At 34.1% G+C, this 144,179-nt stretch overlaps 1 protein-coding gene across 2 annotated transcripts; it reads left to right on the top strand.

Annotated features, from left to right (window-relative positions):
* Positions 1–55,415: 55,415 nt before the first annotated feature.
* ANKRD10 (ankyrin repeat domain 10) lies at positions 55,416–102,077 on the top strand. Of its 2 annotated transcripts, none has more exons than XM_051984202.1 (6): positions 55,416–56,352; positions 64,635–64,787; positions 67,345–67,436; positions 80,501–80,736; positions 95,413–95,643; positions 100,371–102,077. In XM_051984202.1, the coding sequence occupies exons 1-6, from the start codon at positions 56,140–56,142 to the stop codon at positions 100,838–100,840; spliced, it is 1,395 nt and encodes a 464-aa protein (XP_051840162.1). In that variant the 5' UTR covers positions 55,416–56,139; the 3' UTR covers positions 100,841–102,077. The 2 variants fall into 2 exon arrangements, with proteins under 2 accessions (XP_051840162.1, XP_051840163.1); XM_051984203.1 differs by having other exon boundaries at positions 55,692–56,352; positions 95,413–95,508.
* Positions 102,078–144,179: the final 42,102 nt, after the last annotated feature.

Here is a 144,179-nt window from a genome sequence, read left to right as displayed (position 1 = left end):
AATCCCAATTAGTTTAAATAAAGAATCCCTTGAAGTGATCAAATATGTTTAAATTTATATTATATTATTTATATTATTATTATTGTTAAATTTTATATCCATTCAAATAAATATAATATTATATTATTATGTAAATTATGGTAATTGGCTCCAGCTCAATGGAAATATGCAGTGGGAGTAATGTGAATATTTCAAAAGATACATTTTTTTCCCTAATCAGTACTTATCTGTATAGTAAAACCCACTCTTCCAATTCCTTTATTTGCTTCTCCAAGGAGAACCTATGCCCATATTTCCATTTGTCTGTGACTTCTTTATATATTGCAATTTTGTTTCTATGAAGAATATAAATATTTACATGGTTCAGTTTCTTCAGTTATATATAAACTCATTAGTTAGTCATTAGAAAAGGATCTCACATTTAGAGTGCTAAAAGTTAAACTGATATTTTAAAATGGTTTAAAATCTGTGTAAATCTTAGTATCCTCTAAGTATATTCTGCTAATCTACAGTTGCCACTGCAGAAAAGGAAGGGTGCAAACTGCAAAAAGCACTGAGGACCATTTGATATTTTGTTTGGATTCATAGGTTACCATTACCAAAAAAGTCCTTACCTAATGTCTAAACAATGGTGAGCCTCTCTACTCTTAGCTATTTTTGGTCCTTAGACAACAGATAAAAATCTCTTACTAGTAGCAGACTGAAAATCTTTCCAGCATAACAGAATCTACTAGAAATTACTGTTTATCTACTTATCTATTAGTTTATTTGTTCATTTATTTATCCATCCACCTAGTTATTTATTTACATATTTGTTTATTGAGACTGGGTCTCTCTATCTCATTCAGGTTGGAACTAGAGACTCCTCACCTGGTCCCAATACTGACTGGCTTGGCTTTTTAAATCTGTTCTCCTTCCAAACAGGCCTGGTACACCACTTGTTACATAGTCTGGTTTATCTCTCTAACCTTTACTTCTAGGGCCCACTATACTGATACCAGTTTACTTATAAGTTTAACCTACTATAGAATAAAACACCTGATCTTAAGTAATCCATTAGTCTCAGTCTTCCCAAAAGTAGGGACTACGGGAATGTACCAGTACAAGACAGAATCTATAATTTATTAATATAAACCTTGAGAACCCAGCATTACTTTCATTTCACAATGTGATGATTGCTTACCACTCAAAAATCAAGTCATATACAAAAGAAAATTATGCAAAACCTGACAAAGAATCTCTTGCTGTATTATGGGAGAGAAGTTCCCATTACATTTCATTCTGATCACATCTTTCTTTTCTCAAAAGACACTAAATAACACATATTGCAGCATTTAAGTCTATTGTTCAGTGTATATAATCGCACACTAGTTGTCAAACCTGGAAGAAAAGTACTAAATACTAGTTCTTTGAATTATGGATTTCAGATTATATCACCCATACTGAAAGCTTTGATGGAGAAAAGCTTCTCTGAATATCTACTAAATAACAAGCATATATAGTTCTCACCAAAGGATATCAAATTGCCTTGCATCTTGAGCTGATGGGAAAATTATCTAAGAAGCTTAAGCCATTTATTACCAGCAACAGGAATTTTTATCCATCACAGATACTTTTTTAAAGGACATTATTTTGTTACGGTAAAAGAAAATGCCCAGTATCTTGATGACACTGAATGCAGCTCATCTGGAAATTGTTCTCATTGAAAACATAAACTTGAAGCCGTTTTTGGTACTCTGGAATTGGTGCTGGTATTTAAAAAAAACATTAAGGAGTGTATTACAGGCTAAATTAATTGGCATAATCTGCCAAAAGTCTTTTGGTACTATTATCCATCCAGTGTATTAGCTATCACTCTTAGTTTTGTATCAACTGAAAATTTTATAAATATGTTGCTTTGATTTCTTTCTTGTTTTTGTCTTCTTGTTACCTTCCCTGTCTTCTATTCTCTATTCATAACTTTTAAAAATCAAAGTTGGAGATTTGCTTTCTATTAGTTTTTTTTAATTTTTTTGGCAAAAGGGATGGCTCTCTGGGTAGGAGAAAGGAGAGGGATATATTAGAAAGTAAAGGTGATCTAAAATATCCATTAAATTTCTTATAATGACTAGATTGGTGAGTTCTCTATGGATCAACATTAACTTCTTCAAATTACAAATTAATTTTTAAGTGAGAAAAAAGAGGGATGAATATAAAGGACAATCTTCTAATTTTTTAGCCCTTGCCAAGTCACATAAGGAAGAAAAGGGGAACCAGGAAACAAGATCTATAAGATAATAAGATAAATGATTTTAAAATTAAGTTGAACTTGGAAGAAAACTAGGGAATCTACGAGACAGCAGTCAGGAGGAAAAATATTTCAGAGACATAGGAGAAAGTCTGTGCAATAGAAAAGGAAAAAGAATGTCATATATATGGGACAGCAGTCCCAAAATGACATGCAGTCAATTTGACTAGACCATAAAATTTATGAGACCATTAAATCTAATCCCCTAATTTTACAGATAAAGAAACTAAGGCTGATTAAAGGGTAAATGACTTACCTGAGATCCCACATGTACAAAGTGTCTGAAGCACAATTTCCTCATGTTTTCTGTACTCCAAACCCAGCACTCACTTAGTTGTTCTCTCTGTGTTAAAGGGAGCAATGTGTAATACTACTGATATAGAGGTCGGAGTTAGATTGTGAAAGGTTTTGAATATTGAATGGAAAAGGATGGTTTTTGTTCTAGAAATAAAAGAATTCTAATAATTCTTGGCTTCTAGATTCTAATGAATCCTAGGACATGGGCAGCTTAGAGTACAGTGAAGTACTTATTTTCGTACAGTCACTTTATGACCCCATTTGGGGTTTTCTTGGCCAAGATATTAAAGTGATTCATCATTTCTTTCTCCAGCTTGTTTTAAAGATGAGGAAACTGAAGCAAAGTGATTTTCCCTGCGTTACACACTATTGAATATCTGGAACCAGATTTGAACTCAGAATGATGAACATTCTTGATTCCAGGCCCACTATACCACCTAGCTGACTAAATGTTTGACTTTTTATGACCCCCCCATTTGGGTCATGGAGGCAGCTGATGGCTTATGGACTCAGGAAGAGCTGAGTTTAGATCTAATCTCAGATACTTTCTCCCTGTGTTTACCTAGGAAGGTGCTGATGTGAATTGATAGAAAGAATTTTCTCAGTAAGGATTTCCCTAAATGAGTGATATCACAAGTCTCCAGTCTGACAAAATGGATCTACTGGATCTCCTGGAGAAAGAAATGGCACACCATTCCTGTATGTTCATCAAAAAATACCCCACATGGGGTCATGAAGGATCAGAAATGACTGAAACAACTATAATTGTGTAGGCATAAATTATAGAGTGTGACATACAATTGATGTAGTGTTTCAATTTCCCACAGTTTATCAATTTTATCAGTAAGTCAGTCAGAGGAGGTTTTAGTACCAAACCAAATTTTCCCTAACCCCTAGATCTATGTGTCTCAAATTATTTGCATTTTTTCTAATCACTCCTACAACAAAAGTTTTGTCTTCTATCTTTTCCACTATTGATTTAATACTTTTAGGCTTTTTGTAGCTACAGCTCTATAAGACACAGTCAGCTGAAGAGGCAGAAAATAGAAGGGAGAATTGATGCCATCTATTCACCGGTGAAGAGCAAGAGAGCAATACATCAGGACTTTTCTTAAAAGTCAGACAGATTTGCAGCAATCTTTGCCAGAAAAAAATAATTGAGAGAATTTAAGTACAGAAAAGTGAATAAAGACTTTTCAGTGACTGTTTTTGTCTTCATTTTGTGGCTCTCTGGTCCTCCACACTTTCTCACCCTCCCATTGATTTTTCTGTGCTCCATGTCTGTAGTGAGCTACAGTATGAACTATTCATCTGCTGACTTGTGGGCTCTCATGCTGAGAAAGTCCTGGGAGACTTTCTACCATTTATTCAAAAACTTCCAGGGGACTTCTCCACAGAGGAACCATTCTGATTAGCACAGGCTTTATTTATTTACATCAGTCAGCATTTAGACATTTTAAAGATGCTTTCTGTCTTAGACTAAATAGTATAATACTCTGGTGGAAGATTCTCCAATACCACTGCAGTATTTCACAGTGGGTACGGTCTGGTGGGATGAGCATGGGTATGCAATGCTTTCTCAACAATGACAGTCTGCAACCTTCCCAAGTTTTTTATTATTATTATTATTATTATTATTATTCTCTTTCTTTAACTCACCTGTGAATGGTGGGAAATATTTCTTTAATTGTGAGCAATGTCCAATGCTTATTATTTTATCACCATTTGTCAAACAAATATTATTATGTACTATGAGTAAAACATGTGTTAGGTCTAATAAAAATACAACATGCTGGAGACTTATTTATTTATTTCATTTATTTAGGGAAATCCTTACTGAGAAAATTCTTTCTAGCAATCCACATCAGCACCTTCCTTGCAATTTATCACTTAAGAGTGTTACCCAGAGAATTTATAAGTGATTTGTATAGGATTACACAGTCAATATGTCTCAAAGGCAGAATTTGAATCTTGTTTTCCTGACCCCGAGGCCTATTCATTATCTACTAACTTACTCTCTGATGAGTAAGACAAAATCCCTAAGCTCAGGAGGCTATAGTAGTGAGTTAAAGTATGAACTATTCATCTGCTGATTCGTAGGCTCTCATTCTGAGAAAGTCCTGGGAGACTATAAGAGTAAGTAACTCTTCAAAGATTAATGAATTGTTGAAAAGGCATTTATGATCTAGTACTAAAGTTAGGACATCTGTTCAGAGATGTTACTGGAGGAACAGCTGGGACTTTGTCCCAGGCTGCTGACATTTTAGAAACCATAACTCCTTAGGGGAGGTGTTTTCTTTCCCCTTCATACTATAGAAACTACTTCTAATACTTCTAATATTCTAACACAGAGTATTAGAATGTCCTAATTTCTTCTAGGACATGTTACCCTAGTCATTTCCCTGGTTCCAACTGTAGGAGTTTGTGGCCATAATTCTTTATTTCCTCAAAGTTCTCTCTCCTTCCCCAATATAATCCTAGCAAAATAATAGTCAAGTTTCTCAAGAGAATGGCTCATTCTTTTCTCAGTGCCAGTGCACCTATAGTTGGACCATTCTCTACTCTGACCCCTCTTACATATACACATACACAGTGAGCCCAACTTCTAAGTGGTCGATGCCTTCCCAATTTTCTCTGTGCCTTGGATGCTTGCTACTTTAGCTCAGCTTCAAAAAACATTCTGTTTATGATTCTGAACCTGCACAAATAATTATAATGTGAGGAAAACATAATAGATAACACAAGATAGAAGTATAAACAAAACACTATGCATTCCAGAGGAGAGTAAGATGAGTCCCAGGAAGGCTGGTGGAGGAGGTGATATTGGAATTGGGCACTGAAGGATGGGATAGGGATAGATGGAAGAGAATTCCAAGCAGAGATAGCAACATAAGTAGAAATTCAGGGAAAAATTCACTTATCTTGGGGAAATTGAGGGGAAAACTATCTATTGAGGAAGAACCCAGAGTGTGAATGAAAATGACTCTGTCTTTTTTGAGTTATGCTTCTCCAAGAGTACGATAAGGAGAGGTTATTACTATTCCTCTTCCCCATTAGCACCAGCATCTCACCCAGTAGGAGAAGCCTCCTCTAACAGAAAGTAGGTCCAGAGAGTTCAGCCATAGAGTTGAGCTGAAGAGAGGATGGGCTCAGGGAGCCCAACAAAGTGACATACCTAGCACAAACTCTGTATCATGGGGAGCAATATGAAGATGCTTGAGAAGAGAAAACAAAACATCAGGACTCACTCTAAAGTGACAAAGGGATGAGTTACTTTAAGCATATGTTGCTCTTTGTTTCCTTACATATGTGTCTATCTGTTAATGTGCTCTATGAAAACAACTGCTCTTGTGTGTTTGTGAGAGAGTACATCCTACATATATAAGAGAAACATGAAAGTTCTATCATTTTTAATGACTCCTATGAATTGATTATAATCTCTAGGTGACTAAAGATAACTATAAAAGTGGGGCTTGTGAACTAAGTTTTGGGAAGTGTAGACCCACAAAATATCTTTTTTTTAATATTTTATTTTATAATAACTTTATATTGATAGAATCCATGCCAGGGTAATTTTTTTACAACCTTATCCCTTGCACTCGCTTTTGTTCGATTTTTTCCCTCCCTCCCTCCACCCCCTCCCCTAGATGGCAAGCAGTCCTATATATGTTAGATAGGTTGCAGTATATCCTAGATACAACATATGTTTGCAGAACCGAATAGTTCTCTTGTTGCACAGGGAGAATTGGATTCAGAAGGTAAAAATAACCAGGGAAGAAAAACAGAATAGTTCACATTCGTTTCCCAGTGTTCTTTCTCTCTTGATCCTGGATTAGTCATCACCTGACAGACCACACCTTCAACTGAAGGTAAGGAGGTGTGCGGATCGGAGAGAACAAGACATCTAGAAATAGTAATAGTCCATGTTGGCCAAAGTTTGTATAGAGAAGTGGTAGGAGGTAAAGTTTGAGAAGTAGTGACCATATTGATAGATGGTCTGGAATAGTAGATTAAGGAATTTGAACCTTATTTGGCAAGTGTTAAGGATCCACTGCAGGTTTCTGAGAAAAGTATGATAGAACCAAAGCAGTGATATAAGAAAGGAATGCATTTTGAAATGCCTTGAATAAACCTTTATTAACATTGAATAAATTTTTAGTACTTTGTGCAATGTATTGTTCTATTTCTTGTTAAGATAGACACAACGCAGATTCTATTTTCATGGAATCTACAACCAAAGAGAGAGAAAACATACAAATAATTATGATACAGGAGATCATGTGGAAAAGGAAACATTCAGACAAAATTTAAAGGTCAGAGAAGGCTTGATGGAGCATTGGAAAAAAAGGAGAGGCTTCAATGAATGGCAATTTGGAGTAGTATAATCCATTTCAGGGCCAGGGCTGAGATAGTTAAATACATTATAAGCATAAGAGATTTAAGACAACAGAACAAAAATCAGAGATTCAGAATACTCCAATTTAAGAGGAATGTAAAATACTAAAGCAGAGTACACTGGGAGAAAACAGAGAAGATAAGTTGGATACAGCTTATGGAAAATCTTGAGTGCTAAAGTTATAAACTTTAAATTTATTCAATAGGAAATGGGATGCTAGTAGCGAGTTTTGTGCAGAGGAATTGCATAGATGTAGCAGCATAATAGGAAGTGCCAGCCAGACTGAACCAAACTCTAACCTGTGGATTGCCAAAACTGAACAGAGTAGTCTAGAGAGAGGAGAATCAGGAATAAAATAGAAGTTTAATTTCAAAGTGAGAAAAACAGCTTGCAAGCAAGGGCAAGGAGACATGTGCCAGGGCCAGCCCCCACTACAGGAACTGGAGGCAGTGTGGGGAGATCTCAATACTTATACTGGCAATGCAGTGAGTCGTAGCCCTGGCAATGAGGGGTAACAACAACAATGATTCAAGTTTGATTTATAGCAGGGCACATGGGTACTTGTCAGAGCTTGTACCATGACTATTTGAGCTCAGAGAACACCTGCTGCTGGGAAAAGCAACACAGTAATATGTGATTTTGACAGAGGGTAAGATTATCTAGAGGGTGAATGCAAAGAACTGTTGATATGCCAAGTTCAAAGTACAGCTTGCTTGTTGAACCTTAGATCTAGACATAAGGATGTCTCCTAATATCTTAAACTTGAATAGAGAAGTGGAGGATGGGTTAGATATGAAAAAGACTGGAAGTAAAAAAGTCATTTAAAAGTCTATTTTAATATGTTTATCAAGAAGAAATAACTATTTCCAGAGTAGAAATCTTAAGGTAATTACAATGATAACACAAAGGAAAAATGCAGAATACAATCAATAATATTTGGTAACATTTACATGTGAGAATATTAATATGTAGATCAAGAAAGAGAGGAATCAGAAATGACTGAGATTTTGAATTTGATGGGTTGGTGGAGACATCAAAAATATGGATGTTAGAAGGAAAGTCAGATTGGGAAAATTAATTTAAAAATTAATAATAATAAACAAATAGATGAACAGGCAAAGCCTTTATTAAATATTTATTATGTACTAGGTACTGAGCTAAATTCTGGGAATAGAAATATAAGCAAAAAACAAGATGATCCCTGTCTTTAAGGAGCTTATTTTCTAATGTATTGGGAAAGAAAACACATAAAAGGAAGCTGAAACCAGGTATGGGGAAGCATATAGGCAGTTAGGTCTGCAGTCAAGAATTCCTCAATTCAAAATCCAGCTTCACTTACTAGCTATGTGATCCTGAGCAAATCATATAACTTCTGCTTGCCTCGCTTTCCTTAACCGTAAAATGGGGATAATGACAATATCTACCTTGTAGAATTGTGATGACAATCAAATGAACTGCTATCTGAAAAAAAAAAAAAAAGCTTAGCATACTGCCTAATGTATAGTGGGTGCTCTATAAATGCTTATTCCTCTTATTATTTTCTCATTTACCTTATCACTATATAATTCTTTAATTATGAAGAAATCAGAATTGCCATTTGCTTCTATTTATAGTTTTCTAGAGAAGTAATATCAACCTCTAGACATAAAAGTCTAAATCTCTCTCTGGAATTAAAATAATAAAAACTTCAGAAAGTCTTTCAAAAGATAAACCAAAGAGTGCATCAAAATGAATTAGATTTAGAGTCAAACCACTTAAGTTCAAGCCCTAAGTATAATACTTAGTCACTTGCGGCAGGAAAATTTATCTCTCTGAACTAAAGTTTTCTTATCTGAAAAATGGGAATGATATATGTATATAATTATTCTACTGTTTCATAGGGTTGTGAGATTAGTACTTTGTAAACTGTAAAGAATAATAAATTATATATAATGTTTATTATTTTTTAAGGAAGATAGCATGGTTTACCAGATATGTTTTAAAGGCAATATCTAGAACTGAATTCAATTCCCATCAGTAACATTTTTGGCTGTGTGATCCTGGGTAAGGTACAAACTCTCAATGCTATAGGAAACTGTTTAAAATGATAAATTAAAGAGAAGATGACAACTTACATTGGTAGATGGAGTTTTCTCCCTTGGAAATTCCCTAAATCAATGAAATCACAGGACTAGTCCTTATCTATTAATTTCATTGTGAAGCAGATATTGTGTTAAAATACACACATTCAACTTTTTTTTTTTAAAGCAGAAGACATTAAAATGAAATAGAACTGGCTTTAAACAAATATAAATAGATAGGAATAAACTATTTAGAAGTCAGATTTAGATATAAATTGATGGGGAAGGAGTGATAGGAAATTTATTAGAAAAAAACCTTTGCATATATACTTTGAAAATATCCTTAGTATAAAATTGGTACTTAGCAAGCAGATAAAAATCCTCTAAATAAAATAAAATTGGGTTCAAGTCTTGTTGAATCTAAATAATACTAGCACCCTTTATTGATCCCTGTTAGGTTTGCCATGAGGGCCATGATGCTATGACAATCATAACTTTATCAGAGTTTAGTATTGATTCTTCCATCAGCTAACAAAACACAAAATTCAAAAACATTTCCTAGGATGCACCACTTATGACTTTTCTCTTAAATGCTCTAAAATGTTGTCCTGATCTTTCAGATTTTATTTGTGTAATATAATTGTAGAAAGTGGCTTTCAACTACTATGTTTTCTAATAATCAGTTTATATTTTTAAAACTCCAGCAGAGACTGATTATTACCCTAGAATAAGAGCTTATCACCTGCTGCCTAATTGTTATTTTTAGTGCTGAAAATAATAAAAAGGAAAGCAGTTTAGTTGGTGAATATCTACAAAAGGAAGCAAGAATTACAGAGTCAGCATGAGTTCATCAAAAACAGATCATGCCAAACTAACCTCATTTCCTTTTTTGACAGGATTATTAAATTGTAGATGAGCAGAATGCTGTAGATTTGGTTTATCTAAATATTAGCAATGCTTTTGAGAAGGTAGCTTATTCTTTTGTTGTGGTTTAAATGGAGAAATAAGGAATAGACAAAAATTCAGTGAAATAAATTCAGAATTGATTGGATAGTAATTGATGGTTCTATATCAGTGAGATAGGAGGTCTCATTGGTCAGGAGGTTAAGCAAGAATAGGTTAAGGGGGGATGAGCAGTTGAGGAATATGTACTTGTTCCTATGCTATTTAACATTTTTATCAGAGACTTGTATAAACATATACATGCTACAAAGCTGGTAGATTTAAATCTTACAATGTATGGCAGTCAAGATCCAAAAAAGATCTTGAGAAGTTAGAGAATTGGGCTGAATCTAACAAGATGAGATACAATAGGAATAAAATTTTATAAAATCTTAAATGTAAAATCTTAAACTAAGGCATTATAAAAAATCAACTTTATTAGTATAAAATGGGAGAGTGGGGATAGGTAGCAACTGTCCTTTAAAAAAAAGGGGGGGATCTGGAGGTTTTGGTGGATCACAAGCCTAATATGATTCTGTACTCCATCAAGAGGGACATAGCTTCAAGGAATAGGGAGGTGATGTATTGAACTCTGCCCTTATCAGATCTCATCTGGAATACTATAGGCATTGCTGTATATTTGGAGTATTATATTAATTTCTGGATACCACCGTTTGAGGACATTGATAAACTTAAAAAGCCTGGATAAAGGCAATTTGGGATTGACCATGAGTTCATATCATACGATGATTGGTTGAAGGAATTGGGAGCGTTTATTCTAGAGAAGACTTAGGGGAAACACGATAATTTTTTATAAGCCTCTAAACAATTTATTTATATTATATTCTACATTATTTTACAAATGAAAAAACTGAGGCAAACAGGATTAAGTAATCTGCCTGGTGTCACACAGTTTGTTAAGTGTCTGAGGCCAGATTTGAACTGAGGAATATGCATTTTCTTGGCTCCAGTCCCTGCATTCTATCCATTGCATATACTCCATGTTAGCTATTAAGAAAATGGGACTGTCAGAAATTATAGAAGCTAAAATTAAAAGATGGGGATAAACCATGAACTTATAAATATCCAAGGGGAACTTCCCATTAATAGAAAGAAAGAAAGTATTCAGAGGTATCAAAACTTTAGTAAAGTTTTAATACTTGAAAAATGATTATTGAGTGATAAGTCTAGAATTAGTAATAGAAATCAAGAATGCCAGATATCTCTAAGCAGCCTGTAAATCATTCAATCAACCAAATGGTATTTATTGAGTGCTATTAACATTGTGATGATAAAGAGAGAAAATAGTGGGATAATGGAAAGAGGTTCCCTTAAGGGATATACATTTTCGTTGAGGAGCTAAGACAAATGCCACATATAAAACGTTAACAATAAAAGTTTCATTTGACAAATGTCAAATGCATGGTATAAACAGGAAATGTTATTAGAATTCAGAGACAGGAGTAATTATTGTGGTGTACAATTGTTAGAAAAAGCTTAAAGGAATCATTACGTTGAGTTGTGCTTTGAGAAATGGTCCAGGTTCAGATGAAGAAAAAGAATTGAAAGAGAAATATGGACTGCATCTTTTGGTAAAGTATCTAAACTTAGGAAAAGTTTGAATAATTCTTAGGTTCTGTTTGCTGACTTCAAATTACAAAGCCAGTAAGAAGTTATTGAGGCTTCTTCACTTGGAGCCAATGAAGACTGACTGGGTGGGAGTCTCTTCTCTAGAATCCTTATTAGGTATCCTTCTGGACTCAGTATCCAGTCTCTTTCTCAGATACTTTTGATTCTTTTCATACATCCCTTTAATCCACACATAGAATAAACACTGAACCAGAATGCCAATGGTGGTAGCCAAGTTTGAAGATTTTAAAAATTTGTTGTAGATGATCCAGGTAGTGACCTGCTGGATCAAGTGATTTCTCTGAGCTTCTTTTCAGCTCTATAATTTTGTTATATAAAAATTAGTTAATGAGCAAAGAACAGGCTCCAGATATAAATCCTAGTGTCAGCTGCTTCCCCTCCCTGTCTCCGCATGCTCCCAATTCATTGCTGGGGAAAGATCTTAATTAAACCTACTCAACTTTTCTGTCAGTTGATTTAAAGAGAACCTTTAAGTAGTAGCTATTGCTTTCTTAGGGAATTTGCTAGAATTATGTGTTTTATTCTAAGTAATTTAAAAATTTTTGAACAGGTTATTAAAAATTATTGATATATGGCAGGTCTAATAAGTTTTCTTCAGTTACCTTGTTTTTAATCTCCTTTTGTATTTGGCCAATTGAATTGTTTTGTCATTGCATTTTTTTTTCCATTTCACAAATTCTGTTTTTAACCAATTGGTGTCTTTTTCATACCTATTTTTTTTTTTTATGGAAATGTTTTGCTTTATTTCACATGTGCTTTCTTTCTTTTTTTTTATGTGTTTTATTCTAAGTAATTTAAAAATTTTTGAACAAGTTATTAAAAATTATTGATATATGGCAGGTCTAATAAGTTTTCTTCAGTTACCTTGTTTTTAATCTCCTTTTGTATTTGGCCAATTGAATTGTTTTGTCATTGCATTTTTTTTTCCATTTCACAAATTCTGTTTTTAACCAATTGGTGTCTTTTTCATACCTATTTTTTTTTTTTATGGAAATGTTTTGCTTTATTTCACATGTGCTTTCTTTCTTTTTTTTTTTTTTAAATAACTTTTTATTGATAGAACCTATGCCAGGGTAATTTTTTACAGCATTATCCCTTGCACTCACTTCTGTTCTGATTTTTCCCCTCCCTCTCTCCGCCCCCTCCCCCAGATGGCAAGCAGTCCTATACATGTTAAATAGGTTACAGTATATCCTAGATACAATATCAAATCTATTTTGTAAGGAGTTATATGCTTTTTCCATTTCATCAAATCTATTTTGTAGGTAGTTATATGATTTTCCCATCCCTTCTTTCAAAGATCTCATTTCCTTTCCCCATTTTCCTTCTCCTTTTTAAGATCCTTTATGAAATCTTCCAAGAAAGCCTTGTGAAATGGGGACCAGCTCATATGTCCCTTTGGGACTTCATTTGGAGTTGATTTTCCTTTAGGAACCTCAGGATTTGAGGTCTGTTCTCTCTCTTTCTACATAAAAGTTGTCTATGCTGAGAGTTCTTTTGGGAGTTGTTTTGCTCATTTTTTTTTAAGGCTTATGTCTGCTTTTAAGGGAAGGGGAAACAGCTACTTTAGTTTGCCTTGGGGCACTTCTGCTGATTAACTTCCAGTGCTGGATAATCAGGGCTCCACAGTTTACAATTTGCCTTTTGTAGCAAATCTGCTAGATCACCCTTTTGCAACCAGGTCGGAGCGGCCAAGAGGCTCATAGAAGATTCCCTGCCATGTGCAAGCTACAGTGCTCTGACTTCCCACTCCAGCTTCTTGCCTGGATCTCTCTATGTTGTGGTCTGGACTCAGCAGACTGTCCGTTTGAAACAGATCTGTTCTGAAGTTCTTTCTAGGTAACTTCTGGGAATGTTTTGTACTCTAAATATTTGTGGGTTCTTTAACTCCAAAACCAGTTTAGAGGATTAATCTAATGTTGGTTTGAGAGAAGGTCACAGAAAGTCGTGTCTGCTCTCCACCATCAGGCAAATATTATATGTCATTTGTAGAGGACACACTGCGTTTTAAAGTGGTTTTTCTTTTTACATCTTTAAAAGTTCTTTCACACATTTCTCTAATACAGGCCATGATTCCCACTTGCCTAGACTATTGCAATAGCTCTCTAACAGGTATACCCAGATCCAATCTTTCTATTCTGCAATCCATCTATTATTCATTGCCCAATTACTCTTTCTTATGCAAAGATTTGTTCATATTCTGCTTCAAATTCTTAAATTGTTCCTCTTGCTTATAAAAATAAAATAAGTTCAAACTCTTTAGTCTAAGATTTAAGAAAGTCAGCAATCTGCTCCATCCTATTTTTCCAGCTTCATTTCATGCTGAGAGGGAAAATGGCTGTGGTGGGATAATGGGCTTGATAGTTAGTTTTGGAATTTGGATACCTACATTCATTCCTACCTCTGACAGTTGTGGAATCTTTGGCAGGTTACTTAACCCCAGAAAGAGAATTTCCTCAATAGATATTCTCTGAATTACTGAAATTACATGTCTGGACAAAGAGAAAGAGAGAGAGAGAGAGAGAGAGAGAGAGAGAGAGAGAGAGAGAGAGAGAGAGAGAGAGAGAGAGAGAGAGAGAGAGAAAGAAAGAATAAAAAGAAATACTCTATGCACTTTGAGCTCAAGCCAAATTGGGTTATTTATTGTCCCCTGGACATTCCCAGAGTTTTTCCACCTCTGTTCATATTTTTCTTTCCTCTCACAATGCTTTTTTTACCTGTCTCATTAATAAAAGTTCATGTTTATATATTTCTGTAAGGCCTTCAACATATTGGTTGGATACCCATGACAAATTTACAGGAGGATATGAACAAGAATCATACAAGATAGCAGACATATCTAGTTTGTGCTCTGCATTATTAAAAAAAAAAAAACTTAAGGATCAGTAAAATCATGATCTATTTGAGTATCTATGATTCACAAAATACTTTGTTCATAACAACACTGTAATGAAGACACTATTTTATTTTACAAATAAAGAAATTGAGACACAAAGAGTTTTGGGGACTTGCCTAAAGTTTCACAATTGATAAATGTGAGAACCACGAATTAAACCCAGGTTTTCAGTGCTCTTTACACCTTGCAACACATTAAATTTCTCTCTCTCATCATTATTTATAACCTAATCTAAATCTAAGACATTTTCAAAGGACTTATGATGAAAACATACTATCCACCTCCAAAGATAGAAATGATGGAGACTGAATACAGATGGAAGCATATTATTTTTATTTCTTTATTTTTTGTGCCTTCTTTTTGGTCTGTGTTTTTTTTTTTTCCATGACATGATTAATTTGGAAATGTTTTCCATAATTGCATATGTATAACTTCTATCAAATTGTTTGCCTTCTCAATGAGGGGGGAGAAGAAGGAAGGAGAAAATTTGGAACTCAAAAAAATTTAAATCAATATTTATGATTTATATAATTGGGAAAAATAAAATATTAATATTTTTAATTGAATAGACAGTATAATTTGGTCTCCTTTGGATTTTCTCTTCACTTTCACCTGTTTAGAAGACAGACGATTGTGCAGAAGAGTAAATATACATTATCAGGGGCAAGGGGAGCTTCTTTTTCCCTGGCACTTTTACTTGGCACTAGTTCTACCTTCTTGAGCCAAGTAAAACAAATCTAATGCCTCTGCCATATGATAAGCTTTCAAATAATTGAAGTCTGCTCTTATATCCTCTTTATTAGAGAACTATTAAACTGTAAGCTCTAAAACAACAAGAAATGTCCATCTCCTAGCACAATACTTTTCATATAGTATTTTTTAAATAATGATTTGTTTTATTGAACTTTAGCAGGTATTGCTCTTAGGAGAAATTAAATAACTTACTAAGGTCACTTGATGAACAAAGTAATGACAGAGCCAAGACGTAGGTTTATTGATTCTCATTTTTTTCTTTTTTTTGCATGAATTATTTTATTTTTTTCCAATTACATGTAAAGACAATTTTAGCATTCATTTTTCATTTCTTTTTTTCTTTTCTTTTTTGGTGAAGCACTTGGAGTGCAGAGTCATATAGTTTTTATTATTTGTTTAAAATTTTTTTTGAGTTCCAATTTCTTTTCCTTCCCTCTCTCTCCTCTTCCTAAGAGAGTAAAACAATTTGATATGGGTTATATATGTGCACATTGATTCTTATTTCAATGCTCTTATCACTCAATGCTTTGAAGCATGTTATTACTTGTTATGATAATAATTTCTTATGTTTCTGTAGTTTTTGAAGAATTTTCATATGTTTTATAATTTGTGGCGAGGATAACAATCCTCTGAAATAGATGAAGCAAGTACTGTCCATGTTTTGCAAATGATGATGTTGAGGTTCACAGCATTTTAGTAAATTATCCAACAATACTGAGCCATGACTAGAATTCATGCTGGACCCCTAGAACTTGCTTTATATAAATACAGAAATACAGTGTTAAAGACAGGAGGCAATATGGAAGAAGGGGAAGAACATAAAATTCTGAGTTAAAAGATGGATTCAAAAAGATAGTTTACATCTTAGATCTGTGGAGAAGGAAGGAATTTATGGCCAAAGAAAAACTAGATTGCATTAAGAAATGCAAAATGGGTAATTTTGATTATATTAAGTTAAAAAGGTTTTCTACAAACAAAACCAATGCACCCAGGATTAGAAGGCAAGAAGAAAAATGGGAAAAAAAATCTTTATATCTAAGAGTTCTGATAAAGGCCTCATTTCTAAAATACATAGAGAATTGACTCAAATTTATAAGAATACAAGCCATTTTCCAATTGACAAATAGTCAAAGGATATGAACAAACAATTTTTAGATAATGAAATTAAAACCATTTCTAGTCATATGAAAAAAATATTCCAAGTCACTATCGATCAGAGAAATGCAAATTAAGACAACTCTCAGGTGTCATTACACACCTCTGAGACTGGATAAAAATGATTGGAAAAGATGATAAATGTTGGAGGGGATGTGGGAAAACTGGGACACTAATATTGTTGGTGGAATTGTGAACTGATCCAACTATTCTGAAGAGTAATTTGGAACACAAAGAGCTATCAAACTGTGCATACCAACAGTTTGATCCATCAGTATCTCTATCCAGACTGTATCCCAAAGAGATCATTAAAAAGGGAAAAGGACCCACATGTGCAAAAATGTTTGTAGCAGCCCTTTTTGTACTGGCAAGGAACTGAAAATTGAGTAGATAGATGCCTATCAGTTAGAGACTGGCTAAAGAAGTTGTGAATGTCTATAAGAAACAATGAACAGGACGATTTCAGAAAGGCCTGGAAAAACTTACATGAACTGATGCTAAGTAATGAGTAAACCAAGAGAACATTGTACACAGAAAAAGATTATGCAATAATCAACTCTGATGTACATGGTTCTTTTCAACAATGAGATGATTCAGACCAATTCTAATAGACTTAGAATAGAGAGTGTCAGCTGCATCCAGAAAGAGCTTTGAGGACTGATTGTGGATCACAACATAGTATTTTTACCTTTGTTTTTGTTATTGTTGTTTGTTTGTTTTTTGTTTTCTTTCTCATTTTTTTCCCTTTTTGATTTGATTTTTTGAGGGGCAGCATAATTAATGTGGAAATATGTATAGAAGAATTGCACATGTTTAACATATATTAGATTATTTGCTAAAGGGTAGGGGAAGGGAGGAGAAAAAATTTATAATACAAAGTTTGTAAGGGTGAATATTGAAAACTACATATATTTTGAAAATAAAATACTATCATTAAAAAAAAAAGAATATGGGTTCAAATCCTTGGTCTAGTCCTTGTCATCTTTGAGAAAATCACTTAATCTTTCTGGGGCTGAGTTTTGTCATTAGTAAGAAGAGAGAGTTGAACTAATTAATTTTTAAGGTTCCTTGTAGCTCTAATCTATCATCCAAAAAGGTGGAGATAGATTCGGATTGATGTGAGGGGAAGATAAAATTAGAAGCAGGCAAAGGAGTCAATAATTCAGAAACCCTGGTCTCACTATTGGCCCCAAGATTTTATTTTGCTTTTTTTTAAAGTTTGATATTCTAGAGAATGTACCCTTCCTCCTCAAAAAGGGAGCAGGGGGGACGTCACATAAATTTTATAGTTTACAATTTTTAAAAAAAAACTTATCAATTAGGGGCAAAAATAAGTAAACATTATTGACCATTGAACAAAACAAAACAAAACCTGCCAGTCATTTTTATGAGATGCTCATACAGAATAATAGTTTTTTTCATTTTCAAGCCCCTTCCGATCTGGGTATTCTTATATTGTCAGAGAGAGAGCTAGGAACAATAAATCCTATATGTATTTTCACAAATTTTAATTTATACTTAATTTCTTTTCTTTTTTTTCAAGGAAGAAAACTGAAAGTTCTGAAACTCGAACTACAGAATTCAAGTCATGGTATAGGGATGGAAATGAATTTGCTAGAATAGTATTACCTTTGAATTTGTGATAAATTGGCATTTGTTACATTATGGAGCTTTTTTAGTTCTCAAAGTATTTTCATATGTATTATCTCATTTTATCCTCACAAAGACCTCTGAAAAATGAATTTGTCCCTGAGATAACTAAGTCAAGAAGGTGTTTTTCCATTTTAATCATGAAACTCAGATTTTCCACTAAAAGGTAAATCTTAAATATCTGAACAGTTTGATGTTCATCTCATTGCCTAAATGTTGAAGAACATCTCCCCTTTTGGGGAGAGGGTGAGCATTGTCTAAAACAGGGTCCTCCAACTATGTTGCGGGCCAGATGCAGCAGCTGAGGATAATTATCTCCCTCACCCAGGGCTATGAAGTTCCTTTATTTAAAGGCCCACAAAACAAAGTTTTTATTTTTACTATAGTCCAGCCCTCCAACAGTCTGAGGGACAGTGAACTGGTCCCCTATTTAAAAAGTTTGAGGCCCCTGTCTAAAGCTTGATCTCATCAGTTTTGACTCAAAGAAGGAATATTTTAATCATTCAGGTGGATATAGAAATTTATCTTACCCTATAAAGAAGTAGAAGAAGAAAGGGAAAGAAAGGAAGGATCTGGATAGAAGGGAGGACAGAAGCACTAGGAGAAAGAAATAAGAGAAGGGGGTCTGGTGATAGAAGGTAGGGCAGATAGTGGGTGGGGTGGGTTAAACACTACTAAGGAGGGATAGGGTAGAAAGAGAAAATAAAAGCATATACAGGAGAGAAAATAGGATGGAGGGAAATACAGAGTTGGTAATCATAACTGTGAATGTGAATGGGATGAACTCTCCCATAAAACAAAAGCAAATAGCAGAATGGATTAAAAAACAGAATCCTACAATATGTTGTTTACAAGAAACACATTTGAAACAGAGAGATACATATAGAGTAAAGATAAAAGACTGGAGTAGAATTTATTATGCTTCAGCTGAAGCAAAAAAAGCAGGGGTAGCAATTCTGATCTCAGATAAAGCCAAAGTAAAAATAGATTTAATTAAAAGAGATAAGGAAGGAAACTACATCTTATAAAGAGTACCATAAACAATGAAGTGATAACTATACTAAATGTATATGCACCAAGTGGTAGAGCATTCAAATTCTTAGAGAAGATTTTAAGCCAGTTACAGCAAGAAATAAACAACAAAACTATATTGGTGGGGGACTTTAACCTTCCCCTCTCAGAATCAGATAAATCTAACCACAAAATAAACAAGAAAGAAACTAGGGAGGTTAATAGAATCCTAGAAAACCTAAATATGATAGATCTCTGGAGAAAATTGAATAAAGACAGAAAGGAATACACCTTTTTCTCAGCAGTACATGGTACTTACACAAAAATTGACCATGTATTAGGACATAAAAACCTCACAATCAAATGCAGAAAAGCAGAAATAATAAATGTTTCCTTTTCAGACCACAATGCAATAAAAATTATATTCAATAAAGGGTCAGGGAAAGATAGGCTACTTTTACTCTTTTGGCTATTTTTATTGATTTTTTTTATTATATTTATTTATAATATTATATATTTATATATTTTTAATTTTCATTTCTTCCCCTTCTGGGTGTGTATTATAAGTTCCTTGAAGAGTGGCATCCCAGCACCACATGCCACTTTTCTCTTGATCTTGACTAAGTTTAGTAGGCTTTAGTTTCTTCACCTGTAAAATAATGAAATTGGAAAGCGTTCTGGACTTGGAGTCAGAAAGATCCAAGTACAAATCTTTTCTCATATACTATATAACTATGTGACCTTGAAGAAATCATTTCATCTCTTAGCTTTTCTTTCCTCATCTGCAAAAAAGAAAGTAAAAATGGTATTTACTTCACAAAGTTATTGTGAGGATCAAATGAGACAACATGTTAAATGCTTTGAAACCTTCAAACCTCTCTATAAAGGCCAACTATGACTATTCTTCTCCCCCTCCACATTGGATAGAGAATTTAGACTACTTCCTCAGAAACTTATTAACTATGTGACTCTGGAAGAGTGACTGTGGGCCTGTTTTCTCTTCTGAAAAGTAAGTAGTTTGGACTGTATGACTCTAAGACCCCTTCATCTCTAAATCTATGAGCAATTATTCATTGGATATAGGATCTTTAAGATCCTTTCCATTCTCAGATTATTATGAACTTTTTGCTTTTCTATTCTCTACTTCTCTCCTTTCCCATTGAAATGGCAGTTGAGGAAATATAGAATTAAGGAATCTGGAACCAGAAGAATCTTTTGAAGTCTAATCCCATAGGGAGTAAATGGGTCTTTCCTTTTCAAATCAAATACTCTTTCCATCTTACCATGAGTCCTCAGAATCAAACTAATCAAGCCAACTCTGGATCCACTTTTGTTTTTGTCCTTCAGACTTTCATTCACTTTTGCCTTTCATCAAATAGCTTGTTTCTGATTTCTAAGAAAGACCAAGTTGAGAAACTTGCTTATTGTCTTCCCTCATCACCAAATCTTGCTTTAAAAACAACTAACCTTTCTAATGTTCCCGTTATACATGTTTCTATTTAAGACAAGAGCTCCTTTGACATGTGACTAGACTGGCAGAGGTTCAGGAGACATCTAATGATGGTAACAAGTGAATCATAGCCTGATAAAAGAAACCACTTAAGAGAAAAGGAATAATACAGCTGGCCCAAGGATGACTTGCAAAACATCCACTTATAACTAGTTTAAAAAATCAAAACCTTCCAAGAAAAAGTAAAAGCCACTCAAAATAAAATGTGATTTGATTTTAAAGGCATCAAATATGAACTCAATGTTTCAGTTAAAATTCCTTATACTTTCCTAATTCATATATAGGAACATAGCTTTAGAACTAAAAGGGACTTTAAAGGGCATTTAATTTAAGTCCTTTGTCTTACTTTTGAGCTGCCAAGAGATGAAATGATTTACTTAAAGTCACATTGGAAGTTCAATCTAGTGTCAAGATTCAAGCACACATTTTCTCTTTCTATTTCACCATGCTGTCTGACTCCAAACAGAGAAAATGAAATAAAAGAAATCATCTTTTGAAAGTGTGACAAATAAAAAACAACCAAACAAACATGGTGAGGTCACCAGAGCTGTACCCATAACTAGGGGTGTTGATTCATTGGCGATACTCAGCTACTATTCCAATTCCTCCTGCAAATTACTTATATTTTATATGTCCTTTATTTCTGAGGTCCTTGTAATATAAACTTACTGTAAATGGTCCTACATGACATATAAGTAATTATTTTAAAATTGCTAATTTCAAAACAATCAAATCCTTGTGTTTGAATTCAATTCAGATCAACAAACATTTTTTAAAAGTCTATCATGTGCTAGGCAAGAGGTTACAAACACACACAAAAAGATATAGTCCCTTCTTTCATGAAGCTTACTTTCTACTGGAATAAAACAATATAATTACACTCTGAACAACACTAAATACAAGATATTTTACAAAGTAATATGAGGATGGGAGTGGGAAGAGGATCCTAACAACAACATGTAGAAAAATAAGTAAAAATAAAACATGCTAAATAAATGTGAAGAATTTTCAGGATAATGAAAAGACAAATTAAATCAACTAGCATTTATTAAGTACTTACTCTCTCCCAGGCTCTGTGCTAAGCCTGAGGATACAAAAGAAGAAAGATAATCTCCAAACTCAGAGAATTCACATTCTAAGAGGAGAAGACAACACAGGAAAAAGTATCTGAAAAAGGGCTGAGGGAAGAGTAGGGAGAGAATGTGGTGGAGAAAGTTTGGAAAGTCAGGAATGGATCCCAGAAAGGAATAAAGACATAATTGGCCAGAACATATCTCTTCAAATGAAAGTTCTGGAAGTAACTAGTCAATCAGAGAAATGGTCTCCAGTAGTCTAAATACAAAACATAGGAAGTAAAATACAAAATATAATAAACAAAATAATTTTTAGGATTATAGAGAGCACTAGCACCTGGCAAGATCAGACTTGAGCTGTGAAAGGAGATGAGAATTACAAACAGTGAAGTGAAAGGCTATGTGAATAACTTTTGGATTTCTTGTGTTCTCAAGAATCATTCTCCTGAGGAAAATATCCAAAAGTAAGACCAAAAAAAATTTTGTGAAAATCATAAAAGTGGCAGAAAGCAAGAGTTCCAACAGACATGAGAAATATAAAATTTGTTGGGTTAATCAAGCAGAAATTTGCAATGCAGGTCTACTTGAAGGTTTTTGAGGAAATTTAAGAAATGTTACCAGGTAAAATAAAATAAAATAAAGAAAACAAAACAAAACAAAAATGTTAACAGGAAGTTGTAAAATTTGGCAAGCTCCTGAAAAATCTGAAAAAAATAAAAGATAAAACAAGTTGACTGTGGGAACAGAACTTAAGCCCACAGGGCAGCTGTCTGTAAGGCTTAACAGCAAATGTCAACTAACACCATCTGGGAATAATTATATTAGAGAAAGTTCATGTTTGCTATTACCTGCTTCATATTTGATGCAAAAAAATCTACAGTACTGATGTTTTTATATTCTCGACCAAATACTACACTTTATACAAAGCTTTATAAATCATGGCCTTTGGATTAAGTCTTCTCTGGTTCCTTTCTATTTAAGGAAACTGGCTGATTGAAAGGAAGAATCCAGATCTAACTAATACAAATAATAATATTTCATAATTAAATTGCATTTTAGAATTGAAGAAGATTTTCCTTACAAGGATTTTATGAGGTAGATAGTAGAAATATTATGTCTCCTATTTTACCAATTAAGAAATTTAGATGCAGAAAAGTTAATGACTTGCTTAAAGTCACATAGCTAGTAAATGGCAATAGTAAGATAAACTAGATTCTTAAGTCTAGTATACTTCCAATTACATCACCCACTTTTTCAGATGAATCTCTTGTTTTACCTCCCTTGTCCATGTAACTATCAGGCCTTTATACTTATTGTACCCACTGCCCTTCCCTTGGAAGATCTTTTCCTTAAACAGGACTATAAATGTAATTTTGTATGTCCAGATTATCCTTTTCTATATCTCCATCTGTTCCCATTATTGCTGTTTGTAACCATCCTTAGACAAGCTTAAAGGATTTTATCCTTATTCCCCCCATTTATTATAAATCTATAAACAGGTACATTTTCTTACACAAAGAACCAAAAAAGAATACATAAAATTATGAATATTATGTATAAATTGCTTCCTTTTTAAGTAGATGGTAAATTTAACACAGTAATATAAACACTATCCTGCTTCTTTGTATCTCAGTCTGAATCTTGTTTGTATTTTTAAATATTTAAAAATTTAAATGACACAGGTTTTTTTGCATCTGTTACCACCCCTATTCTATCTCTCAAAACTCTCTCCATCAAAAATGAAAATCTTTCCTTGTAACAAATAAGTTTAGACAAGCAAAATAAATTTAGACTCAACAAATTCTGTTTGACAGATGTATGTGTGTGTGTATATATGTGTATATGTGTAATTCTGCACCAAAAGTCCAATTACCTCTCTGCCAAGATGTAGGAAGCATATTTCATCTCTAGTATGATGAAAACTTTTTTTGGTATTGATCAGAATTGAAGTCTTTCATATTTGTTTTTGCTTTATAATAATGTAATGAGTGAATAATCTGATCTGGTTTTGATCAATTCAATGTAAAAGTTCATACAAGTCATATCAGTTTTCTTTGAATCTATTCTTGTCATTATTTCTTGTAGTACAATGATATTACACTGCATTTATTTTCAGTTATTCTCTAATTGATGAGAATTCACTTTGTTTCCAGTTTCTTACTGCAACAAAAAACTACTATAAATATTTTCACATATATATGTCCTTTTCTTCAGTTTTGAAAAATATTGTATATATTTAGTACTGATATTGCTGGGTCAAAGCATATTTAGTTCAATGACTCGTAAGTATAATTCCAAATTGCTTTACAGAATGTTTGAATAATTTCCCAATTAAATACTGTTCTTATCCTTTTACATTTCTTCCAATAACCATTTTCATTTTAAAGTCACATATGGCAATCTGAATTTGTCTTTAAAATTTTACATTTCTCTTATTATTTAGAAGAATTTTTTCTTACGTTTCTTGATAGTTTGTATTTCTTTTGTTGAGAACTTCCTATTTATATCCTTTGGCCATTTTTCTGTTGGGAAATGGCTCTTTTTATTTTATTTTTTTAAAGAAATCCTTTATGTGTCTTAGATATTAGTCTATTCATATCCATAGTTAAATGAAGAAAGAATGATTTCTATTAGAAGACACCTGCCAATGATAGTAAGGAAATGGATAGACTAGATTTATGCTGGAGCTCATATTTGAAGGTTGATGTTTTTTTCCTTGTCTGAACTCCTTATGACTGAAGAACCTAAAGAAAAGACTGACAATCTCAATTCCAGTTTCGTTCTTACTTCAGGCTACTAACTTGGCAAGACTTAAGACCAGAACTAGATTTCAATTCTTCCAACCTCGGACAATAGCACATATGCTATCAAAACTCTATAAAGAAACCCTGTAGTCCTGAATATACAAAAAACAAAATCCACCTGCTCTGGAGAGTAAAAAGGCACAAGCAAGCTGTAAGCATTTACTGCTTATAGATGCCAGGCTCTGTTCTATAAGCACAGATAAAACAGGTTGTGTCTAGTAACACATATAGGCAGGGTTTCTCTGTGATCCAGAGACAGAAAAGAAGTATTTGCAGTCAATGTTCCCCAAATTACACACACACACACACACACACACACACACACACACACACACACACCCCATATTAAAGAAGTGTTGATTTAAACAAGTATCAGACAGAGGTAGGATTCCATTGTTGGATCTCATCAGTAATGACTATCTGTGCTGCTGCATGGTAGCAAACAAACTGGGGAAGGTAATCAAGGAGATCCTCCTGCAATATATTAATGATAATGTACAAAGAATCCTCCAAATCACTAATAATAATAAAAAATGCAAATCAAAGCAATTCTTCTATTTCATGTTATATAACAAATTAGCAAAGACTATAAAAATACAAATGACGATTAATATTGTAGACATTACAGAAAGACGTATTAATATATTTGAAAGTCTTCCTCTTGTTTTCTTGCAGAATTTGTTGTTTTGTTATGCCACAGTTCTCTTTTATTGTCCTGACTCAGTTTCTAATTATCCTGACTCAATCCTGCCTCAGTTTCTCAGTTCTGCAAAACCTCGCCTCCCTCTTTATTAGAATACTTGGTAAGGATAAAAGATCTTATGTTTTAGAATATCAAGATGCCTCTCCCCATCTCCGGGGTTCCTTCCCCTGTGTCTCCCCTCACCCTGTCAGAACCGGATTGTCAGAGTCCTGTTCCAGCTCTCAGCACCCTGATTCCACCCCTGCCCCAGTCTACCCCCTGAGTCTGAGCCACTTGTATGTATATAGGTCATTGAGAACTCTGATTGTTTGCTAGGTTATTGGAGAGGATTGTCTCATTCAGCTCCGAGACCAAACCATGGATCCATTTGGTCCCAGCATATGTCTCCATTTAATAAATTATTACCTACTCTCTAATCTCTATCTTGCTCAGTTTCTCCGGCTTTACATTTTGGAGGTTCTATCGAGATTTTTGAAAATGAGCAGGATTAGAGATAAGAGACTTTCTGGTCTCCCCCTTGGGCCTCAGGGTGGCTGGGGATCTAGGTTCTTGGCTGGAGAGGCTGGCCCCCTACATAGTTTTTTTCCAGAGCCTCCGGGAAAGAGCAGTTTCCAGCCACAACAGCCTAATGGTAGACACCCCCATTTCAGCCACTGAAGAGTAAGTCTGCCTTTGAGTACCTTTTGGGGTACCATCTGTTCTGTCTGTACCTGTTCTGTACCTGTATGCTAGCATCTGGATTCCCAGAATTATGAAATGCTGATGGGCATAAATTCTGGGAGTAGAGTCTCTTGGACACAGGAGACCCTACTTGGTGTCTAAGACACATCTATGTGCCAGTTGGCACAACTCTGGGCCTTCCAGAGTCTCTGCGTGTCTTTAAAGACACCATCTGGCTAAAAAAAATAACAACAACAACAACAAAAAACCCTTTGTTTGGATTCTGGGAGGGAGCTGACAACTTCCCTCGGGGCTATTCTAAAATTTCCAGATTGCCCCTAGTCTGTGTTAAATGTTTTGTTTTATATTGTAACTGCTCAGTCAATGTCTGTGTTTTATGGGCTGTTTGTCTGTCCTGTTGTCCTGTTCAGAGCTCTGCTAAATTAAATTAGGGAATTAGTTAAAATTTTAAACTTTAAAAACTGGCACTTGGATAGTTTAAATTTAGGCGTGGCTTGCATGGTGCTACCTTAGATAAGACCTCTGGAGAACAAAAGGAGTTTATGCTAATTGCTTTGAACTCAGGTTGGAGAAAACATCTGATTAGAATGATTTTTAAAAGTGTGGAAAATAATTTTACTGTTGCTTTTGCAGGCTAGATTTGGTTATCTTTGAATGTAAGATCTTAAGAACTTGTTGGAGTGAAGTCCTGTTAAATTACTCGCAAGGGGTCACGTGTTTCCAATTAGGGTCTGACTTTTCTAAAAGCTTCAACCCCCAACCCCCAACCCACTAAAGGTTGGGTGGGATAGGGATCTTTTGTCTTAAACTGGCCCCCACTGCTCTCTGCTACTCCAGTTGTGGAGCATCTAGTTAAGCCTGGTGGGCAGGTTAGCTCTCCTTCCCTCCCCCATGTCTCTTTGGAGGTGGAGTAGGGGGAAGGGCAGCCACGTGGAATTCCCCCACACCCACTAAGTGGGCTCAAGCCTCTTTGTGCAGAAGCTTGGCTTTGGCAAAAGATATCAAGAGATAGGCCCGATTTTAAGTTATAATTTACTATAATTTGGTAAGGCTGTTGCTAAAGGTTTAAAGGATATTTTAAAGAATTTTTCAGATTCTTTTCTGTAGAATTGGGTATTCTGTATAAGTTTAATTGATTGTATCCTGAGGTTATGCCCATCATTTAGTTTTTCCTTGTCCTTTTGAAAATGTTTCTGTTAGAAACTAGGCATTGACCCACACTTAACACCTACACCAAGATAAGATCAAAATGGGTTCATGACCTAGGCATAAAGAATGAGATTATAAATAAATTGGAAGAGCATAGGATAGTTTACCTTTCAGATCTGTGGAAGAGGAAGGAATTTATGACCAAAGAAAAACTAGAAATCATTATTGATCACAAAATAGAAAAATTTGATTATATCAAATTGAAAAGTTTTTGTACAAACAAATCTAATGCAGACAAGATTAGAAGGGAAGCAATAAACTGGGAAACCATTTTTACGGTCAAAGGTTCTGATAAAGGCCTCATTTCCAAAATATATAGAGAATTGACTAATTTGTAAGAAATCAAGCCATTCTCCAATTGATAAATGGTCAAAGGATATGAACAAGCAATTCTCAGACGAAGAAATTGAACTATTTCTAGCCATATGAAAAGATGCTCCAAGTCATTATTAATCAGAGAAATGCAAATTAAGACAACTCTGAGATACCACTACAAACCTCTCAGATTGGCTAAGATAACAGGAAAAAATGATGCAGGATGTGGGAAAACAGGGACATTAATACATTGTTGGTGGAATTGTGAACACATCCAGCCATTCTGGAGAGCAATTTGGAACTATGCTCAAAATGTTATCAAACTGTGCCTACTCTAATCCAGCAGTATTATTACTGGGTTTATATCCCAAAGAGATTTTAAAGAATGGTAAGGGGCCTTTATGTGCACGAATGTTTGTGGCAGCCCTGTTTGTAGTGGCCACAAACTGGAAACTGAGTGGATGCCCATCAATTGGAGAACAGCTGAATAAATTGTGGTATATGAATATTATGGAATATTCTCAGTAAGAAATGACCAGCAGGATGATTTCAGAAAGGCCTGGAGACACTTACTGCTGATGCTGAGTGAAACGAGCGGGATCAGGAGATCATTATATACTTCAACAACAATACTATATGATAATCAATTCTGATGGACATGACCATCTCCAGCAATGGGATGAACCAAATCAGTTCCAATAGAGCACTAATGAATTGAACCAGTTACACCCAGCGAAAGAACTCTGAGAGATGACTATGAACCACTACATAGAATTCCCAATCCCAAGATTTTTGTCCACCTGCATTTTTGATTTCCTTCATAGGCTAATAGTACACTATTTCAAAGTCTGATTCTTTTTGTACAGCAAAATAACTGTTAGAACATACTTACTTATATTGTATTTAATTTATATTTTAACATATTTAACATGTATTGGCCAACCTGCCATCTGGGGGAGAGGATGGGGGGAAGGAGGGGAAAAATCGGAACAAAAAGTTTAGCAATTGTCAATGCTGTAAAATTACCCATCCATACAACTTGTAAATAAAAAGCTATAATTAAAAAAAAAAAAAAAAGAAAATGTTTCTGTTAAATATGAAAGCTAACTTGTGAACTTACTGAAACCAATTTATTACTGTTATCAATATGAGGTCCATATTGATTTTCTAATAGTATTTCTAAAAGTTTAATATTTTTAAGAATCTCTTGGATTCTTTTATGATATTAGAATGTTCTGTATAGGATATTCTAAGTTTTAATTGATTGTATTAGGTCATCCTGAAGTCATTTGAAGAGCCTCTGAAAATATTTTTTGCCATTTTGAAAATGTTGCTGTTATGGACAATATGTAATTTAGAATATTTGTCTATGTATTGGGAATTTTTAAAGCAAGCTGATTTGTATGTATAATGTTCACTTATGGGAACATCTACTTAAATATGAAAGAAGTGAACTTACTGAGAAATTCTTACTGTCTTAAATATATGGTTATGGTAAATATCTGTTTAGGATATGTCTGAAACTTGGTTAATAGAATTTGTTATTAGAAGTAAAATTCTTTGGGCTTATAGTTAATGCTATTTGGGAGTTTTAAAGCTCTACCCTCTGACAGTGAGATAATTAGCTGGAGTGAAAATGAATTAAAACTATTTTATCCTGTTTTGCTGAAAGTTAAATTTTAACTGCTTGTGTTATAGTTATGAACCTGCATTTTTTTCCTCCTGTAACTAATTTATATGATCAGAGCAATGGTCAATATAAACTGTTAATGCAATTCAATTGTCATACCTTGCTATTTCCAATCTGGTTATATATCATACCCGCTTATATGTAATCATTATATACTAAATACCTGGCAAATGGATATTTATCCTGGTCATCTATCTATTACTGAATATTTGTGTCTGTGGATATTCAGGTTTTTAAAGGTTTTTCAATAATGAGAGGACAAAAGCCTGTCATTTTATCCATTGGGAAGCTGTTGGCCAATTCATACTGGCCTCTTCACGTTTTGTATCAGTCTGATCTGTTCCCTGATTGTAACAATCAGTACATGTTAAGATTTGTTTTCTTGTTCTAGATTTTGGTCAAAATTACAGGTATTAACTTGCTTCTGGATCGGCCCATCTGAAGCTTTGGTAACAGGCAGCATGGCCACGCCCTCTCTGGACTTCTCAGAAGAAGCAGTTTTTGAGAAGATCACTGCTCCTGATGTAATTTGGACTGATATTGGGAAGTGGGAAAGTGGTTGAATTATTGTTAAAATTTTAACTGGATTACAGTGTTTAAGATTTGTTAAAACTGTTTAACTATTGCTGTATGTTTGAGGGATTTTTAGGAAACTTACTAGTCTGGTAGGTAAAGGAATTATGATTCACTCTTGGGATTTATAGGTGGAATAGTCACTTGATAATTTCTTTTCCGTGTAAAAAAAAGAAGGAAGGAAACTGATTGAAGCTGGTCAGGAAATTGGGAAAAATTGATGTATTTTTCTTAGGCACTTCTGCCCTGCCCCTATTTCATTAGTTCAGATTGAATTGGAAATTATTTAACTCCTTGCTTAAATTTTACTGAACTATGATTTGTTGGTTATGTTTTAAATTTAAAATCCCTTATTCTGCTGGAATTGCCGTGGCAGATTCAGTTTTTGGGATTATTCTTTAGAAACAACCAGAAATCAGACACATAGGACTGGCAGTGTCTCTAATCTGTTTCTCCTCTCCTGTTATCCCAGTTCCTTAATTAGTATTTCAGCATTTTGGTATCAGGACTCTAATAGTTCCGGGTTGCCTGCCTTTGTCTAACTGCATAATTTGGTCAGAAATCTGTTTCCTAGTAGCAGCTCCTGTTTTATTGAGAGGGCACTGGTGGAGCTACTCCAGGCCCCACTTTTTCCCCCCTTTGGAGTCCCTGACAAACTTGGACTGCCCTCTTAGATTGGGTAGCAGGACTGTCTTGAGCACTGCTACTCAGAAGAGGCTGAGTTAAATGCACAAATGACCACCAGTGAACTGTCCATCTCAAACTGGCTGAGATGCCCCAACTGCAAAGGACCTGAACAGGGAGGCTTGTGTGTCTCCCTAAATGAGGAATGCTGTTTGATGCTAATAATTCTGGAGTTATCAGGGAGAGACTGGTCCTTGCCATAAATTCTTGTGTTTTTCTGGTTTTAGTTTGATTTATTTGCTTTACATAGGGTTCAAAATTATGGTGCTAAGACCTTCTAGAGGAAGGTAATTCAATGATGTGAATATTCAGAAGAGAGAGTGTGTGGAATGTTATGCCACAGTTCTCTTTTATTGTCCTGACTCAGGTTCCCTAATTATCCTGACTCAGTTTCCCTGCTTTTCAGTTCTGCAAAACCTCCCCTCCCTCTATCAGAATACTTGATAGAACATCTTTCTCCCCATCCCAAGCCATCAGAATACCAGATATCCTCTTATCAAGATGACTCTCCCCATGTCTGGGGTATCTCCCACTGATTATGTCATCCCATCTCTGGTGATTCATCCCACCCTGTTAGAGTTCTGTTCCCGCTCTCAGTATCCTGACTCCTCCCCTGCCTCAGTCTACCCCCTGTGTCTGAGCCATGTATATATATGTCATTGAGAACTCTGATTGTTGGCTGGATTCTCGGAGACGATAATCTCATTCAGTCCTGGGACCAAACATGGATCCATTGGTCCCAGTAAATCTCTCCTTTTAATAAATTATTAAATACTCTCTAATGTCTATCTTGCTCAGTTTCTCCAGCATTACAGTTTCTCAATGGAATTATTAAATTGAGCCAATTGTCTTGGAGTTTGCAGCATAGGTTTTTATATGGAGGTGATCTGTATATTCTTTTGACTCACTTCATTTTCTTTGCTCAGAAGTCCTGGGCAATTTTATTGTATGATTTCTTGCATTGTTGTGTCCAGGTGCTTTGTCTTGCCTTCCTTCCCCTCCCATGACCCCACCAACACCATAATTACTAGGTTGTTTCTCTATCTTGTCAGGAATATCAATATGTTTTGCTCAAATAGAGTTCAAGTTTTCTTTCAGTGTTATTGCTTTTTGCTTCTCTTCTTCCACATTGTCTAACACTTTCTTGTATTTGCATCCCTAGTTATGTTCTTTTGTTTCCTTGGTGAATCTGGCCACCATTTTCTATTCTGTCACAAATTTCTGCTGTGCAATCTCTAAATTCTGCTTTCATAATTCCCATTTCTTTTTAAAACCCCTCAGGACCATCTTGCCATGGTTCCATGCTCTTTTGGGAATCCACAGGGTCTTTTCTGCCTCAGCACATGCAAATTTTTTTTTTTTTTTTTGAGGTGGCAAGATGATACAATGGATAGAGTGCTGGACATGGAGTCAGAAAGACTTAAATTTGAATCCTGCCTCATACACTTAGTGGGTGAATGACCCTAAGAAAGTCACTTAACTAAATATAACTATAATTGTAAATTTCTTCAATTGCAAAACGAGATAAAATAGCATGAGTAAGGAATTAACTGAGGACACTCTCCATGGAAAATAGCCTTAATTGTGACTTGAGACTCAGTAATAACAGACCTATAGCTAAAAGTTGCAAGTGATTGTCCCCTCCTGTTTTCCCACCCCTTTTTAATGAGAATTTAAGTATTTCTTTTAAATGTGATGATGGCTTTGAATTCTCTTATGGGAGGAGTTTATTATTATTGTATTGTTTTCTTTTGTTTCTGGGTTAGATTCACACAATTAGAATGTAAGCCTGGACTCTACCAAACAATGGGAGAAAAGGTTAGCCAGGGGGAGAAGAGGCTTCTGAGGCTTCTGCGTTCAGGGACCTATTTAATCTTGTGCTTCACAGTTTATGCTTTGCCTTTCTTTGCTGACAAATACCTTGTCAGATGTGAATGGGAAAAGTTTGATATTTTTTCAAGAGGAAACTATAAATTAACTATTAATTAATGAATAAAATTTTTCTTTATACCTTGAGAGATTTCTGCAATTTGGGGGGTAAGTTATGTACCGCACAGTTGGGAGCTCATCCAGGATCACATGATCATTGGGGGTCACCAGGATCTTGGAACTTGGCAAAAGGAAATTGCTCTGTCTGATTTGGATAGTTTGCCTGGTTTGAGAGTCCTAGTTCTCCCTTTGAGCAAAAGTGACCCAAAATGGAGAGATTCAGTGTAAATCCACGGCTGAAAACCTGACTGGTCAGTGAAAGGACAAAGGCAAGCAACTTCTGTGCATGGGACCTAATTTTGGTAAACTTAGACCTTGGAATCTGAAGGTACTAGATTTCCTGGAGGCTCAGGACTGTTTGGATGACTGAGGACTTGGAACAATCTGGTCAAATTAGGTGTAAGAGACTGGGATCTAAGTGTACCTGATTCTGAAAAGTCTCATCAAATATTCAAAATGGAAAGGGCTCAATTCAAGCCTTTCTCTACAGAAAAGAAAATAGAGGCACCAACAGATAGTCCCTTGGGAAATAAATTAAGCAATTGGAATAAACTACCAAAATATAAAGGGAAGAAAATTGGGAGAAGGCTCTGAGGACTAATTGAATATGTCAAACTTAAATCTGTATGTAAAAGTTAAAATAGGAGATTTCTGTGTTTCTGCCTGTGGATGTCTGCTTTACACTCTATGTTTTGTGTTAAAATTTGTTTGATAAGGATTCAGCCTCTATGTCGCAGATTTGGAAAAGATCAGCCTGAATTGTTGGAAGAACTGGAATTCAGAGTAGTCATTCTTTCAGAGTAGCTCCAGATAAGATCTTTAGAATTTTCATACCATTCTGTTGCTCCATTAGGGCTCAGGTCCTTAACTTTGGGTCCTAAATTCCTCTGCATCAAACTTAGTATGTGCTGAAGGAAGTGGCTTTCTTAGTTCCTTTTGTGTCCTACTTTCTAGAGCCCCCAATTTGGGATAACAAAATGTAACATTGCTTTCTAGAACCCACACCCTGGGGTGATTAAAATATACTTTCTTAGTGGAGAAGTGATGAGGCGGGACTCCCGAGGATGGTGGAAAAATGGAGTCCATTTATTTTAAGGGCTTTCCCCTTTTTACAATGTAACAAAAACACTGTGCACATATGACCACATAAACAACTTGCTATTGTACATAGTTTGCCATTTGGTATCTATCACTCTTCTACCTGGTATCACTCTGCTTCAACCTCAACACAGGTTGTCACCTCCCCCGACTTCTCAGGAAGGTGAGAGCCCTTAGGGGAGATGGGGAGCCAAACCAGACATTGTCAGCAGGTTCCCTCTGGGCTGAAGGATCTTATACCTTACCCAGAGTTTCCCCACTGACTGTGACCCTCTACAAGTTTGTTTTAGATAGGAGATTTCCCTAGTTTTGGAACTTGTAGGAGAATGAGGGAATACAAGAGAATAGATTGGAATGTCAGATAATTTTGGGACCAGGAGTTTGCACTTTTAGAAATAAGAACTAGCAGGCTTGGTGTCTCTAATGTTTCATGGAAGGAAAGGGGATATAGTCCATGGAGGCAGTTTTGAGGTTCTAATTACTTAAAACTGAAAATCTGACTATAGAATGTATGAAACTGACATTACTCTGGATGGGTGAGTGTATTGGTTTTTGATCTTGGTAAGGTAATTTGGGAGCTAATTCTGGGCTCCTTAGGGATTAGGATAGTGCAAGGAAAGAGTATTTTTCTCTTTCTCTCCCTCTGAGTCTGTCTAACTGCAGCAGCTTTGCAGAAAAGGGGGAGAAAAGAGGAAAAGATATTTAATACAGTGAGGATGGTAAAAGCAAGTTTAATTTGTATGAATGAGAAGAACATAAACTGGAAGGAATTAGAGATTTTGGGAACTTTTGGGAAAATGGAAAAGCAGTGTGCTATCACTTTAAAAACTCCTGTCAGCAAGAGACTTGTAATCAGATCTCAGGCCTGTGGAATCAATCCTTCCAGGAAGAATCTCAAGATAAAACTCATATGGAGCAGGGTACTTAACTCATTCCTGCCTTACAAAAAAGAAGTTTGTGGGAATCAGGAAAACAACTAAATGGCAAATCTGCTTGAATGGAACAATTAGACAGATTTTAGGGAATCTTACAAATTTAAGTACTGGTTAATTTAAAAATAGGAAACTTAATTGGTTATAATGCAGATTGATTCTGTTCTACCTACATTTATTTAGTAATGGGTTCCTTCTGAGATTGTAGAACTCAGATTTGGTTTGTTATCTAGTACCCTGAATGTTACTGGAATATAAACTTCTAAAAAAAAAAATGACATTTCTGTAAACTCAGAATTGGCCAATTTGAGTCTTCAGAAATAGTTTAAAATTACAGAAGTGTTAAAAACATTTTAGCAGATTTTGGAGTTTTTAATAATAAGTTTTAAGTTGCTTGCCACTATAGCTAAATTGAGTTGGTCTATTGTATTTTTAAGTAGGCCTAATTTACATGATTAAAAGTCTTCTGAGGGAAACTGCTGAAGGAATAAAAAACAAAAAACAAAAAAAAAACAACTACCCTCTTTGAGATTTTTCCAAACTTTTCAAGTTTGTGGAATCTATCTTGGCTAGGGAGGTATCTTTGGCTGGCCCGAATTCTTCTGGATTTGTTCTGGTGCCGCAACATCTTTGACATGAGCTCCCTCTCCAGCATTTCTAGCATAAAGGGTAAGATCATCACTGGACCACAGACCTATAGTTGGACACCTGGATCCAAATTCCTCCGACCGTCTTCCCTCAGAGTCCAAGTGTCTGCCAATTTCTTAAAGCTCTGTGGTTGGACTTGAAAGGGCAGTTTTCTGCCATCTTAAGTTTTGGGGCTTGTGTGTGTTTAAATTGGAATTCTAATTCTGAAATTGTACAGAATAATTACTATTAACTTATGTGTGCTACAATTGTAAACTTGTTAATTCTAGTATAAGATTTTAGAAATATGTGCGTTGATATTAAAGTATTGTTACTAGAAATTTAAATCTGTATTTGATTTAATTTTTAAGTTAAAAATTTTGGTTTTTGGTAACTAATCTAAAAAGGTCACATGTTTGTATCTCCTAATTAGATGAAATTATATTTAAGCTACTATGTCGTTTGCTAAATTGTATATTGGGTTATGCTTTAACATTTTGTCAGTCCAGCTGGATATGTAGTATAAGTTTTGTGAAATTTAGTCCAAAGCTATTTAGAATATTAATCTTAAGGTTTTGTCTTGTTTTCTCCCTTTAGCAAAGAGATAGAGGCAGAAAGTTTGGCATATAGGGATGTATGTAATTGCAGAGCACATTGTGTCTGAAGGGTGTGTAATATTTCTAGAAATAGATGGGAAGGTATTCAGGAGGTGTCCCTGCAGAAGGAGGGAGCCTGGCTCTAGAATATTTAGGTTAGGGTTTTTGTTGTTATTTGTTGCTGTTTTTTACAGTAAGGAAACATTTCACTTTAGTGTTTTTTAAAAGAAAGAAAAGGTGTGTTCCATGTGAATTCACACAAGCATTTCCTTGCAACTCTGATTTGATTTTTATCACCATTTAAAATGGTCTTCATGACCCACATTGCAGTCAGTGTGAATAGTTTCTGCAAGGGAAATATTTTGAAAATTGCAGAGGGCTGTATAATTCAATCCATTAATCAATAAACATTTATTAAGTACCTATTATGTGCCAGGAATTGTTCTAATTGTGAATCATTATCATTTCTACAAACAGAACATAATGAAGATAAAATGGTTGATTTTTTTTGTCCAAAGATATCTCTTTGAGCTTACCTTCATTCATTCATTCCTGTAATATATGTTACAGTAAACTGGCTCATGGTGTGCCCATTATGCTCAGGCTGATAAAATTCCTTATATCAACTTTGTACTATATACAGGTATTCTTTATGTTTCCTGTCTATATATAATGAAAAAAGGTTCTTGAGTTAGTCACTGAGTCAGAACTGAAGAATATTACCCAAGAAAAGTAGTCTTTCTACCCCAGTGGCAAGCAAGACTACACTTACTATAAAGCTCCAGTTGAGAGACATAGCAACAGTGGTAGCAGACTCCCCATTCAAATTGTCCTGTGTCTATGAATATGAACTGTATTTCTTTGCTTCTTTGTGTATGTCCTCTTCTGGTCTTAGGTGAAGTCGGTGTGGAGATAATTGCCACCTTGTAAGCTTAAAAAAATCTGGAATCCATGGTAGTTTTCTAACAATTGACTCTGCTGAAGAACCAGTGACATGCTTAAAGCGCACTAAAAGTCTGTGCATTCTAGAGTCTCCTGGAAGTCTCAATTGATTGAAGACAAGAGAGGACTTTTTTACTGGCCATTCAGAAGTGATCTTGGTGGTGGAGCAAGCATTATGTAATAAACACATTTAAATTTAAGCCCATTGGCTCAGAGACTAAGGCAATAAAAGTAAGAATGTGCCCGTAGTTCAGAAGCAGTGTGTGTTTTCTGTTCTTTCTATTTCTGTTTACTGTTTTCAGTAATTAGCTTTATAAAAGCTAATTACTGTTAATTGGTTAAATGATATCATGGTGATAATAGCTGATAAAAGGGAGTCAATTATATGAGAGATAATAATGATAAATGGTGACTAATTTTTTGGGAGAAAATAACTGGAGTCAATAGCCTTGAGATACAATCCAACCCCTCAGAGGAATAGCTCAAGTCCTGTGGAAGAGATATAGTTTTTTTTTTTTTTTTTTCTGGGAACTTGACTTAACAGTGGAAGTTTAAGTGTATAGGCTACAAATATATTTACTAAGTACTTATTATTTACAAAGAACTGGAAACAAAAAAGAGGTAGAAAATATAATTGTATATAATTAAGATGGATAAAACTAACACATTATCTCAGGATAGGTCTCAAAAGGTTGCTGCATATTAAAGAACTCATTGCAACCTGGATTGCTATTAATTGAAGTATGGATTCTTTGTAAAAGTAACTGGAGTTTAATACTTAACTTTGCAGATTTAGAAATGGATTTTAAAAAATCATTTTAACCAGGGCCAACCTGTCTCTAAGGAACTAGAGTGAATCCCCACTAACTAGACTAAAAAAAGGTAAAAAAAAAAAAAAAAAAAAAAAAACCCAAACCCAAAATGCTGATTTTTTTTTTTTTTTGTAACACGAATTAAAACTTTCCAATTTCTGAAATATTTGTCTCCTATTCCAAGAATTGTTTTTCCTCTATCAAGGTACTCTAGAAAATCAAATTATTATTAAGGCAGATATTTGATGAGCAAAGAGAATTGAATGATCTTGAAGAGGATTTCACCCTAGGCCACCATGTAATGTAATGAATTAATCAATATTTCAACTAATATCCATTGTTCATATACAGATGTGAGGCTAATGAATTATTTATAAGCCTTTAAATTTGCTCATTTCTTGATTCTGAAACATATTTAACTATTATTTTCACCATCTTGTTTCAATCTTTACAATAAAGTAATATGCCAGATATGTCCATTTATTAGAATATCAAGTTCTTTGCAGAACTTTTCTACTAATTCATTCTATATAATAGATATCAGCACACAAACTGAAAATAGTTTTATTATTTCCACATGATTATGTTCACTAGAGAAATTCTAAGGTAAAATGACCAAGTATTTCATGAAATTATCTTTCTTATTAATTCTGTTTTACTCTGTTTATCCTCAATTTCAGAGCTTTTTTCCTTTTTTCTCCATGCCAATCCTTTACACTTCACCACTTACAGAGATGGTCTTACTACTTCAATGAAAATATTGAGACTAATGATATTGTATGACTACAAGTCATGGATACTGCTGTCTCCAAAGAATTAAAACTGATGGCCACCTAGAGGTCAATGGAAAGGCACGTCATAAGTACCAGCATGTTGTAATATGCTATTAAAAAATAATTTTGAGGGAAATGTCATTGAAAATGCATGAGCCAAAACAAACAAACAAACAAAAAAATGAGTTGGCACCATTTTGGTAATGACCAAATAAATTACAAATTACAAATTACACCACATGAAAGAAAAGAAATATTAGTGAGTTGTAAGAATTGTCAAAAGAACTGGTTTCAGAGAAACCTGGGAAGGTCCTATAAGAACTAATGTCTCAAAAGACTTAACAATTCTGATTACTACAATGACCAACCATAATTCCAGAGGACTGATGATAAAAACATGTTGCTCGCTTCTTAGGAGAGAAATGAGAGACTCATAGTGCAGGAAAAGGTTCCCATTTTTGAACATGGAGACTGAGAATTTGTTTTTGTTTTTGTTTTTTTTGTTTTTTTTACTTGAAGATTTAATTTATTCATGTCTGGAGACTTGAATTCACTAAGAGCAGGTAGGTGCACTCTTGTTATCTCTTTACTCTGTCTTGGATATATCTTCTCTCTCAGACATTTTTGTTCCACCATTTCAGGGGCAAAGATCATACTTCTTCTTTTTTTTTTTTTTTTTAATAATTTTTTATTGATAGAACGCATGCCAGGGTAATTTTTTACAGCATTATCCCTTGCATTCATTTCTGTTCCAATTTTTCCCCTCCCTCCCTCCACCCCTTCCCCCAGATGGCAAGAGTCCTTTACATGTTGAATGGGTTGCAGTATATCCTAGATACAATATATGTGTGCAGAACCAAACAGTTTTCTTGTTGCACAGGGAGAATTGAATTCAGAAGGTATAAATAACCCGGGAGGAAAAACATAAATGCAAGCAGTTTATATTCATTTCCAGTGTTCTGAGAATTTGTTTTTTTTTTTTTTAACTATTTTTATTTCTAATTGAGATTTTCTTTTCTTTTTTCAAATTTGGAGAGGATGGGCCTGTTGGAATCTTTACAAACTGCTAACTCATTAGAGTTGATAGATTATTGATCTGCTCTTACAAGAAGATGTTTTGGGCCAGAATCTGAAACAAGGTACTAAGTAGAACTAATTGACACAATGCTTGTGTTTGCACCTTTACTCATTGGAGTTCACACGTTTGGGAAATTTCAGGGTTTAGTATGAGATATCTGAATTTACACCTCCCTTAAAGCTCTTAGGGCCAGAGAGCACTATGGGAGAAAACCCATAATCCCATTCTCTCAGAAGAGTCATATATAATCCAGTGAAGAGTGATTCATTCCAATATATTTTCCACTTGGCTGGCTGGTAGCGGAAGAAAAGTTTTGAGAAGAAGAAGGTACGAGTTGAGAGTTCAGTGAAGATTGAGAAGGCTCTCTGTGGTGGCTGGGCTCCTGCACTTTCCCCACTGAGACCAAGCTGGTCTGAAAGACTCGCCAGAAAGCTAGCCGAGCCCCAAGTGAAGGAGACAAGAGATTCATTCCATATTTGTGCTGGCTGGAGGCTGAAGAAAGCAGAGGCAGAGGCTGAAGGACAAAACCTTTGGATTTGAAGACATTCGGAGGGAGCTCTTGGAGCCAAGCAGAGAGATAGACCTCTAAGAATCTAGCTATCCGGGCCCAAGGAAAGAGACAAGACTTGGAAGGAGAAATAAACGTTTGTATTTTTACCAGCTGGCTGCATTTTGGGTGATTATTACTTTCAACTGCAACTAAGACTGCTCCAAGAAAACCTCCCGAGAAACCTACCATCTCCCAGAGAGAATCTATATTATATATTTTAAAGAAGAAAAAAATCACCACATGGGCCTGTGAGGGTATGTGTATATGGGAGAGAGACAGACAGACAGAAGTACAAAATTGCCAAAGTTAAAAAAGGAAAGAGGATCATTGAAAATTTTTTTTCAAACAGAGACAAAAACAGAAGACAACAAAAGGAAGGACAAAAGGAATCCAGATAAGCAGGACAGCTTTGAAAATTACATATTGGGTTTATTACAAATTTACAAAGAAAAGTAACCTATGTATAATAGTTATAAGCCTCTATTTCTGTTTTACTATGTATGTGGAGATACTCATTTTATTTATTGATACTCATTTTTAAAAATAATTTTTAAAAGCTTTTTATTTTCAAAACATTCATAGTTTTCAAAATTCACCTTTGTAAAACCTTGTCCTCCAAATTTTTCTCTTCCTTCTCTCCCTTCCCCTAGACAGTAAGTAATCTAATGTATGTTAAACAAATGCAATGGAATAATTTTTTTTTAAACAATGGGCTAGAAACATGATAAGAACAAGGATTACCAAGTCTGAATACACTCATGTGAGTTGTTCTTATGAATACTAAACCAAACTCTTAGTTTTCTTTGCTCTGCAACCCAGGCTCAAGCCTAGACATTTGGAGAATGTTTCTTTTCTTTGGAGTTGGTGAAGGCTTGGGAGAGGACAGATGTTTCTTCTTCTGGTTTAGGCTTCAAGAGATAATCCATATATATATATATATATATATATATATGGTTCTAGGCTTCAAGAGATAATCCATATATATATATATATATATTCAAGAGATAATCCATATATATATATATATATATATATATATATATATGGTTCTAGGCTTCAAGAGATAATATAATATATATATATATATATATATATATATATATATATAGTTCTAGGCTCAAAATTTCAGAAAAAAGTTAACATATAGTAGAGCTCACACCTCAAGCATACCTCTGACTTCTGGCTTGCCACATTAGACTTCAAGGAATTTCCCTTTGGGTGAGATTAAATTATAATGATTTTGTGTTAGGCATATGCTAAATACTTCATAATTATTTCATTTGATCCTTACAACAACCCTAGGAGATAGGGTCTATTATGTCCATTTTACAGATAAGGAAATTGAGGCAAACATGTTACTTGGCCAGGGCCACACAGCAAGTATTCTGAAGTCAGAATTGAATTCAAGTCTTCCTGTGTTCAGATATCTGAATAGTAGTTCCCTATCTACTATTCCATCTAGTTGCTTTAGGATTAGGGACGTTGTAGATCATTTATTCTGGATACTATTTGATATTTTGTATCTTTTCTGATCTCTGTTTACCATCTGCTTAATTAAACAGACTTATTTCCTATTCACTTTTTGTGATGGTCTTTTGTGTCCAATGGCATTTGGTGGAAAGTCAAGCTTTTGGATATAGCTTGGAACACGTCATTATTTACTTATTTTCCAATCATTTTGATTCTTCATGACTCTTTTTGAGGTTTTCTTGACAAGAGATTCTGGAGTGATTGGCAATTTCCTTCTCTGGCTCATTTTATATATGAGAAAAACTAAGGCAAACAGTTTTAAATAGCTTGCCTGGGGATATACAGCTAGCAAGTATCTGAGACTAGATTTGAACTGAGGAAGATGAGTCTTCCTAACTCCAGGTCTGGCACATTATTCATTACACTGCCTAGTTGTTCTTTCCTTTGGGATAATCACTAGGAAGTATGCAGAACCAAAAACTAATTTCCCCTAGTAATACTTAGGGGAGTGGATAGATACAGTTCTAGTTTAGTAATCCTTTACTGAGGAGAGAAAGTGGTTAGCCTTGTGGCCTCAATCTCCTGCTCCTTTCTTGAAGGAATTCCCTTGGGAATAGAAATGAAATTCCAGACATATGGATTTATGCCTCCCTTAGAGCTTAATTTAGGTAAATGCATGTGGATATAATTTATATGAGCAAAACATATACTTTATACGTATCTTTATCCAGTTAAGCCTTGTAAATAGTTCTGAATCAGCATGTCTTCAAATAAAGGTCAGAGAAGTTGCCAGAATTCATCTGCCTGTAATACTGCACTTTACAATGGATTTCATACAGCAGGAAAGTCAGTCAGTAATTATTGCTCCAAGGATAAGCAGGAAATACAGGTTCTGCCATCTCTCTAAAATTTAAACGTTTTTGTTTGTCATTCCTAAAATGTTTTTTTTAAAAATTACTTCAATCAATCTTGCCACCATTTCATTGCCTGACCAATTATCATTAACTGAATGGTCCCCAATTAGAATGAAAAAATCAATGTCCTCCCCAAACACATAATATCAGCATGCAAAGTCTTAGGCATTAAGGACAATATAACTTTTTTCAGTTTTTCATGATTCCAAATGTTAAATAGAAATCCAACTTCGTAGCACTACATAGGGCAAAAAATTGTAAAATGGATGTCTGGTTCTAAAGATAGTTTTAATTCTCTGTAAAGCTGTTCTAAGAGTGAAAGTGCTCCATTAATCAACAAACATAATCTAATTATTGTGCTTTGTTCTGGTTATCATTGTATTAGTAACAGTAGTAGTAACCTTGTAACCATACTCCATTACAATTTCTTATAACAGACTTTCTGCCCAGATGTCTGCTCCACATTCACAAAACATGAAATTAAATATATAGTTCATCCATTCCCAAATTTGAGATCATAATCTTGTTTCCAGTTTTTTAAGTAATACTTCTATGAACATTTTTTGTACCTATGATCTTCTTTCTGCCAATAATCTCTTTTAGTATCACATTGACCCATGTTTAGAAAACAACTTGGTAACTTTTCATGCATAAATACAAATTGTTTTTCAAAACCATTGAATGAATTGTTACCATTAGCAGTGAATTATCATGGAACATCCAAATTTTTGAAGTGGATTTCTTACAGGATTTGTATTGAGAGATACTAAGAATATAAGATCATGCTCTATTATTTTGACTATAGTGCATAGATGCACATGCTGCTGATGAATTGATATCTCATTGAGGTTGTGTATTTGTCTCCTTGTCTGTTAGATAGAGGATTGGCCTAGAGAAAGTTCAAGTCCTGCCTCAGTTAAATTCTAGCAATGTGACCCCTGGGCTCAACACTGAACTTCCCAATGCACTTAGATTACACTCTAACAACATATATATATATATATATATATATATATATATATATATATATATATATATATATATATATATATATATATATATATATAATATATATATATATATATATATATATATATATATATATATATATATATATATATATATATATATATATATATATATATATATATATATATATATATATATATATATATATATATATATATATATATATATATATATATCTTTCCCCTGACATATATACATATACATTTGTATACATACAGGTACATGTGTATATATGAGTATTGTGTATGAATGAATGTGCAATCACACACACACACACACACACACACACACACACACACGGGCAGCCAGGTGGTACAATGGACAGAGTGCCAGACCTGGAGTTAGGAAGTCTTATCTTATTTTCTTAAGTTCCCATTTGGCCTCAGACACTTACTAGCTGTGTTATCCTGGGCAAGTCACTTATCCTGTTTGCCTTAGTTTCCTCATCTGTAAAATGAACCAAAGAAGGAAATAGCAAACCACTCCAGTGTCTTTGCCAAAAAAAAACAAAAAACAAAAAACAATTGGGTCATGAAGAGATAAGCATAACACATATATACACTTTTAAAAAATAAGACTTGTATGCCCATCAATTGGAGAATGGTTGAGTAAATTGTGGTATATGAATGTTATAGAATATTATTGTTTTGTAAGGAATGACCAGCAGGATGAATACAGAGAGGACTGGAGAGACTTACATGAACTGATGCTGAGTGAAACGAGCAGAATCAGATATACCTCAACAACGATACTGTTTGAGGATGTATTCTGATGGAAGTGGATCTCTTCGATAAATGAATATAAACTGCTTGCATTTCTGTTTTTCTTCCCGGGTTATTTCTACCTTCTGAATTCAATTCTCCCTGTGCAACAAGAAAACTATTCAGTTCTGCACACATATATTGTATCTAGGATATACTGTAACCTATTCAACATGTAAAGTACTGCTTGCCATCTAGGGGAGGGGGTGGAGGGAGGGAGGGGAAAAATCGGAACAGAAGTGAATGCAAGGGATAATTCTGTAAAAAAAAAATTACCTTGGCATGGGTTCTAGCAATAAAAAGTTATTTAAAAAAATAAAAAATAAGACCTGTGATATCATTGGTATAGGAAATTAGAGAAACTCCTCCCAATACAGATGACCATCTTCTTAGAGAATTGCCTAGAACATTGATAAATTGAGAGGGACATATAATTTATGGAAAAAAACAGTTAAGAGCAATGTTGGTCCAAGTAAGTCCAGAACCTTTGAGTACTTACCTTTTGAATGAGATTTAGTTCGGGGAAAGGGATTAAAAGTGATTAGAGTAGATAAGTCTGATACTAGGCTATAGAGAGAAGGCAGAATTACTTGTTTCTGTTTTCTCTGACTAGGAGAATAACCTATTGGAATGGAAAACAGAGAACAATCCCAGTTCAACATTAGAGAGCTGAAATTCAAGGTAAGTGAAGGAGAGAGAAGATAGAACTTAGTTGATCTCAGTGAGCTCAAATCACTGATCCCTGATGAACTACATCCCACTCTATTGAAATCAATCCAGCAACCAATAAACAGGCAGCTTCCATGTAAGGGACTGGCCACCGGGCATACAAATAAAAAGAAACAAAGAAACCTACTTTCAAGTAGTTTACATTTTAATCAGCTGGGGAAAACAACAACTAGTAGATCCAATTGGAAAACTACCAACAGTGATCTATGAAAGACTGGAAAATGAGGGTGATGGTATAGGACTAAAGATGGGCAAATGTCCTGATAGCCAAATAAAGAGAATGGAACCTGCATGTTATAGTTCAGGGAATTTGATTTTGATAGTTGGCAAAATTTAGAATATATTTTTAAAGGGATGGTTTTTGAATACACAGAAAGTTTGCAGTTAGTGTGGCTTTTAAGGAACATGCTAATGGATTTAATCAAGCAAGCATGTGTGTGTGTGTAATTAACTGAGGGAAGAAACTCTCATGGGAATATAGCTTAAACTATATTTTAATTGTGACTTGATACTTTATAACAAATAGAGATATAGCTAAAAGTTGAAGGTGTTTGGTCTCCTGTTTCCCACCACCTCTTAATTAGTATTAAAATGATGAAGGTTTTGAATTCTCTTATCCAAGGATATCTGCTTGTCTAGCAATTCTCTAGGGAAATTTAAATTAACAGTTTATTATTATTGACTTGTATTCTTGAGTTTCTGGGTCAGATTTCTGTGATTAGAATGTAAGCCCAAACTCCCCCAAACAATGGGGAAAAAAGGCTGGGGGTGGGGTGATTCAGGGTATTTAATCCTATGTTTTGCAGTTTTTACTTTGCACTTCTTTACTGACAAATACCCTGTCATATGGGAGATGCCCTTTCTCAGGAAATGGTAATAAACCCCTTTTTGCTTTTTCTTGTTTTGAATCTCTGATTTTGTGGTCAATATTGTCCCCCACACATGTATTAATAATCTGCTATGTGCCTGACGCTACATTAGGTGTTGGGAATACAAAGGAACAAAATAGTCTCCACTCTTAAGAACCACATGTAGCATTTTCTCTATTTATTCTTCAGATCCAGGGAAGCTATATGTCCACTTCAGAAGTACATCTGAGCGGTTGAAAGTATTTTTCTCTAATGTAATTATTGGCTTGAGTTTTCATTCCACTCAATTTCCCAGAACTGTTAGCCATCAAAATAAGTTTATTTAACCAATGAACAACAATGAGCTTTTACAAAGGGATATTTTACTGAAAAAATATAGCAAGAACAGAGGCATAAAGCTTTCTCCTCTACTACCCCAAAGTGGAGATTCACTTTCTCTTATGCCTCCCCAATTCCTGAGGAAAGTGAACTTAACCTTAACATAATTTCTACATACCATTGATCCTAGTACGTGTATTTCCAAATGTGGGAATCAATGTACAATTGAATTAGTCCAAGTTTCAACTACTACTAGGCTTGAGTCATGGAAATCATTCCATGGCATTAAGATACTAAAGAACACAATATTCAGAAACTCAGCTTCTTGTATTTTTGAAACTAATCAGGCTAGTGCTGCATCCAATCTTCACCTAAAAACAGGAAGAATAGAAGTCATCAACAGAAGCAACCTCTGGGCCATATGTTCATATCTTATATCATGATGGTCCTGGTGGGAAGTTAAAGGCCTCAGGCCTCTTTCCCCACTTAGGGTTTAGTTCTTGATTTTTCACTTTTAACACATTAGGCAGAGAAAAAAACAGACTAAGAGAAGCTCTGGAACTTTCAATGAACTCCAGCTCTGGCTCCATAGCCAAGCAAAAAGGTTAACCATCATGTGGAGAGTGGGACAGAATCAGTTAAAGAATATCTGCATGTGTTTCAAAGGCCATATATCAACTGATGTAGTGTTCTTTTTTTTTTTTTTTTTTGTATAATATATAATGGTTCTCTGTGAGAGCAGGTTTCTTGGGGAGGTTTCTGGAGACAGCCTTAGTTTCAGCTCCAAGTAATAATCACTTCAAACACAACCAGGAGTTAAAAACCAGTCCTTTATCGTGTCCTTCAAAGTCTTGAGCTTCAGCCCCTAGCTCCCTCCAAATGTCTCCAACTAGCACAAAGGTGGAATATGGAATGACTCTGTCTTCGCCTCTGAGAGTGGGCTTCTGTCTCTCCCAGAGTGCTCTTTGGCCCTGAGAGCTTCTTGCTTATATGCTGTACACTGAGTACACACCAATCATTATATCACTAGGAAACCATTATTTGTTGTAGGATTAAATCAATTCTAAACTAGATTTAAACATAGTCTCCTCAATTCCACTTAGTACCTTGTTTCAAGTTCTGGCCCATAACATCTCCTTGTAGGATCAGATCAATCATACTGAACCATGCTAAATTAGATAATTATTGTCTCTATCAATTCTAATGACTTAACACTTTGTAAGGATTCCAACATCTTGAACCATACTCTGTTCATGTAGAAATAGATACACTGAAGCACTTTCATGTAGAAGCAGAATTTGTCTTGGTCTGATTGTCCCTGAATGGCAACATTAGAAACATTGCAGTAAAGGAAAATTGTATAGGAAGAGACAAATTTCTGAATGATGTAAAAAACTTTTACCTTAGGAGGTAGTAGATTCATCTTTACTGCATCTCTTCAAGTAAAGTTAAAAGACTACTTGTAGACTGTAAGAAATTATTAATTTCGATCCCTACCCTATTCCAATTAATATGAATCAATTTGATATTTTATATAAATCATACAGGGATAATTAGATAAAATAGATTCTTTTTTATTAAAGCTTTTTATTTTCAAAACATATGCATGGATGATTTTTCAACATCAACACTTGCAAAACCCTGTATTCCAATTTCCCCCTCCTTCTTCAACCCCTCCCCTAGATGGTAAATAATCCAATATATGTTAAACATGGTAAAAATAAATGTTAAATCCAATATATACATACATATTTATACAATTATCTTGCTGCACAAGAAAAAAATCAAATCAAAAAGGGAAAAATGAGAAATAAAATAAAATGAAAATAACAAAAAGAATGAAAATGCTATGTTGTGATCCACACTTAGTTCCCACTGTCCTCTCTCTGAGTGTAGCTGGCTCTCTTCATCACAAGATTATTGGAATTGGCCTGAATCATCTCATTGTTGAAGAGAGCCATGTCCCATTGTATAATCTTATTGTTGCTGTGTACAATGATCTCCTGGTTCTGCTTATTTCACTTAGCATCAATTCATATTGCTCTCTCTAGGCCTCTCTAAAATCATTTTCCTGATTGTTTCTTGCAGAACAATAGTATTCCATAACATTCATATACCATAACTTATTCAACTATTCTCCAATTGATGGGCATCCACTCAGTTTCCAGTTTCTTGCCACTGCAAAAAGGGCTACTACAAACATTTTGGCACCTACAGGTCCCTTTCCCTCCTTTAAGATCTCTATGGGATACAAGCTTAGTAGAAACACTGCTGGATAACAGGATGAATACAGAGAGGATTGGTGAGACTTACATGAACTGATGCTAAGTGAAATGAGCAGAACCAGATCATCATTATATACATCAACAACAATACTGTATGAGGATGTATTCTGATAGAAGTGGATTTCTTTGACAAAGAGAAGATTTAACTCAGTTTCAATTGATCAATGATGGACAGAAGCAGCTACACCCAAAGAAAGAACACTGGGAAATGAATGTAAACTGCTTGCATTTTTGTCTTTCTTCCCGGGTTATTTTTACCTTCTGAATCCAATTCTTCCGGTGCAACAAGTGAACTGTTTGGTTTTGCACACATATATTGTATCTAAGATACACTGAGACATATTTAACTTATATAGGACAGCTTGCCATCTGGGGGAGGGGGTGAAGGGAGGGAGGGGAGAAGTCAGAACAGAAGTGAGTACAAGGGATAATGTTGTTTAAAAAAACTACCCAGGCATGGGTTCTGTCAATAAAAAGTTAAAAAAAAAAGAAAGAAAAGAAAAGAAAAGAAAAAAGAAACACTGTTGGATCAAAGGGTATGCACAGTTTGATAACACTTTGGGCATGGTTCCAAATTGTTCTCCAGAATGTTTAGATCAGTTCACAACTCCACCAACAATGCATCAGTGTCCCAGTTTTCCTATATCCCCTGCAACATTCATCATTATCTTTTCCTGTCATCTTAGCCAAGCTAAGAGATGTGTAGTGGTACCTCAGAGTTGTCTTATTTTGCATTTCTCTGAAGATAGGTTCTTATAATGAGTCTTTATAATAGGCCTTAAACTTCTATGTAAACATCACTTGTTTATCAGTTATAAAACTCACTTGTAGAACCATAAAAATATTGACAAAGATTATTTCCACTCTGTTTTAGTCAAATCCCATGTCTAAACCCAGCATGGGTAGGATACCTTGATACCTTGGAAAGTCCCCAAACTTATTTTTGTACTTCTGTCATGAGCAGGTGACCATCTTATGACCACTTAGTGAAAATGCCCCATACTTCACCCAAATGTGACTGCTCCCTCCTGTTACCTCCCCCCCAGCTGATGTCATTTTTGGCCCCCAAGAGTAAGGTCTATCAACCAATGAAATTCTGTATTTTACCATGCTTCTTTTTGTTTATTTGGGAATAAAACTATAAAAACAAAGGAAAGAAGGGGGCATATATGATCATGAAGAGGATTTGAAGTCCTTTTCACTAAAGGGGACCATTGACACTCTAATAAAATATCACTGGCTCAGACCTCTACCTCAGTGTTTTTTCTTGAAGCTTGGACTATTATAATCCCCAATATGACTATATTTATAGAGGAAATTTCTATATACATATATGTGGGAGTAATCAACTCTGAGGTCTTTTCTATTTCTAGGGTTCTCTTATCATCACACATGATATTTAGAACAGATTATCATAAGAATGTTGGCAAATCATTTTCATTTTGCCTCTATTGTCTTCTAGTTAAATGTTCTTGGGCTCTCTGCTTTAGCAGAGGTTTTAACCTCTCTGAAGGCTCAATTTCTTTACTATTCTGTATGGCAATAGTATTCAAAATCTTCTATTCACCTTTTACATAGTATTTTGAGAATAAACTAGTATAAGCTGGGGCTGCTTCTAATGGTCATGTTTCTGCATTTGGCACAAATAACGAGAACTTGCTAATTAACATAGTTTCTAGTTTTATCAATCTATTTGTGATGTCTGTTTTCCATCAGACTTCTTTAGGAAATGGTCATAGAATTAATATATTTCTTGCTTGTGTCTATTTTATAGTCAATCAGGATGGGTTAGGGCTGCTATAGTGGCTTCACATTTTTCTCCTTTCTTCCAAGCTGGGTTTATTGTGATGCTTACTGTAGCCCCATGTCGATCTGCTTGTACCCAAGACACTAATTCTGAAATTACATCCTATCTTTGAGATCATTGTGATAAAGTGCAGGAAAATAAAAGCAAAAATAGTGTTTACTTTCAGGGAGTTTACATTATAATGAGGCAAACAAAATGCAAATATCTATATACATAAAAGCACAGGATGTGTAGAAGGAAATTTCAAAGAACAATAAATAGCTTCAGTAGGGAGGAATAGAATGGAACTAAGCCTCTGGCATAGGATGATATGTTAGCTTGAGTCTTGTATCAACCCAGGGAAACTAAAAAGTAGAGGTGTGGAAGACAATATTGTAAGTGTGGGGTACAAGGTGAGATGATTAAAGAAATGAACTAGAATGTGACTATGTGGATGGGGAATAGTGGAAATATACAAGAGATGTCATGAAGGTAGAAATGACAAGATTTGGCAATGAATTGTACATTGACATGAAAATGAAGAGTTGAGGATAAACTGAAGTTGGGAGTCTATTTGACTGAAAAAATGGTGGTTCCCTTAACAGTAAAAAGTTCAAAAAGTGGAATGATTTGGAAGAAAATCTAATGAGTTCTTTTTGGAAATGCTATTTTAGAATACTGTAGGGCATCTAATTCAAGATGCTAAAAAAGACAGTTTTCCCAGCACATCTAAGTGACACAGTAGATAGAGCACCAGCCCTGAAGGTAGGAGGCCCTGAATTCAAATCAGATTTCAATCACTTAATACTTCCTAGCTGTGTGACCCTGGGCAAGTCACTTAACCCCAATTGCTTCAGGAAAAAAAAAAAAAAAAAAAAAAAAGTTTTCCCATAATATTCATAGTAATGAGGATGTCTATACTCAAGACCTTTCCAGGATGGATAGCATACAGTTTGGGATTATGTTCTGCTGCTTTAGCCTTTAAGAGTTTAGAGTCACTACAGTCTATAATCAAATAAAATAGAAAAAGTTGTCTTATCTAGTGCATGCTTCATTTCCTTAGGGAAGGAGACTGCTCCCAAGTAACTGACTTTGCATAGTCAAAAAGCTAGCAAATGCCAGATTTGACTTCAGGTATTCCTAATTCCAAGTCCAGAATTCTATTCACTAAACATTCTTCAGGTAAGGAATCCCAGGTTTGACTCCTGGTTTTACTTCCTAATTATATAATTATATTCCTAATTAAGGAATAGGTCACTATCTCTCCGGGTCTCTGCTTCCTTAAACAAAAATTGAAGGGCTTGAACTAAATGATCCTTAAAGTTCCTTCTAGTCCTAAAATCTTATGATTTTTGTAATGTATATGTAAGGGAAAATGTATATGAGAGCACATCCTCTGATCTACCAATTTGGGCTTCTTTAAGTCAGTTGCCTCCATCCTAGCTTTCCTCAACTTTCTGAGAATTCTCTTTCTCTGGCTTCATGCATCTTTGGGCATATCTTATAATTCTTATTTTCTAAACACAACAGAATTGCCTTTCAGATTTCAAAATGGTCTAGTATTCTTTATCCTATAAAGGTTCTTCCTATATGATTCATTTAAGGTACTACTTTGTAGCTCATGAGATTTCTTTGGTATGAAGAGGGAAAAATAATCTTTTATACTGTATTTTGATACTTTTAAAATTCATGATTTTTAGTGATTTTTGTCTTGTTTCTCCACTGATTGAAACATGTGTGAGCTTTGGTAAATCCATTTTCTTGAGCTGCTGTGGCTGAAAAAAATCATCTGCCTGCTGATAAGTCAGATAATGAGCCTCTTCAGATTTTGCTATGCTTCTCCTCAAATTAACAGAGAATGCTGAAGTACGTACTATGCTGGTGCATGCCCCAACATTAAAAAAGGGTGGAAAGAGCAATCAATTTGGAATCACAGGACCTAGTTTTGAATCTGGGCTCTACAATTAGCTAGATATTGATATCTACTTGGAGAAAGGTCTACAGTGAGGTGCTACAGCAAGAAACATGGCTCTGTGCTTGTCAGTGTTTTTATCAGTGACTTGAATGAAGATATGGTTGTCACATTTTGGCAAAGTTAAGAAGGACAGCCAACACTTTGGAGCATAGAACATCTAAAAATGTTCTGAAGGATTAGAATGATGGGGCAATTGAAAATGATGAAATTTGTTAGGGAAAAATATGAAGGCCTGCACTTCTAAGATGATTTTTGTGAACATAGTAAATAGGGTGGAGGAAGTCTCCTCTAAACCACTAGGTTTAGATGTATTTTTCTGGTTTTTAAAGTTTGAACACCTGTAGTCCCTACTACTAGATTTTAGACACTTCTGATAGGGCATTAACTCTCAGCTCATTGGTGAATTTGGGGAGATTTAGAATGGGTAACTCAAGTGAACATTTCATACCTTCCTAAACCAAGCCTCAGCTATCAGGTCAATCTAAGTACTCTAGTATTTTTCATCTGAGGCAATAATAATGGAGTATTAAATCATTTAAAACAAAAGTGCTTGGCTCAGTTTCTTTTTCTATAAAATGAATTAAACTAGATGACCTCTAAAATCACTTCAAGTTTTAAGTCTATGATCTAATTAGTTATTGAAACAGATTAAAGGTATAAAATTATTTTTGAAATAATGAAAATCCTGAATTAAAGTAAAGCCAGTACTTAAAAAAAAAAAAATCCTGGCCATGTAATTAGCATTGAAACTCTCTGCACTCATTGCAGATCATAGTCTCTCCAAGATTTAGTAAAAAGTTTTATGAATTGTTTGGAAGGAAGTATCACTTGGTAAATCAGTCTTCAGATTATGAGCCTTTCCTAATGTAATTCAATTGTCCTCAAGCTCATTCTTGAAGATTTTCTGGCTTGGTTGAACTTGCTTCCAGAGTTCAAGTTCTTGGAGAATTTTGGGTCACCTCAGGGCAATAATATAGCATCAGAATAGGTCATTAAATAGCTCATTTGGATATTTTCCTATTTTCTTTTTTGTACTTGAATATTTTAAAATAATTACTTGTAAATTCATATGATTACATTAAAAAAAAAACAAAAACTTTAGTAAGGTTTGTCTCCAACAGAAGAACCCCTTCTTCTGTTGAAGTGGGAGCAAAAGAATCTTCCAAGTGTCCTGACAAAAGATATCCATAATTGACAATAGGAGTATATAACATCAGTATGCCAATTGCCTAAGCCTATTAGCTGGGGATAAAAAAGAAACTGGATAATGTATTGCTGAGAATAGCTAAGTCATTTACAGTTGATCATTGTAAAATATTGCTGTTGTTATGTACAATGTTCTTATGGTTCTGCTCACTTCACTTTGCATCAGTTCATGTCTTTTCAGGTTTTTCTGAAAACATCCTGCTCATCATTTCTTATAGCACAATAGTATTCCATTACAACTTGTTTAGCCATTCCCAAACTGATAAGCATTCCTCATTTTCCAGTTCTTTGCCTCCACAAAAGGAGCTGCTATAAATATTTTTATTCAGTTAGGTTCTTCCTCTACCTCCCTTTTAAAAAATCTCTTTGTTATAAAGACCTAGTACTGGTATTGGTGGGTCAAAGGATATGCAGTTTTACAGCCCCATCCATATTTCCAAATTGCTCTCCAGAATGGTTAGACCAATTTACAACTCCATCAACAATGCTTTAGTATCCCAATTTTCCCCCACATTTGTCATTTTCCTTTTAGAGCATGTAAGTCAATGTGATAGGACTGGTGATAACCAATCTGAGGTGATACTTCAAGAATTGTTTTAATTTTCATTTTTCTAACCAATAATATAGAATATTTTATATGACTATCAATAGCTTTGATTTCTTCTGAAAATTGCCAATTCAAATCCTTTGAATATTTGTCAATTGAGGAATGACTTATATTCTTATAAATTTGACTCAGTTCTTTATATATTGGAGAAATGAAATCTTTTATCAAAAAAACACTGTAAATTCCTCCCTCCCTCCCTCCCCCCCCCCAGCGTTTTTGCTTTCCTTCTAATCTTGGCTGCATTGGTTTTATTTAAAACCTTTTAAATTTCATATAATCAAAATTATCCATTACACATCTTTTATATTCTCCATCTCTTGTTTAGTCATAAATTCTTTTCCTTTCTCATTAGATCTGACAGATAAACTATTCCATCCTCCCCTAATTTGCTTATGGTACCCTTTATGTCTAAATCATGTACCTATTTTGCTATTATCTTGGTATAGATAGATATGGCTGACTTGTTGTTCTCTAACTAGTTTCTGCTAAACTTGTTTTCAGGTTTTTAAGCAGTTTTTGTCAAATACTGAGCTTTTGTTCAAGAAGCTTGGATCTTTGGGTTTATCAAGCACTTGTTTGTCCTTCCTGCTCTAACTGTACTAAAATCACATCACAATATAGGGGTTAATAGTGAGTCCCACTATGGATTTTCAATAATACAAGGCATTACTTGGATATACCTTAGTACTGACGCTAGTTTACTATGATAGTTTATTATTGTGTCTCCAGTACCTAATCTATTCCATTGATTCACCACTCTTTATCTCAATCAGTACCAGATTGTTTTGATGATTACCACTTTGTAATGTACTTTGATATCTGGGACAGATCCTGAGCAAATCACTTATTTTCACTGGGTTTCCTCATGTGTAAAATGAATCTGATTAAATCACTGCTAAAATGGTGTCTACCTCTAAAGCCTATTGTTCTTAAGCTCTTCTATGTAGAAAGGAACTGCTTGAACAATTAAAGGAAATGTTTTGAGTTGGAAAACTATACATTGATTTGATATGGTTATCTGCAAATGTTAATACATACATTTCTTCAGCAAAAAAAAAGTCAGTTATTTCCCCTTCAAGAGAGCATATCATGTACTATATCCAGTGCCTGCTTCAGTACTTTGTCTTAAAATATTCTTTACTTGAAACTGTATAATATTAAAATTGAGTTCGGAGGATCAGACTTAATGCTGAAAGGAGCCTTTTCAGCTCTTCCAACCCCTTCAATTTAAAGTTGGGGGAAATTGAGGCCCAGTGAGATTGTGACTTGTACACAGTCACTCAAGTAAAAATTGGCATAATGCAAAACTCGAGGTCAGGTTCTCTGATTCCGGCAAACCAGCCATTATTCCACAGAACACTTCTAAATCTGCCCTTGATTTTTGTGGCATTGTCTCATAACAGAGCGATGGGTGAAGACTGGGTTATTTAGTACTCAGTATGGCAGGAGAAACTTCCTAGGTATTTTAATTGTTATTTTAATGAGCTGTCTAGCGCCCCGCAGGCGCTCCAAAAACATAAAATGAATGAAATAAAACGCAGTTTAAACAAAGCCTGGGTGGAAACCCTCACGCCACCCAGGTGCTTTCCAAAGCCATTTTTTTAAAGCCGACCAAAACACCTTACTGGGGATGGACAAGCCTAGGAGATTCCCCGCGGGTTTCCCCTGATCCACAGCTAAGCTGCTTTCGTACAAACTCAAGCCTCTGGACGCCTCCACCTCCGTTCTTAAGACCGCCCGAGTCAACGCCCGGAACTCTCGCCTACACCGAGCCTACATCCTCTTCTCCTCCCCTCCCAGCTGCCAGGCCACAGCTGCGGCTCCGGCTCCGGCTCCGGGGCGGAGGTGGGGCTGCTTTTCTCAGCCTCCTCCGCCCCTCCGGTTCCCCCCTTAACTCCGCGCTGCCCAAGCTGGCGCCCAGGACTATAACTGCGACCCACTCGTAGCAGGTGAGGAAGCTAGAGACCGAACCAGAGGTGGGGGTTCGCGCGTGCGTGCCGAGCTTTCATTGGAAGCAGCCTGCGCTCCTGCCTCACGGCACTCACAGCACCCTCCAGCGGCGACGCGCTTACGGGCCCTCGGCCCGGGCTGGGAGGTGGCGATACTGAGCCAGCAGAGTTTGGCCCCGCCCCTCACCCAGGGCCCGCCCCGGCCCCGGTCCCGGCCTCCTTGAGCTGCTGCTCCTCCTCCCTCGCTGAGGTTTCTTTCCTTCACTCGGCTCAGGAACGCAGCAGCAGCAGGGGCTGCGGCTTTCCCTCGGCTCGCCTAGCCTCCTTTGTGCTCGGAACCTATAGCGCCTGTTCCGCCTCCTGCTGTTGCTCCCTCTCTTCCTACACCTCACTCCCGGGCCAGAAGCCTCCGTCGGCTGCACGGCCGGCGTTCGATGCCCGACAGCGGCACCCGCTGAATTACAACCTCGCCGCTGCCGCTTTCCTTGCCCGTAAGAGGAAGACCATGTCTGCGGTTTCGGGAGCCGGCTCGGGCGTGGAGGCGGGCTTTTCCAGCGAAGAGCTGCTGACGCTGCGCTACCCGCTGCATCGTGCTTGCCGGGACGGAGACCTGGCCGCACTCTGCGCCCTGCTCCAGCACACGCCCCGAGCCCACCTGGCTGCCGAGGACTCTTTCTACGGATGGACGCCCGTGCACTGGGCCGCACACTTCGGTAAGGTAAGCAGGGGCGGGGAGCGGCGGAGACTGGCCGACAGAGCTGAACCAGAGCAGGTTTGGCAACCGCGCGCCCCTTCCTGGGCTCGAGCTAGCGGTAAGGTGCGGGCGGGGGTGGGTGCTGGAGGGAATGTCGCTTTAAGGCGCCATTTTCTATAGTTCTGTGGTTTTTTTTTTTTAATTGCCCTTCCATGAGGAGTGATGGGGCCGGAGAAGGAGGTACGGAGCGCGGGCTGATAGAGCGGTCTGGCGCATGCGCGCACCTCTTTTTTCATTCCCTTCCACCCGTTTAGCACGGGAAGCCCCTGGTGGGAGGGTACAGTGGCGGGAGATAGGCTGAGGAAGCGGGTGATGTCGCGCCTTGTCTCGATTGAGAGTCTGAAGCGGATGGACGCTGCTAGGGAGGGCAAGGGGGAGGTGATGGGACCCACTGGATCATAAGGGACGCTGCGGGTGGTGGTGGTGGGGAGAGCATGTTTCAAACTTGGAGGCGGGTTCTCTTACCGGCCAGCCTTTTGCCCTCCCTTTGACCCTGTTGCGGGGAAGGAGCTGCTTGGTGGAGAATTGGGGGTGCTTGTGAGAGTAGGAAAGGAGGGGCTGGCGGCGTGGTCCAACTTCTGTTAGAACTCCTTCGAGGCATGGAACGAAAGGGGCGGGGTGAAGGAGGGGAGAGTGGCTTCATTTTAGCTGCTGCCTGGGGGCCCGGTGGAAGAGGCCTCGGCGCGCGAACATGCGCGCCGCCCTTGGCGGGCAGGCCCTATGCGCGTGCCTTTTGCCTAGGCGGTTTCTCTGTGTAGCATGGTTCGGGCATCCCAACCAGTCTCCGCAATTAGGCCCGTAATGGAGGCGCCGCCGGTGTTTGTAGCGGTGCCAGGGCCCGCGCTGACGCCAAGCCTTTCAAGTGGTTATTGCCCAGTAAATAATTTGCCTGAGCGACAGCCTAATTTGCAACCTAGAAGTAGCCCGAGGAGCTACTTTTGGGAGCTTGAGGTGTTTAAAATGGAGATTTGAGGCGAACTTTTTTTAGTAATGTGTCTTTTGTCTGTAAGAACTTGTATCTGACCCCTGCTTTCTTCTGGTAAAGGCTTCACTGAAGCACCGATTGACCGTTCTTCTGTTATGGCAACTAAGTTGTTATGTTTTATAATAGACAAAGAGTCTATTGTATGCCCTAGATACAGTCCCCGCGGATGTTAGGCACCAGTGGCTGAACAAGTTTGCTTATATACGTGTTGGAAAATCATTTGTGAAATAAGTCATTTTACTAAATTAAATCTAAAGGTCGAGATTCTAGTCTTTTAAAAAAAAATGTACATATATTTAAATTCCTACCTTAAAAGGTTGTTTATGCCTATTGTGACTAAATATTAAGTAGTTTAGTACTTTGGAAGACCATTTCGTTATTTTAATGATGTGATAATATGATAAGATTTTTCAGTTACTGTAATGAATGAATGTAAAACTATTCAGATTTAGAAATGGAAAGGGAGCCATAAGCTTATTACTTGTTTGAAAACTGACGTAACTTAGATAAAATCTTGTTTCGAAAATTGTTTTAAGGAAAACTTAAGGCATTCTTGATATTTAAGGAAAACTTGATGGTGCAGTATTGACAGGTTTTGAACGAATAAACTCTAATGCTGTTTATACTTTTAACAGCCATTTAATTACAGCAGACTTGGTCTCAAGTTAAAGCATAGTGAATAATTTTTCTTTTGTACTGTACTCAATTTTTGCAGGAACCAGATTTAGATTCACAACATTTATATTTGGAAGAGACCTTAGGGATCACCAAAGCCCAAAGGGGTTAATTAAAAGACTTGCTTTTGTCATAGGTTAATAAGTAACAGAACCAGGATCCAAATCCATTCTTTTTTCCACTGTTCTAAGTGGTCAATTAGAGTATGATTTGTTATGTATGTGATAGTTTAGTTTAATTATAAATTTAGTAGACTAGCAAGAACACAATAAATTTCGACATACATCCCGAGTTAAAATAATACTTCATTTATTTTGCATTCTAAGGTATTCCACACAGTTCAATTTTTTCCAACCAACCATCTAAAGCATGCATCTCTGAAGTGACACTTTCTTAAAAGTTTTTTTGAAGAAAATCTAAAATGTTCACTTGCCTTTTATTAAACAATACTGAACATAGTTTATTTGTGTATAGTAGATTCTGTATCATTACTATGAGTGTCCTGACTGTACTTATTAGTAAGATCTTGGATATGCCTACTCTTTTTAAAAAGAGGAAATTGAACTAGATGGTCTCCAGGATATTCAAACTTATGGTGCTATGTAAGCTAATGCAGTAATGGCCTGAGAAGCTATTAGTGATTCTATCTGAAATCAAGCTTATTGAAACCCAGATTGTTTTGCTTATTATTATATCCTTCCTTTAGTTAGCTGTGGAATTTATTAAATTCCCTTCATGAGTCTAATATGATATAAATTTTTATTAGGTGAGTTTTATTGTAGCTATGTTTCTTCACTTGGAAGACTTTCACTCTTTAAATGGAGATTGTTTATATGTAGGGTTCTGCTTTTCATGATATCTTCAAGAGAATGAAACGCTGTTTTTAATTTTAACCTTTTCAATTCACTTAATGCTGGACACCCGTATAACCTATAAAATGAGGGTGGAGAAGGTGAATTGGACAGGTCCCTTTCAGTTCTAAAGCTCTTCTGAGATTCTTTACTGTTAAGACTGACATCCAAATTAGTAGACTATTCAATATGTATATTGGATCAGTAAATTAAACACATATGAAGGAACTCCTGGAAGGGAAACTCCCTTCACTAATGGTGATCATTAACTTGAACTTCAACTCAGGTGCTTCTTGATTCTGTTTACTAATGGTTACATAGCTAGAGAGAATCAGAGATGGCAGCACATGAACCCAGGTGTTTCTGACTTCAGGACTGGCTCAGGTTCTTACTGCTTATTAAATGGAGAAGGGATAGAATTAAATGTTTTTCTGTTTATACATGTTTCCCACTTTAAGCCAGTTAGATTTTTGACTATTCAGGTTTAGGAACAAGATTAAATTATAGAATTCTCTAAGCTTCACTTTAAAGCTAAACTCTGAATATAAGTGAATGTGGGAATGACAGCATAGATTAGATGATTTTTAAGAGCTCTATAGACTATTCTGATTCAGCATTGATTTTCTGTTCAGAATCTTGTGGAAAGAGAATCATAACAAAATTTTATAAGTAAAAAAAAAGAAAAGAATTTAGACTCAAAACTATAGTCAGACTTGTGACTACTGTTTAGATAACGGAATTGTTTTAGTGATTGTTTACAGAAATTCAAGTTAGAACTTTCTGAAATAAATCGGTTGTGAAAATTGTTAGTTTGTGACTGGAGCATTTTTCTTAGGTGAATTAGGTTGGTGTTGAACTAGGAAATGGTAAAGGTTAAACAGAAAATATTTGCTGTAAGTATACAGTTTGAAATAGTATAACCTAGTTCCTTTTCAAGAAGGATTTATATTCCATTATCCTTTTTTTGTGTGTGAAGTCTTCAGTTATCATTTTTGTAAATGTCTTTAATTCTTTTTATGATAGACCTATCTTAGTAACTAATTGTCTTATCATTTTTTTTAAAGCCAAATTAGTCTCTTAAGAAGAATCCTATATTGCCTTGTCAAACCTCTGTGGGCATAGATCATTGGAGATGTGCTACAGCAATTCCTAGCAGGGCACAATAAACAGTTTTTTTTTTTTTTTTTAATGAATGTTAAAGTTCTAGTAGAGGCAAAATTGAGTACTGAATAGAGATAGTTAGTGGCTTTAGTAAGAAAGACCTACCTAGGTATTGCTTTTCAATGCTTTAGACAAATCTTAAGATTAAAAATTGCTGAGCAGGTGCTGATTTTTGATTAAGAAAGTTCTCTGGGAGTTCCCAATGCTATTGAAATCATTAGTCCATCCAAAATGGGTATCTACTGTGGCTAATCATATGCATCCTAACTTCTAGTATTATCTTAATGACAGTCTAATAATATTATAAACAACATCTGCCTGCCTCAGCGGAAATAATCCCCATGCTGACAAAATTGCTGATCCTGGAAGACTACATGTTTGTCATAGAGTACTCGTGGGAGGGAATAGGGTGGTTGTTAAAGTGAATCAAAAATTGGTGTTGGTGTCAAACTCACTGGCTTAGGGTTAACTATATCAAGGGACCAAATAAGTTGATTTCAGAGTTAGATTTTGTTGTTGTTGGCTGTTTTTTGTTGTTCGTTTTTTATGATTGTATTGTTAGCTTTAATGTTTATGATTCACAAAGCTTTTCTAAGTTTAGTTTTGCTTTTTTTGTTATATTAAAATGACTTTTTGTCACTATTGGCAAAGAAATTGGTAATAATGAAAGTTCTCTCTTCACAATAACTTTGAGGTATATATGTGTCATATAAGTCATAAATATTCCTATCCACATTTTACTGCCTCCCAGAGTATTAAAGCACAAACACATTCTGTTAGGCATTGTGCAAGATTCTGAACAGCAGAAAGCACTGCTGTCTAGATATTATATAAAAGCTGAAATGTGTCCATATCCATATATTTATTAATTTATTAAAATACAATTTTAAAACAAATATAAGCTGCTATATATTTTGTTTATTTTTTCAGATTGGTGATCACTGATACTTTAATTTTATGAAATTCTTTACATTTCTGTGACTCAGTATTTATAGTGCTAAAAACTACAGGTATTTTTTAAAATTTCAGCTGTGCTTTTTAATATTCGGGGAAAAATTTTTTTTAATTAGCCCTCTGATTTTTAAAAGGTGCTTTTCAAATGCTAGACATTGTAAAGATTGCAGCTAGATAGTGTATTTATTGCCAGGCCTGGGGTCAGAAAGATTCATCTTGATGAGTTCAAATTTGGCTTCAGGCATTTATGGCTGTGTGACTCTGGGCTAATCACTTAAATCTCTTTGCCTTAGTCCTTCATCTATAAGATGAGCTGGAGAGGGAAATAGCAAACCAAGTATCTTTGCTTAAGAAAACTCTGAATCATATCACAAAGAATTGAACACAGCTGAAAGGACTGAGTAAAAATATTGTGAAAATCAAAGACATAAAAATGTAAAATAATTTTATAAACAGTAAATACCATTAAAACTTTGTATACCGTTTTTATATTTAATATACACTTGAGGCATGGTAGAGATCTCGTCCAGAATTTTCTTGTCTCATTCGGGCCTACCTCTTTTTTTAGCACATCCATACTGGCAATATGACTTTCTTGATAAAGATACTAGAATAATTAGCCATTTCCTTCTCCAGTGAATTAAGGTAGAGGTTAAGTGACTTAGCTAGGGTCACATAGTTAATTTGTCTGAAGTCAAGTTTGAACTCATATCTTCCTAATTGCAGACCTACTGCTCTTTCTATTGAGCCACTAGCAAATCCCTAACTTATTGTTCATAGGAGTAGATCTTTGATGCATATATTAATAATGGACAACTTTTGTGCAAACTTAAGTGGCAAGAGTACAGGAGAGAAAAGTTGACTTAACTTTTAGAGACAATCCTCTAGTTATTTGTTATATTGATTTGTGATTTGTTCTTTCCAGTCAGGAGTGTGCAATACTGTATTCTTCCTTTGGAAGAGTAAGGATATTTCATTGTAATTACATTTGACTGATTTTAAAAAAAATATTTTTTTTAAAAAATTTTCTCCCCAATTGTTAACTGTGGCAGTAAACCTTTTGATCATGAAATAATATTTCCTCTTCTCTTGTCTCCCGCCCTCCCTGGCTTCCTTTATGTTACAGTTAAAATTCCATCTTCTACAAGAAGACTTAACCAGTTCTTAATGTTAGTCCCTTCTTTATCTCCAGTTTAGCTTCAATATGTCTTGTTTGCACATAATTGTTTTCATTTTGTATGTTTCTTCCTCTTCCCCCTTCCAATTCTGTGAATTCTTTGAGCATTTCCCTTCCTTTCTTTACATCTCCAGTGCTTAAACCTACTGCCTAGCTAGCACTTAATAGTATTGAACAATGTTTGATGACTGATTTCATTTCTTACTGTGTGCTCTTCTGACACTGCTCATTAGGAAAAAGCCTTTTTTTTTTTTTTTTTTTTTTTAAATTTTTAAAACATAGGCATAGATTTCAACATTCACTCTTGCAAACCTTGTGTCCCAAAATTTTTTTTCTCTCTCCCTTTTCCTCCCCTTCCCCTAGATGGCAAATAATCCAATATTGTAAAATCTGTGAAATTCTATACATATTTCTACAATTATGCTGCACAAAAAAAGTCAGATCAAGGGAAAGGGAAAACAATGAAAAAAAACAAAACACAAGCAAACAACAAAAAAAGTGTAATCTACACTCGGTCTATATAGGCTCTCTCTGGGTACAGATGAGAGCCTTTTCTTAAGAGAAGGAAAATGGTATAGGAACATATGAATCACAGAAAAGATAATTTGGGCAAGAAGAGTTACTGTACCTAGAGGTTTTATTGAGTCCAACCACATCTTATTTTAGCCTTCCCTGGGTATAGATTTTGACTGTACTCTGTAACCAGGTGTTTAATAGCATATATTTGCAGTAAGACTTTCGGGATACCTAAAGACTATAGGGATATCCTATAGAGAATGGAGCATTCTCTTCCTGAAAGAATGAAGCCAATCACTCCCTCTTCACAGAACGAGGAGATAAACTGTTGAGTATTCATGGTAAATTAATGACTGATTCTGAGCCCATGATAAAGGACAATTCATAGTTTTTGAAGTAACATAAAAGCTACTAATTCAGAAATACTAAAAGCAGTATTTTTGCATTCAAGTCTCTTTTTAAAAGCAGCTAGTGTCAGGAGCAGCTAGGTGGCGCAGTGGATAGAATACCAGTCCTAAAGTCAGGAGGACCCGAGTTCAAATTTGGTCTCACACTTAACATTTCCTAGCTGTCTGACCTTGGGCAAGTCTCTTAATCCCAGTTGCCTCAGCCAAAAAAAAAAGGCAACTAGTGTCATGTCAAAGTTTGTGTATGCCATTTAAGAGGGAGTGATTTCTTGCTACACCCATACAAAGATTTACTTTTAAACATTCAGTTAAACTGATAGAAAATGAAGTGAGAAGAACCAGAAAAACATTGTACACAGTAACAGCAATACTGTACAGTGATCAAATAATAATGACTTAGCTATTCTCAGCAATATAATGTTCCAAGACAATTCCAAAGGACTTATAATAAAAAATGTAATCTATCTTCATAGAACTGATGGAGTCTGAATGCAAATCAAAGTGTATTATTTCAGTTTTCCCCCCTTTGGGTCTGCAGTTCATACTATGGATAATATGGTAATGTTTTACATGTTTTATAAAAACTATATAAAAAAAAACAGGCAGAATACTATGAGCAAAAACAGTGGCAGAGGTATGAGAAGAAATAGCCCATTTTGAGCTGAAATAGAGAACATATAAAAATTCTTCCATTTGGGTGGTGCCAGATTAATTGAGAGCCTTGAATGTTTGCAAAGGGATTCAAACTTGTTTTTGTAAACAATAGGGAACCATACAAGAGTGATATGAGCAGATCTATGCCTAAGGAAGAGAGTAGTCTGGTAAGGATGAATTGTAGTGGGGAAACAACTGGAAGCTGGAAGGTAGTATAGTTGAAATGGTAAGGAAGGCTGGATCTTGTGGTTCCAGTGAGAAAATCTGTCCATTGAAAGGGACATATACCCAAGTGATACTGAGGAGCTTAAGAATAAAATGAACAAAATTTGACCAGCTGTCTGTAGGAGGTTTATAAAGAAGGGTAGTACCCCTTGAAATAGTGGCCAGTCAGAAAGTAAAACAAGAGTTTCAGAAAAGGAAAGGAAATCTGAATTTAGGGTGGCTTGTAGCAGCAGATCAAGGTGATTTTCTCTAGGCATTTGGAAACATGGGTGTTGAGAAACTGATTAGAGGTTTCAGTGAAGATTATAATTGAAGCCTCAGGAATATACAGGAAATTTCTAATTTAAATAATGTGTCCATTACAGAATAGAGTAGTATATGAACAACATGCTAGATTGAGGGGAAATTGCCTCTTCTTTAGAGATGACCATTTGTGAGAGGGGGTCCAAGCAACAGAATAGGTTAGACCAATGACCTTTGAAATTTCTTCCAAGTAGAAGAGTCTGACATAGGTTTTTGGTGTTTTTTTTCCCCCAGTAGGACTTATCACTAATTTGGAATTGGGAGGCAAATGTCTGCAGGTATATTTAATAGTATAACATTTCTAAATGTTTCTCTTATTTCCATTGCTTTTCTTAAAGTTGGAGTGCTTAATACAGCTGGTGAGAGCTGGTGCTACTCCGAATGTCTGTACAACACGATTTGCCCAAACGCCTGCCCATATTGCTGCTTTTGGAGGACATCCTGAGTGCCTGATCTGGTTGATCCAAGCTGGAGCTAACATTAACAAACAGGTATAGAATGGCTGATTTACTTTTTCTTTTCTTTCCCTCTTGTGTCCCCCCAATTGTGACCATTTTGCACTCTGGTATTTAGAATTGATATTCTAATCAAAGTTTGAGTGTTATTCAAAGTGCTGAGCTGAGCACTGTAGTGAATTGTTTTAGAAGAGTGGTATTCTTGGAATTCTTTGTTATTATAAATTCAGGTTAGAAAATGACACATCTAGCAAACATTAATTAAATACTATAGATAAGCTAATATAGCCAGGTTTACAAAAGAATGTGGAAGAAAATTGGGAAAGTTCTGTGGCTTATTTAAAAATTGGAAAAGATAAAAAAAACCACAGTAGGCTGGGCATAATACATGTACATACATATACAAATACATACACACATAAATATCATGGATACCTGTGTCCTTAAAGGGCTTTCTTTTTTTCAAGATTGAAAATACAAATTTTGATATATGCCCAATTCCTACTGTTTGTGCTTTTTCTTCTTTTAATGTTTAATATACCACCCAAAGTTAATTGAAAAGAAAAAATAATGTTTGGAAGAAAATGAAGTAAAGGAGTTGTATTCAAGCTAGTGGTTTAAAAATTCATATCTTGGATTTATTTCTGAGTAGGAAGAAAAAAACAGTCCTATATCTGGAGAAATTTAATCCCTAATTTGACTCCAGTGTTAGCCCTATTACCTGCCAAATGGAAGTAATAGGCAGTTTGTCACTCAGTGCAACTGATTGGCACCCAACAATGGTTGTTGATCCCATTCTTGCCCTAATCTGCTTTCCTTTTTTTCTTCTGCCTTTTCCCTTTGTAACTTCATTATTATTTCTTCCTTAATTCCTTCTCTGCGCTATATTCCTTTCCCCTCCCCCAACGTAGGAAAAGCATACAAATATGCCCTCCCCAAACAGCTCTGGGAAAACTTGAACAGTGAAAAGCAATGCACATAATTTTCCCCCCAGAAAAATGTTTACTTAATTTTATATAAATAACTTAAACACTTCATATAGCTAGTTAGATAAATTGGAACTTTAGGATAAATAAATTTCAGGCTATAAACCTATCTTTAAAATTCACTTTAAATCTATTGAACTTATCTTACTTTCCCCTTTATTTCCCTTCTTCAGCAGTCTCTACGTTTTGTTCTCAAGTCCATCCTTTTTCTCCTCATATACCTTTTTTTTCTCTTCTCATTTCTCCTCTCTTCTCCAAAAGCAACCAATATTTAATCCTTCAGTGCAAAAGTGAATGCATGATCTCATCAACATGGATATTCCATTACAGGTCAAAACCCATTCATATGTCCTATTTCAGTGATTCTTGTCCATAGTCATCCATAAATTCCCCACAGGATCTACCAATGTGCTAGAGATCTTCCTCTAGGTCTCTTGACATTTTGTGAGGACCAGTGCAACTACTTTTTGTGGGTAGGTCATTGTTGGAAATTAGTTATTGCCTGGTTGTCCCAATATATGTGTTTTATTACTCTGAGTCATTTGAAACTTTGGTTCTTCGCAGATAGTGATGTTCAAGATTTGAAACCACATAACATCAATCTCATTTCAGATATTCTTATGCTGATTTTATCAAACCTTAGAAGATTACAGAGCCTCTTTAGTGAGAGGCAAGATTATTCAAAAATCAACAACCCATTCAAAAAATCCCCCCCAAATTGATGGCATGCGTGGAAACTCCCCCCACAAATCCCCATTACTGTATTTATTTTGCATATAGCTTGTATTTGCTTATCTTTGAACATGTTGAATTTTTTCAGTAGGCTGAAGCTTCATTCATGTCCCTACCACCTAGCATAATCCCTACTGGATAAGATGCAAACGTTAACTAAATGCTTACTGTGTGGCAGGTCCTGAAACAAGCTCTGGGAATATTTAAAAAAAAAAACAAAAACATCCCCTACCCCCAAGGAACTTCTAATGAAGGGAGAAAGTGTATATGATAGGTATTTATGAGATTGTATAGAAGGCAAAGTGCAATGACAGCTAGTAGGACTAAGAAGGGTTTCTCTCACAAGGCTGCATTTAAGCTAAATTCTGAAGAAAGTCAGGGATTCTGTCAGATGAGAGAATTCCTTGTAGAGAGGACAGTCATTGTCAAGACCTCAGAGATGATAGGGGGGAGTATTACATGTGAGGAACAGCAGTGAGACAGGTGGCTGGACTAAAAGGATAAGAAGGCAGGAAAGATAGAGGCTAGATCACGAAGCCCTTCAGCAAAAAAGAAAGCAGAAATATTATACAGTTATTGTTTCCTCTACTGGGACCCAAACTTTTTTTTTGAAAGATTATTGACATCTGGTTAAATGTATATTTTGGACTTTTTGTTTTGTTAATTTTAGAAAGACATTTTCCCTCTGTTCCTAGATTTAGTTTGCTTAAAAAAAAAAAAATGTAAGTGAATTTTGAATTCAAATAAAAGGATCTTTGTCAGATATTTTTTTTCTCTAGAATTTGGTTAACAGCATTCTCTTTGCAACAGCTCACTGTTTTATTGAATGAGAATAATTAAAAAATAGCTATTTAAAGTGATATATTTATTTGCAGGATTGTGAGGGTGAAACTCCTATTCACAAAGCTGCACGTTCTGGTAGTATGGATTCTATAAGTGCTCTTGTGGCTAATGGAGCTCAAATCGAGTAAGTGATTTTTGTTTTTTAACTGTGAAACAATATAATTCAGAGTAGACTTTATTAAAATAACACTAGAATAGACACTTGATATTTTAAAAGTGGTTCTTTAACAATTAATAACCTCTGATAGAGAAGCAAAATTTTCTGCTGTTAAGCACCAGCAGATAAAGAGTTTAGCTTTGTTTTGGCTTCACATATAATTGTATGGTGAGAGATAGTGTAGTGTGGTGGAAAATGCACTGACTTACAAAGTTCTTAAGATCTGCATGACATGTGGCCTTGTACAAGTTAATTAATATTTGTTTCTCAGCCTTTTCTATGAGGCTAGATCTAAAGCTCTTTCATCTTCAGACTTTTAGACTCTAAAGTCACAAAATCCCTCTATATGTTATCTCCTTAGGAAATGATTTCTACATTTAAGCTTTAATTTAAGAAAAAAAGACTTGGAAAAAAAGTTTTAATTTTCTTTTTTTTCAGCTCCTTAGAGGAACTGTATACACATGTATATTTTTATATATATACAAACACTCATAAAATTTATTGGGTATTATTAACACAGTATTAGCATTATGATTTAAAATTTTAACACAAACTTCCTTATAGGTCTCCATAGAAAAATTTTGGTGCTTTAGTGTATCTTAAAATACACTTAGAGCATATGACTTGTACACAGATATTATTAGATAGCCTTGCATTTGTCATGTATTTTAGGTGTTGACTACTAGTATATTTGTACTGTGTTAACTTTTTAGAAGTTAATTTTTAATTAAAATTTTGTACTTCTGCAATTTACAGCATTAACAAAATGGATACAGCTGTCAACCTTAGTCAAATGTGAGCTATATAGCTTATAATAACCAGAATAACTATTGGCTTTTCTTTATTATAATTTATTGAATTAGTTTAAAATATTTTTAGTAAAATTAGTTTCAAACTTTCCTAATTGGAGAAATGAAAATTTGGCCTTTGAGTGAAATAAGTTACATCTCTCTAACTTTGTTTAACCCTTTGGTTTCCATTTTACTGTTGGCTTTTGCCTCAGTTACAAAGATCTACCTTAAAGTAATTTTTGCTGTGGATGTTGTCAGGAAAGCAAAACTTCATATTCTAGTATGATTTGTGTTGGAATCATAGAAATGTTATTTGTCATACTGAAATTTGACCTACAGCTACTTCCTGAATAGAATGCTACATTAAAAGAAAACTTAGCTATTAATAATACTGTGTAATTTTTTTCTGAAACATGTTCCCACGAAATCCATAAAATGTCCCCTTTAAAAAAAAAAAACTTTAAAAGGGTTATTTAAATCTATAGTTATGGTTAAAATTTGCCTTTCATCTTAAATATAAATGCAGATTATTCATATACTTCTACTGTGTAATTTTAGGAGTAATATTAACAGGTAGAATTTATGACGATTATAAAATAACTTATAGAATAAATGTTTTTGTAACTATTACTTCATATAATCACTTATTGCAATTATTTTTAAAAAACCCAAAACTTGTAATTTGATGCCTTTAGTTTTTCTTTGAATATTTTTATTCTATAGCTTTTGGCATCTTATATTTTAATAGTTTAATTGTTTGAATTCTTTGTTTCAACAAATATTTATTTTTTATCTGTAGATTGTTTGCAGTTTTGTCCTTCATTCCAGGATGTTCAGGTTTCTCTTCCCCTTCACTATCACTGTAGTCTGATTGTATATGGCTTCAACTACTAATTTGTTTTTTCTTTCTCACAAATCTTCATTGTAGTGATTTCCTTAATTAAACTTTGTTTTTTTTTTTTTTTTAAATAAAAAGTACTTGATTTGAATGAGAAACTATCCAAAAATGTTTTTTTTCCATATAAAAGTTTTATGGCATGAGTTATTTCTGGGTTTTTAATCAGCATAATTCCTTGGAATAAAACCTTGAAATTCCAAAATGATTCTTAAAACTATTTTTACCATTAAGTTAATTAGGAAATTATTTACTGATTTTTGCTTTTTCATTCCACAAATCTTTTTATTTTTGTACTTTTATATCCCCCAAATTATATTGAAACTCTTACAAGATCTGTTATAGGTCAACTATTAAATATTTACATATAATTCTGTTTAAACATGAAGATTAAAATGGGCTATTCAATTAAAATTTAAAAACATTACAATAGAATGGATTAACTTGGAAGTTTTTATTTCATTATTTTCCTGTACATACTGGGCTAAATTATATTTACTCTTTTTCCTCCATTAATATTTAGGCAAATGTTTAGGTTTTTTTTTTTTTTTTTTTAACATGGAAAAAGTAAGTTTCTTTTATTTCATTCCAGTTTTGCTTTCTTGTGAATATCCATGACCTTAAAATAACATGTTTTACGGATCACCAGGTAGATTCCATAAAGGGCGAATAGGAAACTACCAAGTACTTGTGAATAGAATGTTGCTATATAACTTACCTGTTAATGTAGGTTGCAACTATAAGATAACGCATATCAACTGCCGTGCATCGTATTAAATTTTCTAGCACCACACGTGAGTATGTTAATTGGACTTTTATTTTTTCATTTGCTTGTTAATTGTAATTTTTGGTGCCATGTTTTCTTTTACTTTTGAGATAAAAATTTTCCAGGATCAAAAAATATAATGGGCTTACCAATATTATATTATATATAACAATATTATAAATGGTGTCCCAACAGTTTGGAATAAGGAGTTTCCTTACCGAGAGTGGCCCATACATACTAAAGAAATCACAAATTACCTCCTGCTTCCTGAATATTATAAGGTGACATTTCTCCACATAAATTTAGAAATTCAGGGTCAGATACTTTGAGGTATGTTCTCTATAAATATTTTTCTTATTATCATATAGGTTGTGTATGTTAATGTATAACTATCTTTGTTTACATAGTTATTTCAAACTTTTTAACTATTGCTACTATTTAAATATCAATTTTTTCACAGAATGTATCTTGTAATAGGGAGATTGACAAACTTAAAGCATCTTTTTATTCTCTCATCTTTTAAAAAGCTACCTTCTGATAATATAGAGGAATAAATTAATATCCATATTAATTTTGAGTATCCATAGTTTTAATAAAGTACAACCAAATCTTGACCGCATTTTCTTTCTCTTCAAGAGGAAACTTAACCTACTGACTTAATTTTTAGATTTTTCTGAATGGAAATAAAATAGGATACACCTGAATTTATAGGACTTCTTACTCCTACATGGTGGCTAGTCTTCCCTATTATAAAGAGCAAAACACTCAGAATGGGCATGAGGCAAATTTTTTTTTATGTGAGCCTTGTGAATTATATGTTTGCTAGCCATAAGGTACCCCAAATATGGTCAAGATAGCTAAACTTTGATTAAATAAATCTATAAGCTGTATGTTATCTTAATACTGGTAGTTCAGTGTTAAAAAATATTAGTAGAATACACATGCTTAAACCATTTTGCAAAGAAAATATTTTAGAATCATTTTTCCCAGGTGATGTAATGCAAGGAGAATCCTAATAAACCAAACTTTATTGTACAGAATTTTGTTGATTTACACTTTGCTTAAAATAAGTGGAGTATTGGTAGAATTGGGGAACGTAGTGTCTATTTTAACTTCATTTGAGAGACCTAAGTTGTAGCATGAAAATCTTGCTCTGTCTATATTCAGGTGTTAAAAGGTGCTATGTCTTTAAACTTTTTGACATAATCTGTTCCAAATTTTTATCTCATAGCTGCAAATAAAAGCAGCTATCATTTAAAACTAGAATGTAAATTGTGTCATTCCTCTTCTACTTGATTTTTTTGTTTGTTTATGGATTTTTTTAGCCGTAAGTAGGCTATAGGAAAGTTTATTGGGTGCTAAGGAAACTAAAGCATTAAAAGATCTTTTATCATTTAAAAAATGTTTTGTGTGTTTTGAAAAATTGTACTCTTCACCTTAAGAGATAATACTTTATAATTTCCCATATATAGGATATTACAATAGATCAGTGGCCTTTTTTTTTTTTTTTTTTTTTTTTAAGTTTACTCATCGACTTAGCAGGTGTGCTCTGTAATAAAAAGTAAAGGTTTGAAATCGTTCTGTCCAGTCCAGTATTAATGCAATTTAAATGACTGACTTGAATTGGTTCTATTTAAATGGGCGGGGTATTGAAAAATTTTGAATGGCTGCATTATCTAAAAATTTGAGTATGTGAGATATGGCCATCTCATTTGTAAATGATGATATGCTTATTAGATTTTTCTTCATTATTTTAAATTTTTAATCCTTCAGTGATGGATCTTGATGATTTTGAATAAAAGTAATGTCTTTTGCTTGTCTTCCTTTAGGATCATTATTTTAGTGATTTGAGTTAATTTTTACTTAATGCACATGACACTTAAAGATTTTTTGCAGTAATTATTCAATTAAATTATGTGTTTCATCAGATTTCTTTTGGGGGAGATAATACTATTTATCTGAAACCATGCAAAGGACCATGCCTTGTACTTTATAGAAATCATTGAAGTCATTAATCAAATTTTCTGTTTTTTCTTATTCCTTACTTCAGAATTCTAATATATCATCCATTGTTTTTCATTTCTTTGTTCCAGTCTCTAAAAAAGAAATGGTCTTTCTCTTTGCTAAAGCCAACCCTTCTTATGTCCTTGGTCCTTTTTACCAGATTTCCAGGACTTTAAGCTCTTCAATGAAGATTTATACCAGTCTTCATTGTGTCTTTGTACTTGAGGCAGCATATAAAGGAGAAAGAGAAACTGGAGTTTGAATTCTATTGAGCAGCTGTGGGACTTGGCTAAGTCATTTTTTTGTTTGAACCTCATTTGTGAAATAGTTCTATACCAGTAGCACATACCTCTGGGAATTGTTTTGAGGACCAAATGAGATAATGATAAAGTGCTTTTGAATGTTAAAGCACTATGTAGATGTTGCCATTACTAATAATAGCAATAGCTTCATTGTTGCTGCCTCTTGAGGGGGAAAATCAGATATATTTCACTTGATCTTGGTGTTCCTTTAAGCTATTCTATTTACTGTGTCTTTAACTAGTAAGCACCTAGAACTATTTGGGCTTGCTGCCTCATCTTTCCTTACCCCATTCCACGTGGTGGCTTTTAGTCCTAATATTCAACTGAAATTGATCTCTTGATCATTACCAGTAACCTCTTTGACTGTGAAATCTAGTGACCTTTCTTCAGTCCTAATTTCCCCTTGACTTCTCAGTTTTTGATACTGTTGACCAATTTTTTTCTATTGTATATTCTTTCCTCCCTTAACCAGTGTGACACAGGTCTTGAGATATGATTTCCTGCCCTCTCGTCTATTTCCTTAGTAGTCTCATTAGCTCCCATGAGTTCAACTATAATTTTCTCTCCAAGTAGCTCTCCAAGTTATAATTAAATTCAATACATCTCAAATTTATCTTGTCTGCAACTTATTTTCTTCTCTCACTAAATCCATTCTTTATCAAGCCTTTAGTATTTCTGTCACTCAGGTTTGTAACCATAGAATCCTCCTTGGTTTTGACTTTCTTGCTCCATGAACCCTTCTATCTCGAATGAAATCAATTGTCAGTTTTATTCATTAACCCTCACAATATCTTTTGTATCTGTCCCCATTTTTATCCTCACAGCCATTACTGTAGTTCACTTCTGAACTAGACAGCTATGGTAGCTTTCTAGATGTTTTCCCTGCTTACAGTCTCCCTACTCTTTAATCCAACTAAACCATAACTGCTGAAGTAATCCAAAACACAGGTCTGACTGTGTGACCTACTCAAGAATATTTAATAGCCTTTAAAGAGAAAATGGAAAATCAGCTTGGCATTTAAAGTCTTTTAATCTAGCTAGCCTCCCTTTCCAGACTTGGTTAATATTGCTACCCATAATATACCATTTCCATGCTTAGACTATATCCCATCTTTACCTTTAACCTTTAAAATCTTAAGGCTCAACTTAGATGCCATATTGTACAAGAAATCTTTCCTTTACTTCAACTCTAGTTTCATGTTCTCTAGGATTTTTGTATTCCTGGCCCTTTTCCTTTCTCTTCCCCCCATCTCCCAGTAGAATGTAAGTTACTTGAAAGTTAGGAGAGAGAGGCATATTTTTTGTTTGTGTATCCCTAGTATCTAGCCAGATTCTTAAATGGATATCTAATATTTATCAAATTGAGCCTTGTTATTTCCAGCTTTTTTCCCTTTTTAAATTTTCCTAGTTCTGATTTCCATGCTCTTTAAAACATTTTATTTACTATCAGCATGAAGGCTTGCATATTAAGGAATTATCATGCAAGTTGTGAGGAAACTGGGATGCTAGTATTCTATTCTTAACAGTTCAATTTAGATATTTGGCTTGAGGTGGAAGTTTTCACTCATCATCTGGAATAATTCCTAGGTTTTCATGCTTCATAAGTCTTGCTTCTAAATGAAAGCTCTTGATCTAGATATTTTCTCCTGAAAAACTATGAATTATAAAATAGAAAATGCTACTTTATATCTGTCACCACTGAAATTATCCGCAGCAGTAGAAATAATCTAATTGTTCTATTAACTAAGCAAAATTTTAATAACTTGTCTACTAAGGCCTACTGTGTTGGTAGACCAGATCCCTTATTAATGGGGTAACAAATACTTCAAGTATTTTAATGTAAACAAACCTAATTTGGCTTCAAACAGCTGCATTACAAAATCAATTTTGTTATCTCAAATTTGAAATGAAAACTTGGCACCAAGCGTCTTTTAGGTAGAAACTTTGTAAATGTGTATTTTCTTCTTATAAACTGTTACCTAAGGAATATGTATGTGAGAAATTCTTCATACCTATTTCAGTATTTTTATTTGGATACCAAAGGGTTAAAAATATATATAATATATATTTATATACATGTACTTTTCAAATTATTTTACTGAAGAAATTTACTAGTATGCTAATGTTTGTGTCTGTACATATTAGACATATAATGTTTTGATCTTTTTTTTTAATGATTCCATGTATTTGCTTATTTTTGTCTAGGAATAGTTACTAATGTATTTGAGATACAGCAAACCAAATTATAAAGTTACCAGAATCGTGAGTTGACTAATGGCTTTTAGTCCATACTGTTAAATTTTATCGGAATATTGACAGACTTAAATTGGCTTCATGCTAAAAAAAAAAAAAAAAAATATCGTTAATAAAAGACAGTGTCCTGTCACAGTATCTCATGGTTAAGGTGGTCACATGACAATGGCTTAAAAGCAATGAATAATGTGCTCCTGCACCTTATGTATGTATATGTATTTTTTAATCTAAATGTTGCCTGCAAATATGTGATCCCTTATGATATAAGTTTCCTGTTTTATGAACCCTTGCCCGTTTAAATCAAACAGAAGATTCTGAAACTGTAAAAACTACACATGTCAATGTTTTACAGCTACGTAATTCGAATTGACTTGATTTTTTCAAGTAATCCTAGAAAGGGGGAGCATTCCATATAGAAACTGCTGAAACTGCCACAGGTGCTTCTCCGAAAACCTTACAGTTGTGGCATTGAATGTTCAGTATCGCTTCCTTTCTCCACACAAGGCATACTGTTGAGGTATTTGTTGCGGTGATTGGTTTTAATGCTAATCTAGGAATTCAGATATAGAATCTTTAGATTTGCATGCTTTGCTTACCCTAATTTATGATATCTACCTTTATTTGTAAACTAAACTAACAATAGTTAAGTTGAGATCAGTATTTAACAGAAATATTACGTTGATATTCAAAAAGATGTGGTTTATTTTATATTGTCGCATGGCATTACAAAAAGAAAACATGACTGAAGGTGATGTGAAACCTCAGGTTTTCAAAAAATAAAAGCTTTTTCAGAAATTTTCTTGTAAATACTGAGTTTAAAAAAATGCTGAAAAAAAACTTGGTTTTTCTTTATAGAAGAGCCTATTCATTTATCACCTTTATTCTTGTGACACTATAAGTGGAAAATATAAAAAAGAATTACTGGCAAGGTATTTTTTTTTAAATAAAAGGATTAAAAAAAACTTAGTATTCTAATTCCCAATTTTAAGTGAACAAAGCTTTGTTTAACTTTTTATTTGTGTATCCAAATACCAACTTTTCCATGTAAATGTCAATCAGTATATATTTTTGGATCCTGAAATTGAACAGTATAGATAATGCTAATATGTTAATTCTTCCTATTGTTTTCCTATTCTTACATAGAACAAATGTAGAGAAATTAAGAAAGCTAAATGCAGAGCGAAAGTCGTTGGCCTTAAGCTATTTATTCAAATAGTCCATAATGTATATGGCCATACCAGTCTTAGTAAAAGTATATGTTCTAAATAATGTTCATAAATTCATATCGTATACTGATAAAATAAAAATATGTTAATTTTATCTCAAGCAACTATTAAAAAGTTACTGCTCTGATACTATTATTTATCCTAAAAATACTGTAGGACAATTATAGCCTTAGTTCTAGTTACATGTAGTACTTTCGATTGTAATCCAGAACTCAAGACAGTCTATTAAATTCAGTTTTTAGATTTTATTTTAATGCTGCATAGCTCCAAGACAGATTGCATTTTTTAAAAGGTATGTCAAGTCCAAGATGTTTGTTTCCCTTTAAATTTTTTTTTTTAGAGATCTAGTCCTAGAATAGTATATGTCTTAATTTCAGTATCATTTCAGTTTTCATTAAAGATAGTCTTTTTAAGCTTTTGTATAGCACTATGGCTCCAATTAATTTTAACTTCCCTTTGGAGTACCATAATATATATATATCTTGAAAACAATAAATTTATTTAGTAGACACCTCTTCAGACTTTAAGTGTATAGATATCAAGATCATCCTTAGAATAATTATAGATAATTTTAAAATTGAAATAACTTAAGTGCTTTACTTTTGGAAATTAAATGTATTCTATGAGACTCTTGTTAAGCCAAATATTAATTTTGTTAAACATATATTGAACTACCTGCCATCTAGGGAGTGGGGGGAAAGGGATAATTTGGAACCAGAAGGCTTTGCAAGGGTCAGTGTTGAAAAATAACCCATGCATATGTTTTGTTAATGAAAAGCTTTAATAAAAAAAAATAATAAATTTTGTTAAAATGAGTCAATCTTAAGTTACTTTTTGCTCTTATCAGACAACTGATCAAAAGGGTCCTTTATTAACACTGTAAGTTCTAAGTTGGAATATATTTTCATGACAATATTTCTGTTTTAGAGAAGTTATTAAACTTGGATACAGATTCATTATATAAGAAACATATAGCATATACAGAAAGTTATAGGAACATTTTTGTGACTTTTTAAGAGGGAAAAAATGGCATTTTAAGAGAGAAGTGGGTAGAAGAAAGATTACTGGATTGGAGTCAGGAATGTGCCAAAGTTGTGGTTTCACCTGTGTTACCTCTCTTGGTGACCCTAGGCAATGCATTTCGCTTCTTTGGGCCCCCGTTGCCACATTAAAAAAAAAAAAAATTAAAGAGGAGAATTAGATAGCAAAAGGTACAACATTTTACAACTTTGACTACTCATTTCAAACTGTCATTTTTTTTATCCATCATAAAATGACATTTGAAAATAACTGCATAAATAACTTAAAAATAAAACATGACACGGTTTTTGCCTGGTTTATTTTAAACCATTACAGTAATTTTTAAAAAGTGTATATTAACCCCAAAAGAAAATTTAAAAAAAGAAACCCCAAAGAAATAGGAATCTTTAGTATGACCAATAAGTATTTGTTGTTAGATTTCTGAGGTATTAAAGATTATAAGTCTCTGACATAATTAAGAATTGAGATTGTAATTTTTTAAAAAATATTTTTAAAAAATCATTATAAAACCTCTGTCAAAACACTTAGATAATATAGTTAACTTAAAAGAAGAAAAAAACTACATGTTTAATAAATACTTGATTTTGTGCCCAGTCCTGTGGGATACAAACGATATCATCTTTTCCACAGGAATTTATAAGCTCATTGGGAAGACAGTATCAATAACTAAAGCAATTAGTGAACAAGATAGTATTCCAATTAATTACGTGCTGATATAATAAAGGGCTAAGATATGTACATATTAAGGGTAAAGAGTTTAAAAGTTACATAGAAGAATTAGGTAAGTGTGATATGTATAGATTGCCAAATTAATAATAGCTGATACTTTAAAGTTTAAAGAGCACTTTCTGTATGTTAATTTCTTTGAGCCTCACAACCCAATGAATTGGTACCACAGTTGGTAATTATTTCATGTAAGAAAACTGAAGTTAAGTTGCCCAGTATAAGAGATGGAATTTGAAACTAGGTCTTCCATGACTCCCAAGTCCCAAATTCTCTTTCTACTACACCATGCTGCCTTCTACCCAATCTAAGAGGACAAAACAATGAAACCATAGCTTTTATTGAATGTTACAAATAAATAGTGACCTGGGGAGTTCTCATAGAAATAACAAAAGATTTTACATTTAGTGATACAAACTATATTATCACCAATCTGCACTTCTGGATTACTAGTGCCATCATTCACATTCTACTGTTTGTCTTTTGATTGTGGAAATTTAAGTCTTATAAAGAAAAATTTTAACCCTTATTTCCTGATTCTTGGCTCATATAGCCCGTTTGTTTTGATTAATTTTCTTTTAAGTCTACAAGTAATTTAGGAACCAGCAGAATTCTTATTTAATTCTACTAATTCTTCTTAAAAGTTTAATTTTGTAAGAAATGAATGCATTTAAGCTTTCTAATTTGACTAACTTAATTTTATTATCAAAAATAATGGCTAATGTTATTTTTCACGAAAATTTATGTAATGACATGTCTTTTCCGCTATAGGAAAATAGTTCAACATTTACCATTCTGTTTTCAATTTTAATGACTTTTTTCTTCCTGGTAGTAAATATATTAGTACTATTTTCTTTCAGATACTAAATTTCACTTTTAAAAGATCTGGAAATTACCATACTAGGCTAATTTATGACCCATCTAGTCTAAGATTTTGTTTGAGCATTGACAGATATTTTTTAAGGTAGTGTTGCCTTGGGTTAATTTGACAATTCAAAGATTGCTTCAAATAGCTTTTGTTTAATGAGCTTTTCTAAATTGTTTAAATCTATATTTTAACATTTATAACTTTTTAGGACATATGTTCTAAGGTCTTTCTATGCCAGATAGTAATATTTCCCTTTTTCTTCTAAATTTGTATGTCCTCAGGTTTTAGTGAAGTTTGGCACTTCATTCTTGTATTTCTGGATCTTGGGAGCAAGCCAATGTTCATAATATTTATAGGCTTTTTTACACAATTTTTCGAAGCTGGAATTTTAATCTTTTTAATATGAACTCATACATTGCCTTTCTTACATTCTTAGTCATATTGCCCATCTTTCAGCCTTTTTTAGGTCCAGTGTATTATTATTTTGAAGCACAGTCAAGCACTTCATTTTGTATAATTCCTTTTGTACCATGCAATTCATCAGGATATTCTGGCATCATTTCATTTCCTTTGCTTATCTAATTCATACCTTGAATTTAGATGTTAGTTAAATTTTAGAATAATATTCATCAGATTTTATAACTTGAACCGTTAAGTGAAATTGTCAGTGATCATAGGCATATGAAGCTTGTTTTCATTTGTAAACCTTCCCATGAAATTGGAAAGTTTTTGTAAGTTGATTTTTTTAATGTAGAATTCTTATTTACACCTTTTCATTTTTATACTTGAACAAAACTGAAAAGGTGAGATTGCTCTAAAGCATTTGATTTTGATATTTATAAAGCTTTGATACTTAAATTCAATCTCAGGTTTTTATGATCTAATCTCATATTTGAAGAAAATTTTCAATTTTTAGTTATTGGAACTGAATTTCTTAGAAGTTTGACAAAAGAATAATATACATTTTATGGTCTTCTATGCACATGAAATTGTTTTGTTATTGGATCTTTGGCTTTGGGATATTTGGCCTCGAGATGTTTCTCATTTTTATTAGTGACTCTAGGAAATGATTGTAGATAAAAGACTTAAAAATTTATATAAAATATTTCAAGTTGTAGTACTTACTCTTTGATCTTTTTAATTGTTACTACCATGAAGTGTTTTTTTTTAAACTTATTAGATACTTTTCTAATTGACTGAATTAGCTAAAGCTAATTAATTTTTGCTTTTATTTTTTTAACTTTCCACAAAGCAATACATATTCTTATATTCCAGGCAAACTTCAATATAGAATAGTTTTTCCTTAAATTTTTATTTGCTATAAACTGCCTGACTGCTATTTTAAAATTAATTTTTTTCTCAAAAAATAAAGTCATGTTATTGAGACCTTTGTTTTTGCTTAATACTTCAATCTGAACATTTATTATTAGATAATTTTATCTTTTAGTATTTTGAAGAAGGCAAATTATGAGTAAGCTGATTTTCCAAAGATAATTCTCACCATCTAAGCAAGATTAGGTTTCTAAGTGATACATAAGGATATCGAAATAATTAATATATCTAATTTCAGTGTCAAGGTAATCCCCCTACTTTCCACTTATAGTGTCACATATTTTTAACAAAATATGCTATGAGCAGACCTAAATTTTATCAATAATGCTTTTTTCATTAGGCAGAATAGTGATTGTTATATGAATGCCATGGACAATTACTAGTACATGTTTGTTTTGATTATATAATTAACTTTATACTCAAGAATAGAATATTGGATTATAAAATAAGTATAGGCAGATGATAGAATTCAGAATTCAAGCTTAGTCTGAAGTTAGTATAAAGTTTTGATTCTTCAGATTAAGCATTTTATTATGCTGTTTATGTTAAATAGGAATATAACTTTTTAAAGGGAGTTTAGAATATTGATTTCTTTTGTCTTCATACACTGTTTTCCAGATCTTGCTTAGAAACCAGATATATAAGAGCAAAAGTTAGTTAAAGAACTAAGATGATTTACTTATTCTTTAACGAAAATTTGCTGTAAATTTGCATAGTCTTTCTCTGTCTCTCTCATATCACCTTCAGATAGTTAGTCAGTAAGAACAGCAGGAGCAGCAACCAAGTTAAACTGTTAATGGAATGTAATTCAGTTTCTTTGTATCATGCAGCTTAAGAAATGCCAGTGGCCTGACAGCAGCAGACATTGCACAAACCCAGGGTTTTCAAGAATGTGCCCAGTTTCTCTTAAACCTCCAGAATTGTCATCTGAATCGTTTTTATACTAATGGCACCTTAAATGGGGTTCATCAGAATGCATTTCCTAATCATGGTAGTGGTGGGACAAATCGAAAGCGATCCTTTGAAGATGTCGAGTCTGCTGGAATAAAGAAGGCTAGAACCGAAGGTGAGACTGCTTTAGAGGTGGGGAAAAAACTAGTTTTAATGAACACATTTCCTTTTTGCATATTTTACTTATTTCAGCCATAAAGACAGAAGGCTCCCTTCTAGATCAATGGGAGCTTTACAGACAAGGAGATCATGCACCAAGAAATACTCATTTGGTTACCTTCAAGTTTTCTTCTATGTAGCTGTGAAGACTGGCCTCTTATGAAAAGGTGGGATAAGAGAGAAATTTTAACATTCTCAAAACATGCTGAAGAACCAATATTAATGCAGTCTTGCTATCCCTCAAGTTTACTTGGGCCTTGGGCATTGTGACATAGATAATAGAAACATTTTCTGTCTTGTACTTGTATTTGAAATATAACAACTATTAAAAAATTCTGCCATTGTGCCTGATTTGTTTTTTGACTGTTACTGAGCTTGTGGGGAAAAAATTTCGGATAATATGGTAATATGACCATTTTGAAATCCTTAGGTAGATAAATACATAAATGGATTTCATCTGTTTGTGGTGCACTGTGTGTCATTAACACATAGTATTTCATTTATAAGGTAAATAAACTTATCTCAGTTGTGAGTAGCCTTTTTCTCTGATAAATTGTTCTTCTAATCTTTAGGTAAACTGCAAGCATTTTATGTGTCTTAATTTTCCATTGTAAACCTCCCTTTTTTAGTATTTTATATGTGCTGTCCTCTGAAAAAGATTTGGTTTCAATGTGTTTTAGCCTATATGAAATGGTATCTATAAGATAGTAGCTTTTTAAAAATCATAAATGAAGCATAAACTTATTAGCCAAGATAAAAAAATTACTATAATTAGAAAGTAAATAGCTGATAATTTGATTATAGAATAATAATTCAAAAATATGGAATATGGGAAATCAGAGAGAATAAAAAAAAAATCTGCATATAATTAACAAATTTGTTGGGGGCAACTAGATGGATTAGTGAATAGAGAACTGGCCCCTAAGTCAGGAGGACCTGAATTCAAATCTTGTCTCAAACACTTAAATTACTAGCCTCAATTGCTTTAGCAAAAAAACAAAGGTAAATGGAAGATCCGTATTCTTAGCTTTTAGATTGATATGAATTACCTAGTGTGGTGATATTGTTCTAAAAACTAATGATACTTAAGATTTTATTTATGGAATCTATACACAGAGAAGCAAGCTTGCATATTTGTTCCAGGTGACAATTTGGAGAGGGCACATTGGGTGGAAGGGATTTACATAATCCCAATATTTTAACTCGAGTTAGGACTTAACAGTCTACTGTCAGTGTAAAAGATAGAAAGATGATTTAATATCAAATCTCATCTAGGGCACTAATACTATAAATCTCATAGTGTAGATCTTGAATAAACTTCTTTGTTCCTTCCTTTGACATAGTACAAGAGAACAGAACCAGGATCAGAGAATGTTGGTTTGCAGACAGAAACCAACAGGACCATCATCACCCTTCACCTATATTATTGACATAATAGTTAGCCTACCTGCATCCAGCCTCTCCATTCCTTATATTTGTCTTCCAAATGGATATTCCTAAAGCATATATCTGACCACGGTACTTCCCTACTTAGGGATCTTCCTTGATTTTCTGTTGCCTCCAGGAAAAAAATTTTTTTCTCTAACATAAAGACCTTAATAATCTGAATCTGTTTCTAGATTGATTTGTATCTATTTACATATTTGTTTTTGCAACATGGAATGGTAGAATTGCAAGCTCAATCAGGACAATCTGGTTTAAAGTCTGTCTGTAGTATATATTTTCATTGTACTGGGCAAATCACTTAACTTTCCTCTGCCCCAAGCAACTTTGTAAGACTCCAGTTTCAGAAGAATTGATGGTCTACCTTTGTAAAGGGAGTTTCTGAAGAAGCAATGCCAAGAGTTCCCTACAATAATGAATCTGAATTTGAATGTTCAAATGACAAGAAATAATTTACTTAATTGTGTACGTGTTTATTAACTAGTGAATTGAACAAAAGAATGTTATGATTATGAGTTCTCTGACAAAGGGTTAAATCAAAAAGGATTTTGTAAAGGGCAATTCTGCATCAGTAGAAGTTTAGATTACCTGATTTCTTAGTTCTTTTTTATTCCTTAAGACTTAATGATTCTTAAAAATATACTTTAAATGTGGCATAGATTGTCACTAACAAATTTAGTGAAGCTTTAAATCATTTAAAAATTAATGAGATTTTATCCTAAGCCTTTTAAAAGTATAGGAGAAATGGCTAGTTAGGTTATAAGTAAATCTTTATTGTAATTCATCTAGGAGATAACTATGAAATAGGTTTTGTATAGCTTGTCATTTAAACAATCTGAATTTAAGAATTCTTAAGTATTTTCTCATTAGTACTTGAAAGGTCACTTTGTATTGTAGATTAAATCAGTGAACTGGATTTGAACTATTTTCTGAGTTATAGGAGTTTTCTCCCACAAAACAAAATAAAAAACAGTTACTTAAGTTCTACCCATTTTAATTCCTACTTTTTGTAGCCTAGGCCGCTCATGTACAAAATTCTCATATCCAAGTGAGATTTTTAAAGATAGATATTCTAGATGTTAAAATCTACATTAGATTCAACAAGTGCGATAGTAGTGGTAAAGATAGTTTCCTAATTTTTTTGTTATTATATAAAGGGCCCATATCCTTCCAATATGTTAGTTTTCCTCAATTCCCTAGGAATTGTAGGAGATAGAGAAGCAGGGCGTTCCCTGGTATATTCTGATTTATCCTATGACTTATTGGGGGCCTGATCTCAAAAATAAGGGTCTTTAGTCTGTGGCTAGAATGTGAAAAATGGAGCTCGTTCCTTTTTCAGGTGAATATTGACTCATATTAGGCCCAGTGGCGAAACAGTGGTACCCTTATTTTTGTTTATGGCCCAACTTTGATTTAATTCTTTTAAATATTTTCTTAAGCACATAATTAATGTGCTTAATTCTCTTAAGACTTCTTATTTTAGTACTTCATATCTTGGGTAAACACCCAAGATATTTGAAATGGACCAAATAGCAATTACATATGTGTGCATAATAAAAAGGTCCTTTCTTGAACTAAACTGCCAAGTATTCCAATTCTGCAGAGATCACAACTCCCTTGGACTGGCCAAATTGTTTGAATCCCAAATGTATGTTTGCCAAAAAAGTTATTTTTATAAGGAGAACTCACACAGGATAAACTCTCACAGGATGACTAGAAAAAGTGATGCAAGGACATTCAAGGTTTCTCTTAAGAACTTTAGAATCTATGATATGGGAGACACTGGCACAGGACTGCTCATCCTGGTGTGGCTTCATGAAAAGAAGGTGCGATGCTCTATGAGCAAAGCAGAATTGAATTAATTCAGAAAAAATGAGATGCAGTTAAAGCATACATCCCAAATGTTCATTCTGATCTTTTATTGGTTGATCGGCCCCAATTGGACGCTCTGCCCCAACTCTCATAGATCATTTTGATCTTTGAGACTGGACAACTACCATTCTTGCAAACAGTCATTTGATTATTCACAAAAGAGTAGCACTTGTGCTCAGAACATTTAAGCACTTAATAAGTAATTGTATTTACAAAAACATTAATAATTATATCATATGGTCAACAGTCACAAATTGGATATGAAAAAAACAGTAGCAATCATAGTTTGGCCATTAAGCTATATTACTTGGGTAAAAGTCATCCGACATAGTTTTCAATTGGAGAAATCCTGTTTGTTTTTTTCCTAATGTTTTCTAGAATTCTTTATAGTTAGTATGTGCTAGAATCCTTATTCTTTTGTTTTTATTGTTTGATATCAAACATATTTCTTTTTTCTTATGACAACTAACTTTTTTTTATTTTGGTACCTTAAGTATAAGTGTTCTCCAGTGATAGCTTGGTGTGTTCATTTTTTTTTTTTTTCTTGGCAAAATATTCATGCCTTGATTCATATACATTTATTGTTACAACATAATTTTTAAAATAAAAAAATTCTCAGTTGAACGATTTAATATCAAATTGTGGAGATGTTAAACATGTAGTGGAACAAGTTTCTAAAATGGATTTGAAGTTAAGGCAGAATTTAAATGTGTTTTATTCCTATTTTTAGCTTTTTAGCCACTTTAACCTTGAGGTATACTTTGACCTCCTAGTTTCTCCTCTAATTCTGATCCCTCCATGTTTATGAATGGATTTTAAAAATTATGTCTCTTCTGGTTAAGTTGACCAAGTCTTTCAAGAATAACTAATTTTAGGAAACATTTAAACAAATATGAAAAGTCCATTATGGAAAAGAGGAATCAAATTAGTTTACATAGGAAACACTGTCAAGTTCAGGAATTTTATCAGCTACAAGAGGATTGTTGTATGCCTTTAAAAAGTATCACTGTAGAGATCTACTACTAACCCCCTCATTTTGCAGATGAGGACAATGAGGTTCAGAAAAATTATAAGATTCCTTCCAGATACCGAAATCGGTGTAAAGAAGCAAAACAAAGATGGAACCCAGGCCTAATTAACTCCTGAGTCTAACTATTCCTTTGGGAGTCTTTAAAATGACCTCAGAAAATATTCACATAAAAGTAATTTTTATAACACTCAGACCTCAGAGGGCAATTAGTCTTAACAATGTATATTTTATGAGAAAGGTATTTTTTTTAGTTTTTTTTTTTTTTTTAAGAACTGTTTCTGGATGAATATAAATTGTAAATGAATGTATAGCACCTTAGCAAAGGTTCGACTTGATAAGAATTTGACCAAGCTTCTCAAGTGACCTGAGAGACACGTGATTCTGTCATATTTAATGTCTCATTGTAAATACTGTAGAACTTCATTTCAGATCTTTAATCTCCATTTTTCCTAATTTTAAAAGGTGAGTTTTTATATTGTAGATATGAAGTTCAAATAACTGCTTTGAATAGACTACTTTGTAATAGTCCAAAAGACTTATACTTGTTCCAAATTCGTTTCTGTAATAAGATACACATATAATTAATATTATGCAATATTATTGTTGCTTGTTTTCTTTATCCGTTACTTTAGTTTTCTATTTATTTGAAATTTACTAGATTTGCAGCATTTCTGTAATTTTCTTCAATGAAATCAGTTAGAGGAAGAAAAGGAAATTTTGGGTTTTTACAGTGTATACAGATATACAAAACGGAGACTTGAAGATATCCAGATAAATAAATGTGAGAATTTTAGCTGAAATAAGCCAAATATTTTTCTCAAAAAAGCTTGTTGATGCCACCACAATTCTTTTCCAATATAATATAACTGAAACATTTGCTTTAATTTGCCATTTGAATGTGTAAGGATAAAAATCCTTGATAAAAATCATGGTTATGTTTTTTTGTCGTTTTCAACTTCTTATTCTTAATTCATTCAAATGAGCTGTTATCCAAGTTGATAATTACCTACTAAATAAAAGCTCTTATGTCACTTGCTAAGAATAAATAAAATTTTACATGTTTATGAAGAAATTGATTTTGAGTTATTCTAACTTAAATGGATAGGGAATAGTCATGCTAAAAAGTAATACACTTAAGCTATAATAAATTATTTTAGTAGCCAAGTTTGTATTTCAAACAAATACAAATATTATTTTAATGCTTATTAAAATGAGATTTTGTTTAGGATGCTCTCAAATAGTGATCCCTTTTTCCTCCATTATATAAATACTTGACATTTTGCTTGTAAGAGGTGTAAATAAAGAGGAATCTGGGCTAAGCTTACCTTTTGAGGAGATAAAACTTTTTTTTTTTTTTTGGTAACATATTTGGCTATCTATTGACATATTTTGAATTATTTGGGTTATATTATCACAAATGTAATCCTATTTGACTACAAGATAAAGTTCAGGAGCTTTTCAGATTAATTACTCTTACTTGCAAGTTAATTTTAATCAAGTGTTTTCCTTTTAAATATGATATACTTAACTTCCTTCAAATGGCTTGAAGATGAAAATATCTTTTCCACTCGTTGATATGTTGCCTTTTTGACTAGGAACTTAAGACATCCAAAAGACAGATGAAGCCTCTTCATATAAAATTCAGAATGATGTAAAACAGAATTTTAATTCTATTGAGTAGGTGGATTTCAAACAAACTGCTGCCAAAATTAAATATATGTTAGAAATTGGTCAGTCTCTTTATATCTTTGAAAAATAGTTTCTTATCCCAATTGAATGCCATTTCCAGAGTTTGGAAAATTGTTTTATTCATCACAATGTCTTACACATTGAGTTGAAAAACTACCTCTTTGCCTCAGTTTGAGAAGATAAATAAAAAGAAGTATAAATAAATGTAAATTTTTATAATAAAGAACAACTTAACCTGTTTGTTTATGTTTGAAATGAGCTCTAATAGATGAATCCAAATAGTTTTAAGTCAAAGACTAAACTAAGAATTGTATTTCTAAGAAAGGACAACTTGATAATCTATTTTAAAAGGAATGGTCATCAATGATTTCTTGGTTAAAGCTTTAATTTATAACCATCTTTTCCTTCTGCTTTCATAATTTATTTTTAAGTATATTCTAAAACCAGACTTCAGTTATACAAAGTCATAAATGTTACAGTGATGTGTATCAAACTAAGAGGGCACACCTTAATGTGATGGGGGAAACCTTTTCAGGTATTCTGCTATTTTATTTGGTCAATATGTCTTCACTTTTAGGTAGTTAATCAGTCTTATATCCGAGTTATGGCTGTTTACAAAATATTTGAGACTTCTAGTTCATTATTTTTTATAAGTACAACATTGATCTTACAAAAACAATTTTTTAACTTTTTCTAGAGGCAGATTTCATTTAAGCAAGATAAAAACAATTCAAGTAGCCAATCTTGTTTAACAAAAAAAGGTTGAAAGTTAATTTTATGAACCAACAATTTTTTCCCCCTTACTCCTTGAAGGCATAGATGCTTTTATTTGTCTTTTTTGTATCTAGTGCTTCTATCAGTATTGGGCACATAGTATGTGCTTAATGCTTGTTTATTTGTTAATATTTGGTGGCTTAAAGGTTTATAGAATTTTCAGTGCTTTATTGAGTATGTTGATTTTAATGCAGAAACAGGACATAAGGTGGATTAATTTTTTAAATAAAAATTTATTCTAGTGGAATAAGGATAGTGATAGTTCTGCAATTTTGGAAATGTCTTTGTAAACAATTTAAAAAACTTTTGTGTCTAATTTTATGTGAATGTGCTTATTGTTTCCAGAGAGCAGCAAGCAATGGGTATTCCAATGCAAAGTATGATTTAGAAACATAAATTTCAGATAAACATTGATCTGGGCACAATAGGTTGAGGGTTTTGGTATCTTTCTCTATATGTAAAGCCTTGTAATAAATATTCTGATAATTAGTAATTAGTACAAAATGCTTCCCTCACAATATAGTAACAATATACAAAAAGATAATCAGTCATATGAATCTCATGTTGTCCAACTATGACATTTTATGTCTCAGGAGGATTATTTCCTTGTCAAAATTTTAAGATTGAAAGCTCCTTTCCCAAACATGTTTTGTAGTTTTTGTGATTTTACTGTAGAAGAAATCATAACTATGCATATATTTTAAAGTCTTGGAATCCAGAATGTTTTGATCTTATGTAGGAATGCTAAATGATACCTATTCAGGTACCAGACAATTGTTCTTTTGCTTGGGACTTGGCGATCAGTAGCTTATTTGCTTCTCGTATTTCTTAAAATAATTCTCAGATTCCTGTAGTAAACTTAAGCATGGGTGGACTTATAAATAATGTCCTTAATTAAACAGTAACTTTAAAAAAAAAATGTTTTGGCATAGCCTTGGATTTATAGAAATTGAATAGTTTTTAGCTGTCCTAGTCTTATTTTGGAGATGAACAAGTAGTTTAGTGGATTGTAAATCGGGAAGATGAGTTCAAATTCTGCCTTAGGTGCTTTCTAATTGTATTACCTGGTTAATTGACTTTGACATTTCAGTTTCCTTATCTGTAAAGTGAGAGGGTCTGGAATTAATGACTTCCAAGGTCTCTTCAACCTCTAAAGCCAAGATTTCATGAATCTTAGGGTCAGAGTTATATAGAAAGTCTTCAGGGTTAGATAATTACTTAAATGACATTTCTGTATATAAAGTATGTCTAACCTGCAATCCTGGCATATTAATTGCTTTACAAATACTTCATTTTATCCTTCCAAAAATTCTTGGGGAAGAAATGCTGCTATTATTCCTCTTTAAGTACTTTTTTGGTCAAGTACTGGGTTCTAGGAGCTGTGGATACAAATGTATAAAAAGTCCCTGCTTTCAAGTTCATATTTTGTTAGATTCACCATGTCTACAGATTACTAAGTGAAGACAAGATAGGTAGAAGATACACAACCTTAAGGGCATCTGGAAAGGGCTCTTGAAGGAAGTGGAACTTTAGCACTGCACCTCCTGTTTGATTCCTGTAACTAGAAGGAAAACTTCTTCCCCACTCTATATCTATTTAATTTTCTTCAAAGCCCAACCAAATCAACCTTCTATGGAAAGCTTCTGATTGATTTTCTCAACTTTTATTGCTTTTTTTTCCTCCCCAAATTACTTTGTTTTTTCATATTTGTCTAACCTTCCTGAAACAATAGTGGTTCTTTATAGGAAGGAACTTTGTAAGTTTTCTTTTAGTATACCAGTTTTGAATAATTTCATGTGGTTAGAAAGGAGATCCTTTAGCCTATATTTCAGTAGTCTAAGAAAGGTTACATGGAAAACCTAGAGAAGGATGGTTTTATTAGCAGTAAAGGGAATGTCAAATGTTGAAATGTTAGATAATTTAAAATTGATGTATGACAATTGATTGGTTAGGAAGTTGAAAATGAAAGGAAGTTCTAGGTTGCAAAATTCAGTGACAGGAAGAATGATGGTCCCATTTAGAAAAAATAGTAAAAGTTTTATGAGTTCCATTTTGACATGGCCAGAGGTTGAGGTACCTATGGAATATTTAAGAGAACTAGCAGATGAGTAGTGGGAAGTGACAAGAGAATTAAAAAAAATTACTGCATGTTCAGGTTTTGGAGTCATGCATAGAGTTAATAGTTGAACTGGAAGGTAATGACATTTCCCCAAAGATTATCTAGGAGTTGTGTATGGGTTGTCAAAAAATGCTTTTTGTTATTGTAGGCCACCTTGTTGTTTGACTTAATGATAAGTGCTTAGGTTTTTTGTTTTATTTTGATTAGGTATGTTACAAGTAGTATTTTTTCTTAATCACAAAGTTTTTAAGCTTGCTTACCAATATAATACATTTTAAAGTCACATAAGGAGATTTCTGTATTATAAATATTGCTCAAAAAGCAATACTTTTGCCAAAGCTGTAGTTTATTGATCTGTCCCTGGGAATTCTTGAACTCATTCTGTTCACCCTTAGATTGCCTCTGTAGTAAAATAAAAAAATGCTGATTGCAGTCAAAAATGGATCATGGACAACAGAAGTGAGATTGACACCATTTTATAATGTATTATTCAGTAAAGAAATGGTGGCCAAGGCAACACTCATGTAGAATATAAACTTATTTATAAAGTTTTAGAAATAGGAGTATATTGCTGCCTAAATCAGAAAAATAATAGACAAAATAAGTTAAGACTATGCAACCTGTTAATCTATAGAGTTCTCACCCTTGGGCTTACTATTATTGGGTAAGCTTAACACTACCCAGATGGATCATCTTAACAGCTTTCTTGCTGCTGACTACATATATCCAGGCCTCTTTGTTTTTTGTAATAGTAACAAATCAAGTGGTGCCATCCACTAAAATCATAAGATTCCAAAGCAAAGTATACCTCTTGTCTTTTGCCATTTGAATGTCTTAAAATTGGAACTTTTTGAGAGCAGAAACTTTTGATCCACCTTTAAAACTGTAGGTGTGTTTTTATAAATACTTTGTTCATTTGAAGTTGGGCAAGAGAGCCAACCAAGCAGTTATCCTCAGGGCATTTAAAGATGGAAACCAACAGAACAACAATGGCAAAAACCTGCAATTTTAAAAAATAGTTTTTCACTGTCAAAGACAGTAAAGCAATCACAATCCCGATTATATTTGGAAATTTAAAGAAAATAAAGATGAAGAAAAGCAGTTGTATTGGAACAAATACATGGAATCCCTACAGGCAGTGACACATTTGTGATTATGTTAAGGAATCTGAAGAATAGATTAAAATATAGAAAATCATTAATACTGGAAAAGATGACCAAGACAACATTGTCATGTATTATATACTCAAAAAAGTCAGAGGGACAACTAGTGGCACAGTGAGTAAGAATCCCAGCCCTAGAGTAAGGAAAACCAGAGCTCAAATGTAGCCTCACATATTTGACATTTTACTTAACTTAAATAATCTTGGTATCCTCCATGAAGTGCCATAAATGCTACATCTTAAGTATAAAAAAGGAAATTGTTTGCCACTCCATTAAATGGAGATTTAATACCATGCTAAGTTGAAAAGCAGTTCTCTAGATAGTGTCCTGTAGATGTTCCTGTTCTGCAAATTATGTTCTTTGTGTCAGGGCCAGGAAAATTGGTCTCTTGAAAGAGTTTTGTAAAAACTCAAAAATGTCTTTTGCCCAAAATGCAGCATTTGCAGGTGTGTTACATACTACAAAATCAGTTTACACAGATAAGGGGGTAGGCCCAGAATTGAACAGGAAAAGGATAGCATTGCTTTTTAAAGTGGGGTATCCCTGTACTACTCTATTATTTCATAAGGTGAATTGCTTTAAATCTATTACAGAACTCTAATGACCCCCAAGCTTTCCCAGAAATGAAGATCCATCTTTCCAACACTATTCTCCATTCTAAGTGCAAAATGGAATATTATACTTGTAAGGTATTTCTGTATCACACCAGGGCAGTAGTGAACATGAGCAGGTTACAAAGTAATGAAGGAAAATTTTCCAGAGATCCCTGGAGTTAAAAAATGTCTTTTTGTAGGATAAAAAATAAAGAGATGAGCTACTTCACAGATTGATAGTCTGTACTGAAGTTGTATCTAATTGTAGAAAATGTTTAGCACATTGTGTGCAGAGGTGGGATAGATAAATGGGTTATTATGGATGGATTGCAATCTGTATCACTGAAAGGAATAGCCAAATCATTTGAGATTAGATTTGAGTATTGCTCTCTATATGCTTGTTGATCCAGACAACTGTTCAATTTAGAGCATGCATAATATTCCTTGTTCATTAGTAACAGCTGGTACTTCTGTTCTAAGGATTACAATATGCTTCATACATCTCATTTGATCCTCCTGAAACAATTCTATGAGGTAGGTGCTATTTATTTTATTTTAGAGATGAGGAAATAATAACTGAAAGATTCCCATTGACTTTAAGTCTAGCACTTTTAACTCACTGTGCTATGCCACTTCATGTCATATTTTTGTGCAGTTAAAAATTACCAAGATATGAAATACTACCAGTTCCATCATTTTCATTGTTAGATCTTTTCAAACATTTAGTGAGAAAGTCCTGGGTTTTTGCGTATGATGTGTATGTGTATCTTCACATGTCATTTAAAAGTGGTTTTCCTGAAGATAAAAAAAAAAAAAGGGAAACCTTTATAATTTCCTAAAGTTTCTGAGAATCTGATTTTAAAATATATCTTTTTTTTTTTTTTTTGATGAAGTGGCATAAAACATCTTTCAATGAATAAAGAACATTTAACTGCAACACCAAAGTCTATGAAATATCTATGAAATATGACTGGTAAAAAGTTAATGGAAACAAATAGTTAAAATCCTACCCTTTGGTATTTGAACATATTATGATTTTCATGCTAGAGTGATTTTTGAAAAGTAGGCTGGAAGCTTGCTAAAGTTTTTTTATTATCATTAAAAATAGAGCTATATGAGTAAAAGCCCTGGCCTTTCTTCTAATAGGTAATTAATACATGTGCTAGTGAATATTGAAAAGGCAGTGAGGGAGAAATGTAACATATAGTAGAATCTCCTATTAGGAACTTGACCTATGACTAAGGCTTTAACATTATTTTGTTTTAGTTTTTTGTATTTTGTATGTTTCTAACCCGAAACGGCTTAAGTTTCAAAGAGTAGAGTAGGGACTTGAAAGATCAAATTGTAATTAATTTTAATTCTTTGTTAGAAGAAAGGTTTAACAAATAAGTGTGAAATTCTACATGACTATGAAGAAGTCTAGACTAGCATACCTCAGTGTTCTTAAAATGGTACTTAAGTATTGCCAGTGCCTTGAGTGTACTTTAATTTCTTTACATGGATCTCCCATTGAAAATTCTCTTTTCAAAATCATCCCAAGTGTTCTGTAAAAATATACTTCAGTTGTTAACAGTGCTTTTATATACCTGTGTTCTCCATTCTACAGCCACACAAACACTGCTGCCGGTGTTCCTGAGGCTTATGTTTTCTTATGTTTCTTTTGTTTCTTTTGTCTTGAGCTATTCTGGAAATTCTGTCCATTCTTTAGGAAATCCCTAGCAGGCTAGTTAAGAGAGGATATATTTATGTATACATAAATAGATATATACACACATATGTATAACTTTCCTATCCCTGCCACCTGCTTTAATTCTGTTCCTAACTTGCCTTGCCTATTAACTCCCTTCCTTCTCCCCTGTTCCAATCTAGATAACTTCCCTGGTTTTCTTTCCTCATCTTTTGCTTCCTGGTCCACCCAGCCTTTCTCTCTTATTTCTTTATAGATTTTGAAGGGTGCTATATCTTTTGTGGTATATATGTGGTGTTGCCTATTTAACCCAGTCCTGATGAGTAATTTACATTTTACTAAGAGAACGTATAACTATACAAGTTGCTTGGATTTGCAGTATGATTTATTGTGTTGCAAATGCTTTATTCAAGAATGAATAGTCCTTATGTTTATAAAGTATATTGTGTCAGACACTTGGAATACTTTATTCCCCAGTTCATCTGTTGGGAGGAGGGGAAGAGGAGTGTGGGAAAGAGCTTCAATCTATAATTTTGGTCTTTAAAAATATTTAAGAATGTTCTAACTCTATATAAATGCAAAGTCAATTTTTTTCTTACCTCATCTTTCTACCCCACAATTTGAACATAACTTAAATTTTCATATTTTTTGAGCAACTTACAAAATGAGAAATAACTTTTTCCCCTTACCATATACCCTATTTGGGTATCTGTGGAAGATTTCTCTGCAGTTCCTTTCTTATTCTTTTGGTATAATACACAAATCTTGTTTCTGATATCATTAAGACTATTTGCACATTGATTTCAATATAGGCTCAGGGATAATTTGAAATTGCTATTACATTGCTACCTATGCTTTACTTACCTGGTTCATATGTTTCCAATGTTAAAACAGCATTGACTATGTAAGATTTTTTCCCTCCCATATTTTTTGAAGCTTGTATCCCTAATACGTTGAATATTTTTTAAGTTGATCTCTTGTTATATATCATTTCTATTTACCACCATTTCCCTTTTTCTTCTCCTTACCCAGAGAGTTATCAGGTGTAATAGGATTTTAAAAAGAAAAGGAAAATTTCGCAAAACAAACCAACATATCAGTCAAATCTAAGAGTCTTCCTCAAATATAGTCTCCTAATTCTGCAAAGAAGGGAGTAAGATGCCTTCTTATATTTTTTTCAGGGTCAAATTCGCTTATTATGGTTATATAATATTTGTTACTTCCTTTATAGGAATTCTATTTAACACAAAGCGTGTTTAACTTTTTTCATGTGGTTTATATGTAAGAAATTACAGTTCTGCCTCTCCAGTCCATATTTTGCTGGCTTCTAGTTAACTTTCCTAGGTCAAAACTGTTGTACTCACACATGTACCTGTGAGAAATCCATGTGATTTTCACAAATAGATAAAGATCTAACCAATAGAAGGAGCATTGCTAGTTGAAAGATAGCAGGCTATAATAGAATATTGGACAGAGACAGGAGAGTTTGGGTTCACATCTCGTGACATTTTGTAACCAAAGAAAAATATCTTCTTTAAATGTAAAAATGGAGGTGACAATACCTATAGGATTTACTTCACAAGGTATAAGTGGGGGAGTACATAAAATGCTGAATGTTCTTGTTTGGTGACACATTGTACAACCTTGATTGAAATTCAGTAGTCACTCCTAAACATTGATTCAACTGGAAGTTTTAGCTTATCCTAACACCTGGACCTCTCAGTTTTCTCAAATTAGCAGGTTTGTAACATTAAAAGTAAAAATATAGGAACTTCAAAATACTTTGTATGAATCATTAAGTAATTCTTGTGCACTAAAAATTTTCATTCATTTCAGTGATGGGAGGAGTTTAAATATATCACTGTTCCTGTTGAATGTTTAAAGTTATCATGTTTCTCTTGAAATAAAAGACTCAGTGGAAACACAGTATGCTTCAAATGGAATAGACTATCAAATAGAACCTAAATGGGTATTGCTAGTTCCAAGAAGTTTTTAAGTTTCACTTATAAAATTATTTGCTAAGAAAATCTGCCATGTGATGTAGATTGACTGGTACATAAACAGCTTTTCATGTGGATTTCTAGAAGGAGGGCAAAACAAGATAGAAAAGGGTTTAATTTCAATTTATTTTAAATTATGTTAGGCATTTAACTATTTTGCTTTGAAAATATGGGATTAGAGTATTTATCTAGATGTTTTCCTTTATATGTGCAAAATAACCTAAAATCATGTTTTGGTGATTTTTTTTGTTTTCTTCAAAAGCTCAGAGCTTTGTTTGCTCTATACCACAAGTGAACGGAGGAGCTGATGATGATCCTGACAGTATGCACATTGATAGAGAATTTGCTGTTGTATCAGGTGGGAGTGGACAGTTTCCTGTTAACTGCAACAACATTCAAATGGTTGAAGACATCAAACAACAGGAGAGTGGTTCTATTGGACCAAAAGAGATAGAAATTTATACAGTTACATCAATGCAAACCCCTTGTCGTTGTAAGAATCAGTATGCATATTATTTCTGAGATACAAAAGTTTCTTTAAATTTTTCAACATTGTTGTTCAGTGTCTTGGAGACTTGTATTACTCTAATGCCCGTTCTTTTGGGTGTTTGTAGACACAAAGAAACATTTCTTGACACACACAATGTGGATATATACAATAATCATGAAGTTACTTTTCCTATTTTGCTTTGAGCTTAAATTTAATGTGCCTTCTTTATCTTTTTAAGGAGTTTTAATTTTTTTTTTAGCTTTGAAATAGTTTTTGCTTCTCACATATAGTGTGTACTTGTGTTTTCAGAGTAATATGTACCTTAATAGAAAGAGCTATAAAGATAGTTATGCTAATAGTTAGGAATTGCCAGAGGTTTGATTAGTAAAGTAAAAAGTGAAATAAACATATTTAGCTAAAATATAAACCTAAGTTAAAAAGGGGAAAAAAAATCTTTAAAATTGTTGGCAAAACATCTAATTAAGTTTTTTTAAATGCCTGATTTCTTCAGCTTAGAATTGTTTGTCATAAGAGTTAAATATTCACATTTTGAAATTTCAAATAGCAACAGATTAATTTCTTAATAGTAATTCTAGAACATTTTAAAAATGAATTACCACAAATATATTGTATCATGTTAGTTTAATTAAAAGCTTTTAGCCTTTCAATGTACTTGAAAGGAAAAAATTACAAATTTTATTAATGTAATGCTATGCTTAGAAATGGAAACTAATTTTTGTTATTAATATTGTTTTTTTATATGCCAAGTGAATCTTTGGGGAATAATAGAAATAGATATTTTGTTTTCTGAATTAACATGAAAGCCATTTAAATTAAACTTTAAAAGAAAGCACATGTACATATATATAATATATATGTATATGTGTATATACATATACACATATACATATCCTTTTGGAAATTAAATATGTTTCCAAACATCTAAACTAAAGGAAAGCCATACAAGTATATTAGTAAATAGTTCCTATAGATAGAAATATCTTGTTACTAATTAGTCTAAAATCCTAGGAACCTATTTATTTTTTTTTCAAAAGAGTAAATAGGGACTCCCAAATGGATAATATTTTAATTAAGATAGTAGGCAAGTTTACTTGCAGTTAAGACCTATATGACCTAACCAGGCAAATGGGTAAATACCAAAGCCACTCCATAAAGCAAAATTTAAAAAAAAAGCAGTGGAACAAACTTATAAATTAGATTTATTGATCTTTAGCTGTTTTGTTCCTATGGGACTTCCTAGCAGTTTACTTTGTTGAAATTATAAATAATTCTCATAGTTCAAGCCCATTTCCCAGTAGAAACAAAAAACCTGCTCAACTTTGTGCCATTAGGCACATTATTTTTTATCAGTTGTAATTGTTAGCCTCTGACATCTTAAAAAATTCTAAAACAGAAATTTGTTTTGATTTTCACTTTTTTTTTTAAGCAATAATTAATCTTTCACAGCTCCCTTTAAAATTTCAGGGACCTACCATTTAGAAAAATGATCCAAATTCTGTCCTCTTATTTTAATTTAAACTTCTAGCTAGTCTGATTTAACTAAAGTAGCCACTTGAAATGTATTCTTTTAGTGTTTATATTTTTAAGTATATTATACTTCTACCCAAAAGCCTTGCTAGAATGCTGCCGTTTAAGGTCTGTGCCAGTGGGAATGTTACAGATCTACCTCACTTTATGCAGTAGATGGATGCATTCCTAAAAAGTGTATAAATCAAATTTTTACTTTTTAAATTGCTGGGAGGGGCTGACTACTTGAAGGAATCTTATTGTGAATCCTTTTTAAATCAGATACTTGCCCCCTAATTTATTTCTTTGTGTAAATCTGGATTTTCATATATTGGGTTGGCTTAAAGCGAGGTACACCTGTATAGGTGAGACCCTGCTATAACAAGATCACTCTGGTACAGGTGGGCCCCGCTTTTAGATGCCATGCATTCCTGGAGGCTGCATCTTAAAGCAGATCCGCCATAAGGCAAAATCCGGGCTGTGTATGTGCTGTTGCCTTCGTCTGTTCGGACATCGGTGGAAACTGTGGAATGAGCAGGTAAAGGCAGCAAGAAGAGAAGTATAGGTCTCTATTAGGCAGCATTTAAATGAGCAGAATGGTAAAATGTCAAGTGGCAGATTTGGGATTGACTGTACTAACCAAACCCTTTGGAGCAGGATCCAAGATGGTCTTGTCATCACATTTTATTATGTTAAAATAAGATTTTGTGGGTTTACAATTTTTGTTTTACTTTGTGATAGTGTTATGAGGCTGTATTTATGTGGCTTGGGCTTTTTTAGGTTGTTGATTCCCTGGAACTAATTTGCTTTAACCTAGCTGCTTGAGGAAATACCACACCCTTATAGCAATTTTTAATTTCACCTAAGTTATGAAAATAGGCTGCCAGCCTTCCCATTGTCTTCCTTTAAAAGTACGTATCAAAGTAAGCTAGGATTGAAGCCACAGACCCCATTTTTTGAGCAGTTGACTAGCTATTTTAATTACCTTTGGGAACCCAATTATACTGTCTACTGTTTCCATCTCATTAAAGAGATTTGGATAATTAATTGGACAAATATACTTGAATGGTCAGGTTTTTTTTTCCCCCCTTTTCTTTTTTTCTCTTATCTTTCAAGTGGATACTGTTTCTCACATAGCCAGATTTTATCTTTAAGGAAGATATCTTTGTTTTTGAAAAATAGGAATGAATTAATTGCCACCTCTGAGGCAACTAACCTGAAGATTTGGGTTTCTGGTTTTTGTTTTTATGGTGGTGGTTAATGTGTTTTACACATAAATTGCTATTTAGCTCACTATCTACTCTTGAATTTAAGTAATTAACAGCTGATGTTTATGCTTGGCTGTGACATGGAGTAGAAATCTCATCCCCATGTAATAGATGAGAAGACTAAGGATGAGAGTGGCTATATCACTGGTCAAACAACAGAATTTGTCCTAGTCAAACAACAGAAATGACAAAACTGGCCCTCAGAATTCTCATTTTTTAAACTCCAAATCCAGTGTTCTTTCCATTACACTATTGTCTAAGATTGTAGGTTCAATTTGAAAGATCAGAGAAAAAGTATCCATTTTCCTTCATACTTAGGCCAATTTAGCAGATTTTATGGAAACCAAGGTCTTGATTAATGTATTTTTACTTTTAACAACTTTATAAATTTGTTACCAGACAAAAATTAATGATTAATAGAACATTGTAAACTTTTGTCTTCACCTTTTATTTATTTATTTATTTTTTGAAAGAGGTGAGATGGGGATATGGGTTGAAAATGAATTTGAGGGAGAATGAAGATATAACATTAATGTGCAATGTAGAAAAATACTAAAAAGATTAAAATATGCACTTTTGGTAGGGCACTGTTGTACAAGGGTAATAAGATATGCATCAAATGCTTCTATATGTGAAAAGCTATTAGAAATGGATTTTTTGAAATGGTCATTGTAAGACTACATTTTATTATAATAGAGCAGCACTTTAAGTGGCAAACCTTACTTAATAGTTCCAGGTTAGAGGCACTTTTAAACTACTTTATTCTCTGTATTCATGACTGCTATACACTGAGTTACAAACAATTGTAATATGTATTGGTCTATTCCAGTACTTGTAATAGATATTTTTTTCTCTATCAATATTTTATTAAATAAATTTTTGTCTAAGCTTCAAAAACCAGTGTTCCCCCTACTTATGTTTTTTTGAAATGTGGCTGACGTATCCTAAATATAATTTTAATAAAATTCAGAACTAGTTATTCAAAATGACCTTTTTGCATGAATTTTATTAATATTTCCATGTTTTCTTTTTGTAAGCATTCTGGTCTGTGCATTCTGCCAGTGTTGTTGTCACTTGGCATTTTGCATATGGATTATGTCAGGTTTGAATGTTGCTTAAAGAAAACTATTCCTCTAAAATTTGCATATGCTCTTTCCTAAATTATTAGTCTGAAATTGCTTTAGAACACTTTGTGTTGTCTTACATTCTTATAAAAAGCTTCTGTAATTAACTTGCTTCAATTACTTTACCATACTGTTTTTCCTGATGTTGAATGAAGTATTACACTTCATTTTAATCCTTTATGAAAACCATTTTGTGTTTTTTCTTGGAAGGAGGAGGGGTTAGGTCCTGGGATTTCATTGAATGAGAACCTGTAGATGAAGTAACTCCCTCTACCAATGTGGATGTCATGATTAAATTAGTTTTAAAGTTGCCTGAAGGTACTTAGAGTTTAAGGATTTAGTGCTCCTAATGCCAATCCTAGTCTGAGACTGGACTAGAATCCTGGTCAAGATCTCTCTACTGAAAACCTGAGAGATATTTTTTAAAAAAATCAAATTTGTTTTTTACTTTTGAGTAAGGTAGAATTTACTTTGCAAGAATTTTTTCAGGTATAGCTGAGGATCCCAAAAACAATTATTTTGAAAACTACTATAAAAAGTTTGAACACTACTTTGTCAAGTAAATAATGATAGCCTAAGTTTCTTAATTTGGCCCTACATTTTTAAAATGCTGAGTTATTTTTCAAATTGTTAGTCATTTTTAAAAAACATACCTATGCAAGGTATCTTGAAAATTTATCAGTACCTTACAGAAGGTCTAATTGATTTTGAAAAATAAAAAGAGGTTTTGTTTTAAGTTTAGCCAAGTTTTTAATGTTTTTTCCCCCCCATTGATTCTGAGTTTTGGTGACAGGTGTATTTCTTAATGCAGATATGAGTAGCTCCGTTTTGAATACATTGACAAGTGGATATGCCACCAATGGACATTTGGACTTCCCTTCCACGACACAGCTCAATGGGATGGAAAACGGGAATGGAGAATGCTTAACAGCACCTAATGAAATTAGCAGTGGATTAATTCCAGGACTGACTTTTGCAAATAGCCAGAAAACTCCCTCTGTTAATGGTGCTGAAGAATCAGAAAAGACTATGAACATTTCTCCTGATATGTGTGGCTCTCTGCACCTGAATGGCAGCCCAAGTAGCTGTGTAGCTAATAGACCATCCTGGTTAGATGACATTGGAGATAATTTGCACTATGGACATTACCATGGGTTTGGGGACACAGCTGAGAGCATCCCGGAACTTAATAGTGTTATTGAGCATTCCAATTCTGTTAAAGTGGAGGAGAAATATGATAATACTATCTTGGGCACAATGCACCTTTATCATGGTTCCTAAAAGTCGATGTATTTTCTTCCTTTGAAACACATTGATTCATGCTGTTGACTGACTTTTTGGGAGGAAATATCCATGTAGCATTATTTTGGAGAGGAATGACACAACCATCATTTTTACACTTTGATTTATCAGGAAAAATAAAGCTTCCATTTGATGGTTTCCTAGTTAAAATGAAGTCTTAGTTTGTTGCATGAATGGGACTTAGTGACTAGGTATTGTTACAGTGGGATGCTCTTTCAAAATTAAGTTCCTTTTTTAACATTTACTGGTCACCAAACCCAATATTAGCACCAAAAATTGTTATTTTTCCTATAAAAACTGAATTGTATCCAGTGGAAATGGAAATTGAGGCCAAAAATGAGTGTCCTAATCACTTTCCTTAGTTTATTATACTTGAGCAAAGCTACAAAAAGCTTTCATTTATTTATCTAGTTGAGCCTCTAGTAAGAGAAGACCCATGCTTTCACTTTTTGTAAAAAACAAATTATTTTAGTCTTAGAATAGATTACTTATACTAATTTTCAATGCTTATGTGGAGGAAATGACTTTTGCCTTGAGTTCAATGACATTGAAAATGAGTTTTCACCTTTCATCTGTTAAAGTTTATAATTGGACATGTGTAGTCCATTCTTTGGCGTCAGTTACCAAACAAAATATTTGGCTTATGACTTGAACAAAGTATAGTGGGTCACAGCCCAAAGTTTGGTTGCAAACCAATTCAGCCTGGAGTTAATCCTATGTTACAATATTTTAATCTTGCATTTTTACTTTATGTGCTTAATACTTTACTATAGATCACCCACTGAAGGGATGTTAGCACGGTTTCTTTATATGCAATGAAAATTACTGTTTGTAGAATTTGTTAGGTCAGAATATTTCAATTTGACTGTTTTTTGATACATGTTGAATTTCCCTTCCCCTTCTCTACTCTTTGGAAGTATATTCTGCTTTAGACTTCTGCTATGTATATCTAGCCAGTTGAGAGATCCTTAAGGAAATCTTACACTGAATTTGTATTGTTTATAGTTTTATACAAGTCAACATTGATGCAGCTAGTAGCGACACTGCAAGTATTGTAATGTTTTTCTGCTTTGGTGATTTCATAATGAAGAATGGTGTGATGGAGAAAATGTCAAATAAATAAACCAGTGTCCTAAGTGAACTATATCATCCTTTTTTGTTTGTTTAAAAAGGGACCTTTACAAATTGAATAAAAATAAATTTCTTATATGCTCAATTTTCCATGGGTGGCCTTTTATTTTCTTGTAGGTAAGCAATTTTATTTTAATAAGCTATTTCATCCTGCTTTCTGCCAACAGGATTCACGTAAATGCCTATTTTCAATGTAGTCCATTTGATCGTATGCATAATTATCCCTTTTCTTATAGAAATAACATTGTTGAGAAGATCTTTCATCCTTCAGTTTGTTAAAGTCATGTATATGCTACATATCAGTTTTTATTGAATCATCAACAGGCTCTCTTGCACTACAAAAGGTTTTTAATGAAGAAGTGGGGTAAAATATGAGGAGTACTGCACCATGAGCTAGAAAGTCTGTTTACAATTTCTGATTCCACATTTGCTAACATTGCGGTTATGAGTTGTCAGTTAAACCTCTCTAAGCCTGTTTCCTCCTGTGTAAAATGGGCATAATGATACTTGTACTTCATACCTCATGTAAACATTGTAAAGAAAGGAAGTTTGTAAAGCTCTATATAAATGTGAGTAGTTTTATCATTCCTCTGTGCAGGTGTCTGGAAAAATGCAGATAATCTTTAGAATTACCAGTAAAATAACCTATTGCATTCTTAGATATACTGTTGGAAACATTCAGATGATTTTTATGAGACACATTAGGGTCTATTCCTTAGACAAAGAAAGAAGATATAATAGTTATTGAATAAAAGGAATATGACCTTGTTAAAAGCATTTCAGAGACATATAAAGAGCTTCCAGAATTTGCTATGTTAGTGAGCTATCTGAAATGCACTAAAGTTCACAACACTTGACTCTCTTTTCAGGATTATTGGTCAGAATAGGATTTTTCATTTCTCAGAAGAAAAACTAATGATAACACATTTTGTACAATGTTGAATTGATCACTTACAATTAGTTTAATTGTTGCATTTCAATAGCTCTCTTAGCTACCTGTGGTGCTACATATTTTAATATTTAGCTCTTTTGCTGGCTTTTTGAGATTTCATTTTAACTATAATGTATGAATTATGGTTAAATTTCTTTTGACCACCCTTGGAATATATGAATGTTACCTTGTTTCAACTTTTATTTCTGATCCAGGTAATTGATTTTGGGTTTTTATTTAATGATCATGAGTGTTTTCAACATTTTCTTTCTTTCTTTCTTTTCTTTTCTTTTTTTTTAAGAATTTATTTGCAAAGCAATTGGGGTTAAGTGACTTGCCCAGGGTCTCACACAGAGGAAATATTTTAAGTGTCTGAGGCCTGTATTTGAACTCCGGTCCTCCTGACTCCAGTGCCAGTGTTCTATCCATTGCTCCATCTAGCTGCCCCTGTTTTCAACATTTTTGCAGATATTTAAAAAATGAATGACCAAAGAATTTATTAAGCACTGACTATACATATAGAAAAGATTCTCTTTATAACTCACATGGGAGAGACAAAACAAATTTTTGTTGTTTTTGTTGCCTATACCCCTGGATAACTTTAGCATACAACATTACTTTGATCCATTTTTCTCACTGTTCATTCTACTTCATTTATAACTTTCTCATTGTACAAGAATCTATGGCTCCCAAATTTAATTTAATAAAATTGATATCTGTAGTTCTGAGATGCCTGGCTTTATTACCATGGGATCTTTTCTTTCCCATCTATAATTCTACAAATGCCTTTGAATTATAATTATAATTATAAATTGCCTATTTAAATTTAGTCAATTAAGTTTAAGAAACATTTCTTCTATTCCTAATATTAAGTCATACAGCCTTGGGGTAGAGAAATGACAACAAATACAGATTCTTTTGGTTTCTAGCTGTGGGTTTTTTGGCTTGAGTTAATTTAGGCTTCCTTTCTCATTTTGTAGGGATGGAAAAGGACTCAGTACTCAGGTGTTTATTAACTATGATCAAGGTACCAGAGCTAAGCCCTGAAAATACAAGAAAAAGTAAACATCCTTGTTCTGAAGTAGTTCACATACCTTAAAAAAAAAAAAAAAAAAAAGTTGTAAATAAGATGTATAATGTAAGTAGAAGTTCATTTCAGAGGAATACAGTGAGTAGACATCGAAAGGCCACTGAAGAATTTGAACTGAATCTTGAAGGAAACTAGGAGAAGTCAAAAGGAAGAGGTGAGGATGGCATTCTGTTCATGGAAGTGTGTGTATGTTTGCGTGTGTGTATAAAATGTGGTAGGGCCTTTGCTACGTGCTTTACAAAATATTCATTTGATATTCACACTGAGTCTGCCCTATCCCTGTGTGGGACAGTGACTCTTACCCAAATTAAAATCAGAGATTCTTCAGGTAAAAAGTAAAAAAGATCTATTATGATCTTCCGAGAAAGGGAAACTCCCAATAGACAAGGTATCCTCAATAGGCATGGGGAGCCCAGGCATACATCCTAATTCAGAATTACCTAGAGACAAAGAATACTAATCAATGACATGCTTAATGCTAATGGTGGCTATAAAGACAGGGGGAAAGCAGGGAAATGTATGTTTATCTAAGATAAGCAAATCCCTGTGACTTGGCTATAGCACAAATAAGTTATAATCAGGGCACAAGTTGAGGCCACTCAATACATCCCATTCAGTCCCTCCTCTTATTACCCTTTGAAGGCCTCTCACCATTCTTAATACATTTCCTAAACTATCTTATTCTCAGTCTCCAATCCTTCTGGACTTGGTCTGTCCTCTTGCTCTCCTGGGGTCTATCCAGGACTTTTTAGTATTCTAAGTCTAACTGGACCTCCCCTGCAGGTTGTTCAGCCTTGACCATCCTGACCAGTGATGTCTGTACTACTCTTGTGATAAGCTGCATCACACAGGGGAGATGGACAGGGAGTAGTATGACTCCACTTAATGCTAATCAGCAGGAACCAAAGAAACTTTTCACCAGCTGCCTGCAGATCAAGATAACTAAGAGGTATTAAGTGAGGAGGACCAGGTCTGGAATGGGAATGGGATTTTCTGATGTCTTTGGCAATTTCCTTCACCACCTGGCCATCATCAATTTTCACATAGCAAGTGGATAGATGTAATTTCCCACAAACTCTACCTTCTTCAGCTAACTAGGAATCTAATATCGAAGTCTAAATGGCCTGGTCTGCTAACAAATTTTTTTGTCAATCTGGTCAGCAATTATTTTGACCATGTCCTGGAGTCTAATGGGCCTCTGTCTAATTGTCACCAGCAGAAACGATCCCTTCATGTGAGAGGATGATAATGATACAAGGAGACAGAGACAGTTGCATTTTCTGACCTCTCTCCCTATAGCATCCCATATTTCCAAGTAGTCTCCCATCCAAGTACTAACTAGGTCCTAGTTAGCTTTCGAGATCAGATGAGATCTGATTTAGGGTGGTAGAGCCATTAGCAGGTGGCTCCTGTGACAGGCCTGTTCAGCATACAGATTGGGACACACCATGTGTGTCCCTGGTCATTGGAATAGGTAACCCTTCACAAATAAAGCTGCCTATCATAAAAGTTGCAGCAGCAAAAATGCTCAAAGAAACAGACATTCATCTAGCAACAGAAAGTGACTAAGCCAAATAGCTACTTATTTAGTATATAATGCCCACATTTTCAGATTGAAAACTGCAAGTTCTTGAGTTGTACTCATAGTTTTTGCTGACCACTTGCTCTGAATATAAAAATTTGCTGTAAGAGGAAAAAGTAGAGACATGATCATAATAGTATCAAAACTGGTCCCTCAGGCCTCCACCTGAGAGCACATACATGATAGGATAAAGCATCCCTAGTTCAGTTTGACTTTAGGTAATTTTCATAGTTTTCCACTTTATATATAGCCAGACTCAGGAATAATCAGGTGGGTTTTTTTTCAAAGGAACACCACTGGGAAACTAAGTCAGAAAGATCCCACCTTAAGCAGAGGCCAAATTGTCTTCCCAACTCTTGTCCAGATACTAACCTCTACCTGTAACAGTTCAGGATCACATTCCTCTGAGTAGCTTGTGGCAAATTCTATTCAGATGGTGAGTTACTGGCTTAATGATCCATCAGACAATCATACCTGTACTCAAAACTCCAAATAATGTTAACTACAGTCCCAAGAAATTTAATGCAAAATAGTAAGTTTCATTAATCAAAGCTTCAGATGAATTTAGCACTCAAGGATCACATATCCAAAATAAATATTGACTATAATCTTACATTGATAACAGTAAGAGATCCATCTTAGAACATTCACAGCTTATCTTCATCTCTAAGTAGATGGTTTTAAATTCAACATTACACAAATCATTTTACTTTAAGGTGCTCAATAACCAATCAACAGCAGAACATGTTCAGGTATTAACCATGTTCAAAGATACAAAGACAGACCACTGTTCTCAGAATCCCCCTAAACAATGAGAACAGCTTTAAGATGACTCAAACATCCAATAAAAAGTCTCATAGAATTTAGAAGTGGTCAGGACTATCCTAATTTTGCATTAAAGAATCCTATCAAAATTAATTAATAATTTCTTCATCCTAAAAAATGTTAGTTCAATTTCCTCCAATCAAGGAGTCCCTATAAATTTTTCTGGAAATATAAATAACAGATTCAACACCAATATTATTAAAATTCCTCCAAGCACAATCTCCCCTCCCATCAAAACATTCCTAATTGCCCTGGTGCAAAATCAATTTTAGAAGTTAGAAATTATCCTTAACAGTCCATTCTTGAGGTTCCTCCACAGGTCCTTTAATCCTGGTATGAGTCCATCCCTTCTCAGCCTCTGGATAATAGTCCCGGTCATCAATAACATCTGTCAAGGTCCTTCCCACTCTGCCCCTTCCAGGACTTAGTAAGCACCCACTCTCCTGGAACTGTAAACTTCAAAGGTGTTGTCTGGGACAGCAGTCCTTGCTTCCTAAGGACTGAAAGGGATGAGGACACTGCCAGTTTATAATTCCTTGAAAACTTAACCTTTGTTTCAGATATTTGTCCCAAATAAACCAAATAGCAGATGCATAGGGGGAAAGTCCCAGCTCACTTCTGGGGACAGTTGTAATTCTTTAACAAAGCAATAGGCAAACATTCTATCTAAGGCAATTTAGTCGGTAACATTATAATGCGGTTCTTAAGAATCTGATTCATTTTTTCCACTGATAAGAGCAGATGCTAGGATGTGTATAATTGCTACTCAATTTGCAATCCCTCCCCATTATTTCTTATAAAATCTTAGAAGTATGTTCCATTATCAGAATCATTAGTCTCTACCAATCCATACTTACATACAATTTGTTTCAATGTTATTGCATATAACTCTTCTCAAGGCAGCAGAACTTAGAGGAAAACTTCCACCCATACTATGAAATGGTCCACTATAACCAGTAATTATCTATTTTCCCACTGGTGTCATTTCAGTAAAACCTAACTCGAATATTCTAGAGCCAAGCTCCTTCCCTCTGGAAGGACACCTACTCAAAACCTTGTTATTTATCTTCAGATATTTGCTTTGCATTTACACATATCCCTATATGGCCACATTTTCTTGTTTTGTTGATACTGGGACAAGGCTGCAGTGGCAAAATCTGTACCACGGCAGGCTGGACTCCTGCCCCGGTATCAGAGATCTTTTCTGCTGACCTTCCAAGTTGTCTTCAGCTAGAAAATATTCTCCTCAGCTTTTGGAGTAATCTGATTCTCTAAAATCTGTTCAGAGTCATCACCCAAAGGCATTTATAGTGGCCTGGGGGAGAGGGTGAGTGAGCCCCTGCCTTTATGATAGATCATCGTGGCTCTGCCTTTCCAAATTTTCATAAAAAGACACCAAACATTGCTTGAGCACCTCAATGTCTTCCCTAATACACTACAGCCCAAATCTTCCTACTTATAGCCTTATTAAACATTTTCCTCTCATTAGGTAATTACCAATATTTCTCAGCGTTTTTTTTTTGGGGGGGGGTTGTTTGTTTTCGTTTTTTGTACCAATATCTTCCAACCCTTTTCTCCTTCCATTTCTGAACCTGGAAAAGATTAAATACTTGCAAAAATAGGCTGTTTGATGCCAGAGTTTTTAAAGCAGTGAACTGCTTTTCTATTTCCCTGAATTTCCCCAAACTCTCAAATCCTTCATTCACACTGTTTCCCTTCTATTTTTCTTTTTTATTCTGATCTAATACTTTTCCTGATTTTTTCTACTTGATTTTAACATCTTTACTATGCTGAATATATTTTCTTTCCTTCTCTATTCCATTCACCCATCCTTACAGCAAGGAGTGAGGGTAGTAGGACTTGGAGTAAGAGAGAAACTTTTCCTTCAAAATCTTCAAGCTTATCAATTGTCCCCTCAACCAATCCTTGCTTTTAAACCACCTTTTTCCTATAGATTTTATAAACTCTACCCTTTAAGTATAAAAGGAGAAAGCAAGACAAACCTTAATATTCAGAATATAGGTAATATTTAAGTATTTTTGGATCAAGTTTCACAAAATTTATACCACATGTTCAGCAGAGGTGATGAAATGTTAATGAAATCTCATACAATTTTTACAAATTGCCCAAAATACAATTTAGAAAGCAACATGGTACCTTAAATACATTTCATCTAATTAGGAGATACAAGCATGTGATCTCTTTATAAGCAAATTCACAGAGAACTTTGTTTTAATATCCAATTTTTACTTAAAATCAAATCAAATACAAATTTGAATTTCTAGTAACAATACTTCAATATCAAAGCACACATATTTTCAAAATCTTATTCCCAAATGCATCAATTGAAAATAATTCTAATCATATATAATTTCAATTTAAACACAAATTTAGGTCACATTTTTGGAAGAAAACTCCTCTTTCCCCTCAAAAATTTCACCATACTAGATTCCCAAAATCTTTAGAATAGCTACTATCTCTTGCTCAAAATTTGTACTCTTTCCTAAACCCATGTGATAGAGAAGGGGGAATGATTTTATTTCTCTAGATTTCCCAAGCCACACAGGGATAGATCATGCTTTTAAAACGAAGATACAAGACAAGCAATTTTAAATCCCAAACGACCAGATCTTTTTTTTTGTAATTCAGCTGATTGAAACACAGAAGCCAAAACACAGGCTCTCTAATACACACACTCACAAACACAAACTGCTATTAAATTCTTCTCTTGATCTTTTAGTCAATCAAGCTCCCATTCTCAGTTTCTCCTCCAGGTGGAGGTAAGGTGGGGAGTTCTGGAGTCAGAGCCATAGGAGCAGTGGCCAGCTGGGGGGCATAGGGAGGAGGGAGTGCTGAGAGGGGTTCCCGAAGATGGGTTTTTTCTGGCTCCTTTTAGTCCTCCTTTGATACAAATTATCCCACATTTGGCAACCACAAGGTTGCATATTCACTCTAGAGGAATTGGTTAATTTGGCCAGAAGACATTTCTTCTGAGCAGGGCACCTACCCAAACAAAACAATAGTATTTAATGATTTTCTTTTGACCTTCCCTGTAAATTTTGGTATTTTACCCCAATTCTTCCTAAAGGGCTCTTTTCTAGGGACACTACATAGGTTTTTAGAGCCAGCTACCATAAATCACTCCTTTCCCATGGTTCACAGTATCTTGTCCCCTTTGATAGAGGACTTATCTGAGCTTATCAAAGGAAATGGAAGCCCTCTGTGACTCAAACCACTTAGAGTCTCTCCAGTTTCTTGCCTATTTGGGTTGTGTGTGCAGCTTACGTGATTGATTCCAAACTTTTCTCTGTTATCTTATCTCCTGAGTCAAATTAATCCTCTATCTTAGCCCAGTCCTGAAGCTCTGTTTACTTTCATTTTTGATTTCTCTAAGTATCTCTTTGCAGGAATTTATTTGATTGGAGCAGAAGTTCTTGAGCCAAGTCCAAGGACTGTTGTACAAATCTTCAATGAGCACCTGCTCAAGATTTGGTATAGGAGAGAACCCTCACGAATAGGAAATATCCCAGATGAGCCCCCAAAGCTGTGTGGGATAGTGACCCTTACCAAATTAAAATCGGAGACTCAATATAAAAAGCAAAAAAGAACTTATTATGATCTTGCAAGAAAGGGCAACTCCCAACAAATAAAGTGTCATCTGGAGAGGGTTGCAAAGGATAATATAGACCCTAACTCAGAAACCCCCAACCACTTCTGACCTTTTCTCCTGTTGCATGGGGGAATCCAGGTTTATATCCTTATTTGAAAATATACCCAGAGACTGAAAAAAGAATACTATCCAATGACACAATCCTTACTATATTAGGAAGTTAATGGTTATTGTGGCAAAGAGGGCAGGGGGAACAAAAGGGAAATGTATGTTTATATAAGAGAAGTGAATACCTTCAGCTTTTGGCTGCTGCACAAATAATAAATTTTAATTAGGATTTAGGTCGAGGCCACAATCTTATGAGAGGTCTTCACTTAGTTTACCCCATTCATCCCCATTTTACAGTTGAAGGAAATGAGGCAGACAGGTCTCATCCCCAGAATTACAGGGCTTTTTAAGCACTTTGTATTCTACCTGGTCAGGGGTGGAGCCAAGATGGCAAAGAGCACACACTTCTTTCTGATCTTCTCCCACCACCCTCAGGCTAATTACCAAATCTATCCTCTGAATTAGCTCTGGATTGGCAGGATCCACAAATATTGGGAGAGCAACAAATTACTAGCAGAAGATAATTTCAAAGTTCACCAGAAAAGGTCTATTTCAATAAGGCACAGAGGGAGATGGGCCAAATGCAAGCAGATTGAGCAGCACAGATCTGGGGTGGTGGGGGCTCTGCATGGTGGAGAATCTACAGGGAGCAATCTACAACAGTGTTGGCTACTATGCCCTGACTGCAAGCCAGTAGATCAACAGAGAAGTTAGAAAATATCCAACACAAACACAAAAGGTAAATAGTGGACCCCGAAATGCCAGAATCTCATGGGACCTAACCACACCCACCCAGCACTGGGAGTGAGTCAGCACAGATTCAGTGTAGCCACAGCCACTTATATAGGAAACATCTGCTCATAGAAGAAGCTTAGAAAACCTCCGCTTGCCCTAAAAACAGATCTCAACTTTAAAAAAAAATGAGTAAAAAAGCAAAAAGAACACTAACCATAGATAGTTTTTAAAGTGAAAGAGAAGACCCTGAGAAGACTAAAAGAAAATTGTTTCTAGATGAAGCCTCAAAGGGTGAAATAAATTGGTCCCCATCACACAAGGCTCTCCTAGAAGAAATTATAAAAGATCTCTAAAAAGAGCTGGAAGGAAAATGGGGAAAGGAAATGAAAACTTTACAAGAGGATTTGGAAAAGAAAACATACAAATTATCTGAAGAAAATTCACTACAAAATAGTAAAATAGAAAAAGCATATAGCTCCTTAAAAATAGATTTGACAAAATGGAAAAAGAAAACAATTTGAAAAACAGAATTTATGAAATGAAAAAGGAAATAACTCCTTAAAAAACAGAATTTGTGAAATGGAAAAAAATTCCATAAAACAAAAGAACTTATTTAAAAATTCGATTGGAGAAATACAAAAAAAGAAAAAAAAAAGAAAATGAAGAAAATAATTCACTAAAAATCAGAACTGAACAAATGGAAATGAATGGCTCAGTGAAAGCTCAACAATTAGTCAAGCAAACCCAAAAAACTGAAAAAATAGAAAAAATGTAATTTGGGGTTAATAAGATGGCAGGAAATACAGAAGTAGTAGTTTTAAGCATAAATGTGAATGGGGTGAACTCTCCCATAAAACGGAAGCAGATAGCACACTGGATTAAAAGCCAGGATCCTACAATAAGTTGTTTACAAGAAAAACATTTAAAGCAGAGCTATACAGAATAAAGGGAAAAGGTTGGAGCAGAATCTATTATGCTTCAGGTGAAGTTAAAAAAAAAAAAGGCAGGGGGTAGCCATCCTGATTTCAGATCAAGGAAAAGCAAAAATTGATCTAATTAAAAGAGATAAGGAAAGAAACTATATCTTGCTAAAGGGTAGTATAGATAATGAAGCAATATCGATACTAAACATATATTCACCAAGTGGGATAACATGGAAATTCCTAAAGAAGAAGTTAAGAGAGCTGCAAGAAGAAATAGACAGTAAAACTATAATAATGGAGATCTAAACTTTGCTTTCTCATAACTAGATAAATCAAATCACAAAATAAATAAGAAAGAAATTAAAGCGGTACATAGAATACTAGAAAAGCTCAATATGATAGATCTTTAGAGAAAATTGGATGGAGACAGAAAGGAGTACACTTCCTTCTCAGCAGTTCATGGAACCTATATAAAAATTGACTATATATTAGGATATAAAGACCTCAAAATCAAATGCAGAAAGGCAGAAATAGTAAATCCATTTTTTTTTCAGATCATGATGCAGTAAAAATTATGTTTAATAAAAGGCCAGGAGAAAATTAGACCAAAAAGTAATTGGAAATGAAATATCTCATCCTTAAGAATGAATGGGTGAAATAGCAAATCATAGATACAATTAATAATTTCATCCAAGAGAATGACAATAATGAGACAACATACCAAAATTTGTGGGATGTAGCCAAAGCGGTAATAAGGGGAAATTTTATATCTCTAGATGCTTACTTGTATAAAATAGAAAAAGAGAAGATCAATGAATTGGGCTTGCAACTAAATAAGCTAGAAAAAGAACAAATTAAAAACCCCCAATCAAATACCAAACATGAAATTCTAAAAATAAAAGGAGAGATTAATAAAATTGAAAGTTAAAAAATTATTGAATTAATAAATAAAACTGAGTTGATTTTATGAAAAATCCAACAAAATAGATAAATCTTTAGTTAATTTGATTTAAAAAAAGAAAGAGGAAAATCAAATTGTTAGTCTCAAAAATGAAAACGGAGAACTTTCCATCAGAGAAAAGGAATGCAATAATTAGGAGTTACTTTGCCCAAATTTATGCCAATAAATTTGATAACCTAAGTGAAATGAAGGAATACCTACAAAAATATAGATTGTCCAGAATAATGGAAGAGAAAATAAATTACTTAAATAGTCCCATTTTAGAAAAAGAAACAGAACAAGCTATTAATCCACACCCTAAGAAAAAATCCCCAGATAGAAATAGATTTACATGTGAATTCTACCAAACATTTAAAGAACAACTAACTCCAATACTATATAAACTATTTGAAAAAGTAAAGAAAGAAGGACTCCTATCAAATTCCTTTTATGCCACAGACATGATACTGATACCATAACCAGATAGGATTAAAACAGAAAAAAAAAATTATAGACCAATCTCCCTAATGAATATTGATGCAAAAAAAAAATATTAGCAAAGAGATTTCAGAAAATCATCCCCAGGATAATACACCATGACCAACTAGGATTTATGCCAGAAATGCAGGGCTAGTTCAATATTAGGAAAACTATTAGTATAATTGAGTATATCAATAACCAAATTAACAAAAACCATATGATTATCTCAATAGATACAGAAAAAAACATTTGATAAAATCCAATACTCATTCCTATTAAACACACTAGAAAGTATATAACTAAATGGACTTTGCCTTAAAATAGCCAGTAGCATCTATTTAAAACCATCAGCAAGCATTATATGTAATAGGGATAAACTGGAACCATTTCTAATAAGATCATAAGATCAAGGTTGCCCACTATCACCATTACTATTCAATATTGTATTAGATATGCTAGCTTTAGCAATAAGAGAAGAAAAAGAGATTAAAGGAATTAGAATAGGTAATGAGGAAGCCAAATTATCATTCTTTGCAGATGATATGATGGTATACTTAAAGAACCCTAGAGAATCAACTAAAAAACTATTAGAAATAATCCAAACTTTAACAAAGTTGCAGGATACAAAATAAATATGCAAAAATCATCAGCAGTTTTATATATCACTAACAAAACCCAATAGCAAGAGATACGAAGAGAAATTCCATTTAAAATAACTATTGATAGTATAAAATATTTGGGAATCTCTCTGCCAAGGGAAAATCAGAAACTATATGAGCAAAACTACAAAATACTTTCCACACAAATAAAGTCAGATTTAAATAATTGGAAAAATATTAAGTGCTCTTGGATAGGCTGAGCAAATATAATAAAGATGACAATACTCCCTAAATTAATCTATTTATTTAGTGCTATACCAATCAGATTCCCAAGAAACTATTTTAATGACCTAGAAAAAATACCAACAAAATTCACATGGAAGAACAAAAGGTCGAGAATTTCAAGGGAATTAATAGGAAAAAAAAATCAAATGTTGGTGACCTAGTTGTACCTGATCTAAAACTATATATTGGATTTAACATATATTTTAACATATTTAACATGTATTGGACTACCTGCCATCTAGGGGAGGGGATGAGGGGAAGGTGGGGAAATTTGGAACAGAAGGTCATTGTTAAAAAAATTACCCATGCAAATGTTTTGTGAATAAAAAGCTTTAAAATACATACATACATACATTCATACATACATACATAAATGTATTCTACTCTCAACTCATCTCTCTGCTTTCAGCAGCTAGTGCGGGGAGGGAGATGAGATTTGGTGGGTTGAGAAGTGGAATTTACTCTCAGAAAAAAATAGTATTTTGTGAAGAGGGGATAGGGAGGAGAATAAACAATAAGAAGTCAGGAAGGATAGAAAGGAACCAGAATATGAAGAACTATAAAAATGATATAGGTTTTATATTTAATGAAGTAATAAAGAAATCATTTCAGGTTGAGGAGCAATGGGAGTTAGTGAGGTCTTGAGAAGATTAAATTAGTTAAATGAGGGCTAGGAGTCATACATTCGAGGAAATATTGGCTAAATATAACTACTTTTTACCCCAATGTCATGCTCCTTATTGAGTCTTACACTGAGTGGAAGTAGAGAATGATAATCCAATGTCCATTTATTATACACTAGCTGTATGCTAGGTATGGATCATAAGGATAGGGGGGAAAATCCATACTAACTCAGGGAGCTTACCATGGGCTATAGAGGCATAAGTGTAGGGATCAGAATGAACTTAGATAATTAAAAAAAAAAAAGCAATTTGAACTAAGGAGGGATGAGCATAGAATATGAAAAGTTGGGGTATGAGAAGCCTTCATGAAGTAGGATGTAGCCCCACCTCAAGTTGAGGTTTGATGGAAGACTAGGTTTCTCAAAGATTAAGAGGCCTTTTTGGATATAAGAACATGTTCAAATATACTTGCTTCTAATGTCTTATAAAGTATAGATGCTTAGATTCTTTTTCTGTTAGAAGAGCAAAGTACTATCACCAGCAGATTTTTTTCTTAATGTGACATTTTAAATAGGAGCAAAAAGTTACTTTACCTTATTTTAAATATAGCCTTCCTCTCTCCCTTTCCACCATCAAATAACCTTCCATTCTGATTACCTGCTTGCTTTGACCTTTTCAAATCATTTAAGAAATATTGTCCAAGATAACTTAAACCACATTTCAAGAGGCATTATAGAAAATACTGTACCAAATGCTCTATTAAACCTAAAATTGCACTGGTTCCATTGTTGTCATTATCCAACAGTTTTGAAAGGCTCTCCACAAACGAAAAATGTATCAAAAGGCAACAATCAGTACAAGGAACTTTTCATTGCAAACAGCAGGAAATCTGTTCTTCTGGGGTGGGTGTAGGGGGGAACCCCACAAATACACAAAACAGAATTAGAATGAAATCTATTGAAATGCCCTCTATGGGTTATATAAAAAGAATAAAAACTTTAGAATATGATTCAATAATAAATACACATTTGCATTTATTACCTCTTGGGGGCACTTGCAGCAACAGCAATGGACAGGATTTTGCTGCAAAAGAGTAATTTAAAACAGAAGCGAGGGGGAAAAATTGCAAAATGTCTTCTTAAAGCCACAGTAAAATCTAGCTGCCTGGACCAAGCAAGGGCTGCATAGATATAGTGGAATAATTACTGAAATGTTAGGTTACAAAGGCTACTGAACATCTTTGACCTCAAACAATTGCAGCAAGAAAAATGAATAAAGAAAAAAGCATTTATTAGGCACTCAGTATGCGCCAAGCTTTGTGCTAAGCTTTGAGGAAACATAAAAGTAAGACATTCTCTGTTTTCAAGTAGCTTTTACCTTTCATATGTATGAACATCTGTAGGGGACTGGTAGCCCAGAAAAGCAGTTTTAATCATTCACAGGAAATAGTGAATGGAGGCTCAGGAGAAAATTGACTAAATGCCCTTTACAATGGCATAAAGGAAAGGGTTTTGGTGGAGGATGTTTAATAGGGTAGGCTAGATGGCAAGATGGCCAGGGTGGAATGGTTAGGTTAGGTTAAGTGAGGGGTTTAAGGTGTAGGATGATGTGCACTTTACCAGTCATAATGATGGGACCCCTGTCTGAAATCTGAGAATTAGGTTCTCTAAGTCAAGATCTCTAGAAGTCCTGTGACATAGGGATCACAGTGGCAAGGAAGATGGCATGAGAAAATAAAATATAACTATGTCAGCCAGAAGCCATAGTCCTTGAACAGTTGGATGGCAATTGCTGCCCCTCTGTAACCTGAAAACACCAAAGCCTTGGATCCATTTATGATAAGGTAGCTCTAGAAACATTAAATCATCATAGTGCTTTCTGGAGGCTGATGGATTGGCACTGGTCAGACTAGAAAATGTCATTTTTTTCTCAGATGGATTTTCAGTTTTCATCTTCGAGCTTCAAACCAAGACGCAGATTTGTTTGGGTGACATTTGCCAAGTACAATGTTTGTGTAAAAAACTCCCTGTCACATTTGATGAGGGCCCACCGAGGCTTTTCTTGATGGCAGAAAAGGCTTTTGTGATACATGTGAACAGGGGATCCATAAATCTAAAGCAATAATTGTTCTCAGGTATCCTATAATGCTTCATATTTCTCTTCTGGGTGGCACCTCTGAACTAGATAGGAACACAGCCATAATTCTCCATGAAGGACTGAGAAGGAAAGCAAAAACGATGAGGGAAACAGACTAAACTTGGTCATTTTTAAACCACAAAGATGATTAGTCATTGGTTATATTCATATTTTGACAACTCTGTCACAGTTCAATACTTTGTGTATGCCTTTTATTTGTGCTTGGGAAATAGAAGGTTTTTGCTTGAGAATGTGATATATTGGGAGAGGGTGTAGATAAATCTAATTTTTATCTAATGCAAAGAAAATGTTTTTTAAAATAATTTTTTATTCATAGATTGTCTTTACATTACCTAAATTTCCCCCTATATATTCCTGGACCTTATTAGAGACAGTTTTCCTATATAACAAATAAAAGAAAAAATTAAAAAGAGCAAAACCAAACAATAAAGGGAAAAAAAAAATCTGACCGGATACAACATGTTTCACCTAGTGAAGGATTCTTGCTCCCCCACCAAAAGAGATATTCTTATTCCTTGTAATTTTGCAGCATTCATTTTTTGATTATGTTGTGGTGGTTCTTTCAATTTATATTGTTGTAGTTATATTGTATTGTGGGATTGTTTTTCTGTCCAAGGAAAATATTAATAGAGGAAATATATATTTTAAATAAAAAAAAATTATCTTTATTTTTCTGTTGCTAGTATTTTTCCTAAGCTCTCCTGTATACTTGGTTCACTTTTTTATTTAAAATTTTGAATTTCAAATTATCTCCATCCCTCTCTGCTGTCCCCCCTGAGTAAGCAATTAGACAGTAAGCAAATTGATGTAGGTTATACATATGGAATTATGTAAAATATTTCCATATTGGTCATTATGTACAAGAAGATTGGAACAAAAGAAAATAAATGAAAGAAAGAAAGGGAAAAATGTCTGTATTCAAACAATATCAATTCTTTTTCTGGAGAAAGATAATATGCTTATCATTAATCTTTTGGGATTGTCTTAGATCATTATATTGCTGAGAATAGCTAAGTCATTCACACTTCTTTATCAAACAATATTGCTGTTACTGTGTACAATGTTCTGGTTCTGTTCACTTCACTATGTGTTAGTTCATGTAAGTCCAAGTCTTTCTGAAATCATCCTGCACAATTCCATTATAATAATATACCTATACCACAACTTGTTTAGTCATTCCCGTCACTACAAAAAAATAGCTGCTACAAATATTTTTGTTCAATATAAGTTCTTTTCCATTATTATTTTTTAGAATATAGACCTAGCAGCTGTATTACTGGATCAAAGTTATATAGCCTTTTGGGCATAGTTCCAAATTGCTCTCCATAATAGTTGGAGCAGTTCACAACTCCACCAACAATGCATTAGTGTTCCAGTTTTCCCATATTCCTTCCAACATTCAACATTTTCCTTTTTTGTTATATTAGCCAAAGGATATTTTAGATAGATGTAGATATATAAATGTATTCTAATATTTTCTATGATATGCATTGCCACTGGAGAACATTTTCAGGCATGGGACCCTGGACTGAGCCCAGCAACATGAGACTCTACTTAGCAGAAATGGAACCAACCAATGAATAACATTGTAGAATTTCATTTGTATGGCATAATGCCATTTACATAATGCAGTTTCTTTGCTATGAGTTTTCAAGCAATTATTTGGCATTCCTAAAACAGAATTATGCAAAAAAGCTTAAAACAAACTCCAAATCTAGTTAATTTCTCCATGTTTGAAATTTCTTTATTAGTAATTTATTCTTTTGCATTAGTAATTGCCTTCTCTCTGATCCTCTTTTAAAATGCAAATATTTCTGATAGCAATTCATTTCATCCTTAAGATCCTAGTATACAAGTGTTTATAGTAATTACCCTTTACTACACAAATGAGGGTTCTTAATTCATTCATACTTCTCCAGCAAAGGAGTCACTTGAGTTCCATTTGGTAGGGTCATTGGGTTGATGGGTTGACTTTCACAAGTGCCCTAGGATCACCACTTTCTGAAGATAGCTTGAATATCATGTCACTGATAATTGAAAATATTGTTACTTATGCGTTAGAAACTGCTGAGGGTGGTGCTCCCTCCTCTGGCAAGCCTCTAAACCTCATCCATAAGCCATTTTTTTGCTCATCAATGGTTGAGGCTTTAATAATTGAATTGGTCTAATTCATCAAAATTTGTCCCCAGAAGTACTGGAATTCTGCTGCTCCTGTAATTCAGTGTTGTCTGACTCTGTGTGAACCCATGGACTTTGTACAGTTTTATCAAAGATACTGGAGTAGTTTGCCATTTTTTTCTTTAGTGTGTCCCTATTTTAGAGATTTAATGTTGAGGCAAATAGGGCTTAAGTTAAGTGATTTGCCCAGGCTCATACAACTAGTGAGTGCCTGAAATTGGATTTGAATTCAGGTCCTCTTAAGTCCAGGTCTGCTGCTCTATGCACTGTACTACCTGGCTGTCTGCTTAATTCTGTTAGCCTCAGTTTCCTCATCTGTAAAGTGAGGTAAAGAAGGAAATTAAAAAAAAAAAAAACACCAGCATCTTCTTTGGGAAAATTCCAATGGGATTATAAAGAGTCATATGTGACTGAAGCAATTCAAAAACAACAAACAAAACACACATACACATATACTTCTACAACCTATCATTTTTTAAAAATTTCTAAATTTATATATATCCATGTGTATGTATTATCTAAGTATGTTTACTCAAATTCAGAATAACTCCCTTTTATTTGTAGAATAAAATAGATAAAATATATTTTATGTTTTGAGATAATATTTAAAAATAAAAATTGAAAATATATTAAAACATTTTATAGTTAATTTTAAGATATTTTGTATTAAAATTTATATTTTAAAAAATTATAGGAAAAAATGAGGGACAAAATCCCTCGGTCTAATATTTAAGAACTTTTGTAATCTATAATACACTTTTTCAGCTTTGCTTCACCACTCCTGCCATTACAATCATAATCCAGTCAAACAAGATGGCTTACTCTTCCTTAGTTTTAGTATGTTCATTGTTGCAGGTCATCCTCTAAAAATGGAATGTATTCCTTCCTTATAATAATCTACCAAAATATTTTTCCTTCCTTATAAATTCAGCTCAAGTGCCCCTTCTTCCATAAAGCCTTCCTTGATCTTCCCACCCCCACCCAGTTCAATGGGTCCTCTCCCTTCTTCAGTTCTCCCAGAGCTCTTTCTATCTTCACACTCTACCTTGTATGTGATCTATGGCTCCTAGTAGATAAAGGGAAGGGACTGTGCCATTTTTTCATCTCTGTATCTCCACTGCTTAATATTTTACTTTGTGCATGATCCTTCAATTGACAAGCATTTGTTAAGCATCTACCACTTATCAGACATATAAGAGACATTTATCAAAACAAAATGCATAAATTTTTATTGAATTGAACCAGAGGCACTAAGATCATCCTATGTTCCACTTTGCAAACAAGGAGCAATACCTCCACGTATTTCTGATCTTCCAGATTGAGACTTCAAGACAAGAAGATCTTACCAAAGCCTTTATGTCTGAAAACAAGCTCTCAATATAGATTGAAGTCATGTTTTGGGGTCTATTAGTGTCAGGGGGAGGAGGAGGAAGATTTTTACGCAATAATATTTGATAGAGCTAATTTCTTAAAACAAACAAACAAACAAACAAACAAATAAACCATCTTTTCCCCCAGAGTCCTGATAATTCTTGGGAAAAAAAATGTTTACTTTTGTGGGATTTTTTGAACTAGATTAGCCTCATAACTAAAACAGAATAATGCAAAAGAGCTAAAAACAAATCGTTAAAAATGCTTCAGAAATATGACAACACTCTAGAAAACTAACACATTCACATTTACAATAAATAGAGCTATCCTATAGGAAGTGAGTAATAATCATTATAAAAATAATACTTTACTTAGTATATAGAATTTTATACTTTATAAATTTATCAATTGCTTTTATGTTGGATGTAACTGGAAGCACTCCACTTCTATTCACCAAGTGGATCCCTCAGGTTCTGTGAGCGCTGAGCCACTCAAAAAACCTTGACTTATGAGCCCCACTAGTATGTTTGCCTTTATTACTTTGCTAAAGGACTCTTAAAATTTTAAAGGAATGTGACTCCCTATGTGTATGGGGAGGAATTTTGCTTGTTATTTACCGTACTATTTCTTTTAAAGGCAAATGATTTAACTTATTCTCTGATTTAGTTTGTTGAAAGGAAAAATAAATATTGATGTGGTTTTGAATAGATGCTGACCCAACCTCCAATTTGAAGAGAGCATCAGGTTCATTCTAAGGGCTCATCTTGATTTTTTAAAACATTGTGCTCTAATATTACAAGGATACATTGAGATCCTTAACACTTTTAAGCTATTTTTCCTTCAAGGCTATGATTGAACAGCAAAATTTTCCAATGTGATTTTTACAAGCCAGGAGAGATGATTTAAAATCAGCTATTATATTTTTGTGTACCAAGGTGTCATGGTAGTTTTATTTATTATTGAAATGACATTGTGAAATGGTCCTTATCACAATATTTTTTTCTGTTTGTTTATGACAAAGGCATTTAATGAAACAGCATAGCAAGAAAGGAAGCAATAATATTTTTCCTATAAATCTCAAGTACACATCACCATTGGGAAGAATAGACACACATAGGGAATATACTTGTTGAGGCAGAAAACACTCCAACAAGATTAGGGTCTCTTTTTTGGGATTTGGTGAAAGAATTTGCACACTCAGTCTCCAAGTTAAAGAGCAAAGATTTATTAGGGGAAAATTTCCAAGGGAATTTTAGCAGAGTCACATCAAGGAGACAATTTTATAGGAAAGAGAAACAAAGATTAGGTTGATAAGTTAGTATGATGGTTCAGAGGTACAACTGAAAAGTACCCCTACCACTTTTCAATTGTACCTCTGAGCCATCATACAAAATAGTTCCCATCATTGAATTCTATAGCTTATTGACCAAAAGATTGGCCAGCACTGTTTGTGGTACCCTCAAGGCTAAGTAGCCTTAAGGTTTTTCAGACTTTGATACATTCTCACACCTCCTCATTCCCCACTCAAGCAATTGGAACCCAAATTTATTTGGGGCAAAGGGAGGAAGGTCTCATCTTCTGGAGCTGCTTCAAATTGACAAGATGGGGTAGAACTGGCCCTGCTTAGCTGAGTCCAGACTGAGGAGGAGAGACTTGAAGGTAACTGTAGCAGCATCCAGGGGGTGTTAAGTTTTAGGATTAGGTAGCCAGAGTATTCAGGTTAGGACTTTCACAGCCTAGAATCTGGAATATACAAAGCTTTTTAGCAGTAGGGAGAAAATAATTAACTTGGTAAAGGAAGTGGAGAATAACAACAATAACAAAAACTGTCTAATTGTTTGACCCAGTGAAAATAGGTTTCAAAAGGGATAGCATTTTTTTTCCCCAAGTGAGTAGCTTGGTGTAAACCAAAAAGAAGTTTCCACTGCCTTACTTCTGAGATTAAAAGATGGCCTGAGAATGTTTGAAACCATTCAGAAGGAGAAAGGGTATATTTATTTATTTTTATTTTTATTTTTAAAAAAATAAAATTTTTTATTTTTATATTATATCTTTTTATTTACAAAACATATGGATGGGTAATTTTTTCAATATTGACCCTTGCAAAACCTTCTGTTCTAAATTTTCTTCTCCTTCCCCCCACCTCCTCACCTATATGGCAGGTAATCCAATCCATATTAAATATGTTAAATTATATGTTAAATTCAATATATGTACACATTTATACAGTTATCTTACTGCACAAGAAAAATCAGATCTAGAAAGAAAAAAAAAACCTGAGAAGAAAAACAAAAATGCAAGCAAACAATAACAGAAAGAGTGAAAATGCTATGTTATAGTCCACACTCAGTTCCCATAGTCCTCTGTGTGTAGATGGCTCTCTTCATTACTGGACAATTGGAACTGGTTTGAATCAACTCATTGTTGAAGAGAGCCATGTCCATCAGAATTGATCATTGTATAGTGAAAGGGTATATTTAGAGTCAGTATAGATATTCACTCTCATTCCTCCCCAGTTCTAAAGCTCTGGTGAGGGCAATGAGTTCAGACTTCTGGGCAAAAGTCCCAAGGGGGAGTTTCTTAGCCTCCAAGGTGTATTTAACGCTCACCACAGAATAACCTGCTTTCCTGTTCCTGTTTAAATTAGGCAGGGCTAACACTGGGACAGAGGTCAATGTAGTTATCTTTGAGGCAGGTACAGGGAGAGACAAGATCACCTGCTTTCTCTCTTCTGTGAGTGAATGGGAGGAGAAAATTAATTCATGGCCCAAATACCTACAAATATGGGTTTTAGATAAAGAAATTTTATACCTTCAGGAGCCTAGAAAGTTATGTTGTGGTGTGAAAAGGAAAGCATCTTTAAGATCTGAAGTACAGGGAGACTAACAAGGAACTAAAAAACTTGTACTTAAGGAATTTTCAATCAGAGGTTGCAATCCCTCTCTGACCTCTGGCTTCATTGGGTATTAGTGCCTATGAGGCAATATGTTGGCATCCCAGAGGCAAACTAAAGCTGGGATTGATGAGTTTGTATCCCTTCAATTCCCGGTGGTGATGAGGTTAGTGACAATAAGAGAGTTGCTAAAATCCCCTTTCAATCGGCTGCAGGTATAAAATGAAAGAATTCACTTATTCCGAATTATTATTGGCAAAATGAAAGTTTATTGTTGGATTTTGCTAAGAGACTGACTTCTATTAGGGAAATGGAATCTGGCACTGAGGATGCCTTCTCAGCAGGCAGGGTCCTAACAAAATCCTAGGGACTTCTGGGTCCCAAATAGGAATCTACTTTCTCCCAGATTACAAATGAAATATGGGGGGGGCTTTGAGAAAAGCACAAAAAGTACTCCTGGAGGTCTGAGAAGAGACAGTTGAGTCTCCAGTTTCACCATTAAATCACCCTCACAAGGGGACAGAAATGATAAGAAAATGATAGGAAGAAATGATAAGAAAAAAAAAGTGTTTGAATAACAGGTTACCAAACTGACAAGAGAGAGGGAAGGTCTCAAAATAGTTGAATTCAATGGATTTACCTTTCTCATCCAAAGTTACCCTGTATTTTACCATTGTGATGGAGTAAGAGGGAGCCTGGCCAAACCCTGGGCATCTTCTCTCCTGGTCTTGGGGAGATTGGAGAACAGAGCATTGGGAAGAAGCAGTTCATTCTCACTATGGGCATTTCTTTTAGAGGGAGTGGTCAAAGAAGGAATTGAATAGTTGTAGTTAAATGTTATGTGAATTATTATGCTGGAATGTTAACTTAAAACTCTATTTCAATAAATTGTGACATTTTTTCTGTTCAGGATTCCTATAAATGTGTTGTCAGATTTTTTGGGTCAGAGATATGTTTAAGGTTAAGAAGTAATTTTTGAGAATAGCATTTGAATTTCAAGTTCAAGAAGTAAAACAAAGAAATGGCTCTTGTTCAGAATGCATCTCATATGGTCTGAGAAGAACATTATATATTCATATTTACCGAAAGTCTTACAAATCTCATTAAAAGGACTTTAAGCTCAAAAAAAGAAAAGGGAGAGAGAAAATTGCATGTACATACCTATCAAACTAGATACTATAGAGAGTAGCTATAATGTAGCAAGAGCTAGTACGTGGTCTGGGGGGACAGAGTCTCTGCCAGGATTGTAATCAAAAGGATCTGACTTTAAATCCAGCTTCAGATATCTTGCTCAAGTCACTTAATGTTGTTTGCCTCAGTTTTCTCGTCTGTAAAATTAACTGGAGAAGGAAATGGCAAACCACTCCAGTATCTTTGCCAAGAAAATTCCAAATGGGGTTATGAAGAGTCAGTAACAAGTGACTGAACAACAGCAAAATAATGAAGGAAGAATAGAAACAACCAAAAATAGTGATGAGACAATCATCTAAAAAATGAACTAGCAGTCTCAGTTATAGCTTTAGATAGCTATATACAAATGCACAAAACAAGGGTAGCAAGAATATAAACTACTCAGGCAATGAGGTAAATCTGACCTCATAATTTTCTTTGAGATTTAGTGGGATATAGATACTTCTAGAGACATATTCTAGTCTTATATTAATGAAAGAACATTCAAAAGGCACAGGACAGAAAAGGAGGAGCATTGCTTACCAAGAACCAATATGGTATAGTGGAAAGAGTGTTGAATTTGGAATGGAAGACCAGGATTGAAATCTTGGCTCTGTCATCTGTTATCTATATGATTTGGGGCTTTGGTTTCCTTTCTGTCCCTTTACAATGAAGGGAAGAGTAAATAATGAAGATCTTTCCTTCCACTTTGGGGAAGGGGTGGAATTAATTGGTCCCACTTATTCCTACCCACTAACACCAGATCAAAGTTTGATCTCTCTCCCCCTTACCTTGGAGATGTGAAAAAAGTTCAGGAATCCCAAATACAGTGTTTGCTTAGAAGTGATGAGACTTGTCACTATACAGCTTTTTTTCTCTTAAATGTTAGAAAGTTTAAAATGTTGATTATTAATATGAATTTATTAAGTTATAATCCTCCAGGAAATTATTTTTATCACAATTTCCCAGACAGTTGAGTTTATTGTTATCCACAGGTTTTCATATCCCATCCCTTCTTAAGCACATTATATTATAAAAACACCAATCCAGGAAAAAATTTGGCTTGTTTTTAATCTAGAAAATATTTTAAAACACAAATAACCAAGCAGTAAGCAAATTTTAAATAGCACTTAGTAAAGCACAGTGCTATCAGTTATATGTGGCAGTAAACGAGAGAAACAACAGTGGAGTAATTTCACCACTATTCTAGTGGTCTCTTTGAGTTGATATAATTCAGTGACTCTTTGGTGGATTCTCTTGGTAAGTCAAGCAGCAATCCAGGGAAAGAAAGAATCTTAAAAGTCAATGCCCTAGAAAATGTTTTCCATCTATTGCTGCTCCTGCTTTCACCACTGCTCACTCTTTCTCTTTTCAGAGAGATTTTAAAAGGGCTACTGCAGTTTAAAAACCACCCTCTCGTTATGATCCCTTGATAGGGAAGAACTTCATCTTTTCCTATTTCTTTCTGGGAAGAAATACAATTCCAAAGATCATTAGTCTCTTGGCCTTCCTCAAAAGATAATAAAGTCTTGCTAGAGTGACCATTACATTCAAATTGAGGGGAATTAGGTATTAGGTGATCTTATAGGTTCTTTAATCTCTAAATCTATGCTTCTAGGAATATTCAAAAAGGGAAAATATAAGTACTGAAGGTGGATTAGGGCATGGTAAAGAATGTTTGACTAAAGAGCAGCAGAGGTAAAAACAGCAGTAATATTATCATTGAAGGACTGAAGATCTCTTGGACAAGAAGAGAAACTAGATGAGGCAGATTATACCCTAAAAAAGATGATATAAATAGAGATGAGGAAATTTTAAATTCTGTGGATACCTGTTAGAATTCTCTCCTTTCCCCTTTCCTTTTCTCCCTTTCCCTTTTCTTATTTCCTTCCCTCTCCCTCTTCCTTTCTCTCTCTCCTTTTCTTCCCCTCTCCTAGAAGCAAAGCAGCTAATAATTTCTTGATTTGTCTTAGTGATAATTTCATACTTTTCAAGGAAGTGGGGGAGGAGTCAGTAAAAGTAAATTCTATTCTGGATCTGATTCTTCCTACCACGGGAGGACTGGTTGCTGGGGTAGTAATTATGGGTACTCTGGAGGTAAGTAGCTGCTTCATTTTAGAATTTAAGATGAAATTGAAGGAAGCTTATATGCTGTCATACACCCACATCTTAGGGCCATAGATTTTAGAGGGATCAGGGTAAAAATAAGTAGGATCTTATTGCCTGAAATTCTATAAAGTGAACCAATCCAAGAATTATGGAATTAAATTCTGAAAAAACAAAACAAAACAATTCTGCTAAAGAGGAAAAGCAGGAAGTATTGAAAGAGAAGATGGTGGCTGTACTAGTTATAAACCAACCAATTAAATTTTTCTTTGAAAAATTATATTTAGTTTTTGTTTTCCTCAATTACATGTAAACAAAAAATTTCAACTTTTTTTTTTTTAATTTTTGAGGTCCAAATTTCCCCTTCTTTCCTCTTCCCTTCCCACTCCCTAGGGAGGCAAGCAATTTGATATAGATTATTTGTTAGCAGTCATGTGAAACATTACCATATTAGCCATAGCCATCTAACTAAAAATTTTCAAATGACATATACAAAAGCAGCAAGTGAATACAGTCCTGTAAGAATAGTGGCTGGGAGGGCTCAAGTTAAGAAGGAGTTGAGGCTGGCAAGGCAAACAAAAAATATTTGGTTTGGTTTGGTTTTGTAGCTATTTAAGGAGGAATTTCAAAGGAGGGATAGCACCACTTTTGGCTGTGGGTGGAATGGTGATAATGGATGATGGCAAGAAAGCAGAGCTGTTCATCTTTTATTTTGTTTCTATTTCTTTGCCAAGGAGAATGACATTTAAATAAATAAGAATAAAGAATTTATTAAATAAATTTGAATAACTAGCTGGATTGTAGATACAGCTCTGGGTCTAGAGTCAGAAAGACCTGAATTCAAATCCAGACTTAGACACTAGCTGTGTGACCCTGGACAAGTCACTTACTTAGTTTTCTCATCTGTAAAATGGGGATAACAAAAGAAACTATCTCTAAGGGTTGTTTTGAAGATCAAATGAGACAATAATTGTAGGATGTTTAGCATAATGCCTGGCACTTAGTAAGCACTATATAAATTTTAGTGATTATTCTTTTTATTAAGCTCTTACTATATGCAAAGCATTGGGAATAGAGATATAAAAGCAACAAAGTTCCTGCTCTCATGGAGACAGAAAACATACGGAAAGGTTTCAACTACAAGTCAGATGGTAAAGTCCCAAAAAGTCATCATTGTCTTCATTGTTTTCTTTGTAATCTTCTTATGTTGCATTGTATTCTTGTGTATTTCATTAAACATTTCTGAATTACATTTTAAAGTTATAAATATTTATTTAAAATTTTTGCTATTGATACTGTGTCTTACAACACAATAGTGTCCCATTATCCTTCCCCCTAGTCCTCCCCAAGAGCCATCAATATGACATTTTAAAGAGGAAAAAAATAGCATAACTGATTGATCCATATGCAACGTGTAATACTTGTGGATCTCCCACATCCACAAAGTAGTATATTGGGAGTGTCCTCTTATATCTCTTTGAACTTAGCTTGATCTTTATAATTTTGTTACATTTACTTTTGATTTTTATGGTATGTCATTGCTCTTTCCATTTATATTGAAGGAATTACTGTGTATAATTACTTCCTAAGCTTTGTTTGCTTCATTCTGATTCAATTTGTCCAGATCTTTCCATGTTTTTCTGTATTTACTATACATACCTTTTCTTAGCACACAATAGTATTCCATTACATTCATGGACTATAATTTGTTTATTTATTCCCTAATTAATGGGCACCAATTTTGTTTCCATTTCTTAGCTATGACAAAAGTACTGCTACAGATATTTCAGAGTATGTGGGGACTTTTTTCTTGTCTGTGCTTTCTTTGGGGTATAAATGCAGTAATGAAATCTTTGGTCCAAAAATATGAACTTTTTATCACATTATTTTCACAATTCCAAGTTGCTTTCCAAAATAGTTGCATCATTTCCTAGCTCTACCAAAAATGTATTACTGTGCTTAACTTCTTGCAACCTAATACTGATTATTGCATTTTTTTGTTCATTTTCCCCCATTTTCAGGGTGAGATTTTTTCAATGTGCATTTCTCTTTTCATTACTGATTTGGAGCATTTTTTCACATGGTTGTATATACTTTCCAGTTCTTTTGAAAATTGTTCATATTCTTTGACCATTTAAAATTGTTGTTTAATCATTTTTCAGTCATAGCCAATACTTCCTGATTCCATTTTAGGTTTTCTTGGCAAAGATATGGGAGTGGTTTGTTATTTTCTTCTCCAAATGAAAAGCCGAGGCAAATAGGGTTAAGTTACCTATCCCGGGTCATCCCACTAGCCACCATCTGAGGCCAGATAAAACTCAAGTCTTCCTGATTCCAGATTTAACACTCTCTATTGCGTCATATAGTTGCCCCAGTATTTTTTGAAGTTAGGAAATGGCTATTATACATATACACCCACATGTATGTATCCAATATTCTAAATTTTTTGTTTTTCCAAATGAATTTTATTATTGTATCAATTCTGTAGAATATCCCCTTGGCAATTGATTGGGATAATATTATAAGTTGAAATTAATTTTGGTAGTATTATAATTTTTATTATATGTATACATATGCATATACATATATGTGTTGTTTATATATCTTAGATAACAAGCCATTATCAGAGAAATTTGATACAAAGTTTTTCCCCTACTTAATCCTTTTTATCTTAGATACATTAATATTTTTTAATAAAGAAACTTTTCAGTTTTAAGTAAACAAAGTTATCTGTTTTAGCTTTTATAATTGCTTCTATCTCTTGTTTATTTTATGCATATAGGTGCAAGAGGTATATGATCTGTTTAATTTTTTATTGTATGATCTTTAGTATTAATTCAATATTATTACGTATCCATTTAGATTTGCATCATATTTGTATTTGTACATATCCAGAATGTATTGTGAAGTATAGCATAAGATTTTGGTTTAGGTCTAATTTCTACCAGGCTGCTCTCCAGTTTTCTCATAAGGTTTTTAATCAAATAAAGAGTTTTTCCCCTACGAAATTTGTGTTTTTTACTTTCTCAAACACTGGATAATTGAGTTCTATTATGTCTGAATCTTTCTTGTTTAATCTATTTCATTGATCTATCCTTCTATTCTTTAACTAATACCAGATGGTTTTGATGACCGTTGCTTTATTATATAGTTTTAGGTCTAGAAGTGGTATTCTCCCTTCATCTTTACTTCTTTTTATCATTTCCCTTGATGTTCTAGATCTTTTGTTTTTCCAAATGAATTTTGTGATTATTTTATCAAACTCTGTTAAGTATCCCCTTAGTAACTTTTAATGGTATAGAATTAAAATTAATTTTGGTAGTATTTTTATTATATTGGCACAGCCTAACCATGAGCACTGAATATTCTTACAGCTATTTAGGGTATTCTTTATTTATGTGAGGAACATTTTCTAATTAAACCTATTATAAATCTTTTGTGTGCCTTGAGAATTTGATCCCCATATTTTTATGCATTTTATCAATATTTGGAATACTTAATAACTTTCTTTTCTTTCTTGTATTTTTCATTATTATGGAAATGTTATCCGTTTTTGATAATTTATTTTGTAGACAAGAGAAACAGAACAACTAATTTATATGGCCTTTATTCTTGAAGATGTTTAAATGACTGAACTGAACTGCTTCAGCTTCCATGTCTGGTCATTCCAAACACAAGGGACTTGGGGATAGAATTGGGGATAACAAAGAATCAACTTCATCCTAAGATGGAAGTTGTGGGAGGTAGTAAAGGAGGAAGTATATGCCAAAGATGACTATTATCTCATTCTGGTACACTATTCCACAGATCCTGCTTCCTGTCATCTTGATCTCTTGTCCATCAACTTTTTCTCCTTTTCGGTCTTTTGAAATTTGCCATTTCCTCTGTTTTTCAGTAGGTGGCAGTCATTACCTTTTCCCAAAAAAGTCTTTTCTAACACTGATCTATTTGAAGTAAAAACTATAGAATAGACAAGAAAAACCAAGCCCAAGAGCAAACACATTAAACCTCAATAAACTCAAGAATACAAAATATAAAACAAAACTTCCACAAAACCTAGAAAGCAATGTGACATAAATCATGTTTTGATCCTGAGATACTACAATAAATCCCAACTGTATATATTTTCTAATAATAAAAATTACATTTAATTTTTTAAAAAGAGACTGGAAGGAGGTAGCCTACACAATTATAATTAGGGAATACTTTCTTAGTATTCCCAATATATAGAATTAGAAAAGATAAAGTGGACAATTTTGACTACCTAAAATTCAAAGTGGAAGTATAAAATAAGACAGCATAAGAAAAGAACATGTTGGAGTTGTAGCATCATGATGATTGCTTAAATATGGCAGCTAGAGCAAGTGCTTATTCAGATGTCTCTTAGTCAAGATCTTGAGTTTTTCTTGAGTTGTCTCTTCTGTCTTGTGTTTTCTTCTCTGAACACAGATGACCAAATAGTTATCCTAAGAGATGAACTTTTGGGAAGTGTCTTCCTTAAGGGTTTGGGAATTCCTGGGTTTCTTAGTGGTCACTAGTTTCATTTAAGAAGGAAACCTCTTAAGCTACTCTATTGTTTCTTAGAGAAAATGACCATTGGTAGAGCGATAAATCCAAACTTTAGCCTGATTCACCAGAATTTGTGGACTTGGAGATAAAGATAATGTGCTAATTCATTAGACACAAAATGTCTCATGCTTTGATTTTTAAGTCTGGACTTCATGAGAAAGCACAATGACAGTTTTAACTCATTGTATTTTAATTTTTCGTCAATATGTGATTATGAAGGTTTTTTTGTATTTTTAATATTTCTTTCGTTTTGGGGGAAAATAGCAGTCCTATTATGCCCATCACCACCAATAAAAAAAACCAAAAACATTGTCAAATGAGAGTGGGGATGGGGAGGAAGAATTTTTATATCTTAAGAAATGAAGAATGTGAAGAACATAGAGAAACATGGTAGTTTCTCTAAATTAATGCAGAATGAAACTAACAAAACTAGAAGAATAAAATATACAAATATTGCTTAGTTGTTGTCTTTCATTCTCAGAGGACCAACATGACATCAAGATTACTAATCAAATAAAGGATCAATAAAAGAAAGCCAAGTTTTGAGTAACTCAAAGACAAGAGTAGTGTGGGAAAACAGATAAAGTGGTAAGATACTTATTAAGGCAAAATGTTAATAGAAGTTATCAATATAATTATAAAAATCAATACTTTTTTCTTTGCTATAAGAAGGAAAGTTTGATAAGCTTTCTGATGGAGGGAAAGGAATGCATGTATCCAGAAATTGCTGGGATATAAATGCAAAAACTATCAACAAAACTTATTTTTGAGAGAATCTTTTCATCACATACTTTTGATATCAAAAGTCCATTCTGACAGTTTCTATGTCCCATTTACCTGCACTCTGCTGGACGTGGAAGGAAGTATAACTCCTAATTAGTAAAAAGAATTTGGAGACACTATGTACCTGTATGGAGATGGAATTGGTGAAAAGTCTTGAGCACAGACACTTTGGGGGAGAATTTTATGATTTTTTCAAGCTCTTAACTGGATAGAATAAAGTGTGGGTGGAGAAAAGTTATTTTTACTGATTGAAAAAAAATTAATTAAAAAAGTAGGCCAGATCTCAAATTATATTCAAGTCTCTCCTATGCTATATCTAAATATTTAGATAATCCATGTATAGATACATATCTAATGTAGACACGTATATGTAAGGCCAAGAGCCATTCCCCAAAAAATAAGTGGTCAAAGGACATGAACAGTTATCAAGAGAATTAAAAATTATCAGTGAGAAAATATAAAATAGTAAGAAATATGTTAATTAGAATAATTGATCTCTCACCCATAAAATTAGCAAAGGAATAAAAGATAAAAATACTCAGGCTGAAGGGGCTATGAGAAAACTAATACATTCTTGATGGAGGTCCAATCCTTCTGGAAAACAGTTGAATTAAATTATAGCCTTTGATCCAGCAATCTTACTGGACATACACTAATGAGGACAAAGAGAAAGAAAATTCCCAAATGTAACAAAATATTTATTGTAGCATTTTTGGTAGGAAAAAAGCCCTGGTAACAGTGGGTAGCCATTGATTGGGGAATGGCTGAGCAAATGTTAGTATATGGATGTAATGAAAATGATTGTTCTATAAGACATGAAGAATTCAGAAAATCATGAAAAGGCCTACATGAATTGTCAGTCTAAAATAACAGAACCAGGAGAAAAATAAACAAATAATTCATAGGTATAGTTTCCCAACACCCACCAGGAGAAGAATTATGGTAGATAACAGTTTTCCCCATTAATTATAACTTTAATTCAGAGGGAAAGCTAAAATCTTCTCTCCTCCTGAGATCTGGAGTCAAAGGATCTAGTTTAAGGATAAACTTTGCAACTTACTGATTGAGTAATTTTAATTGAATCATTTTATTTCCTTGAGTTTCCATTCTCATTCTCCTCATCCATAAAGTGGGACTAATGATACCAAAAGGGAAGCTATAAAGAGCATTGGATAAATGGCCAGACTTAGGGTCAGGAAGACCCATCTTCCTAAGTTCAAATTTGACCTCGGACACTTACTAGCTGGGCAAATTACTTAATCTTGTTTGTCTCAGTTTGTCATCCATGTGATAGACAAAGAAATAGCAAGCCACTTTAGTACTTTTGCCAAAAATATTCCAAATGGGATCACAAAGATTAGGACATGACTAAAAAGTACTGCATAACAAAAAATGACACCAAACACTGAGCCACACAGCAAAGTTTTCTTGAATTTAATAATTGTAGTACTTCCTTCATGGAGCTATAGTGCACTTATAATGAACTCTTCACATATAATAATTGTGAAGTGGAAGGTAGGGAGTTTTTCAATTACATTTATTTGCCCTCTTCATCCTAATATTGACTCAGTGCTAAATGAATTTCTTGGTATATGTGTCCCTTCTCTGCTCTGGGATGTTGGGAATCCAAGAAGATAAAGAAAATAAATTATTGCCACTTTGGTAACTTTGGTAATGGAAGTGGACTGAGCATCCTGGTTGGGTTTCAGTAGCTCAGCACTTGCCCTGCTAATTCTCATGTCTAATCAGACAAAATGACCTAAATACATGGGTCCTGGTTCCTTTCTTTTCTTACTGACTCTCTCTTCCTCTGCCTGTAATCTTCTCAATCCATATGGCTTTTCATGTCTTGTCCCCTCCAGTTCTCTGTGGGTTCTCAGACTTTTCTATCCCTGTCATGAGGAGTTGGGCTCCTCTTGGAATCTGAGCTCTTGGACTGACTGGACAGACTTTAAAGGTCATCTGGGCTGACCATGCAAGAGAATTATTCACACTTCATAAAGGAATCAATTGTTATGGTCTCATTTTTACATATTAGTTTAACAGCTCATTATTTACTTCTTTTCTGTGATTAAGTACAATTCCAGCTCAAAAGGATGCAGCAATGTGGTTTAGAAAAAAACAAGTGATTCGCTCTGAGTGACTTGCTTTAGCGTATTACAGATGATGTCAGATGTAATAACTTTGGGAGCTTTTACTTTACTGCTTTTTCTTTGTTATAAAGCAGAGGTTTCTTTTTAATTATATTCCTCCCAATTACATTCATGCAATTTTTAGAATTTGGGTTTTTAAATAAGATTTTGAATTCTACATTTTTCTCCTTCCCCTTTTCTGTAAATAGTAGGCAATTTGATATAGGTTATATGTGTGCTGTCATGTAAATAGTATTTCCATATTAGTCACAGTTATGAAAGAAGAAACAGATAGAAAGGAAAACATACACCAAAAAAAAGGTGGAAAAGTGTGCTTTGATCTATATTCAGAATCCATCAATTCTTATCTGGATGTGAATAGCATTTTTTTTCATGAGTCAAAGGACTCATGTCTTGGATCATTGTGTTGCTGAGAAGAGCTAAATCATTCATAGTTGATCTTCATACAATATTTTTGATACTATGTACATTGTTTTTCTAGTTCTCATTTCACTTTGCATCAGTTTGTACGTGTTTTTACAGATTTTTCTGAAATCTGCCTGGTCATCCTTTCTTATTGCACAGTTGTATTCCATTACATTCATATACCACAGATCATTCAACCACTCCCCAATTGATGGTCATCCTTTCAATTTCCAATATTTTGCCAACATGAAAAGGGCTGCTGTAAATATTTACATATTTAAATCCTTTTCCCTTTTTTTAATGATATCTTTGATATCCTAGTTGTGGTATTACTAGATCAAAGGGTATGCATAGTTTGGTGGCTTTTGAGCACAATTTTAAATTGTTTGAAATTCTCCTAGTTCATTGAATGACCATTTTCCCCTTGAAGTATTATGCTTAATTTCACCAGGTAGGTGATGTAGTCCTAGTTCCTTTGCCTTCTAGAATATCATGTTCCATAATCTTTGATCCTTTAATGTTGTAGCTGCTAAATACTATGTAATCCTGATTAAGGCTCCCTGGTATTTGAATTCTTTCTTCCTTGACACTCAAAGTATATATTTTTCCTTAATCTGAAATTTCTGAAAATAAAAAGTTCTGAAATTTGACTATACTGTTCCTTGGAATTTTTATTTTGGGATCTCTTTTCAGAGATTATTGGTAAATTCTTTCAATGCTTATTTTGCCCTCTGGTTTTGGGAGATTGAGGCAGTTTTCCTTCATAAATTTTTGAAAGATGCTATCCAGGTCCTCCTTTTGCTTATGGCTTTCAAGGAGTCTAATGATTCTGACATTGTTCCTCCTGAATCTATTTTTTCAGTTGTTTTTCCAATGAGTTATTTTCCATTTTCTTCAGTTTTTTCATTCTTTTGAATTTGTTTGATTCTTGATGTCTCATAGAGTTCTTAGTTTCAACTTGCCCATTTCTCACTTTTAAAGAATTGTTTTCCTCAGTTAAATTTTCTACTTCCTTTTCTATTTGGTCAGTTATACTCTTTAAGGTGTTTTCTTCAGTGGATTTTTTGTATCTCCTTTCCCATTTGGCCAATTCTACTTTTTAAGCAGTTATTTTCTTTTTCCAGGTTGTTGACTCTTTTAATAATTATCTTGCTTCACTCTCATTTCTTTCCCCAATTTTCCTTCTGCCTCTCTAATAGGATTTCTAAGCTCCTTTTTGAGCTCTTATGTGAGTTCTTTCTGGGTCTGAGACCACTTTGTTTGAGATTTTGCCCATAGATGTCCTCTTCTTATGTGTCCTGGATCTTTCCTGTCTGTATAATAACTTTCCATAATCAAATTTTTGTTGATGGTGGTTTTTGCTCATCTTTTCTGATCTGTTCCTTTTGTTTAAATTTGAGCTCTAGTTTTGAGATAGCACAGTCTCAGGTTTCTTATGCTAGTGATTGAGTTTCCCTGGGGTTACACTGAAGCATGTGGAGATCTGGGTGCAGAGATTGCCTGTTTGCTTGGGATTATGCTGAAGCACATGGTGGTTCTCTGAGCTCGCATCTGCCCCTTCCCCTGACTATGCTGAGGTCTGTGGGAAGACCTGTGTTAGTGTTTGCCTGCTCCATCACACTGGAGATCTGGATCTCTCGCTTGTTTTCTGAAATGGAGCTTCCTACTGGCTTGTTAGGATCCTTCATAACCCAGACTGCATTCCCCTTTTCCTGAATGAGACAGATCTTTCTTTCCAATCTTTCAAATTTCTTGGGCTAAAAGATTGGTTTACCTAGGTTTGGTTTTTCTTTTTGCTGGTTCTGTTGTTTCAGGATTTATTTGGGGGCACTATTTCATGGTTGTTTGGAGGTGACTATCAGAGAGTTATAGCAATTTACTGCTTACTCCACCATCTTGGCTCTTGAAAGTCTAAAACAGGATTTTTAAACCTACAACAATGGACCTCATGAAATCTTGGCTAGGAAATAAAATTATATCTCTATTTCAATAAAAAAAAGTTTCATTTGAAATCTTGTATATCTAATTTTATTTATTTGAAAAATACTATTCCAAAAAGGGGTTAATGGACAATCACACACTGCCAAGGGATTTTGATCCAAACAAAGATAATAAACTCTGTTATGGGGAGGGGGGGAATGAAGGGGTGGGAAGTTCACTGAGATGGTGGTAGGTGGGTAGAGATGGGAAATGACAATCATGTGAAGAGTATTTTAAAATGTAAGAAAAGTAGATTAAAAACCTAAAATAATTTTTTTAATAGAAAGGCTCCTTGAAGATTAGAAATATCTTCTATTGCTGAACCCCAGAGTTATCGTCTTAGATGATTTTGTTTTTTACTTAGTTGATATATAATTCAAGTTTAACTCAGAACCTAAAGGATCCTATTTGTTTTCTCACTTCTCTCTGAATAGCATGTTATCACATTAATCCTGATTTTTCTTCTCTGTGTAGCTCACCTGTCCCAACTTTACCTATAGTCTCTGTGGGACATCTCATTAATTTTTGATGTAGGGGACCTCCTCTTAGCTTTAAGTCTAATTTGTATGCCTTACTTGTTCAAATATTAGTGCTGCTTTTCTCACTAGGGAAAGAAAGGATCATTTAATCCTTTCTTAGAATTGTCTCAGAGTATCCCAGTTCCCTTAACTGTAACAATGATAACAATGGTCATCTACCTATATTGTAATAATTGTAAAAATGACAGATATAGGGCATAGATTTAGGGTTCAAGGAGGAGTCAAAAATAGCAGAGGAAAGGCAAGAACTCAAGAAGAGTTCTTAACATTCCCCTCAAAATCATACCTTAAATTAAAGTCTAGGTTACAGAACCAACAAATTTGGCATGAAACATTTTCCTAGCCAAAGACAATTTAGAAAGTCAGCAGGAAAAGTTTGTGACCCCAGATGGTAGTTGACCTGAAATGCAGCACACACCACTGCATGAGGAGCAACAAGCCTTAGAGGCCACTGCAATAACAGCAACAGAAAGTTTATGAGGGATTTTTTGCTGGATGCAGGACTTTATTGCCTTGTCCATATGCAGTTTTGGGGTCACAGTTTCAAGTGAAGAGGAGCACCAGTACTTGTGACGTAGGGAAGCATGGTTCTTCCTAGAGCATAGGCCAGAAGAGCAATGATAACCCCTTTCTTTAGATCATACTATCTTGCAAGAACCAAAAACTTTCATCACCTCTGAACTAGCTCTGAAAACAACAGCACAAAAAACCTGAACTGGAAAAAATGAGCAAATAACAAAAAATGAGCCTGATCTTTTAAAAAAAAAAAAAAAGCCCTGCTCTGGTGACAGGGAAGATCATGATACAAACTTAAAAGAAGACAATGATGATAAAATAGATGCAAGAAAAACCTCAAAGAAAAGATGTGAATTGGACACAAGCTCAATGAGAATTTCAAGAAATACTCAAAAAAAAATTTTAAAAATCTAATAAAAGAAGTAAAGGAAAAATTGGGGCAAAGAAATGAGAATGACGCAAGAAACTTATGAAAAGAGAGTCAATAGTTTGGTAAAGGCACAAAAAAAATACTAAAGAAAATAACATCTTAAAAAACAGAGTTGGTAATATGGTAAAAGAGGCATAAAAATCCACTGAAAAGAACTCCTTAAAAAGTAAAATTGGCCAATGGAAAAAGAGGTACAAAAATTCACTAAAATAAACCTCCTTGAAAAGTAGATTCGGTCAAACAGCAAAAGAAGTACAAAATTTCACTGAAGAAAATAATTCCTTAAAAATTAGAATTGTGCAAGTGAAAGCTAATGACATTGTGAGACAACAAGAACAAATGAAAATAAAGTCAAAAGACTTAGAGCTAGAAGGACTCTTAGAGATTATCTAGTCTTATTTCCCTTTGCAGAAGAGAAAGCAACAATTCAGACAAGTTATATAACTTCCAAGGGCACCATGTAGTAAGCGATAAAGTTGGGATTTGAAACCAAATCTTCTAATACTGAATCCAAAGTCCTAATCAATGCACAGGTTACTATGTTTTTGGATAGTTAAAACTCAGACTCTCAGGCTAAACATTGGTTTTTACAGAGACCTGAGACTATATTCTTATTAGATTGGCTTGTATAAGGTTGTCTGGATATGTTAAGACACTCAAGCCATGAAGACTTGTAAATGCAAGTCATCAAAGGAACTTCTAATATTAGGGGCTGGTAGCAAACAGAATAGGGAAGGAATATGTTAAGAAGTTTGCCACAGAGACAGTAAACAAAGTATTCAAGAAAATACTAGGAGAAAGAGAAAGAAGGGCTAACTCTGTTTTCCCTCCCCAAATCTTTTCATTTGTATTTTAAGATCTAGCTAGAGCTGATAACTTTTAATTGTGTTGGACATATAGAATTTTTTAAACCAAATTTTTAAAAAATCTGTCATTTAGAGTTTGAGAAGATATCTCAGTCTATCTCCTCAGAGGAAGAGAACAATGTAAAAATCTTGAAGGATTAGAAATGGAGCCTCAAATATATATGAAGGATGATGGTTAGCTCTTCATTATCCATCTTGTTAGAATAAAGAACTCAGATTTGAGTGAAAAACCATTCTCCTATCAATAAGTGGTTAGAAGACAGAAGGAAACAGGTTTTAAAATAAGACTTTCAAACCATCAATGACCTTAAAAATGAATCATAAAAATAAGAGGAAAAAAATTAAAACAATTCTTAGGTTTTACCTGCAAATTGTTAAAGATGAGGAAAATGGAAATAGTATTGAAAAATGTTGGAAAGACATAATCATATCCTATTGGAGTTGTACAAGAAAACTGATTAAACTGTTACCCTTTGACCCAGAGATTCCTCCAGTGAAGGGTTAATGGTAATTTTTGTTCCAAGAGTACCAATATACCCAGACACATTTGGCCCATATTCTATGCATGCTTATGGTAAAAATACATATCTAAATATTAATAGCAGACCTTCTGTGAAAGAAAAATCTTGAAATAAGAATGGTGCCTGTAGTTTGGGGAGTATATGAACAAACTAGAATATGAGTCTAATGAAATATTGCATTAAGAAATGAGGGAGGAGACAGTATCAGACTTGGAGTCAGGAAAACCTCAAATCAAATCCTGATTCAGATACTTACTAGCTATGTGACACTGACCAACTTTCTTTAAGTCTCAATTTCCTCATCTGTAAAATGGGGATAATCATAACACCTTCATAGGTTGTTATAAGGACCAAATAAGGTCAAATAAGGTCCTTATAACTACATACATACTATACATATATGTATACAGACATATATATATATATGTTATATATTATGTATCTTGGCGAATTTTAAAATATTATAGAAATGTTAGCTATTATGACAAATATGAGAAACTTAGAGAAACACAGGAAGATTTATATGAATTGATGCAGAGTAAAACTAACAGGACCATAGGAACAATATATAGGGCAAATTATGAAAAAAAATCATTAAAAAATCAAACTGATTAACTAGGGGGAAGATGAAGTCTTGGAGAATAGGTAATGAAATGTATCTTAGTTCTCTGAAAGGAATAGGGGAGGTGCATGAAAGGAGGAAACAATGCTATATAGACTGTCAGAAGTATTTATTACCACAGTTTTCAGTTCTGGCACAAGGGTATAGGCAGAAATGACAGTGATGTAAAAACAAGACATCAGTAAGAAAAATGTTTGTTTTGTCTTAAAGGCTATGAATTTATGTTTCAAAGGCCAAGCCACAGATTGACTATGATGAACTTTCTGTGAGGGCTATTAAACATTGGAATGATCATCCAAAATAAATCCTGAGTTCCCCCTACTAGCCTCTAATAGAGATATGGCAATACAAATCATATTATTACATGCCCTTACTACAAGGATGTGCTGAAATTAACTCTGGACTGGGCCAAATTCTTTGTTATAGTTTTAGTGTGAGTATATATCCCTCCTAAATCAGCATACTCTACAAAAGAAGGAATTCTTTATTGTTTTGTTGATTTTCTACATTAAGAAAATGATGGAGAAAATAATAATGTAGATTAAACCTAAATGTGTCTTGAGTATTAGATTATAAATTCATTGAGGACAGGGACTGTCTTTCACCTTTTTTTTGTATCTCCTATGCTTAGCACAATGCTTGGCACATAGTAGGTGCTTGATAAATATAGATTGATTGATTTTTTTCCCCCAGGAGAACTGGTTGTTAAAGGTTAATTATCACACTCTTACCATTCTCCTAAAGTAAGACTTCTCTGGTTATATTAATTATCACATTTTTGTGATCTATCAGATAAAATTAACAGGCTCGAAATCAATTTTATTATCATCTTAAATTTTATTTTTAGCAGTCCCTGACAGTGTTTCCTCTATACAGACTCCTGAAGTTCAAAAATAACTATTAATTTTACAACTGAACAGAACAGATGTCAGAACAAAGTCGGGAAGAATGACAGGGAAAACCAGAGGAGTCTAGCTTTTGCCACCATTATCAGATCTCCCAAAGTGTGCTGTGTGGAAGCCCCAGGATGAGAGTTTGGGATAATGAATACAAAAACTAAATTCTAGTCTTTGGCATGAAAGGAATCAAGACAGCCTACCCATTATTTGTTATGTACATTTATTAGAGAGAAAGAAGATTGGAAATGAAATAAATGCTTGAAAGAAATGGGATTATTTTAGAGAGTTTGTAATTAAAAAAGCTTGAATCAGGTATAATAGCAGGGTATTTATATATTATCAAGAAAGACCTAAGATTGAAAATAAAAGGAACTTGCAGGACAGAAGGACCTCAAATAGATGAAAGGAAGTGAGAGATGAGAGAATTACAGGGGAAAAAAACCTGATAGCTTTGTAGGTAGGGAGCTGCATTGGTGACAGTACCCATTAACTGAATGGTGTAATGCATTACTTCAGGAAGGCAAATATTATAGGTTTAGGAAAGGGTATTAAGGTAAAAAGATTAAGACTTTAAGCCTGACAAGTTCTAATTGGTCTTGATGGATAAAGACATTAAACCTCCAGATTACAGCTGCTCTCTTCTCTAATGCTGTATTGGTAGTGGGTGATACCTTGCCTGAGATCGCTTATTCCTACCCTGTGCTGTACTTCCTGCCCTCACATGTCACCTTAGAGCAGAAACCCCAATTTATCTCTGCATTTTCCAGATAACATTTCCTCTTTCCATGGTATCTCACCTATGGTCCAATGGACAGACAAAACACAGGATAATAGATTCTTTTTTTTTTTTAATAATTATAACTTTTTATTGACAGATTTTTATTGATCCATGCCTGGGTAATTTTTTACAGCATTATCCCTTGCACTCACTTCTGTTCTGACTTTTCCCCTCCCTCCCTCCACCCCTTCCCCCAGATGGCAAGCAGTCCTATACATGTTAAATAGGTCACGGTATTTCCTAGATACAATATATGTGTGCAGAAAACTGGGAAATGAATGTAAACTGTTGGCATTTTTATTTTTCTTCCCAGGTTATTTCTACCTTCTGAATCCAACTCTCCCTGTGCAACAAGAGAACTGTTCGGTTCTGCACACATATATTGTATCTAGGAAATACCGTGATCTATTTAACATGTATAGGTGCTTGCCATCTGGGGGAGGGGTTGGAGGGAGGGAGGGGAAAAGTCGAAACAGAAGTGAGTGCAAGGGATAATGTTGTAAAAAATTATCCTGGCATGGGTTCTGTCAATAAAAAGTTATTTAAAAAAAACTGAGTTAGATCTTTTCTTTGTCGAAAAAATCCACTTAGGATAGACTCTTAAACAGTACCTCAGGTATTTATGTCTTGTCAAAAAAGTGAGTGGGACACTCTACTGCCTACTTCCAAATTCTGTTGTAAAAACATTGTTCATTCATCCCTACAAAACATGCCCTTTCACACAAATTGGGTTTTCTATTTTTAATTCTTCCTTCCATTTTCCCATGTGTCTGGGCTCCAGACATCCATGATGACCTGGTGGAAGCTGCCCAAGTCAAACTATATTTCCTAAGGAAGCTAAAGCCAAATATAAATGAGAAATCAATTTACTCTGTACCCCTAAGTCGGTATAGGGGATTCTTCAGTTCTCTCTGGTTGACTAAAGTCTACATAATAATAAAAAATCTTAATATTAGTGGATATGCTATAGATTCCTTCCCATTAACAAAGGTGGTAATAATCTCTGTAATACAACAATTAGCAAGAAGTAACTCTAGTGTTTTCTATAGAGAAATGGGATACTTGGCCTTCCAGGGTGAGTGAAGAAAGCTATATGAGGAGTTACAAGAAGGCCTCCATCTCTGACTCATTTTGTGACTCAAGATGAGTGAATTGTCATGCAGCCCTTTTTTTTTTTTACCTTCCAGAGCCAGAGGATGCTTTGTAATAAAATATTCTGTCCTTTGGACTATGCATTCATGTCTTCATCCTTCAAATAAATGCTAGTTAGTTATCACCAGGACTAGTTTATAAGAGCAGGCTGCCTGAATGATATAATTCTAAAAATCCTTTCCATCAACCTGCCACAGCAATGACATCAGTCATTCCTTTAGATAATCTTTAAAGATTTGTTAAAATACAAATGTGCTACTTATGATTGGTAACACATTCATCATTATCATACATAAAATGTCTGCTTCTAACCCATCATTGCCAGTACACCAGAGGTTAACCTAATATACAGGAAGGGTAGTGCGATCAGTATTCGGTCACAGTTTATGAGACAGGGCCAAGAGCTGAGAGCCAGGGATAAGTAGGGAACAGTTAGTCTTAAGATTGAATTTTAAACAATCAGCTTCAAAATAACTGTATAGACATGTATACATACATTATACTTAAAATATATTTAATATATTTAACATGTATTAGTCAATAAACCATTACATAGAACTCCCAATCCCTATATTTTTGTTCTCCTGCATTTTGGATTTCCTTCACAGGCTAATAGTACACTATTTCAAAGTCTGATTCTTTTTGTACAGCAAAATAACTGTTAAGACATGTATACTTATATTGTATTTAATTTATACTTTAACATATTTAACATGTATTGGTCAACCTGCCATCAGGGGGAGGAGATGGGGAGAAGGAGGGGGAAAAGTGGAACAAAAGGTTTTGCATCAATGCTGAAAAATTACCCATGCATATATCTTGTAAATAAAAAACTATAATAGAAAAATCAGCTGCATACATACAGAAGATGGGGAAAATACCTAGACCAAGGTTGCCAAACTGAAGGTCCATGGATCCATGTGTAGCCTACAACATTCTTAAGAGTGGCCCAAATCAGATTAAAATGTAATGGGAAATATTTTTAAAATAAATAAAACTACTATGAAACATAATAGTACATGTAAAAACTAAGTCAATAATGTGGCTTGCAGGGATTCTTATGTATGGTTAGTAGATCCAATTTCTATTTAAATTTGACAACACTGGCCTAGACAATAATTTGTTGGAGAGTAAGGTGGGGAAGGCTTATAGTGTCTAATAAATAGATTGCAAGTTTAATAAAGGTTAACTGTGGGATATTGAGAGCAAAAAAAAAAAGATGATGTGATTAGGTTGCATTTCCCCACAACTGGGGAAATGACTGTCCTGTTGTATTTTGCAGACTATCATGGAATTTTGGATTCAATTCTGGGCACTGCACTTTGAGAAGAAAATTGGAAGGAAAATTGGGAAGAGAACTGGAAAATT

The sequence above is a fragment of the Antechinus flavipes genome, chromosome 3 (assembly GCF_016432865.1).
Source record: "Antechinus flavipes isolate AdamAnt ecotype Samford, QLD, Australia chromosome 3, AdamAnt_v2, whole genome shotgun sequence".
Classification (NCBI taxonomy): domain Eukaryota; kingdom Metazoa; phylum Chordata; class Mammalia; order Dasyuromorphia; family Dasyuridae; genus Antechinus; species Antechinus flavipes.
Note: the sequence above shows the minus strand (reverse complement) of the source record. Positions and strands in the feature narration are given on the sequence as shown.

What these genes read in the sequence shown, in the direction of transcription:
- ANKRD10 (XM_051984202.1), top strand. Translation starts at nt 56,140, where the DNA reads ATGTCTGCGGTTTCGGGAGCCGGCTCGGGCGTGGAGGCGGGCTTTTCC. An exon ending in GGGCCGCACACTTCGGTAAG is followed by an intron (nt 56,353 to 64,634) that starts GTAAGCAGGGGC and finishes CTTTTCTTAAAG; the next exon opens with TTGGAGTGCTTAATACAGCT. An exon ending in AATGCAAACCCCTTGTCGTT is followed by an intron (nt 95,644 to 100,370) that starts GTAAGAATCAGT and finishes TTCTTAATGCAG; the next exon opens with ATATGAGTAGCTCCGTTTTG.